This window comes from Podarcis cretensis (assembly GCF_951804945.1).
Source record: "Podarcis cretensis genome assembly, chromosome: 3".
Lineage (NCBI taxonomy): Eukaryota > Metazoa > Chordata > Lepidosauria > Squamata > Lacertidae > Podarcis > Podarcis cretensis.
In genome coordinates, this window is record NC_137172.1 from 250,404 (window position 1) to 383,886 (window position 133,483).

Consider the following 133,483-nt stretch of genomic DNA (forward strand, 5'->3'; position numbering starts at 1 on the left):
ATTTGATGTGTTTTCTCTGCTGATGTTACACCAGCGTAAGATGGCCAGTTCTGCGGGGCCAGAGCATTGCCCGAGATTCTCCCGCACCCTCCCGAAAGCAGACCTGAGCCATGTCTTCACAGCTCTCCTTGTTTCAGGATGGAGACCCATTTCTCCCTCTGGGGAATTCTCCCTTCTGCCCTGGGAGAGAAGACCCGGAAGGTCCTTCAACCGAGAATGAGATGGGAGACTCTCTTCTGGACTTCTGGGCTCTCAGCACCAAAGGGGCTGCTGTGCAGGAGGAGGCGGGTTGCTGGGGGGGGGCACGTGCAAAGCCCAACCTGCAGACCCCTTTTCCCCACCCCATCAATGGGACAGCAGGAGCCCCGCTTCTTTGGGACCCAACCCTCAACGCGGGTCCCCCAGGACTCCCAAACCCACGCGATGACGTCACCGAGGGAGGCGGGTCCATGGTGGCTTCAGCCCCGCCTCCCTCGCTTCCGGATTCCTGCGCATGCGCGAGTGGAGGAGCATCCCTAGAGATAGAAGAGGGTCGAGTGATAAGAGCGTAGACGGGGCTCTCCGGCTCGGAGCTGCCGTCCAACTGGGGCTTGTTCTTCGGGGAAACGGCGGTGCCAGCCCTTGGAGCCCAAAAGACCAGGCTGACCTATCAGGAAGGCAACCCCAGGCGGCCCTTGCGCTAAAACATGTGTCCCGCCCGGGGAAAGGGACGGGGAGGGAAGAGTTCTTCCAGAGGAGGGGGCAGGAGGGGGCAGGAGGGGGCCTTTCCGTGGCTGCCGCCCCCTGTTGGGGAGGACCAGGCGCCAGACTGTCGATCCCCTCGGGCCCATGGAAACGGACACCTTGCTGATCCCACATGCCTCCCTTCCTCTTCCGCCCCGTGCTTCTCTCTCTCCGAGGCGGGCAGAGGCGGGCGGGGAGGAGGAGCGGCGGCTGTCAAGGCGGAGCCCGGCGCCACCTCCCGGGCCGGCCCGGGCCAGAAGCCAGCCCGGAAGCCGGCGCCTCAAGACGCCTCTACCCTTCGCGCTGAGTCTGCGCTCTCGCCGCTCCCGGTCTCGCTCTCGCGAGGGCAGCGACTCCGCCTCCCGTCATGCCGCGCGGCCGGGAGCGGAACCGGAAGCGCGCGCGCGTCTGTGGCTGGCCGCCCGCCCCGCGGATGGGCGGGAGGAGGCGGAGCGGCGGCGAGAGGCGGGGCGTCGCGGAGGAAGAGGCGGGGCGGCCCCGGAGCAGCGGCGCCGAGCGGCCCGGCGAGCGGGAGGCGCCCAGGGCTGGAGCCGCCCGACGCCGCCCCGCCAGCCCCGCCGCCGCCGCCGCCTGGGCCGGGCAAGATGCCCCGCCGGAAGCAGCGCCACCCGCAGCCCGTCAAAGGTCAGCCGGGCCGGGATCGCGGGGGGGGCGGGGCGGGTCAAGGGAGCCTCTTCCTCCTCCGCCGACCAGGACTGGCCACTCGGACCGGGCGGCGGCGGAGGCGGCGGCGGCGGCGGCGGGGGGGGGTCCTTTTCCGGGTTGGGGCGGGGCTCCCGGGACCGTCGCGCCCGGGTCTGACCGGGGCGCCCCGTCCGCCCTCCTCCCTCCCCGTCTCGCTCTCTTGCAGTGGACGCGGCGGGCGCGGCGGTCGATCCTCCGGGCGAGGAGGGCCTGGCTCCGCCGGGCGCCTTCCTCTCGGAGCACGAGCTGGAGCTGGAGGACGAGGACGACGAGGAGGAGAGCGGCGCCGCCGGCCTCGCCTTCGAGAAGGACTCGGAAGGTGCGGGGGACGCGGGCGGCGGGCCGGGAGGGGCCGGAGCGCAGCGCGGAATCGCGGGGGGGCGCGCATGGGCAGGGGGGCTGCGCGCCCAGAAAGGGCTCCCCCAGGGATCGCTCCCCCTTCCCGCCCCCGTGGTAACCCCCTGTTGTGCCAGCAGGAAAGGGACGGGCCGAGGTGAGGATGCCCCCCGCTGCCCCCCTGATGCCCCCTCCTTGTGTGCCGCAGACTCCCTTGGGGGGACGCCCGGACTCTCGTCCTATGTGCTGAGCGATGAGGAGTTCCCGCCGCTGTGCCAGGCCCAGGACAATGGTGAGGGGCCCGGCCAGGCTTGCCAGCACTGCGGCCTGCCTGCCCCTGCCTCTGCCGCCTGCTGCCCGCCAGAGGAAGAAGAGCTGGAGGAGGAGGAGGAGGAGGAGGAGGAGGAAGGTTCCGCCAAAGGGCGGGTGGTCTTCTCCTGCCAGCTGTGCCCCTTTGCCTCGCACTACTCCAGCCACCTCAAGCGCCACATGAAGACCCACAACGGGGAGAAGCCCTACCGCTGCCCGCACTGCCCCTACGCCTCGGCCCAGCTGGTCAACCTGACACGCCACCTGCGCACCCACACGGGAGAGAAGCCCTACCGCTGCCCCACCTGCCCCTTCGCCTGCAGCAGCCTCGGCAACCTCAAGAGGCACCAGCGGGTCCACGGCCAGGAGCGCCCGCTGCGCTGCGGCTCCTGCACCTGCCGATGCTCCCGGGGCAACCCCCTGCGGCGCCACAGCCCCGTGGTGCAGGGGGAGGCGGAGGCGGAGATGGAGGGGCCAGCGGCTGCGGAGCAGGAGACAGGTATGTGGGGCAGGCCGGGGGTGGGGGTCCAATCCCTTGCAAAGCCACCCAACAGCTGTTTAGCAATCTCCAGTGAAGGAGAGTCCACACCCTTATTAATGAACTGGTTCCACTGCCAAACAGCTCTTACTGTCAATAGTAACAATAAATAATAATGTTATTGTTTTTACCCTGCCCGTTTTGCTGGGTTTCCCCTGCCACTCTGGGCTGCTACCAAAAGAATATTAAAAACATGATAAGACATCAAACATGAAAAGCTTCCCTAAACAGGGCTGCCTTCAGATGCCTTCTAAAAGTCAGATAGTTGTTTATTTCCTTGACATCTGGTGGGAGGGCGTTCCACGGGGCGGGCACCACCACTGAGATGGCACTCTGCCTGGTTCCCTGTAACTTGGCTTCCACAATGAGGGAACCACCAGAAGGCCCTCAGCACTGGACCTCAGTGTCCAGGCTGAATGATGGGGGTGGAGACGCTCCTTCAGGTATAATGGGCTGAGGCTGTTTTGGACTTCAAAGGTCAGCATCAACACTTTGAATTGTGCTTGCACCAGGAGCCAATGTAGATACCTTAGCACTGGTGTTGTATGGTCCTGGCGGCTGCTCCCAGTCACCAGTCTTACTGCCGCATTCTGGATTAGTTTTAGCTTCCGAGTCCCACCTAGAGCGCATTGCAGTAGTCCAAGCAGGAGATAACAGAGCATGCACCACTCTGGCAAGACAGTCTGTGGGCAGGGAGGGTCTCAGCCTATGTACCAGATGGAGCTGGTAGACAGCTGTCAGGAATCTCTTCCTAATGTTTAATGGGTATCTCCTTCCTAGTTCTTTGAATCAAATAAAGGAGATTCTGACTGAATGTTGAGAATAACTTTCAGACAGTAAGAGCTGTTTAGCTTTGGAATGAAAGGATATTGACAAGCTGGAAGGGAGACCAGGATGAGCAAGGAGTCTGGAAATCCCTCTTTACCAGGAATGGTTGTGGGAGTTGGGTCTGTGTAGCCTGGAGAAGAGAGCCAGAGTTTGACCCCAGGAGGGGAGAAGGCTCTTGGCCACTGCGAGTACAGGAGGCTGGACTAGAGGGGCCCGCTGGCCTGATCCAGCAGGCTTTTCTTATGTTTTTATCAATCCTAGCAATGTAGAGTTGGAAGGGGGAGCTGAGGGTCATCTAGTGTAGGAATCTCAACTAAAGCATTCCTGACAGATGACCATGAGAAGCCTGGAAGATGGAGCCAGGTTATTTTCTGCTGCTCCAGGGGGCAGGATCTGAAGCCTTAATGACAAGGGAGGAGATTAGGAAGAACTTTCTGGAGGTGAGGGCTGTTTGAGAGCGGAATGGGACTCTTGCAGGACTCTTGCAGGTCTTTCACCAGAGACTGCTTGGCCATCTATCAGCGATGCCTTGGCAGCTGCAATTCCTACCTAAGGGATTGGACCAGGGGACCCGGGAAGTCCCTTGTGACTGATTTTAAGCCATTCCCAGCAAGGTAGTGGGGAACACTCTCCTCAGACCCCTCCTTGGCTAAATAAATAAACCAACAAATCCCTTTTTCTGCTTCCCAAGATGGTGGCCTCCTCATTGGAAGGGATCTTCAGCCTAACCTCTACGGGGTCGGCAGAGTCCAGCAGTGTGGGAGCCAGCTCTGGAGCAGATAAGAGGAAAGGGGGGCTCTTAGGTGGACGCTGCATGCAGGAGCGCAGAACGTGGGTCACGTGCCCCAGGCTGCAGGGATTCCCTCCCCCAGCTCCCTTTGCCCCCCTCACTTTTCTTTCTCTCCTCCGCAGAGCCCCCGCTCTTAGCCCCGGGCTCCCCGTTCCTGAGGCCCGAGGACTCTGCGGCCGTCCTCCCGGAGCTGCTCTTCCCCTTCACGTGCCGGGCGTGCGGACTGGTCCTGGAGGCGGACGAGGGCCTGGGCGAGCCGGTGTGCGGGCGCTGCAGCCTGGCCGTGCTGGGGGCGGAGCAGTCGTCGCCCAAGGGCTTCTCGTGCCAGCTGTGCCCCTTCGTCACCACGTACCCCAACCACCTGGCGCGGCACATGAAGACGCACAGTGGGGAGAAGCCCTTTGCCTGCGCCCTGTGTCCCTACGCCTCAGCACACCTCGACAACCTCAAGCGCCACCAGCGGGTGCACACGGGGGAGAAGCCCTACAAGTGCCCGCTGTGCCCCTACGCCTGCGGCAACCTGGCCAACCTCAAGCGCCACGGCCGCATCCACTCGGGGGACAAGCCCTTCCGCTGCCGCCTCTGCTCCTACTCCTGCAACCAGAGCATGAACCTCAAGCGCCACATGCTGAGGCACACGGGAGAGAAGCCCTTCCAGTGCCGCATCTGCCCCTACACCACCGGCCACTGGGACAACTACAAGCGCCACCAGAAGGTGCACGGCCAGGGCCTGCCCGAGGAGGAGGGGGGCCCCAGCCTGGACAGCAGCCTGCCTTGAGAGACCGCAGGCACCCGCCACACCAAGGCACCCGCCTCCTCCCGGGTGTCTCTGCATAGGAATAGGCTCTTCCACTCGCCAAACAAGCCCCCACCCCCAGGACTGGGGGAAGCAGCTGTAGGGACCTTGGGGGGGGGCAGTGCAGTTTGTGCCGGCTGCGGAGCACTGGGACCTCCTTGGCCAAAACGCAGCTGGGCACGGCCTGCTCCTGAGGATTGGGCCCTTTTCACGTCACCTGGAAAAGATTGTATCTGTGGGGTAGCAGAACACTCCTCTCCCCCCAAAAAAGAAACCCTCTGACTGAGGGCGGTTCTTGGTGCTTTCCTGTCCTCTCTGTGCCTCCTCCCCAGCCCCTTTTAACTGTGGTTGCTGCTTGAGTCTGTGTAATTTATATCGTGTATTAATGCATTAAACTGTTTTCTTATCTTGCTTTATTTTGGCTGGGGGAGAGCAGCAGAACCGAAACTCACACGCGGCAACCGGCATTGCTGGGAGGTGGCTTCCCCCTCCCCCCCCCCAGGAAGTAGGTGGTTTGGGGAGTCCCCCCCCCGTAAATAGCACAGAAGGGGCAGTTACCCTTTCTCTCTCACAACGCTCTGCAATTCTATAGAACTTTGCAAAGACCAAATGTAAAACTTGGGCATTTCTATTCCACCAAGTGCCCCAGCTGCCACTGCGGTTGGAGCAATTGAGAAGAACGCTATAACACTCCCAGGGATGTGGACTATCCTTTAGAAACAAACGTAGCTATTATTTTCTCTTTATTGAAAGGAGGGATATTGGGCGGGACTTTGGTTTTGGGACATCCTGTATCGCACCTGGACATGATTTTGGTACTGCACATTTTAAGGAAAGGCTGTTATTTAAAGAAACAGACACTTGGTGGAATATAAATGCCCAATTCTTACATCTGATCTTTGCAAAGTTCTATAGAATCGCAGAGAGTTGTGTGAGCTGTTTCTTCCTTTCTCTGTATTCCTTTGTGTTGCGTGAGGCAGGAGGAGACGCAGACAGGACTTCCCAATCATGATCTATTTAATCATCGCCACAAACATTCGTTCGTGTTCATCTGTAAACAGCAGGGAGATTAAACGAGATTACAAGCCTAGCAGTTACGCAGAAGTCTATTGGCCAGCGCCAGAGCTGCGTCGGATCGCTGTGCAAAATGTCCACTCTACCCTAATTTGGCGCGTATGGAGCTGAAGCCGCCAGCCGGCAACCCCACCCGGGGCCCGGGGGGAGGCGAGGTGGGGGGCGAGGAGCCGGCTGGGGTCGAGGCACATCCAGGTCAACCCGGGAGGTTGTACATTCCACATGGAGGCGGGGGGGGGGGGGGCAGGCCGCTCACAGGTCCTCGTCGCCGATGCCCTCGAAGGCGTAGTTGCCGTGGAAATCGTTCGCCCCGATGTCGGTGGCGGAGCTGGAATGGCTGATGGCCCTCAGGCTGACGGAGCTGAGCTTGCTCTGGGGGAGGAAGGGGGGAGTGAGAACAGGCTGCCCCTGGGACCTGGGGCTAGATGTCCCCTGGGGGCCCCTTCCACAAGTCAGGGGACGCAGGAGGAGAGCAAAGGGAGGCACTACTCACCGCAACCTTCGTGAGGGAGTCCCGGCTGCTGTCGGGCGAATCCTGCTGGGACAGGCAGACATGTCAGAGGAGACCAAGCCCCCCCCCCAGGGGCAGGCTGGGGCAGGGGTCTGGTGGGGTTAGGGGCTTCTTACCAGGAGAGGGGGGGACTTCACGGCTTGCTGGCTGTCGGAGCGCTGCAGGGCTCCATTGGCTCGCCGGCGAAACATCTGGTGGGGGGGGGGGGAAGACAGAAAAGTAGGTTGGTCTTGTGGCCCTCAAAAACAGGGTGGCTCTGTTTCCGCCCCCCGCCCTGCCCCCAAGGTCTGCTGGGGGCCCAAAGCCTCACCTTGCGGATGCTGCCCCCCGACTTTTTCACCATCAGCTCATCCACCATCGACTGCAAGCAGATGCTCAGCATTATCGCCTGCAAGGGGGGGGGGGAGACCTTGTGACATTAGTTCCATGTGCCACGCTGCCCCAGCAAGAGCCCCGGTTTTGCTGACCTCAGGCAGGAAGTCCAGCCTCTTGCGCCATAATTTTGGGGCTGTGAGTCAGACTAGAATAAAATCCGGTTTGCATTTCTCAAGAAGTGTTTGGAGTGTGTTATTGGGCAGGCATGCTCTCGAGTGCAGAAGCGGGTATGGGGCAGGGCAAGGGGGTCTCGGTGCGGGCGGAGGCGGCTGCTCCCCAGGGCCAAACCCTCCTGCCTCGCTGCTGGGCCTACCTGGGGGCTGGTGATGGTGACCCATTGCAGGCGGTCCTTGCTCATCAGGTACTCAAAAGCCAACTCCAGCTTCACCTCCGACTTGCTGCCTGCTGGGCCGGACGTCCCGTTATGCACGGGGACCTGGAAAGGAGGTGTGGGTGTGTGAAGCCTTTCTGCACTTGCGGGGGGGTGGGGGTGGGGGTGGGGGGACACACGACACACCCACCAATTGCCAGGGGAGAAAGAGGGCCAAGAGGCAGCCACCTGCCCAACTGGCCAGACGGGTGCAGGACTCTGTGCAACTGAAAGGGGCTCCGCGCATCACTCACTGAGGACGTGACCCTCCAGCAGCGCATGCGCGTCACTTTGAAGCTGCCCTCCTTGATCTGGTCGCTGGGCAGCTTGACCTGGAAGTTCAGCTCGCTGTTCCCGGCGCCCACAATGACATGGCAGCCCTTCTCGGGGAAGTCCGTCACGCAGGGGTCAAACTTGAGATAGCCGTAATACTTGAGCGTCTGCGCCAGGCGGATGAACTGCGCCAAGGAAAAAGAGAGTGGGAATCTCAGCGTTGAGGGGTACTAAAGGGTCCTCCAGTCCACCCCCCCAAAACCCAGGAATCATAGGCAGCGTTGGAGCCCCCCAAACAGAGGAACTGGGGACTGGCAGCGCCTGACCCACACAGGGTCCCAACCAACCTCCTTCTTGGAGACTTTCTCCTGCAGGGACTTCAGCTGGCGATGCTGCTCTTTGTTTGCCAGGATCCAGCCCCTCTCAATGTCGGCCACCGTCTGGAAGGGGAAAGGAGAGGAATCTTGGGGCTGTACAGAGTTGGAGGGGACACCAAGGGTCATCTAGTCCAACCCCGTAGCCCAGCCAGGGTCCCGGTGCTCACCTGGGCATAGAGCAGGTTCAGCCCCACCCGCTGCTCCATCACGTCGTCGTCGTAGGCGGAGTCCCAGTAGCTGCGGGGAAAAGGGAGCAGGTGCCGTTAGAGGGACTGTGCTGGCTGGGGGCCTGGCGCCTGGGGTCCTGTCCCCCCCCCCCCCCCGTGGCAGCTGCCGCCCCCTCACCTCTTGCGCAAAAGGATCTTGTACTCAGGGTTGTGGAGGCTGGTGACGGACACGTAGGGCAGCTCAAACTCCTGCAGCTTCCGGATGACTGGGAAGAAAGCCAAGAGAGCTGCAGCACCCAGACCAGCTCCCCCCCTTCCCGCCACCCCCCAAATTCCCCCTCCTTTCCCTCCCCGATCCTGCCAAGCAAGGCGCACATAACAGCAGGGGGGGCCACTCACAGGAAAAGGCCCCGTCCTTGGCTTCTCGCACCAGGAAGAGGTGGAAGTAGCCTATCAGGTCCTCTGGCAGGTCCAGCTTGGAGGCCACGGCCTGTGGACAATGGGGAGCAATTGGGGGGGGGGTCACCAAAACAGCTGCTTCCTCCCTCTTTCCCTCCCTCCCCTGGGGAAAAAGACCTGCCATCTTAAGAAAGGCAGAAAACACATTCAAGGCATTCAATTACAATCTGCTTTCATGTTTTAACTTTGGTACGTCTTGCTAAGCGCCATCGTTAACGTCCTCTTGGCTTTGTTAATAAACCCTCTGCCCCCCCCCCAAAAAAAGGCCTCACCTCCAGGACGTCCTCCGTCTGGTCTGAGGTGAGGAGGTTGACCTTGACGGTCTGTCCGTTGGACAGCAGCACCTCCAGCTGCACCTCCTCTGTGGGGATCTGCTGCGTCTCCTGGGGGGGGGGGCACAAAGAGGGTCAGTGCCTGGCCCTTCACCCGCCGGCCCCCCCAACTCACCTGCCCTGCCTCACCTGCTGAGCCTTGCGCAGGAAGCTGTTGAAGATCTCGCTGCCTCCCAGCAAGGGGTCCTGGCGCACTGGGGGGGCACAAGGACGAGAGAAGGGCAGCTGTCAGCCCGGGGGGGGGCTCCTTGCTAGGCCCCCCCCAGACCCTCAAGCCCACCTTCCCAGGGACTCACCTGCCTGCATGTATTTCTCTAGCTGCTCCCGCCGCTGCTCCACCTCCGCGGGGGTGAGGGTGAAGATCTTCTTGGGGGGGAAGGCGGGCACCACGTTGGCCCCATACTCCTTCCGGAGCTGCAAGGAGGGAGAGTGTTTCTGCGCCCAGCCTGGCTCCAGAACAAGGGGGCCAGAAAACACACACCCCTCGCCCCAAACACTGGGGGGAAGCACTCAGCCAACCCCCATTGGCCAAGCATGCAATCCATTGGAAGGGACCCCCAAGGGTCATCCAGCCCAACCCCCCGCAATGCTCCTCCTACCTGTTCATGCAGGCCCAGCAGCTGGCTGTAGCGCACCTGGCAGTGCAGGACGCCGTTGACATGGATGTTGTAGGCCTGCCAGGGGAGGGAAGGGGGGCAGGTCAGGGGCCAGGCGGGTCACAGGGGAGGGGGGTGCCAGAGCCACCATCTTCTCCTCCAGAAGGAGCAGGAAAGGCCGTGGCCCTCCCAGCAGGAGCAGAAGGGGAGGACTCGGTGCCCAAGTGGCCGCTTGGCGCAGCTGGCACACCCCCCAGGCTGGCTGCCGATGGGCCCTCTCCCTTCTCGATTGGAAATGGACGGGGGGGGGGCGGCACTGGTGTGACTCTGCCCCGGTAAGTGGCGCAGGACGGGAGGCCCCGAGCGCTGCGCCCCACACTAAGGCGCTCTGGCCTGGCTGTTTTGGGGGCGGGGGCAGCCGGAGCCCGAGCCCGCGGAGAAGAGGGCAGCCGGCCAGCCCGGCAGCGGAGGCCGCCCCGTCGCGGCCCAAGCGGACACCCCACCCACCCGCGGCCCTCTGCAGGGGCTTCCTCTCCGGGGGGCGTCGGCGTTTCCCTCCCTCCCGGGGGGCGTCCTCCTCCTCCTCCTCCTCCTCCTCACCCCCCCCCCCCGTCCAGCCACGCACCACGTAGGCGGCGTTGGCGCCGTCCGCGGCGCGGCTCTCGGTCTCGGGGATGGAGAAGTGCATGGCCGCTCGCTTCGCCTCGCCCTCCGCTACCTCCGGCCCGGGCGCGGGCCCAGCTCCGCCGCCCCGACAGCCGCCGCCGCTGCCGCCGCCATCTTGCGCAAGGAGAGGCGGGCCCCGTCGGGGCGGGGCGCGGGACGGGGAGGGGCGTCCTGTCGGGGCGGCTCTTCCCCCTCGGGCTCGCCGCACACCGGGCGGCGGCCACGAGGGGCGCCAGCAAGCCCGACGCCGCCCCTCCAAGCCCCGGGGGCGAAGGGCAGCAGCAGGGTCCGCGGGACCCGGGAGGACGAAGGCGGGAGGAGGGAGCCGCCCCCTACCGCGAGCAGCCCCGGGGTGCGGAGGCTCGGGAGCCCGTCCGCTCCGTCTCGGCCGGGGGAGGAGGCTCCGCCCGCGACGGCCTCCCCGCTCCCTGACGCTGCCTAAGCAGCCGCGGCAAGGGGGGCACCGAGGGGGCGGGGCCTGGCTCCTGGCTCCTCCCCCTCCGCTTCTCGTCCGGCTGGAAGGGGGCGCTGCAGCATCCGGTGCCGTCGGAGAGAGGAGCCGGCGATGGCGGAGCGCAGCAGCGGCGGCGAGGCCGGCGAGCGGCCCGGGCAGGTAGGGGCGCCGCCGGGATCCGGGGGGAGGGCGCCGTCGGGGCCGGCTGCCAGTCTCTGACGCCCCGGCGGGGCTCTGCTCTGGCGTCCCCTGCAGGCGCCGTCGGGGCTTCCGAGCGCCGAGGAGAAGCTGCAGCAGCGGCGGGAGAAGAAGCTGCAGAAGAAGAAGAAGCAGCAGCAGCAGCGCCGCGACGCCGGGAAGGACGAGGCCGGGCAGCAGCAGCCGCAGCAGGAGGCGGAGGGCCCCCGAGGCCCCCTCCCCGTCGCGGAGCCCGCGCCGCCGCCGCCTCTAGCGCCAGGTCGGGGCACCGGAGGGCGGGTACCGGGCGGCGGGCTGGCGGCTCTTCCCCGGCTGCTCTCCGCTGACCCTCCGCCGCCTCCCCCTCCTCTCTCCCGCAGGAGCGGAGCCTCCCGCGCCGTCGGGCATCGCGCCGGGCAAGAGCAAGGCGGAGCTGCGCGCGGAGCGGCGGGCCAAGCAGGAGGCGGAGCGGGCGCTCAAGCAGGCGCGCAAGGGCGAAGCGGGGCCCCCCGCCGCCGCCCCGCCGGTGCCCAAGGCGCGCCCGCCGCCCGGCGAGACCCAACCAGGTAAGGCGGCGCCCCGACGGGGAGGGCGCCCGGGGAAAGCGGCCGCTCTCCGGCCTCACCGCCTCCCCGGCCTCGGCCTTTTCCGCAGGGGTGAAGCGGCTCCCGGAGCACGTGCAGGTGGATGATGCGGCGGCGCAGAAGAAGCTGGCCAAGAAGCTGGAGCGACAGCAGGTAGGGGGGGGGGGACGGGGCCTCCTCCCGGGAAGAAGATGCGCAGCGGAGGGGGCACCACGGCTGCCCCCCCCTTTCCTTCCACCTCTTTTATGCCCCCTTATCACCCCACAAGTTTTGCGCATTTGTAAGAACTTCACCGGTTAATCTGGCAGCACCTGCCCTCTGGAACTCCCCGCCTCTTGATCTCAAGCAGGCACCCTCACTGTAGTCTTTTAGCGCTACAATTTGGTGCCTGCTACAAACATTCTATTTTAGTTTGTCTAGACCAGGCATCCCCAAACTTGGCCCTCCAGATGTTTTGGGACTACAATTCCCTTCATCCCTGACCACTGGTCCTGTTAGCTGGGGATGATGGGAGTTGTAGTTCCAAAACTTCTAGAGGCCCGCCTGTCTAGATGCTTAGGAAGTGACTTAAGTTTTAACCTTTTAGCGTTTTACCTTGTTGTATGTTATAAAGTGCTGTTGTGTAAGAAAATCTTTTAAATGGTTTCCAAAAAGGTAACACAAGAAAATCAAGAAGCTATTATTTATTATTTCTTGATATTTATTAAATTTGTACGTAGCTCTTCATCCTAGATCTCAGGGCAGTTTGCCCCATAAAAATACAAGATGAAAACACAACAGACATAATAAAAACAACCTCCACTCCACTCCCCCCACCCCCTCTCCTGCAAGCACATTTAAAAGCACACCTGGCTGGTTAGTCAGCAATGCTCTTTGTAGTTAGTGCGTCCATTTTATGAAAATGTAATAGTTAAAGTAACAGTAATAAAAATGTTGAGATGTGGGGGACCCTGGAAGGCAGGCCCACGTGGCGGAGGTGGAGGAGGCTGTTGTGGCTCAGGAAGGGAGATCTGGGACGGGGGGGCAATCCATCTCCCCCTTCCCTTTGACAGCAGGTTCCACCCATGGGGCACAGGAAAGGGAGACAGCAACAATTGCAGAAAGTTTCCCCAGGGGCATGGAGGGCAAAGGGCGGTGGGGCACTGCTGCCGCTTCCAGAGGTGCGGAGGGTCTTGACTCCTGCCCTCAGCCCCCCTTTTATACTTCTTCCTCTTCCTTGCTGCAGGTGCCTCTGAGGCCGGATTACGGGACCAAAGTCAGCCTCTTCTCCCACCTCCACCAGTACAGCCGCAAGAAGCTGCTGACGCAGCAGATGAGGTGGGTGCCCTCCAGGGTGGATAAAAATCAATGGTTTTCTTATTTAAAAAAATGATTCTTTTATTTAAATCAGATTTTTTTAATTTAAATTGATTTTTTTAAAAAAAATGTTTTTGGAGGAAAAAATCTTACTAAAGATAGTTTTCGATTTAAGTTACATTATAGTCCAAAGGCTATTCATCAGGAAGTAAGGATTTGTTTTAAGCTTTTCATGTCTGCTAAAACTTGGTCTAAGGTTTTTTTTTAATAAAAAAAATGTTTAACCACATCAGTTAACAAACATAGTGTCAGAGCTGCCTCTAGGTCCCAGCTCACAGAGGACCAACGCTAGGCTGTCGTAATGTACAAAAGTCTTTATTGAAGTTCAATTTCCATTTCAAAGCCGCAGCGCGCAGCCCTACGTCTTAAACCCTAGATCGGCGAAGTCCCGTCTGAATCTCCTCCCCTCTGACACCAGTTTAAGATCCTAGCCCTGCTCCACCTTTTACGCTGCTCTCTCCTCCTCTGGGTCCTCCTGCCCGCTGGGGCATTCCCCTTTCTGGACTCTTCCGACGCTGAGTCGCTTAGCTCCTCCCCCTGCCTCCGGCGGGCTTTAGGACCCGGTTCCCAATCCTCATTCTCTGCTGTCCCACGCTCCTGTACATTTGAACTTGCCTCTCGCGCCAACCCAGTGACCTTCCTCCTGACCGTTACACTACTCCTGTCACTGCTTCCCTCTTCCGGGATACTGGCCGGATCTGACCTCCCCTCCGTTGTCTGACTCTCCGATGGAGGCGTGGTCAGCCCTGACTCCTCTCCTCTCCCTGCTGGGGGAGACGCTACTCCCGCTACCTGTGACTCTTCCCCCCCACTATGCTCTGGTGGGGAAGCTGGTCCTGATTTCCAACTGCTGCTCTGGGAGTCCCCGCTGGCCCCTTGCTTCTGGGGTGTCCCCCTTGGGACCCCCCTTGCCCTGGCCACCGGCGCCCCCTTCTGTGAATCTTCCGATTCGCTGGAGAGGCTCATGGAATCTCTCGGGCCACTGTCATCTTCTCCTACGCTGCCCTCAGATTCTTCCCCTTCGCTCTCCATCTCCCCTCTTCCCTGTGCTTCTGCTCCTGAACCCCTGACACATAGATACATATGCTATAATGTTCTTATTTTAGTAAATAAATTGTTTAAATTGTTATTAAGGAAATGATTATTTTTCTCCTTCCAATAAAGTACAGCAGAAGTTTTCCAAATATAAACAGTTAACTTATTAAGCCTCACAATAATTTCATAATTATCTGTCTATGTGTTTCTAATTGTATAACCTAATCAGTAATTTTTGATAACTACACTGAAAATTTATTATTCCAAAAATGAAACCTTCCTCTAGCTGTAAATATTAAGATGATACCAGCAGGAATGAATCTTTCTGTAAAAAAGTGATTTAAGTCTTACTGACTAGTGATTTAAATTGTTTTGATTTAAATCAAATCCACCCTGGTGCCCTCCTGGCGCCCGTCCGTCACGTTCCGACCCCGGGAGCTCCATGCTTCTGCTTCCTTGGAGGGCTCCGTTTCCCCCATCCGGGCTGTGGGGCTGCCCCATTCATTTTATGCTGCTTCTCGCTGGCTTTTGCAGAGTTTGTGATGGAGCTGTTTTTAGATGGATGTTAGGAAAAGGGAAGAGGAAGTTGGGGGCTACTCCATCCAGCTCAGCCTCGCCTCTTAGAGCCGCCGTGGGGCTGAGCCCAGGGGCTTGGGCAAGAAGGAGCCTCTCCCTGGGCGGACCTTGTGGGGCACACAGCAGAGGGGCGCTCCTACTGCATTGGCGCTTCTTAATATTATTTATTTCCCAGGGTATATTATTAGAAGTAGAAGATGTAATTAAATTCCGATATAAATGCACAGGGTCTCAAATGTATCTGCCCCGTCCTGCCCCATCAGGCTGCCTGCCCTCACCAATGGGGCACCCAGCCAGTCTCCCCATGGAAACACAGGAATAATGAGGGTACTAATGATAATAATTTATTATTTGTACCCCAGCCATCTGACTGGGTTACGCCAGTAACTCTGGGTGGCTTCCAACGAAAAAATAAAGGGGAGAAAATCAACCACCACCAAGCATTAAAAGCTTCCCATCAGAGGACTGCCTTCAGAAGTCTACAAAGTAAAGTTATATAGTTGTTTAATTCTTTGGCATCTGCCAGGAGGGCATTCCACTGGGCAGGCACAACTCCTGGTTCCCTCTAAATTCACTTTTTGCAATGAGAGAACTACCAAAAAGGCATTTCATTTTGTCACCTCTACTTTTTTTTGTGGTATCTGAAAAGGGGGGGGGGGGACAGCAATAGCATTGCTGCTTCACAACCCGCAACCTTTCCCCTTCAAAAAATGTGTTGAGGTTTTGTATGGCTTTTTAGAAATGAATCTGTGAAGCGGGAAAAGTACCAGTTTGGCAGTCAGCACACAAACCACATGTGTTTTACTCCAGTTCCTTTATTATTGTTGTTGTTGCTGCTGCTGTTATTTCAGTTTATATATCACTATCCAAAGATCCCAGAGTGGGGTGCAACATTTAGAACATTATTTATATGCAGCATAATAATAATAATAACAGAATGCACAGCGAAACAAAAAAACAATAACAACAACAACAGTGAGGGGGGGCCTTTAACAAACATAAGTTATTTAATGGCCAGAGGCCTGGGTAAAGAGATATGTTTTCACCTCACGCCTAAAGATGTTGTTGTTGTTGTTCTTAAGATTTATATATACCGTATTTTTCGTCCTATAGGGCGCACCGGCCCATAGGACGCACCTCATTTTTTGGGGGGGGAAATGAATAAAAAAAATTATCCCCCCCCCCAGCCGCGGCTGCCGCCCCAAGCCTTGCGCACACCTGCCCGAAGCACGGGGCACCCTCCGGAGGGCTCCCCGTGCTTTGGGTGGCAGGCTGCCGCCCCAAGCCTCGCGCGCCCGGCGGGACCTGCCACCGAGCGCGCAAGGCTTGCGGACACTCGCCGGGGCTGCAGGCTGCTGCCCGCAAGCCTTGTGAGCCCGCGGGAACTCCCACCGGGCTTGCAAGGCTTGCAGATAGCTTCCTGAAGCCTGGAGAGCGAGAGGGGTCAGTGCGCACCGATGCCTCTCGCTCTCCAGGCTTCAGTGAAAGCCTGCATTCGCCCCATAGGATGCACACACATTTCCCCTTCATTTTTGGAGGGGGAAAAGTGCATCCTATGGGGCGAAAAATACATTACTACCCTTCGTCCTAAGATTTCAGGATGGTTCGCAGGATGCGATGATGGTGCCAGATGAGCCTCGCTGGGGAGAGCATCCCACCACAGAAAAGGCCTGTTCTTTAGTGGGTGCTTTAATAATAATAATAATAATAATAATAATAATAATAATAATAATAAATATTTCTACCCTGCCCATCTGGCTGGGTCTCCCCAGCCGCTCTGGGCGGCTTTCAACAAAACCTTAAAAAGAGAATAAAACTTGAAAAATAAAACTTTCCTAAATAGGGCTGCCTTCAGATGGGAAGCCTCACAAGCCAAAGTGTGGAGAGAAAGTAAAGTGTGGCGCTGAGTGCGGAGTCACAAGGGGCATGGAGTTGGGTCGTCAAAGTCTTCTTAAGGGAGGGCAAGAGTGGAAAACAAACCTGTTCTGTCATGTCCTAGAAAGGTGTGGCGCCTGTGTGAAATGATTCACGATGCGTTTGTGTGTTCTTGTGCTCCCTGCAGCATCCCAGCCTCCGCCATCCACCCGGCAGTGGTGCGCCTCGGCCTCCAGTACTCTCAGGGCACCATCAATGGCTCCAATGCCCGCTGCATTGCCCTCTTGAGGGTCTTCAAACAGGTGTGTGGAAGGTTCTGGGTGGGGTTGCGCAAAGGTGGTTTGCTGCGCAATGCAGCAGAGTAGCCTGACTTCACACCCTGCCTGGCTGCCAGTCAGGGCTGGCATCGCACTCGCATCTCCCGGGTGAGCAGCCCAGGCAGTGGCAGCGTCCTGGCGTCACTGACATTTCCGGAGGCTCTTCAAGGGCAGCCCCAAGCAGAGGGTGTGCCAGCAGTCTCAAGAGAGGAGCTGGCCTTTCCAGAAAACAGGCGCAGCCTGAGTTGGCGCCGTGGCTCCTGTCTGGGTGGGCAGAAGCAAAGCCAGGCTCCAGGAGGACCCCATCTGCAAGATGGCAGTGCGGGAATTTTATTCCTGCTGTTGGCCTCTGTCTGTCTCCAGAGACAATGGAGTGTGCCTCCGGGGGTGAAGTCAGACTGCTGCCTTGGAGGCAGTAAAGTGACCTCCCCGGGATGCAAACCTGGGCAGTGTGTCTGGAGGTCCAGGGCTGCGCATAGAACAAGACCCCCCCCCCCTTGATCTCGCTGATGGGTCCAAAGGAAAGCAGAGCAAGACATTTGGCACCAGCTTGGCTGCAGGAGTTGCGGGAATGAGGTGTACCGAGTGCCATCCAACCATCTTGGAGACTCCGCTTGGGTTTACTCCTGAGCAGGATGCGGGTGGCGCTGTGGTCTAAACCACGGAGCCTCTTGGGCTTGCTAGTCGGAAGGTCGGTGGTTTGAATCCCTGTGGAATAGTGAGCTCCCATTGCTCCGTCCCAGCTCCTGCCAGCCTAGCAGTTTGATAGCACACCAGTGCAAGTAGATAAATAGGTACCACTGTGGGGGGAAGGTAAATGGTGTTTATGTGCAATCTGGTTTCCATCACAGTGTCCTGTTGCACCAGAAGTGGTTTGGTCCTGCTGGCCACATGATCCAGAAAGCTGTCTGTGGACAAACACCGACTCCCTTGGCTGGAAAGCGAGATGAGCGACATAACCCCATAGTCACCTTTGACTGGACTTCACCGTCCAGGGGTCCTTTACCTTTTTACTCCTGAGCCTTTTCTTCCCCCAAATATGTCCCACAAGTAGAGGTTTAGGATCTGAGTTTTCCTTCTCGTTATTGTTATTATTAATATATGTATATTAAATTTGATTACTGCCTCTTCAAGGCAGTTCACATAAAAAAATACAAGATAAAAATACAAAAAACAAACCAGTAATCCACCACTCCCTCCAACAACAACAAAAATATTATTATTAAATTTGTATCTCCCTGCCCCTCCAGTTTTCCTAATATTGGTGCTCAGGATCAGAGTCGTCCAGACAAGGCAGAATTAACCTATGGAAGCAGCATTGGCAACTAGCCTTGGGGGCTTTGGAAGGGCTGGGTGGGATTAGGAGAGGTCCATGGGTGGCCTCTGTCTCCTGTGCCCCTGCAGAGGTCAGTGGTCTCCCAGGAGAGGCGTCTAGCTGGCCCCTGACAGAATCAGGGCGCTGGGTAACCTCGCTATCTCACGGTCGCTGCCCCTCTTGTTGTCCCGGCAGGTGATTGGGGACTACACCACCCCAGCCAACGAGGAGCTCTCGCGGGACCTGGTGAACAAGCTGAAGCCCTACATCAGGTGACAGGGAGGGGCTGGCCCCCCTTGGGGAAAGAGAGGCAGGAGGGCAGGCAGCCCTGGGGAGCAGATGGGGGGCCATGAGGCTGGGCTGAGCGCTCCTTTCCTCCTGCAGCTTCCTGAACCAGTGCCGGCCCCTTTCCGCCAGCATGGGCAACGCCATCAAATTCCTCAAGAAGGAGATCTCTGCGCTGCCCGCCTCCATGCGCGAGGAGGAGGTGAGTCCAGCAGTGCCTGGGGGGGCAGGGGCCTGGGCTTGCCATGGGGTCCGTGGCAGGTGCAAGAGGGGCACCGTCTCTCTGCCACGCTCCCTGGCGGGTTTGAGTGGCAGGGGAGCCCACCACAAGCTGCCAGGCCTCTCTGGGTTCATCCTTGGGGTGGTAGCCCTGTCACTGTGCCAGCTTGGGAGGCAGAGGGCTTCTTGGTGTCCTCCAGGGGGGCACGTGGGGGCTCCTCCCGTCTCGGAGATGGGCGAGAGAGCATGGTGTGATCAGGCCCCCCTCCCACGACAGGCCAAGCGGGACCTCCAAAAGGCCATTGACAGGTACGAGCGGGAGAAGATCGTCTTGGCGGCCAAAGCCATTTCCAAGTCTGCCTTAGAGAAGATCAACGACGGGGACGTCATCCTCATCTATGGATGGTATGGAGTCGAGGGTCCAGGGTGGGCGCCCTGCTGTAGGCGGCAAGGGTCTTGTCGGCTGGGGAGCCGAGGTGTTGGAGGGGGCTGGCTCCCGGGAGGCCTGTTGGAGCCCGGCCTGCAGCTCCTGCCGCTGGCTGGGCTGACCTGTGCCCCACGAGCAGGGCCGTCTTACCCATAGGTGCTAGGGGTGCGGGACACCCGGGCGCCAGGCTCTCAGGGGCGTTAGGCCCTGGGGCCCGAGAGTTGAGTCCGGGGAAGAGACCACCCGTCGGTCGGAGCGCTGTGGTGGGCTCTTCTGATGCGGCAGGCTGCACCGTGAGTTTGGGGGCAACCGAGAGCCCGCGAGACGCTGAGACAGCCCTGCCCGTGAGATGGGTTGTGAGAGCAGCGGAGGGGGGGAGGCGGCAGGAGCAGGAAGGGCCCTCCTCACCCCTTGCCCCCCTTTGCCTGGCAGCTCCTCCCTGGTGACGCGCATCCTCTGCGACGCCCACACCCAGTGCCGCTCTGCAGGCCGTGCCTTCCGCGTGGTGGTGGTGGACAGCCGGCCGCGGCTGGAGGGGCAGGAGGCGCTGCGCCGACTGGTCAAGCAGGGCATCTGCTGCAGCTACGTCCTCATCAACGCTGTCTCCTATGTCTTGCCCGAGGTGAGGAGGTGGCAGGGGAGCAGGGAGGCTCTTTCTGCTGGCAGATGGACTCCGCAAAGGCTTTGTGCCTCTGCCCTGGCTGAGTCTGGGTGGGGGCTTCCCCCCCCCCGGCACCCTCGCTGGGCGTGAAAGAGTGCCGAGATCCCCACCTCCGCTTTCTTCCCTGGCAGGTGTCCAAAGTGCTTCTGGGCGCGCATGCGCTGTTGGCCAACGGCTCCGTGATGTCGCGCATGGGCACCTCGCAGATCGCGCTGCTTTCGAAGGCCCACAACGTGCCGGTCCTGGTCTGCTGTGAGACCTACAAGTTCTGCGAGAGAGTCCAGACCGACTCCTTCGTCTCCAACGAGCTCGGTACGCTGCAGGTCCCTTGGGGGGTGGGGAGTTGGGGAGGTCGCTAACGAGAGGGAGCAGCAGGGAGATGCCCAGCTGGCACTTTTTGATTATTATGATAATTATAATAATAATAATAATAATAATAATAAGCTGGCACTTTTTGATTATGATACTAATAATAATAATAATAATAATAATAATAATAATAATAATAATAAAATAAATAAATTATACCCCGCCCATCTGTCTGGGTTTCCCCAACCACTCTGGGCGGCTTCCAACAAAACACTAAAATACAATAACCTATTAAACATTAAAAGCTTCCCTAAAAAGCCTTCAGATGTCCTTTGATCGTCAGATAGTTGTTTATCGCTTTGACATCTGATGGGAGGCATTCCACAGGGAGGGTGCCACCACTGAGAAGGCCCTTTGCCTGGTTCCCTGTAACTTGGCTGTAACTTGGCTTCTCGCAGTGAGGGAACCGCCAGAAGGCCCTCGGTGCTGGACCTCGGTGTCCGGGCAGAACGATGGAGGTGGAGATGCTCCTTCAGGTATACTGGACTGAGTCTGTTTAGGGCTTTAAAGTTCAGCACCAACACTTTGAATTGTGCTCGGAAACGTACTGGGAGCCAATGTAGGTCTTTGAAGACCAATGTTATACAGTCTCGGCAGCCGCTCCCAGTCACCAGTCTAGCTGCCGCGTTCTGGATTAGTTGTAGCTTCCGGGTCACCTTCAAAGGTAGCCCCATGTAGAGCGCATGGCAGTAGTCCAAGTGGGAGATAACCAGAGCATGCACCACTCTGGCGAGACAGTCGGCGAGCAGGGAGGGTCTCATCCTGCATCCCAGATGGAGCTGGGAGACAGCTGCCCTGGACACAGAATTGACCTGCGCCTCCATGGACAGCTGTGAGTCCAAAATGACTCCCAGGCTGCGCACCTGTACTTGTGTCTTGTCAGGATTCAACCTCAATCTCAATCATAATGCCATGAGAACACCCATTTCCCTCCCCGCAGCCCTCTGTAAGTTGAGAGGGTCCTGGGGTACGTACAGGGCACTCCCTCCCTCAGCTAGCAGGGGCAACTGTCTGCCATGGCAGCAAGCCTGTGGGGGAAGCCTGTAGGGCCCCGGGAAGCCCCTCTAGCCTGGAGCGGGGCTGCTTTCTTGAGGCTGCCCAGGACTGTTGCCTGATCTCCTGCCTCTGAGCTCAGGAAGCCGCCTTGTCCTCGAAGATGGGCAAGGAGATGCTGCTGAGCTCCTTCTACATGCCAAGCAGATACTTTGCCATGGAGCCCAGGCCCTTGCACTCAAGCCCCGTTATTGGGGCTGCCCCAGAGCATGGCCTTGGGAGGGAGGGGGATCCCTAACCCTCCTCTTGTCGGGGGGTGGGGAATAGCCTCATCTCACTGACCCCGGCTGTCCGCTGTGCCACTTGCAGATGACCCCGACGACCTGATTGGTGGGAAGCCAGGGAGGACCCCGCTGGCCGGCTGGCAGGAGAGCAAGTCTCTGCGCCTCCTCAACCTGGTCTATGACGTGACCCCCCTGGAGCTGGTGGACCTGGTCATTACGGACTTGGGGATGATCCCTTGCACCTCCGTCCCGGTTGTGCTGCGGGTCAAGAATGTGGAGCAGTAATGCCAATGGGGTGAGGTCAATAAACCTGTGTGTGCCCTGTTCCCTGCCTCCGCTGTGTGTGTGCCTGAGCGCATGGACAGAACAGGACCACTGGAAGACCTTCCCGAAAGGGGTTGTTGCCATGGATGCGTCTCAAAGTGGGGGGTCGACGTGGAGCCCAAACTCTGGGCTGGGATGCGTGAAGGGGCTTTTCTGGTTCCCTCTGAACAGAGAGAGACCCTTTTCTCCCTGATTGGTTGGACAAGCCAGCTCTGTAGATCCAGCCCCATCAGCCTGGCACTGCATCCCCACATTTCCATCTTGCTTTGACAATAGAGGGACAAACCCTCCCGATAGGCCCCAAGGTGGTTAGAAATCTTTTAAAGTAAGTATTATTATTTATTGAATTTCTATAGTGCCCTTCATCTGAAGATCACAGGGCGGTTCACAGCATTAAAGGAAGTGCCAATCACGGCAGAGCCTGATTCTGTTCAGGTCCTGGTTGATTCTTGTGGCCCAAGGATGCTCACTGATTTCTTTGCCCACTTTTTGGGCCACCTTCTTGGAACAAACCCAGGGCACTTTACAGAAAAATCAGTGTAAACATGAAAACACAGGACAAAAACCACGGCAGCCCTATTACATTTAAAGCAAAGTATTGTCAGCTCCTCACGAAGGGCCTATCCAAATGTCCCCTTTTCTCTGGGCTTATTATTCCTGCTAAACTTTTGTCCAGGCTTGTGTCAGATTATGGGGGGGGGGGGGGTCAGGTGAAGACCACCAAAAGCCTGTTATCTCCTGTTCCTCTTGGACCAGCAAAAATGAGAGTGTGAAGGAGCCTTCCTGGTCTGTCATGGAGGCTTCAGCTAAGATTCTGCCTTGCAGGGGGTTGGACTGGATGAACCTCGGGGTCCCTTCCGAGGCTACCGCCCTATGATTGGGGGTGTCGGTGTGCGGGCGGAGGGGGGGAGGCACTGCCTTAAGCCAAAGGGCTCCTTGCAGCCCCTTAGAAGCTGGGGGGACGGTGGCCCCAATCAACGGGCCCGAGAGACCCACAGCTCGCTTGGCGAAGGCGCCTCGCCGGCTGCTTCGGTTGCGTTGCCCTTGGGGCCTCTCGCGGATCCGACGCGTGTCTCCGCGTCCCCACGCCCCTCGACCCGCCGCGGGACGAACAAAGAAGCTGCGCGCGGCGCCTCGGCCGCCAGGGGGCGCTGCAGCCCCTTTCCCAGCCAGGCGCGCGGAGGAAGTGACGTCAGCGGGAACCGCGGAGGGGGCGGGGCTCGCGCGGTTCTGCTCGTCGCAGCTGCGGCCGAAGGGGCGGCGGGACGGGAGCGCGAAGGCGAAGGCGGCACCCGGGACTGCGACGCCCGCGGCGAGCGGATGAACGAGGCGGGGAAGGCCCGCCAACGCCGCCGGGAGAGCTTCCGCGTCGCGGGACGGAAGTGACGTCAAGGGGCGTGCGGTCATCGTTGTGCGCCCGTGGCGGCCGCCATCTTGGCTGCTGGGGCCGCCGCTGCCGCTGCTTCGGCCGGAGACCGGCTTCGGCGAGCGAGAGGTGAGGCGCGGGCCGGAGTCGCCAGGGCCAAGGGCCTCGTTCCCCGCGGAAAGAGCGCTGGGCCCAGTCTCCCGCCGGAGGGTCTCCCGCTCGGGGGTCTCGCCTGCCCGGCGAGGCGGGGGGGGGGGAGCGGCCCTGGCCAGGCAGCAAGTCCAGGTCAGGGATCCCACTGGATCCCCCAGCACATCAGCTCTGGGCGCCAAAGCTGATCCTTGGGAGGGACCCGGAGGATCATCTAGTCCAGCCCCCTGCGATGCAGAATTAGGCAGCTGTCCCTTGCAGAGATCGAACCTGCAGCCTTGGCGTTTTCAGCACCAGCCTCTCCCCAGCTGAGCTATCCAGGCTGTCCAGCAGGCAGGCATTAAACTCTCCAGATTAATCTGTGTCACTTGATCGATTGCCCACTTTAAGGGGTAACAAAAACCATTCAGGTATCTCAGACGAATGAGTCAAGCCGTATCTGGTAGAATAAAATAAAAGCAGGATATGTTAAGGCTGCATGTGCCACAGCCTGTCCTATTTTGCTATCTAACATAGATGGTGGAGGGATTTCCCCTTGTCTCTTGAGCTTTGAACAGGCAGCCCGGTTTAGGGAAGCTTTTAATGTTTGATGTATCACAGTATTTAAATATTCTTTTGGAAGCCGCCCACAGTGGCTGGGGAAGCCCAGCCAGATGGGCGGGGTATAAATAATAAATCATTTACAGATAGGTAGCCGTGTTGGTCTGCCATAGTCAAAACAAAAAAATTCCTTCCAGTAGCACCTTAAAGACCAACTAAGTCAGTTCTTGGTATGAGCTTTCGTGTGCATGCACACTTCTTCAGATACACTGAAACAGAAGTCACCAGACCCTTCTATATAGTGAGAAGGTGGGGAGGGGTATCTGAAGAAGTGTGCATGCACACGAAAGCTCATACCAAGAACTGACTTAGTTGGTCTTTAAGGTGCTACTGGAAGGAATTTTTTTGTTTTTAATAAATCATTATTATTATTATTATTATTATTATTGAATCCTTCCCGGGTTTGCGACATTTATTTTTACAGTTGAGCTTCACCTGAGCCCCATGGATGCTCCAACCCCTTAGGGATGAGCTGGCTGCTGTGCCCCCTGAGGGGTCCAAGTGGTGTGAGGAGCCTCCCTGAGTGCAGAAGGTTTCCTGCTGCTGAAGCAAAAGGCCCACAGCGCCCCCTTTCTGCTCACACCCAAACCCACCCCCCTTTCTGCTCAGCCAACCCAAGAGACCAGACCGCCCATCTTTTGAAGATCTCAGGGTGGTTTACACATGGGGGAATTTCAAAGATCATTTTATGAAACCTAAGATAACTGTAATATAACGTTAGGTTTATACTAGTTATTTGGCTCACGTTACATTTCCACAGTTTTTCTAATACTGGAAAATTGCCATCTTGGTGCTGTATGATTGATTATACAGTGGTACCTCTGGATGCGAACGGGATCCGTTCCAGAGCCCTGTTCGCATCCTGAAGCGAACGCAACCCGTGAACGCTTGTCACGGTGCTTCCGCACATGCACGTGATGTCATTTTGAGCGTTTGCGCATGCGCGAGCAGCAAAACCCGGAAGTAACGCACTCTGTTACTTCTGGGTCGCCGCAGAGTGCAGCGCGAAAATGCTTAACCCGACGCTACGTCAACCCAAGGTATGACTGTAGTAGTAACCTCATGCATAAAACTCTGATGTGTGAACATGTTCTTGGCAAAAAGCAGCCCCCCAAAGTGTGTTCAAAATAAGTAGAATAATTTAACCCCAATGACATTTATGTGAGCTCCTTGGAGAAAAACATGGGATCTAAATGCAATAAAATAATTAGAAGAGCGCCGTTTCTTTCATCTGCTTATTTGATCTGAGATGACTGTCCTCCCCACAGCTTTCCTTGTTCCTTTGCCTCTCTCTTTCACAGGCAGGTCCCCGTCCAAGATGGGAGTTGCGCCTGCCTGAGTCACTGTGGTGCCTTCATGGAACCTTGCCCCACGCCAAGCTGTGCCATGGGGATAGCCAGGGAAGCCGCAGACCGAGCAGATGGATGTGCCAGCCGTATCCTTTGCATGGAGCCTTGCCGTAGAGACCCTTGCTGGGGTGGGCAGAACTATCCTGCCCCAGAAGCGCTGGCCTCGGCGGGAGCAGCGTGTCTGAGCGAGGCAAGCACAGCAGCAGCAATAGGCCCCCCTACAGAAAGCTGCCCACAGGAAGAATGGCCCAAGTCCCAGAGCCCCCCCTGCAAGAAGAGCGGCCTAGAGATCAAAGGCAAGCTGCCTTCTACACCGCTGAAGGGGCAAGCAGAGGAGACAGGCGCTCGGGAAGCCCTTGGTACGTCTCTGGGGGCCAGTGGCTGGGGTCCTGGAAACCACATGCAGAAGGAGGCTCCCCAACCCCAAGGCCTCCAGGAAGCCGCTTCTGAGTGTCATGCAGGACCGGATTAAGACCTTTAGAGGCCCTAAGCACTTAGAAGATTTTGATGCCCCCATATGTATTGAATTCAAAATATAAACAGTAATTAACCGTAAAATTTAAAAAAAAAAATTGAAATGAAACTGAGAAAATGAACTCTCAAGGGAGTGATCTGTGACCAGCTAACCTGTGACCATTTCTGTTGTGCCCACCTTCCCTTGATGCCCTAAGCAGGGCTTATTTTGCTTAATCCAGACTTTGGGGACCCTCTGGGATCTGCCTGGGAGGAGGGCCAGGGCTTGCTGAAGGAGCTGCAAAATTAGGCACAGGCCCCTTGGGCAAGCAGGTCCTCCTTACTGAATGTGCCTGGGAAATGGGGGGTGGTTGTCTGCTTCCATTCTGCCATGCAGGGAGATAATCTGGTGCAGAAGGAGGGGGGTTCAAGTGGGGGGGGATGAAGGGGCAGGTCCTGCCTTTATCTTAGGGAGGGTGATGCCTTTGGGGAGTTGTGGGAAGGAGGGAGTTGTGGCAGCATCACAGCACCTGAAATCTCTGCAGAACTGGTTCTGTAGGAAGGAGGCTGATGAGATTGTGGGGAGGTTTTGGGTAGAACCTGTAACTCTGCAGGGACTGGGAGGAGTGCTGAGGAAGACCCTGAGGTCCCAGGTGTGCTGGATGAGCAGCTGCTGGACTCCACAGTTAAGGACACAGCCACAATCATACTCTGTGGTCACTGCCAGGGTCACAGTGTGGTGCAATGGTTGGAGCATTGGACTAGATCTTGGGAGACCAGGGGTTGAATCCACGCTCAGCTGTGAAGCTCACTGGGTAACCTTGAGAGCCAGTCACTGCCCCTCGGCCTCACCTACCTCACAAGGTGGTTGTGTGAATAAAATGAGTGGAGAACCGTCCCCATGACCTTGAGCCCCTTGGAGGAAAAGCGGGGATATAAATGAAGTAAATAAATAAAATTGCAGCAATGATACACTTTTTTGCGAGAGGAGGAGCTCCCATCGGCTTGACTGGGAGGACCTTTTTTGTTAACCCTAATTACTGTGCTAATGAGGTCTTTTTTGCTAGGGTTGCCATGTGTGCAGAGAAGTTCATCCTTCTCTACCTGTGTGCTGCAGGCCTGACAAAATGACCCCTGTGGAGAAAGAGGCCATGTGCAGCCCTCCATCTATAAATAAGTCCATCCATGGCTCCATGTCCTCAGACCTGGCAGGCTTCACTTGTGGGGAGCTGAGGCTGGAAGTGGGGAAGGGGAGGCAGGAGCTGGGAGCCCTCTTCTGCCTGGCATGGCAGCGGCTGCTTACCTAACCTGGCCCTTCCTTTTCCAAGCAGATGGACTCTGCGCTTCCCCAGAGGCAGCCTTGGTTCCTGCCAAAGAGCAGCCGGCAGCTCTCCCGTCCGCCCAGAAGCGCCCGCGTGGTCGCAGGCCCCGCAAGAAGAGAGGCGCCGCCTGCAGAGGCCCTGCCTGCCAGGAGCCCCAGGGACCCCCCCAGGCCCCCGGGCCTTCGGAGAACGGCCCGCCCCTGCCTGTGAAAGTGCCGAAGAAGCGGGGGCGCAAGTCCAAGGCTGAGCTGCTCCTGAGGAAGCTGTCACAGGGACTGGAGTGTCCGGCGCCCGAAGCCCTCTGCCAACAGAAGCTGCTGGCCGGTGATGGAGGGCTGGACTGTCTGGAGACGACGCCTGGGGGGCGCCCAAAGCGGAGGGCGGCAAAAGTGTAAGCGAGAGGCGTTGACGAGCAGGGGGAGGAACTCGCTGGTAGTTCTTTGACTACTGAGCAGGAGTGGCGCTGCCTTCTTAGGCACAGGGGGAAAGGAGGCAGCGATGGCCACCAGCTTGGAAGGCTTTAAAAGGGGACTGAATGTAAAGAGAGACTGCTTGATCAGGCCTGTTGCATCCTGTACTTAAGGTGGCCAAATGCCCCAAGAATCTAGATAGACTGCCTCTGGACCCGGAGGTTCTATAAGGGCAGAAGAAAAAACTGCTGGATTAAGCCAGCGGCCGATCTAGTCCAGTATCCTGGTCTCTTTTTCCCCCCAATTTTTTAAATTGATTTTTCACAAAATTTTTAACAAATAAACCAACAAACATAAATCATAACCTTATTAAGACTAATCTTATTAACATTTTTAAGTGACTTCCTCATATCCCCCGGTTGAATTTCAGTGTATATCATTTTAACGGTTTTCCAAAACCAGTATTCTTATAAAATTAACTTAGTCACTTAACATCTTTCTTTCCAATTCAGCATTAAACATATTCATCACATTGCATATTTAAATTCTAAGCTTATCTGGTGTTTGCAAGCTTTTCCAATTAGTTTATAGATTCAGACCTTTTGTCCAACTTTTCTATGCTTGCTGTATTACGATTTAAACCATCTCTAATATCATTCAGTATTGTCATTACCGATTCCTCAAAGGGTTGATTTTTAGAGCCATGTCTTGTTTTGTCTGCACACATAATGGCTTAGGAATTTCAAGGTCTTTCCCACAGCTTGGTGTAGTGAGAGAGAAAAGCAGATTCCCTCCACAAGTCCCACAGGTGTCAGCCAGACAGCAGCCTCCCTGTTCTTTAAAAACAGGCTGAGAAGAGAGAAATCCCCCCCCCCAAGTTCCCCTTTTTTCTTTTTTATAAATATTTGTAGTCAATCCTAAAGGGAAAAGACACTTTTGGCCACTTTAAAGTATAACTAGACAGCTGCAGAATACAATGAGTTTCAAAGGTCGTTTTTCCTTTAAGGCTTCTGTCTTTGCACACCAATTCTAAGTTCCTCCAACAAAAGGGACCAACCTCCGTTTTTAAATCCCTTTTTTCCCGCTGATTTTTTTCGAATTAGTACTTTGTTTTTACTTACAGTTCCAAATTTTAAGCCATTTTTTTCAAGAAGGAATTGGCCACTCACGATCACCAGTCTCGGAGCTTCGCACTTTGAAGGAAGCAATCGTTTCCGCTGTGCCGCGTCTCCAACCCCACTCGCTCTCGGGGCTCTTACAAGCTTACCGAGGAATGGGGGAGTCACGAAAAGGCATCCGTTGGATCTCCAGGTCCTCAGAACGCCCAATCTGAGGGGTTTTTTTGGGGAAACACAATGCTCTCGTGGTGTCCCCCTACTTTAAAGCGCTGTGGCTCTTTCAGCCGAAAGACTGCCATTACTGAGTGACCAACCGGAAGGCAGTCCAGCATCCTGTTCTCCCAGTGGCCGACCAGATGCAAACAGGAGTTGAGCACAAGAGCCCCAGTCTCCTCTTCTGCAGTTTCCAGCCCCTGGACTTCAGAGGCAGAGCTGAGCCACCGTGACTAGTAGCCATTGCTAACCATGCATGGAATCATGGATTCATTCTCCTCTGTAAATGGGTTTAATCCTCTTTTAAAGCCATCCCAGTTGGGGGAGGAGAAGGCCGTGAGCGGCTACTAGCTACCATGGCTGTGTTCCGCCTCCCCTTTCGGAAGCAGCAGCGTCTGAATCCCAGATTCTGGGAGTCACAGGTAGGCAGGGGGCTCCCCTGCTCCAGTCATGCTGGTGGGCTTATCTGTGGAGCATCAGGTTGGCCCCCCTGAGAACAGGATCCTAGATTAAAGGAACCTTTAGGCTGATCCAGGCACCTCTCCTTCTGAGCAGGTCAGGACGTCCTAAGAGGTTTTCAGGAAGTGGGAAACAGGACTCCACAGGGGCCTCAGCCGGATGGAGGCAGAACACGCTTGCCCCCCCCACCTGTGACCTCATGGAGTTGGGGCCAAGTGGGGCCTGTTTTCTGCTGGGCTTTCAGTGGAAGCTGTCCTCCAGTTGTTTGTGTTTTGAATCAAGTTCCTAAAGCAAAAACCAACTGGGAAAAGATTAAAGAAATCCTAGTCAACAAATTGACTGACTCTGCAGATATCTGCATGCAAGGCAAAGTTCTGCAGAAAGATGCAGAGAGAGGAGGGAGCTGGTGTTGGTGCTGGCACTCTGCAGAGTCTGTGTCACAATGACTGGACAAAGACACTTAAGAATATAAGAACGTGGGAAGAGCCCCGGTGGATCAGGCCAGTGGCCTTCCTGGCCCAGCATCCCCTTCTGACAGTGGCCAAGCAGATGCCCATTATGGGATGCAAGCAAGCAGGACCCCAGTGCAAGGTGGCTGCAGTTTCAGGCAGCTGGGAGTCAGAAGCATTGCTGCCTCTGACGGGGGGGGGGGGCGGGGCGGGGCGCAGAGCACAGCCATCCGGGCTAGGAGCCACTTATTCTCCGTGAATTTGTCTAATCCTCTTTTAAAACCATCCAAGTCGCTAGTCCTCACTGCCTCTCATGGGAGCTTCCAGAATTTGTGTGGAACTTGCAGCTGCAGGACTTCTGCAAGCAGCCCTTTGGCCCAGAGGACGGGGAGAGGCTGGACCCAGGCGGGCTGTGTTTTGGCGCCTGCCGCAGCCCCCCCGTCCCCCCCCTTCTTCAGTTCTGGCTCTTGCCCTGAAGATCTGGGGGGTCTTGTGACCATTTGTCCCTGCTCCCTCCCCTTCGGCCCGCAGAGCCCTTCTGTACCTGCAGGAGCTGGCCGAAGAGTTGACCTCTGTGTACCAGCCGCCCGCTTGCAGCGAGCCCTTGGAGAACGCCCCGCGGCCGGAGGAGCCCAGCCGGAAGCGGCGAGGCCGGAAGCCCCAGAGCCAGAAACGGGAGAGCGAGGAGGATGCGGATTTCAACCCCTCGGAGGAAGGGCTCTTGCAGGAGGAGGAGGAAGAGGAGGAGGAAGAGGACAGCGACCTGCGGCTCAGCGAGGTCTCCGACTCTGACCTGGAGCCCGGCCTGCGTGGAGCAGCGGTGACTATCTTGGTGCTCTGCTCAGAGGCCTCTGTGAATGAAGAGCAAGCCCAGCCCTTCTCTGGGGCTGTCGGCTTGGGAGGGTGGGCTCCGTGGGCCTCTGTCTCTGACCCCCGCCTCCTTCTCCCCAGAGGCCCAAGAGCCACTGCCGAGGGTTTGCGTCCAACGGCTTACACAACTCCATCATGGCCCCCATCTGGAAGGCGCTCTCCGTCACCCACCGCGTGTAAGTCTGGGGCTGGCTGCCCCACTTTGCCTTGCTGGTGGGGGAACTGAAGCACAGGAATGGGGAGGGGGGAGGAAAGGGGAGGGTCCCTGCCTTGCAGTTGTGCTGCTGCTGCTGCTGCTGCTGCTGCTGCTGCTGCTGCCGCCGCCGGGACAGAGCTAAACATTCAGGCTGGTGCGGGTTCCAGGGACTCCAGCTGGGGCCTCGGAGAGCGAGGACTGTTGTGTCCCAAAAGCAAGGAAGGATTGTACTCTGATTAATAAAATACACATGAGGCTTGACCAGCAAGACCATGGGAGGGGTGCGCATAATAATAATTCCTCTCTACCCCTCGGCCCAGGTCGTTTTATTCACAAAAGAACTTTTTACATAGTGTCCATAAGAACCAATCAGATTTCCTCTGAGCATTTCAAAAACCCCACGTGGGGACAAAGTTAAAGTTAAAACTACGAAGAGCTAATTTGAGCATCCATACATTCTGGAGTAAATAAAAGAGGACTAGAGGAATGCATTCAGCAACCCCAGAGGTCTAAACAAGCAGTAAACACGAGGGAAAGGATGGCAAGGAAAGATAGGTATCTCTATCGCCTCCTGTGTGAAACTCTATTTCCTGGCCCTAAGATTAACAAAACCAATGAAAAGTACATCAAAGAAGTTACCTACTATCTTTATGGCCCAGGATGGCTGGTGAAGCAACTGGCCTGTGTTTAGAATGCTTGTATGTGCCTCTCAGGCAGAGAAATTGAACAGAGACGCAGAGGTGTGGGTTGATCAGAAATGATATCAACATGGCTCAAACCCAGTCAACGCCGTGCTTTCATTGCTGACACAAATGGCTTGCTCCATATTTTTTATAATTCCTTGTAACAATCCCACCTGATCACTACAGAGGACTGCCTGGGTTTGTTCCTGCTGAGGTTGCAGGGATGCCCTGGTGATGCTGTCACCCTCTGGGCTGGTCCCGTTCCCTGCTGCAGTTCTCTCTGACACCAGGTGGCTGTGTTTGATTGCAGGCGTGAGCAGCTCTACTCCCACTGGGAGTTTCCAGAGTGGGTGCCCTCTGCCCGGAAGTGGGTCTTCCTCTCGGAGAGGTGAGTGGCCTCCTGACAAAGAGGGGGGGGGCAGTTGCCAGTAACTCTGAAGAACATCTGGACCCAGGTTGGCGGTTGCAATAATGGGGGGAGGGAGTGCATGCTGGGGAGAGAGCAGGGAGAGGGTGCCCTGCGTGCCATGCCCTCTGGGCCCTTTGCCTCTGCCACCACCAGCAGGAGGAGCCCCAAATCTCCACCAGGAAAGAGGGTATTTGCATGTGCAGCCCAGCCTCTTTTGAGAGCCCAAAGGGGTCAGAGTGTGTGTGTGTGTGTGTGTGTGTGTGTGTGTGTCAAGGAGATCCTTGGAGTGAGTTTCCCCTCTTTCCTCCTTCCTCTTCCAAAGCGAAGCTGAGGAATACCTCCCCAGGGAGACCAAGTCCCCGCTCTTCTGCATCAAGCGCGAAGGCCTCCACGAAGAAAGCAGCGTCCTCTACCGGATCAACAGGTGCTGGTCACTTTATGTAAACGTCTCTCCCCCCTTTCAGCCGAGAGTCCATCTTGCAGTACTTGGAAGAGCCCAGGAACCGCCTGTGGGATCGGGCCAAGGCCCCAGGAGTCCAGCTCCCTGTTCTCAGTAGCCTGTGGGAAACAGCCAGCAGGTTCTGAGCACAAGAGCAAATCACCCGTCCTGGGGCTTCCAGAGCCTGACTCTGGAGGCAGAGAAGTAGCCACTGAGAGCCGTCTCCTCCTCCGTGAACTTGCCTAATCCTCTGGGTGGCCAGCCCTGCCCTCCTTCAGGACGGAGTTTCATCTGCCCTGTTTGAAGGGAGACTCCCGGCCTGTGAGCCCCTTGGCAAGACCCCCCTCCTCTTTCCCCTCTGGCAGGTTCAACGCCTTGCAGCCCCACGAGGAGTGCCTGGACGTCACCTTCTTTGTGGGGGGTCCCATCTGGGCCATGGAGTGGTGCCCCACCCCAGAAGGTGCCCTGGCCTCCCAGTACGCAGCCATCTACTGCAATCCCGGCATGGACGACTGGCACAGCGTGGCAGGGACCCACACGGGGCCAGCGCTGCTCCAGCTCTGGGAGCTGGGGCCCCTCCAGCAGGAGGCAGGGTGAGTGGGGAGCTCCCAGGCCCCCTGCAGGAGCGCTCCTTGGCCCTGCCTTCCCCTGGCTTCAGCCCCAGGGCAGCCTGGGGGCCACCCAGTGGAGCTCAGCAGGGACCTCTGGGCAAGGCGGGAGGGCAGGCGAGGAGGGGCTTTCTCTGCCGCCGGACCAGAGAGGCTGGCACCTGTGAGCTGGGCCTCTCTGGGCCCCTGGCATGAAAGAGGCCACAAGTGGGGGGGGGGGGAGAGGAGCTGCCACAAGGAAGACAGGGCCAATGTGTTTGCTGCTGCTCTGGAGGGGATTCAAGTTCCAAGGAAGGAGATTCCGAGGAAACCTCAGGAAGGCCTTCCTGCCAGTCTGAGCTGTTCAGCAGTGGACTGGGCTCCCTCTCTTGCTCAGCAGAGGTTGGATGGCCGCCTGCCAGAGATGCTTTAGCGGTCCCTCCTTCGCTGCAGGGGGTTGGGCCAGATGACCCCTGGGGTCCCTTCTGTGATCCCTCTCCAAGATGTGGCCACGCTGCTGTGCTGGGGTCTGAATGGCCAGGCTGCACCTGTGCTATGACCGCCTCCCCCCGCCTTCTCTCCCCTTCCCAGGTCAGCCACCAAGCCAGGACTGGCCTATGGCATTGCCACCGACCACGGCTGCATCTGGGATATGAAGTTCTGCCCCAGCGGTGCCTGGGAGCCCCCTGCCACCCACCACAAGGTACACCCGCTTCCCAGTGCACTTGAGAGAGAGCACAGAGGCTGCCGGGGGGGGGGGGGGCGGAGGCTGGCAGAGCCAGTCGCTTGCTGGGCCCCACAGCGTGGCGTTTCCCAGCTCTCTCTCCTGTCCCCAACAGTCGCCCTCCCAGATGAGCCGCCTGGGGCTGCTGGCCGTGGCCTTCTCTGATGGCAAGGTGCTGCTGTACAGCCTGCCTCACGCAGAGGACCTGCGTGGCTCCCGGAGAGCCCAGGTAACAGGTAGGAAGAGCCGTGAAGGGACCCCTCCTCCCCTGGGTCACGGGGAGGGCTGGGCCCAGGGCTGGGCCAGTGTGGTTCCCTTGGGGGGTGGAAAGGAGCATCTATTTCTCTTTCTTTCTCTCTCTCTCTCTTTCTCTGCCTCGCCTGGTGTTTTGCCAGCTCAGGGCTGTTTTATGGGGTGGCGGAAGATAGTCTCTCACCCAAAACGTTCTGGCAGAGGCAGCTGGCCCCTCCCTGGTGGGGCTGGGGGGGGGGCGAGCAGCGGCCTGAGTGCTCAGCCAGCCGTATCAGCTAATGAGCCTTGTAATGATATCTGTCTGCAGGAGTGATGGATGAGGCTGCAGGCGGACGGCCTTGGGGGTGCTCAGCCCTGCCTCCTCGAGGGGATAAAGGAGGCTGAGTCCCACCTCCCTCTCCAGACACACCCTCCATGAGACTCCACTGCTCAGGCCTCTGCCTGGCAGTGCCTTGCAGGGCATCTCTGGCTGACAGCTGGCTCCCTGACGGAGGTGCAGCCAGCCAGCCTTGGCGAAGGCGGCTGTTGCCCCAGCCCCAGAGCCCTCTCCCCCCCGGCCTGCGTCTCGGAGATCCCTCTGACACGCAGGCAATCCTCCTGAAGCAACTGCTCCGCTGCCACCCTAAAAGCTATGGGGCAGTTTCTCTGCAGGTGCCTTTTAAAAAAGGTCTCTTTTGCAAGGCAGGGGCTACAGCCAGCCTGAGTCGCGGAATGAGGGTGCTGCCTGCAGATGGGTCTAGAGCACCGTTTGTTCCTGCTGTGGGGGGGGGGGCGCTTTGGCTTGAGCAGCCTGAGAATCCTAACCTTGCTTGCGTCCGGTAGGAGGGGGCAGCCTGGCTTGGCTGAGGTGGGGGGGGTGCTTTCTCTCACCCCACAGAGGCTGCTCCCGGCCTCACAGCATCTCTCCTTCCTCCTCCTAGGTGGGTCCTCCCCCCGGCACACCATCTGCAAGGTACGTCCTGCCAGCCCCACGGAGGATCTTTTGGAGCCGCATCCTGAGCCCTCCAAGCTGCCCATCTTCTGAGGGGCAGGGACAAAGGGGGGCTCCCTGAGCTTGCTCATTGGTCCAGCTGCAGCTCTGGAAAGGCTGAAGCCCCCTTTGCATGGGGGTCGGGGGGTCAGTCCTGGAATCTTGAGCGTGCCAAGGTGGCCCCCGACCCCTGAGTTTCTGTGGGGCTCCTTCTCTGGCCTGCCCCCCCAACTGCTCCTCCTCCTCCATCCCTGCAGGTCCAGTGCGTGGCCTCCCTGCAGGTGGGGGCCATCCAGGCCGGGAGCCCCTCCCAATGCGGACAGTGCCTCAGCTTGGCCTGGATGCCAGCGAAGCCTCACCAACGCCTGGCAGCTGGATTCTATGATGGTGAGAGGAGAAAGCTCTGCAGCTGAAACTCCCAAGTACCAAGGAGGCTCTGAGGGGGGATGTGTGTCCCCCCCCCCCGGCACAGGCTCCCAATCCCAGCCTCCTCTTCGGAAGGTGATGCACCCTCTGCCTCCTCTGGCAGTTGGATGGCTGCCTGTCAGGGATGCTGGAGTCCTGATTCTTGCTTTGAGGCCTACTCTTCTCTGCTTGTCCCCTCCCCTTCTTCCAGGCACAGTGGCCCTCTGGAACCTGGCCAGCTGCTCCCTGCTGCAGCGAGTACGTCAGCCCGACGGCTCCCTCAAGCTCTACCCCTTCCACTGCTTCCTGGCCCACGACCACGCTGTGCGCAACATCCAGTGGTGCAAAGCCAACAGGTGGGGGCCGGGCTTAGCGGGGGGGGACTTTCTCCAGCCTCCTTCCCCTGGCTGCCTTGGGGGAGACCCCCAAAGGGACCAAGCCCAGAGTGGGTCAACCATGCCAGTGGTTGGGCCTAGCCAGGACCTCCATCGCTGAGCTGCCTCCCCCTTGCTTGCTCCAGCAACTTCATGGTGACGGCCGGGAACGACCGCAAGATCAAGTACTGGGACCTGCGGCGGCTGTACGAGCCGCTCCAGAGCATCAAGCGCTTTCTGAGCACGGAGATCGCCTGGCTGCTGCCCTACAGCGGCATCACGGTGGCCCAGGACAACTGCTATGCCTCGTGAGTTGGGGGGCGGAAAGGGGAGGGCTGTTGGCCAGGACGGCTTCCCGAATCCTCAAGATTGGAGAGGGCTGTGGCAGCTCAAATCCAGAGAATCTTCTTGGCCGCTGTGCTTTTCTGTGCGGGGCAGAGGCTGCCCTCGCTCTGAAGACCTGCTCCCCCAGGAGAACCCAACCCCAGCAGGCGTCAGGCTGGCAGTGGGGAGGGGGCAGGAATTAAGAAGAGCTTTCTGACAAGGAGGCCTGTTTGGCAGGGAATGGTCTGCTTCCCGGCCACTGCTCCTGCTCGCGGGCGCTGCCTCGCTCTTCACCCGCCCCCCCTCTTGCATTGCAGGTATGGCCTGTGTGGGATCCACTACCTGGACGCCGGCTACCTGGGCTTCCGGGCCTACTTTGTGGCCCCTCGTAAGGGCACCGTGTGGGTAAGCGGAGTCTCTGCCTCGTGCGTTGGAGAGCAACAATGGGGCAGCCTCGGGGCGCTGGGGGCCCTCTTATTTCTGGGGAGGGGGGAATGAAGAAGGGGGTGGGCCCAGGTGACGTCCCTCCCTCCCTCCCTCTTCCAGAGCATCTCTGGATCCGACTGGCTCAACACAGTGGCTGCCGGAGACGTCACAGGGGAGCTGGTGGTGGCCATGATGCCTGACCTGTCCGTCAACCCGCACAACGTCAAGCGTCCGTCGGAGCGCCGATTTGTAGGTGTCGCTGCCGCTGAGCGGGAGGGAGGGAGGGAGGGGGGTCCGCAAGGGACTCATAAGCTTAGCCTTCGGTCCGGCAGGGGAGAAAGCAAGGCCTGCCCCACCCACCCATCCTCTAGATCTGGGGTGGAGGTCCCTGGGCCACCCTCCTCTCACCCAGGGGATGAAGGAAGCTGCAGCCTCAGGGATGTAGCCACAGAATAGTCCAGGCTGCATCCAGTGGGTGGTAGCAGCTGCCTTGGCTGGAGTCCCTCTGGGCAGGTGGGTGCTTTCAGCCCCAATGCCCCCCTCTTTAGGGTCTCCCTCTTGAAGGCAGTGGTGGGCTTCTGTGCCCTCTGAGAGAAGGGCTGAGGTCCAAAGGAGCTCCAAGCCTTCATGACGTCCCTTTCCCCTCAGACGAGTTTGGGGGCAGGGCTCCTCAGTTGGTAGATGAGGAGACTCTCAGTCTTGGCCGTGGGTCCAAGCCCCACATTGAGCAAAAGCTTCTAGCATTGCAGAGAGCTAGGCTAGACGGCCCTTGAGGTCCCTTCCAATGATGATTTCATGAAGCACTTTGAGTTGGAACCAAAAAGGTCTCCTTCCCCTCCAGACAGCAAAGTGGTCATCTTTCTCCTTCAGCCTCTTCAGGGCCTAGGAAAGTGCCAGGAAAGGGGGCTCCTTTGGGGTGGGGGGCAGATTCTGGAGCCTGGCAGTGCCCCATGCCCTCTCCTCCTCCTCCTCATCTTCCGCAGCCCGTCTACAAGGCCAGCCTGCTCCCCTGCGGCCTCCACAACCAGGAAGCGTCGACAGGAGCCCCCGGCAGAAGGCTCATGGCCCCCGTGGAGGGCAGGACGTACCAGGAGTCCGTGGCCCAGAACTACATCCTCTTCCGAGACACGGACCTGGTGAGGCCTTGGAGGAAACGGGGGCAAGGAAGGGGGAGGCAGGGGGCTGCTTGAACCCCTCATGTCTTCCTGGAGGGGCAACCTGGGTGTGCTGGGGGGTCGCTGGGTGTCCCCTCCCCCTGCCCCCCCCCAAGTGTCCAGAATTCCTATCACTGATCCCCAGTGCGCTGCCGTTCAGTGGTCTGTTCCTGGCTGATAAGGCTCCTTCCCAAGCCCATCAATTGCCGCCTGTCAGCAGGAGGCCCCCATGGGATGTAGCTGCAGCCCCCCCCCTTGGCCTGGCCCCACCAACTCTCTCAGCCCCCCCTTCCCTCTCCAGAGGAGCTTCAAGAACATCTTCAGGCGGAAAGGGAGAAAGAAGCCCCTCCCGGCAGAAGAGGAGAAGGAGGGGGACGGACTGGGGCGCCTGCAGCTGGAGGCCGTGCACAAGGTGAGCGGGGGGCGGGCTCTACCCCTGTGAACTTCAGAGTGGATTACAGCGGTACCTCAGGTTACAGACGCTTCAGGTTACAGACGCTTCAGATTACAGACTCTGCTAACCCAGAAATAGTACCTCGAGTTAAGAACTTTGCTTCAGGATAAGAACAGAAATCATGCTCCGGCGGCGTGGCGGCAGCAGGAGGCGGCATTAGCTAAAGTGGTGCTTCAGGTTAAGAACAGTTTCAGGTTAAGAACGGACCTCCGGAATGAATTAAGTACATAACCCGAGGTACCACTGTAGTGGGATCAGGCCGTTGGGCGCCCTGTGAATCCAGCTTCCTCGTCTCACCGTGCCCCCAAGGGAAACCCGCAAGCAGAATCTGGCACAAGAGCAACTCTGGCTTCTTCCCAACAACGGACATTTGGAAGTGTCATGCACTGTCTCTGGCTTGCGGGGTCCCCTAGCAGCATCAGAAGAACCGGCCACCAGGGGGGGGGGGCAGCTAGCACAGTATCCTGTCCTCCCAGTGCCCAGCCCAAGGCCTGGGGGAATCACAAAGGCAGGGTTCAGGCAAAAGAGTGCACTCCTGTCTTGGGGGTTCCAGCCACGGGGATTGGGGAGTCTTGCTGCCTCCAGCCCTAGAGGCAGAGCAGAGCCATCCTGGCCAGGAGCCCCCCAGAGCCCCCTCCTCCATGAATGGCGGCCGTTGCTGCCTCCTGTGGCAGGGAGTTCCGCAGTTTAACTGCGCTGTGTGAAGAAGTTCTTTCTTTTATCTGTTTTGTATTCTCCAACCTTCTTCTTCATGGGGAAACCCAGCCAGGTGGGCCTGGTGTAAATAATAATAAAATTATTGTGATGGCGCACCTGCAAGTTCTCGCGTGGGGGGAGAGAGAGGAGAGTTTTCCCTCGGCCGCTTTCCTCAGTCCTCCCAGAGCTCATAGCCTGGCCGCTCAGGCTCTTGGTCTCTCAGCCCCCTGGATCAGCCAGGGAGGAGTCTCTCCCTCATGAAGGGGGGGCAGGGTCCGTCCCCCCTCACGCCTCCCCGCCTGACGCCCTTCCTCTCCCGCAGGTGCGCTTCAGCCCCAACCTGGCCTGCCACACCTGGCTGCTGTCGGGGGGCCAGTCCGGCCTGGTACGTCTGCACTGCCTCCAGGCCCTGGCCTCCCCCCCCAGCCGCAAGCTCCTCCGCCAGTGCCAGGCCCAGTTCAGCGCCATGTTCGACACGGAGGAGCAGGCGGACAGCCCTGCAGCAGAGCCCCCGGGGGCACATCCCGCCGTCAGCTGAGCAACCCCCCCCCCAGCACCGGCAGAAATCGAGGTGGAGGAGGAGGAGGAGGCGGGGATCTCGTTCGAGGCGCCCAGAGCCAAGAGGGCATCTTGCGGGGCACTGACGGACTGGCTGGATCCTGGCTGCATTGTGAGGACGGACACGGCTACAGAGGAGCCCAAGAAGGGGCCAGACCCCCAGGGGGCTTGTGGGTGTCTCCTTTCCCCTTGAGTGGGGCTGGGAGCGAGAAGCAGCCCCTGCCCCCAAACTGGACATCTCTCCATGACTGTGTGCTTTTGCCTCTGGGGTGGGTGAGGGGTCTCTCCCAGCCTGCCCTATGTGTGACCCACAGCTCCAGGGCAGGGAGGGTGTTTCTGCCTCCCTTTGGCTGGCCCAGTGGAACAACGCTTTGCCCCCCCCCCCCAACATGGGCCGGCTGGGGTTGGCTTGGCACGTGGGGCCCAGGACCAGCTCCCTGCTAGATGCATTTTGGGCATTTTGCTCCCGCCAGCCTCTTGGGGGGGGGCACAGCAGCCTTGCTCACATTGAGCTCATTCCTTGTCTTTAACTGTTGTTCTTATTAAAGTGACTTGTTTTGTTTCAAAGGCCGGCTCTTTCTTCTGAGGACCCCCCCTCTCCAAATCCCACAGCAGCTGCTGCTTCTCCTGCCAGGAATCTGACTTGGCATCTGCGCTGGTCAGTGCCGAGCTGGGGGAGAAGGTGGCGAACCCCCCTCCATTTTTAGACAAGGGGTTCTCAGGGGTTCCTGAGCTGGCATTCCTGCGTTGCAGGGGGCTGGACTAGAGGACCCTTGGGGATCCCTTCCACCTGGATGTAGGGGGCACAGACACAGCTCCCCACCCCACCCCCTTCCTCCTCTGCCCCAAGGACTGGCAGGCAGACTGGCAGGTTGGGCTGAGGCAGCGGACTTTATTGGAATCTCTGGGCACTCAGTTAAGACAACACTTGGACACTCGACACGGTCGAAACACACACACACAAACGTGAACTCCACAAGGTCACAGGCACAAGGACATGTGAGTGTGGGGAGGGCGGGGCTGGCCCCCTCCATGGGCGAGATCTCCCAGCAGCAGCACTTCCTAGTTGTTGCTCGGCTGGGGGGCTGGCCTCTCCATGTGGGCTCCTCGCCCAAAGCGTCTGGCAGGCAGTGGAGGCATTCCTGATCAGGAGGGCTGGGGAACTGGTTTCTGCCCCCCAGGGCTCTCCCCTCCATGGCTTGGTCCCCACTGGTGAGCAAGGAGTTTGCTTCCCTGCCATGGCATCCTTTTTGACCTCCTGGCAGAACCACTTTGCTTTCGGCCTGGCCAAGCGGGGGAAGGATCTGCCCTCGTCTGTCATGGCTGCTTCAGTTGGGATTCCTGCACTGCAGGGGGTTGGACTGGATGACCGGGGGGTGGGGGGGTGGGGGGGTGGGGGGGAACCCTCCCAATTCTGTACAGCTGTTTAAACTCATGACTCCACGGCAGGGAGCTTGCTGGAAAGGGAACACACTCGTGCAAACACCGACTAATGGCAGGCTGCGCCTGGGGGGGGGGCTGGCTTGCATTGCACACCAAAGACACTGAGGCAGGCAGTGGGGTGGGCAGTAGCAGAGGGGCCCCCGTGCCTGTCTGGAATGTGACACGAAGAAGAAGAGGATGCGCAGGGGCAGGGGCTCAGCCTCGTCTGCTCTCTGGCTGGGCAGCTGAGGCGGCCCTGGCGGTGGAGGTGGGCAGAGGGGACACACACACCCCGCCACCCCTGCTGGCCCCGGGATTCCCAGCGCCTCCCGGCTGAGGTTGGCAGTTGGAGGGCACCAAGGGGGCAGCGCTGGGCTCAGTCCTGTGGGTCCTGGCACTGGCGGCAGCTGGCCATGTCCTCCAGGTAGCGCTCCACCTGGATGGTGCAGGAGACGAAGCCAAACTTGCTCTGCAGGACGGCTGTGGCCTCTTGCAGCACCACCTCCATGTCGGCACCAGAGTCTGCAAGGGGGAGAGACCCAGAAAGGGGACAGCTGGGCAAAGGCTGCACCAGCCTCTGCCTGCCCTGCACGCCCAAGGAGAGGCTTGGCGTTTGCAGGATCATCTAGCCCAGCATCCTGTTCTCACAGCAGCCAAATGCCTCTATGATCCTGGGAATCGAGATAGACTGCCTCTGCACCTGGAGGCTCCATAATGACGAGGGCCTGCTCGTCATCAGAAATAATCACCACCATACACAATAAGAACGAAAGAAGAGCTTGCTGGATCAGGCCAGTGGCCCAGCCTCCTATTCCCACAGTGGCCAACCAGATGCCCATCAGGGGAAACTACAGAACATCATAGGGGGTGTGTGACCTGAAAACAGGCATTTCCCCTCATTGCCTCTGTATTATGAGATGCCCTTTGCTGTAGTGGTCTTCTAAAGACATCCTTTCTCCCCTGGCCTTTCCTGATCCATAAGATTGGGTCCTGTTATTTATTTATTTGTCAGTTCCCCAGATTCCTGATTTTATGCTGCTCTTTTACTGGTTCCATGTTGCATTTTTCTTTTAATGAAACTTTTAAGTGGTGCACCACTTTGAGTTTTTAAAATATTAAGTGGCTTATGAAATGCCTTAAAATGAATAGATAACATTCCCAGATATACCAATTGATTTTTGTCCTGGACAGATGTGTTTTGCTTTTGAGGCATTTTAAACTCAGGGTAGCGTCCCGAAATGTGGTCCCCCTACCTGCAGTCTGAGGTGGTACAGTTCCCACCCCCATCGCCTGGGCCTTTTTCCCTCTCAGGGGCTGCTGGATTTCCTCAGGGGGTCCCAGGCACTCAGAGCCAGGGTGGGGTGGGGGTTGCTCACCAATTGCCAGGTGCACAGCCACCACGTGATGGCTGAGGGTCAAGGCCCAGAGGTGGAGGTTGTGAGCCCCCTTCACGCCCTTGACGGACAGCAGCACTTCCTTCACGGCTTTGAACTCCACACCCCGCGGAGATCCTGGAAGAGAGGCAGGCAGGGTGGTAACAGACTTGGCTGGGGTCCCTCCAAACCCCCAGCTCCCACCCTTGGAGGAGCAGATGGCGGTGCCGTCTCCCTGGAGCAGAGCAAGGGAGGGGCACCTCCTGCTGGAGATGGTTGCTCAGTAGTGTAGCGGGGGGCGGGGTCACCGGGGCAGTTGCCCCGGGCAAAAAATTGTTAGGGTGTGCAAAATTTCAACAACCGGTGTAGCCTTAAAACAGCCATGTGCTTCCACAAGTGGACTCTGATGAAAACGGCTTCTCCATGCGAACCAGAAAGTGAGCTCTCCAGACAGCGCAAGACCCTGGGCTCTGGCAACCCATGCTATGCCATGCAGACACTGGCAGACAAGGCAGGTGTAGGGGTGCAAATATCCAGAGTGTGGGGGTCAGGTGGGGTTGCTATGAGGAATTATGAAATACGGAGCAAGCCATTGTGTCCGCGATGAAAGCATGGCGGTGACTGGGTTTGATTAATTGACAATAATTTCTGATCAAATCCCACAAGCCTCTGCACCTCTGCCATTTGCTTTCTCTACACCTCAGACTTCCCTTAACCAGTTAACTAGGTGGCCTCATTTGACCCGAGAGGGTCCGGGTTGGAACTCACCTTCCATGAGCACCCGGAAGACGTCGCGGAGGATGGTCACAGTGGAGCCCACCACAAAGACCGAGAAGAGGAAAGTGCTGATGGGGTCTGCAATCTTGTACTGGGGCTGCAAAGCAGAGGAGGAGGAGAGGCAGGGATAGACACAGACAAGATCCCTGCACTGACACAGAGGACAGATTTAGGGGGCAGCCCCATTCCCCAGGCAGAAATCCTTGCATGGATGTGACACACTCCTCAGTGCTACTTTGGTTCCAACCCGAATGTTGCTTTGGTACGTAAATTTTGTTAATTAATTAAGTCTAATAAGGGGAGGTGGAGTAGCCTTCCAAGATATCTGGTATCAAAGATGCCTCGCTCTCTGTGGTTCCAGCAGGGGGAACTGGACCCAGCGAGTGGAAGCTGCAGGGAAGCCAGTGTGCCTGGACATTCAGGGGGAAGAGGACCGCTTGGGCTGCAGACAGGCCTCCTGGGGAGTTGGCAGGGTGTACGTTAAGGGCTGGCTCCACCACCGTTTGCCAGGACCAGGAAATATTTAAATAAGAACGCCCATGGTGCTCTGATTCTTTATTTGTGCTGCTTTTTTAATTTGGCAATTTAAACTGATCTACTGCATCGTTTGTATTTGATGCACTGTCCCTCTTAATTGCAATGGGTGCTGGTCAATGTAAAAAAAAAGGGAAATCTCTTTAGCTGTGATTCCTAGATGACTCTTGGGGGTCCCTTCCAACTCTACCATTCTATGATTCCATGGAAACGGACAGTGCTTCAGGGTGGGAGGTTCTGGGTCCCTATCCAGAGCAGGATTCCTGGTCCCCCTACCTTGAAGTAGATGACGGTTGCAGCCACGAAGACCCCGATGCTCTGGAGCAGGTCCCCCACCACGTGCACAAAGGCAGCTCGGACGCTGGTGTTGCTGTGGGTGGGCACCGCAGGCACACCGCAGGGGCTCTCCCCAATCCGCTCGTAGCCCCCCGTGCTCACCCCATGGCTGTGGGGGGAGCCCGACTGGTGCAGAAGGTAGGCCATGCTGCAGAGAGGGGTGGCAAGAGCTATGAGCCAAGGCTTTGGGGGTGGGGACACACCCTTCCCCTCCCAGGGCAAGGCAACCATTGGGGTACCACCCCAGACCCCCCAAGTGTTTTCCAGGGACATCCCTGATTTAGAGAAGCCGTCCTGGTTTCTGATTTGATCCTGGAATGTCTCACTTTTCCCTATTTCCATTGGAGAAATGTTGGGGGTTCTGGAGTTATCCGACCCCCAAGCCGTCTGAAGGCAATCCTGTATAAAGAAGGGTATTTTTAATGGTTAATGTTCTACAGTGGTACCTCTGGATGTGAACGGTATCCGTTCTGGAGCCCCATGCACATCCTGAAGCGAACACAACCCGCGTCCGCACGTGCACGGGTCGCGATTCACTGCTTCCGCACATGCGAGTGATGTCATTTTGAGCATCTGCACATATGCAAGCGGCGAAACCCAGAAGTAATGCACTCTGTTACTTCTGGGTCGCCACGGAGCACAACCTGAAGCTACTTCAACCCGAGGTATGACTGTATTATGATTTTATATATGTTGGAAGCTGCCCAGAGTGGCTGGGGCAACCCAGTAAGATGTGTGGCGTACAAATACTAAAATGATTATTATGGAATGGGACGTCCCTATTTTTATCAGAGAAATGTTGGAGGGTCTGCCATCCACTTCAGCAGCCTCTTGCCCACCACAGCTCTTGGGCCCTGCTTGTGGGCAGAATGCTGCCTTCTACAAAGATCTTAAGGGCTGCCATGTGGACGATGGAGCGAGCGTGTTTCCCCCTGCTCCAGAGGGGAGGACTCAAACCCAGGGCTTCAAGTGACAAGAAGGGAGATTCCGACTCAACATCAGGAAGAACTTTCTAACAGTAAGAGCTGTTCCGCAGTGGATCGGTCTCCCTCAGGAGATGGTGGACTCTCCTTCCTTGGAGGTTTCTAAGCAGAGGTTGGAGGCCATTTAGCAGAGATTTCTGCATTGCAGGGGGTTGGGCTAGATGACCCCCCGGGGTCCCTTCCAACTCTACCATTCTGAGATACTAGGGAGGTTTTTGAGCAGCGGTTGGCTGGCTACCTGGCAGGGATTCCTTGGCTGTGATTCCTGCATGGTGTGGGCTTGGGCTATAATTAAATGAACTGACCAGAGGCAGCCCCTGATAATGGGAGTGTGTTGTGCCTGAGAATCCGTCCTCCGCCTCCCTCAATGCCCCACGCCAGGCCTCACATGATGTTCACGCCCACAGCGCAGGCCGAGGTGCCCAGCATGGCGGAGGCTTCGATCTCGTAGTCATTGCTGATGATGCGGGCTGAGGCCAGGTAGACCAGCACTCCCGTGACGATCCAGATGGAGAGGACCGAGGCCAAGGCGCCCAGCGTCTCTGGAGGGGAGGGGAGAGGGAGATGCCAGTCAGGGGCGCCTTGCCAAAGTAGCCCTGTGCCCTCCCTCCAAGTTGGGGAGCACCAAGGCCAGCCCTGGGCCTTTTCCCTGAGGCTGCCTGGAACCTGAACCCAGATCAGAAGGTTGGGAGATGTTCCTGAGTCTCTTGTCCCCAAGGCCAGTTTGCAGAGGAGTCCTTTGCTCTGTCCTGAGAAGACTAGAAGGCTGGCATTGGGCCAGGGAGACCTGCTGCTGCCAAATCGCCGCTTAGTTCATGACTTAGGCCCCCTCCCATTCTCACCCTAGCCTACCTCACAAGGTTGGCGGGAAGCTGAAACACTGCTCCAAGGTCTGTCGAATAAAGAGCAGGGGGGGGGACGTTTGGCCCAACAAGTGTTCCTGAACTACAACTCCCATCAGCCCCAGCAAGCAGGGCTGGTAGCCAGAGGTGGGTGGGATTCGTAGTTTGGTAACGCCTGGAGGTTCCCTGCAGCTGCAATAGGACATGATTGACTCCTGCAGGGAGTTCTTTCGGCTCCCCACAAAATGGGCAGCAGGGAGGAAGAAGATGGGGGGCAGGAGGGGAAATGGACCCCCCCAAGCAGGATCAGAGAAGAGGCGCAGAAAGGCTATGGGGCTGCCAAGTCAAGCCCTGGCAGCAAGGAAGGCCCCTGGGAGAGTCTGGGGGTCTTTCACTTTGTGGGGAATAATAAATAACAATAAATTTTATTATATCCCGCCCTCCCCAGCCGAAGCCAGGCTCAGGGTGGCTAACAACAATAAACCAATACAACCAATACAAAAGCCATCAAAAAAGCCTTTTGATCTCTTTCAAGTGCTGAAGAGGCCATTTGAATCCATTTCTTCTTCTCTTTCATCCTCCATCAGTCTTCCCTCCACCCATTTGCCTTCTGCCTTTTTCAGGGAACAATTTGTGAGCCTCTCTGGCTCCTTGGCTCTATTCTGCCACCACTTCAGAGGGAAGCAAGAAGGGAATGAGGGAGGCAGTCACCCCCCCCCCCCACCAGCAGCCTTTGTACTGTAATGGGAGAAGCATCTCGCTGCTGCTGCTGCTGCTGCTGCTGCTGCTGCTGCTGCCGCCGCACCCCAAATGGGGCACCCAGAGGCCAGTCGGCTTGGCAGGCCCTCCAAAGGCTTCCTTTCTGCACTGCCTGATGAAGGCTTTCCTGCTTTTTGGGGGACGCAGTGCAGTGGCTGAGAGCCACCAGCTGGCCTCTTGGGCTGAAGACTGTGGTGGCGAAGGGGCAGTGGGAGAAGCGGGTGAGGCAGAAGCAGCAGCAGTGACCCTCGGCTGCCCCTTGGGAGAGCCCCCTCATGGCCTTGTGGGACTGGCGAGGTAGGGACCCCGTTAGAGGAGGTACCTGAGCGGTGCCAGCCGAAGCTCATAATCTTGGTGGCCGGGCGCGTGGAGACCCAGAGGGAGAAGAGGCTGACGCCCATGCTGCCCATGTCTGTCAGCAGGTGGGCTGCATCTGTCATGATGGCCAGGCTGTGAGCCAAGTACCCACCTGAAAGGCAAGCAGAGCTGTGTTGTGGAGGGAGGGGTGAAGGACCGGGGGGGGGGGGGAAGGCCCTGGCTCTAACCAGGATACCCGCTCAGCCCCTCTCAGGCAGACTTCCTGGCTCTTTGTAAGGATGAGCTGGGTCTAGTGCTGCTGCCGTGATTTTTCTCCTCTACCCTTTGACGGGTTTTTTGCTGTGTCAATCGCTTTGCTGTCAACTGATTCCTGCTCATTATCTTAATGAACACCTTGAAAGAGACCTCGGAAAGTCAGCAAAGAACTGCAAAACAGATAAAATAAATGTGAATCAAATGAAAATTGAAACATCCTCTCTCAGCCACAAAGTGTAGGAATGAATTCAGGCACTAGGAGAGGGTAGTTAGTTATTTTTCTTCTTTGCTCACATGAGTGAGATCAGCAGAGTACCACCCTTTGCAGCTTTAAACATGGAAGCTAAGGCATGTTTGATTTAACCTTCTAGAAACAATAATCCAGGATGCTTTAAGACAGGCTGGATTTTCCTGGTCTTACCCCCTGCAAAACAACAATCACACCAACATTGTTTTGTGAAGAAGTAAAAGTAGTATTTACTTACATAATCTAAGTCTTGAGGCAGCCATTACAGTAGCAAAATGAAGGCAGGTTTATAACTACTATCTAAGTTACGAAAGTATAAAAGTAAATTCAAAAATGGTGCGTGGGTGGTCAGCTTGAAGAAAGAGAGGGCTTCCCAGGCAGGAAAGAAGCAGGCCAAGACAGGCAAAGGAAGTGATCTCACAGAGTTCTCTCCAGCAAATTTTACGGGGAAAGCTCTGTGAGCCTCAGCCCCTTCATGTGCCCGTCTGGCAAAACATGACTTGTTGGCTTGACTGCAATAATATCCCAGAGGAGGCTCCCTGGGTGTCTGGCCCTTTGTCTCTCAGATGACCCCATCCACCTGGAAGGAGAAAAGCAGGTGGCCATCTGCACTCCCACCCAACAGGTGTGTCGTCCTTGTTTCTCGAAGAAGGAAGAGAACCCCCAGGGCATCCCAGAGAGCTTTTCTGTGCCTCTGAGCCTCTCTCGGGTCAATGGAGGTGCCTGCCACTGGCTTGGTGGTCCATGAACCTCCCTCCCAGAACCGCTTCCCAGCCCCACTGACCTATGACCTCTCCGATCATGAAGAGGAAGCAGACTCCGCAGGCGATGCTGAGCTTCCTCTGAGCCTGGAGCTTCAGCTGGCTCTGGCTGGGGGAGCAGGGCCCCAGGTGGCAGTGGGGGGCCAGGCGGCGCTCCATCTCCAGGCCCCCGGGCACTTCCGCATGCCCGTTCTCCAGGGGGAGGCTGGGGAAGGCATCCTGGGTGCCTGCAAACAGACTGAGAGAAGGCCGGAACATGAGGGGCGGGGCAGCCCCTCAGTCCTGCTCAACCCCCACAGAATACACACACACAGAGAATTAGCCGCCTCCTTCCTCATGCCACCCACAGCGGCCTTGTAGAGTCACTCCCCCCCCCCCATTTAACATCTTTAATTTTTATGTAAAGCATACAACCCAATAAAATATGAAACAAACGGGAACAAACACCCGACATGAACCAGAACAAATCACAGACTGGGTGTCTACCCACAAACTAAAGCGAAGGAGTTAGAAGTAATTTTGCAGATTCAGGATAAAAATGAATAGCAGTGTAGACTTGGGTATGTTTAGCTGGGGAAAGAGGAGGCTGAGAGGTGACCTGAGCCATCTTCAGATATCTGAAGATGGAGCAAGCTTGTTTTCTCCTGCTCTGGAAGGGACAACCCATGTCAAGGGATTCCAATTTCAAGAGAGCCATTTCCGACTGAACAGTAGGAAGAAATTTCTAATAGTCAGAGCTGTTTGACCAGGGCTTGGAAGGTGGTGGGCTCTCCCTTCTTGGCTGCCAGTCAGGGAGTCTTTTGCTGCGATTCTTGCATTGCAACTGATTGGACTAGATGACCTGTCAAACTATACAATTCTATTCCTATGATATCCTATGATAAAGCTTGTGATTCCCAGTCGTGATGTATGGAAGTGAGAGCTGGACCATCAAGAAGACTGATCGCCAAAGAATGGATGCTTTTGAATTCTGGTGCTGGAGGAGACGCTTGAGAGTCCCATGGACTGCAAGAAGATCCAACCTCTCCATTCTGAAGGAAATCAGCCCTGAGTGCTCACGGGAAGGACAGATCCTGAAGCTGAGGCTCCAAGACTTTGGCCACCTCATGAGAAGAGAAGACTCCCTGGAAAAGGCTCTGATGTTGGGAAAGATGGAGGGCACAAGGAGAAGGGGACGACAGAGGACGAGATGGTTGGACAGTGTTCTTGAAGCTACCAACATGAGTTTGACTAAACTGCAGGAGGCAGTGGAAGACAGGAGGGCCTGGTGTGCTCTGGCCCAGGGGGCCACGGAGAGTCGGACACGACTAAATGACTAAACAACAACAACAATGATATCAGAAAGTGGAGGACTCTCCTTCCTTGAAGGTCCATCTGCCTGAGACTCTCTAGCTGTGATTCCTGCATTGCAATGCAGAGTCACTAGGAAAGGAGTGTAAGAGACACTCAAATGCCAATGCTGGTCTCCTGACTTTCCTAAGGGAGCAAATGCCTCTTGATCTGTCAAGGTCTCTGTTGTAATCCACCCAGGGGATCCTGGGCAGTGGGCGCATTCCAGGCTGCACAGGGAAGCCACACAGGTCAATACCAAGCCCTGAATGAAGGGCGCTTTCTTGCAGAAGAATGCTCCTCTTCTGGGTTTGGCCTCCCCTGCCGTGCCCCTCACACCCCTTTGGAGCAAGGCGAGGTCTTTTGTCAGCGCCTGGCCTGATCAGATAGATGCATGTCAAGTGCTCCCAAGAGCCTCGCTGGGGAGGGAATTAATAGCCAAGCTGGCTCCGTGACTGTGGCTCGTCTCCTGGGGCTGCGGGGAGATTTCATCATCTTCCGCCTGGCAGGAACTGGAGAACTGTGATGCCCCTGGACAGGTTTGGCCACGGTGGCTGCTTTGCTGCCAGAAGGACCCATTTGGGGAGGCAGCTGGGCCCAGGAGCCGAGTTCGCGGGTGCTGGGCTTGCAGGAAGGAGGCAGCCCAGAAAGCCAGAGGGCAGAATCCTGGAATGGGAGAGAATCGGCTGAGCCATATCCTTATGAAAACCTGCTTTTCTCCAAATAAGGAGACTAAAAAGAGGAAGGTAAGAAAGGCTGATCTGTTAGCAACAGGTCTCAGTGTAGAGAAGCCGTGGTGGGCGGAGAATCTCCCCCTCTTCTGGATGGCATAGAAACCTGCACTTGAGTCGTCCTTTGAAATACCTCAAGGGCCCCCCAGTGGGGTTCAGGCCCAGGGCGTTCAGTTCAGTGGGTGGGTGCGCACGCCAGACACAAACGTGACTGGTACAGCGTCCATTTCTCCCACTGCACCTGATGACTTTCTGTCTGCTGCATCAAGGGAGTTCCCTTTGCTCGTCCCTGTTTCCCAGGAACAGTCCTAGATTTACACAAGCTGTCCCGGTTTCTGATTTGATTCTGGAATGTCTTACTTTTCCTTAAGACATCCCTATTTCCATCAGAGAAATGTGGAGGATATAGAGTTCTGCTGCCCCAAAGCCAAGGAGAGAAGGAACTATAAAGTTTTCTTTTAAAATGTTTAATGCTTTATTATGTTTTTACATATGTTGGAATCCACCCAGAATGGCTGGGGCAACCCAGTCCGATGGGCAGGGTATTATTATTATTATTATTATTATTATTAATAGATGTCCCTATTTTCATCGGAGAAATGTTGGTGGGTATGGAATGGCTGCCGTGAAAAACTCAGGAAGAATTATCCTTATCCTCCATTCTTGTCCGTCCCGCCCCCCCGCCCCCGAGTTTGCAGGCCTTTCTCTCCTCTATTATCTCACGCCTGGGAGCCTCCCAAGCGGCTCCCCACCCCCTGCAGAGCAGTATCACGTGGTCCCCTCCGCCCCCTCCCACCCACGGACGGCTGCTGCTGCTCTTCGCTCCATCACTTGCCCCCGCAAAATCCTTTCTCCTTCTCCCGCCTCCCCCCGCAAAGACTGGCTCCCGCAGGCGGTAGAGAGAGAGAAAGGAGCCGTCGAGGGGCGCTGTGCCTAGTCTGAGCAGGGCCCCGATCCAGGGAGCGTAGCTCATGCAGTCCAGACATTGGGGGGGGGGGCTTTTCCTTCTCGTCTATACGCACAAGCTGGAGCAAGAGACTCCCGTCAAGAACATGCGTGTCCGTGTTTCGAGTTTGTGTGAACGCGCGTGTTTTCCTTTCTGCGGCTCAGAGGCCCCCTTGCTGAATTCAGACCGACTCGACGGCGACCCTGGGCTGAGACAGGAGCTCCAGAGCCGGGACTGGAGCCATTGGCGGGGCCGCCCCGCTGCTCTTCCGGGGCAACCCCCAGGACATCGCCGCCGGTCTGGGAGGGAGGAAGCCGCGCCGCGCCGCGCCGCGCCAGGGTGTCGGGGGTGGGGTTCTCTCCCATGGCCGGGAGGCGCAAGGAGTCCGTGGCGGAACCCTCGAGGCTGTGGGAGGAACAGGAAGGGAGAACGGGCGGGGATCCCGTCGAGGCCTCGAGAGGAAACAGCGATGGGGAGCGAGAGAGCGGTGCCCCCCATCCCACTCGAAGTTGGGGTTGCCCCAGCCAGGAAAAGCGAAGGAGGCGCAGGCAGACCAAAGGAAGCCTAGGGCACGGAAGCACGCCCTCCTAAGGCCAGAAATTGGGGCCCATGAACCCCAGTACCCTCTTCTCACAGTGGCCCCCCAGGTAAGAAGGGGAGGGTGGGAAACCCGCAAGTAGGACCCGGGCCCAAAAGCAGCGCTCTCCCGTCCTGGTGAAGCAGCAGCGGGTATTCAGAAGCATCGTCGCCTCCAGGTCCAACCCGCAACTTCTCCTCGCTCCAGACCCTGGACAATTGGGGCTGCCCTCTTCTGAGCCTTTTCCAACTCTGCAATATCCTTTTCGAGGGGAGGCAGCCAGAGCAGGACCCCAGTCTTCCCACTTGCCTTTTTCAGCAGCTGGGTGGGGCTGGCATCTTCACTGAGCTCTCCTAGGACCCCAAAATGTGTGTGTGTGAGTGTGAAATCATCATCATTTATTTGCCTTGACGTACATCATTTAACACTTGTTTCCACTGAAATGCATTTGGCATTTTAACGCCCACTCGCTTTGTTGGGAGAAATCCTTTTAGAGCTCTTCACAATCTCTTTTGGTTTTCAGGATCCGGAGAAATTTGGTATCCGCAGCGAAGGGAACATGCACAGATCCCAAGAGGATCCGGGACGACTCCACTTTCTCCATCCCTCCATTGTTCCTCCTCTCTGCTTCCTGCCACTGAATCCTGATCTACACAAGAAATATCCTCTTACTCCCTGACTGCTGAGCTTACTCAGGAGTCATGGGCGAGGTATAGTGTTGAGATCCCACGTGCAACTGGATCACCTCTATCAGCTTCTTGTCACTTTCAACCAATAGCTTGGTGAGATCCGGCGGAGGCCCTGCTGACAGCCTCAGCAGGGCTTGTTCTTCTGTTTGTGTGGTTATTTCATCTTTAAGAACAGAATCCATCCCCTGCGCACTCCAGGCATTGGCCCCAGCCGCCCACGAAAGAGAGACAGGGAGGGAGAGGAGAGAAGGTAGGGAGAAATGTTTTACTTGTACCCCATCCGCCTCCCTCCTGTTCAGCTACGTCACCCCACCCCACGACTTCCTCTTACTCAGTTTCCCTGTTGGAGGATATTTCGCACTTTCCCCTGGATTTACTCACACTGAGGAAATGAGTTTAGGGATACAAGAACTCTCGATTTATGGTGGGAAATACTAACTTGACAGGAAAAACTCTCATTTTAACTAAGGAGGAGCAATGAGCCCGGCTCCCTCTTGCATCTCAGAGGCCGAGAGAAGGAGAACATGAGGCCGGAGACCTGAGGAGTATCGGTCGAGCTCCTGATGGGAGGTCAGCACAAGTTAGAAGGCAGTCTTGGAAGCGGGGCAGGTCCCCTCTCGGACTGCTCTTCCCCACGCAGACCCACGGCAGCCCCCAGTGCAAGGAGAGTCCTGCGCCCCAGCCCTTCCCACAGGCAGCCAACCTCGCAGGGCAGAATGTCAACATTCCCACACAAAATAGCAGCTCCGAGCGTGTTGGCTGAAAACGTGACAGGCAGGCATTCGTCAGGGGTTGCTCCCCCGTTGCCGCAACGCTTCCAGGGCTCCAGACAGGCTGGGCTGGATTCCAGGGGCGGCGGCCTCCCCCCCCCCCGCCCCCAGGCAGCATCTCAGCCTCCAGGCACCTGTCCTTGCCGTTGACCTCAGTGACCTTCAAGGCGCCTTTCCTTGGCCAGGCTGCTCTGGAGGACGGGGGGGGAGCTGGGTTAGGGGCTGTCTGCACAGGGATGGGGAGCCTGCCCTCCATGTGTGCGCCCCCCCCAGCTCCTCAAATGCAAGCCCCGGAAAACGAGGCAGCCACGCTCCCCCAGCGCAGATTTCGCCAGCCCACCGCTCAGCTGTCCCTCCCTGGCACCCGGCAGAGCCTTCTGGAGGCAGATGGGGGCACAGAAAACAAGCTGGCACGTGCCAAGGAGGCAGGCTCGACGGCACAGGAAGCGCCTCGTGGGCTGGCAGCGAGGGCCAGGCATCCCCCACCCCCCCCCTCGGGGGGCTCTTTCCAGCCACAGCTGTCCTGCTCCCCCCAAGATGCAACGCCATCACTAGCGGCTGACCGCCGGCCCGTCCATGAGGTGCCCTCTCGGACAGGCGAAAGGCCGACGGGCCTCCTCACCGGTGCTTGGTGAGTCTGTTTCTCCCCCTCGGGCAGTGAAGCTTGGCTGACAGGTTGCCCCCCGAGCAGGCCCTGGAGCTGCGAGGTTTCCAGCATGCTGCGCAGGCAAGGCGACACCGACGTGGGTCTGGGGGGGGGGCAGAGAGGGGTTCTCCGACTGCTAACTCTATTGAGAGACTCCCTGCCTTTGGTGCAGCAGCCCAGACGTGACGAGTGAGGGAGGGGTGTCAATGCAGACGCGGCAAGGAAAGGCTCCTGTGGGCTCTCCGGGAGCAAGGAGCCCCCACCTCCAGCGAGGGGCGAGAGGGACCCCCGCCTCCCCCCCCCCAGTAACAACTGAAACGCTCGACACCGGCAGCAGAGCTAAGGCATAAGCGAAAGATGCTCCGCAAGGAAATGAGAAGGAGACGCCCCCACCTCCACGATTCCCGCTCCCCCCCACACACTTTTGCGCCTCCCCCTCCCGCCGCTCACGTCCCACTGCCGTGGAATTCCCCATGAGCCGTCGGGGGGGGGGGGCAGGAATCCAAGGATGCCCTGGAAGGAGGAGATGGAGGAGCGGCACAAGGCGACCCCCTCTAGCCGACCCCCTCGCAACAAACACACGAAGTTCCCCAGAAAATGCGGGGATTCCCGAGCGGGGGGGGGTGTGCTGGGGGGAGGCAAGGCGGGGAACCTGCCGGGTGGGGGCCCGGGGACTGGGCAGGGAGGGGGAAGAGGCGGCGGGGGTCCCTGGCTGTCCGGGGAGTGCGGGCGACCAAACGCCACTTCGCTCGGCAGGAGCAAGTAAGATTAAAAACCTCAGGCCGCTTGTGCGGAAAAAGGCAGCCGGGGGCCATCTCAGAGGGGTCTTCAATTGGGTCAGGGGAGCGCCTGGTGGAGTCTCCGGAGGATCCCGGTGGAGGAGAGGAAGGGGCTTCTGCGCGTGGGGAGGCGTGGGGACCCCCTTACCTCTTGAGGCGGACGCTGCTGGAGCTGCTGCTGCTACTGCGGCTGCCCACCAGGCGAGCGCTCTCCGAGGGGTCCCTGCCGTCACCCGAGGGGGGCTCCATCGCGTCCAGAAAAGGAGAAACCCCCTGGCTGCCGCGCTCTGGGCCTCGGCCTCAGGCAGAGGCGCGCCGGGCACTCTCCATGTGCTCTCAGGAGACTCCGCGTCCTGTTGCTGCTGCAGCCGCCGCTGCCGGCGCCGTCGAGAGGTCCAGGCAGAGGCAACCCCCGGTGGGCGGGGGGGGCGGGCGGAGGAAGGCCCCGCCCCCTAGCCACAGGCCCCCGCCCCCTGCGGGCCGCGAGAAGAGGCGCCTTCAGACGCCCCTGCCTTGCCTCTTCACTGCCGCGCCGTCGTGGCGCCCGGGAAGGAGGCAGGCGCAGCGCTGAGCGCAGGAGATGCCCGATTGCGCCGGGCCTCCGGAGACGCTGCTCCCTGCTGCTTCGCCTGGACCCCCGGAGGTGGGAAGGCGCCTTGGCGGTCCTCTGGCTCGGCGCTCCGTTGTGGCTGGGCGTCAAACCCGGGGAGAGCTCCCCAGGCCCGAGGGGGTGGCCCGCAGCTCGGCTCCGGGCTGGGAGGCCAGGAAAGGCGCTTCGCTGGCGATGTCTCCCCGGCCCAGCCAAGAAGAACGGGGCCGGACCGCAGCCCCCGTCCGTCGGCCGGGCGGAGCTGCGGGAAGAGACCGGCGAGAGACGCCGTGCGCGGAGCGAGCCGGTTCCGCCTGGACGGGCGCGCGGGAGGCGCCGCGGGGCTGAGTCGGAGCGCTTTCTTCGCCTCGCAGGATCGATATTGATGGCTATCCAATGAAACGGTGATGGAGGTGATGATGGGGGGGGGGCAAAGAAAAGGGTCTCTCCTCCCGAGGGGACAGGCAGGGACCATTGGAGATCTTCTGCCGGAGAAGGGATCTCAGGAGAGCAGATCCACTGTGTGGCAGGCGGGATTGCTCCCTCCAGCGCAGGGGGGAGAGGCAGCCGGATTTGGGCCTAACTGGGTCCCCCAATCCGGGGCCCGGCAGCCCCCCCCCCCGCACAATGACCCCCCAACAGAGAGTCTCAGCCCGTGGAGCGGCGGTGCCCATCAGGCTCCCCCGCTTTCTTCCTATCTTACCCGACAAGAAGGAGGCGGCGGCTGCCTCGATCCAGGCACTGCTTGGCTCGTTTTCGCTCGATCCCCGGCGCGCTTCTTCCCGCCCAGGAAACGGAGCTTGCTCTGCCCTCTTCCAGCCTCGCCCCGCTCCTCCCGAGGTTAGAAAAATGCGATCGCCCGTCCGATTCCATTTCTCCCGGGCCAAACCCTCTGCGCGGCCCAATTTCGTTTCTTTGTTTTTCTCTGTGAGGCGTCAGGGAAGCCGCAGGGCGGAAGGGACTGGAGACCGCAGGGGAGGCGCGTCCTTTGGGTGCCTGCACACCTGAAGCCCCTCACCGGGAGGGGGCAAAAGAAACCTGCAGTCTAGAGCCCGGGCGGGGGGGCACTGCGGCTGCCCCCCAAATCTCCCCGTCCATCTTGCGGCTCCGCAGAAATGAGGACGCCTCTCGACATCTTTCCGTGGGGCTCGGGGCACGGGGCGGGGAGACGGACTTTTCTGAGAGGGCGGCTGGATTTTTTATTGGAACCGGCGCTGGGATTTTGCCCAAGGAGGGGCGAACGAGGCGCCCCATTCCCGGCCTTCCTTTAGGGGGCCCGTGTGCGTTTTGCTCCAAAGTGGCGACCCCAAAGGAGGCCTATGCGCCGCGGGACGTTTTTACCGGCGCCGTTGGCCGGCTGGACGCCTTCCTGGAGAAGAAAGGCCGCGGGGAAAAGCCCCGAGAGGCGAGTTCCCGGCGCTGCTAGACGGCGCCGCGGACTCCGAGCCTCCTTTCCAGTTCGGTGCGGGGAAAGTCGCTGCGGCGCCCCGCGGGACGCAAAGGAAAGAGGGGGGGCTGCGAACCGGTGCCAAGGCCCTGGCGGGGTCTCTCTCTCCGCCCCTCCGTCGGGGAGACCTGGCAGTCCTGCATTCCGGAGGAGGAGCCGCCGGTGGGCAGAGAGAGGCCCTTTGTCTCTGAAGCCGTAATGTTTTAAAAACAAGAGCCCGCTCTGCCACGAGAAGCTGTCCTTGTCGCAAATGAAAACACCAGTTGGTGTTCAATATTATTTTTTGTGGGGCTGCCACACCCGGGGAGCGAGACTCCGAGCGGCCGTGTGGTGCTTGCTTGGCGCTGCTGCCAGTTACACTTCCCCCCGGATAATGCGCTTGAGGTTTACCTGCGAAGGTGAGGAATTTGACGCAACGGATGGGAAGCTGGTCCCTGGTGCCCTTCAGAATCTCCCCCCCCCCTTATCTCACACCAACCTTCTCACCTTCAAGCCCTTTCGCTACTCTGTAGGCAACGGGGTCAATGCGCATAGTTTTTGTAAAAGGCTCTGCGGTCTGCTCTTTAAACAGTCAAGCGGTATATAAATCTTAGGAAATAAATAAGAGGGATTTCAAAATGCGAGGGGACGGGGAGAGATGCTTCTCCGTGGGCCGAGGAAGTGGGAAGAGGACCCGCCTGCATCTGGCGCAGGAACCCCGAAAGCGAGGGGACTCTCCGGCTGCCCAGATTCTTCCCCAAGTCCCCTGGCTGCTGCTCCGCCTTTTTCTTCGGAGTTTAGTATTAATATTTCCAGATGCGAAGTAACCATTACGATTTGGCTGAAGCGTCGTCTGTTAAGAAAATCCAGGGATCCAATGTGTCTGTGGAGTTCTTCATTGCTGCTGAAAAACAATAAAATTCGATTATATCTGGATATCTCTATCGAGTGATTCTGTCGTCCCAGTCGCGAGTCTCCGGTCTTTGAGTCCCTGGCCGGACGCCCGCTCTCGACGGGCTCCTCTCCAGATCCAAACCCACCAACATGGGGGCATATGCCCCCCCATCAAGTAAAACAATAGAAATACTTAACTAACTGACCAATCAAGCCGGTTCTGCTCCCCCTAATAAAAATCCTGGCTACACGCTTTCTCACACTGCATGATCTGATAAACTCCTATCATGTCGCCTCTGACTCCCCTTTTCCCTAAGCTAAAAAGTTCCAAACGCGGCAAATCTCTCCATGATCCCCTCGAACATTTTGATTGCTCTTTTCTGAGTTTTCCTGGTCTCCGATATCCTCTTTGAAGTGAGGCGTCCAGAACCGCCCACAGCACCCCAACGTGTCCACATCATAGACTGGTATAAACGGCATTGTTAGCACAATATCTGATTTTCAATTCCTTTCCTCGTGATCCCGAGCAGGGCGCGGGCCTTTTTCACAGCTGCTAAGCAAGTGTCTTTCCTCTCCACCCACGGCCAGGTCAGACTCTGTAGAGGTGAAATTAAGCATATTAAATGTAATTAATACATATTTTTTTTACTCCGACATGCATCACTTTACACTTGTTTTGCTTTGGACTTTTTAACGCCCGTTCGCTCAGTTTGGAAAAGTCTTTTCGGAGCTCTTTATTTCAGGACCCTGAACAATCTGGTGATTTCAGCAACGTTAAAATGCGCAGGTTCCTACAGCGTTGCACTTTCTCCGTCGCATTCTCCATTTATTTCTGCTCGCTTGTTCCTGCAAAGGGAGCCGTGTTTCGGCCGGCTTTCTTCGTGACGCCGAAGTGCAATCCTGTCAGCGGACTACCTTACAGGGCTGTAAGGCAGACCAAGAAAAAGGCACTAGAAATCATTTCATTATATACTTACCTGTATGTACACCTTTCCTTCACAACAACCTTGCGTGGTAGGTGAGGCTAAGGCCCCCTTCAGCCACGAAGCACGCGCCCCCTTGTGAAAGAGGAAGGGAGAGAGAGGAAGGGCCAAAAAGAGAAGGGGGGGTCTCTGCCCCCATCCAGGGGTGATGCCTGGTGCAAAAGGCAGCTTGTTCCCCCACCAAAAAGTATCCAATTACAAACCATCTGATCAAAGATGAAACATTATGATAAGAAATTTAATTAAATATGATGCACGCTTCCAGAGAGAAAAACCGAAACAAACCGAAAAGAAATGATCGTACAATGAAGTTATGCTACATGATACATACCAAATGCACCAATATACATGGATACATGACCATACCTGCCTTTTATTTATCTAGATGCGGTTTTGTTTTAATTGGTTTTAGTCTTTCTGTGGTATCTGCGAGTCGCTCTAAGTCATTTCCACAAGTAATGCCAAGAAGACATCTAAATAATAATAATAATAATAATAATAATAATAATAACAACAACAACAGCAACTATACATGAGATATATATGCTATATTATAAGGATCACAAATGAGGGTTTAAGGAGATCCCTGGGTGTGGCGGGCCCTCTGGCATAGCACACCCGAGAGGGCCGCCAGATGCGCCCCCCTCCCAGCCTTGGAGCACGGGATCGCTCTGCGTCAGCGCCCGGCAGAACGAGAAGGTCGTGCGGGAGATACAAGGAAGTGAGCGAGCAGCGGAGAGGGGCCACCGCCAAGAAGGCCTTGCTGCCAAGCGGAGACAGCCTTCCTTCCATGGCGGGAAGCAGCGTCGCCCTACAAAGGAACAAAGAAGTCAAATGCAAGGCAGAAGTCCTGGACGCGCCTTGAAGAAGGAGCCTCGCCCTTTTTTTTTGGGGGGGGGTGTGTAAGCAGGAGACCGGTTTTCCTCCCCTGGGTTGGGAATCGCCGGGAGGGGCTCCTCTCTCGGCAGCTTCATTCATTCATTCATTCATTCATTCATTCCTTTTATGTCCTTGGAGCTGGAGGTGGTGCACACGGTCCCCCCTCTCCTCAATTAATCCCTACAACGTCCCTGTGAATTATTATTATTATTATTATTATTATTATTATTATTATTATTATTATTATTATTTTCTATGCCGCCCTGGCGGTATAGCATGCATTCCATGATAACCAACCAAAGTAATAACCCGCTTGCCCAGTTTCAATGGCCAGGTCTCTCTCTCAGTGAGCGGGGATTCGAACCCTGATCTCCCAGTCCTCGCCCTCCTTTGATCCTCACAGCCCCCCTGCAAAGGGAGGTCAGGCTGAGAGAGGAGAAGACGAGGACGGGCCCAGGAGCTTTTCTGTTGTGAGCCGCCCTGGGATCTTCGAGGGAAGGGCGGCATACACATTACATCAATAAGAGAAAAACAATAACGGCCGCGTGGGGGGGGATTCGAACCCTGATCTCCCCCAGACCCAATACCGGCAGTCTAACCATTAGGCCACACTCCCCTCTCCAGCCCTCCGCCCACCAGCCCCGACGGGAGCCCGGAATTGCCCCATTCGCCCGCGCGAGGGCTGCTCTCCCCTTTCTCGCCTCTGTTCTCTCCGTGCGCGCGGTGCCTGACGGGAACGGTAGTTTCGCGGAGGGAAGAAGAGCGGGCGCCGCCGATGACGTTCGCTACGTCGCCCTGCGCGCCTCCCGGCAGGCTTTGCGGCTGCCGGCGCTGGAAGAGCGGCGCGAGGCGGCCAAGATGGCGGCTGAGGAGGCGGCGGTGGCTCGGGCGGGAGGGCGGCGAGGCAGCAGGTGAGGCGGGCGAGGGGCGAGGGGCGGGCGGGCGAGGCGGGCGGAGGGCGGCAGGCCTCCCCTTCCCCGAGGGGCCCAGGGCGCTCTGGCCGTGCTCCGAGGCACGCGGCCGGCTGCCCTGCGCGGGGCGCTCTGCCCATGCTCAGAGGCGCCCTTCTCCTTCCCGGCGCAGCGGAGCCCCCGCCCTGGACAGCCTGGGGTGCCGCCCGCCGCTGACGCCGTCGCTCTCGCCGCGGAAACGGACCACGAGCCAGTCCAAGACGGAGCCGCCGCTGCTGCGGACCAGCAAGCGCACCATCTACACGGCCGGCCGCCCGCCCTGGTACAACGAGACGGGCACCCCCTTCAAGGAGGCCTTCGTCATCGGTGAGCGGGGAGGGACCCAGGCGTCCGGCGCCCACGGAGACGGCAGGAGGGGCCGTCTGCTCTTTGCAGCACCTGCTGGGCTTGGGGGCGCCTTCTGCAGGGGGAGGGGGGCTTGGGGGGGCCGCCTGAGGACAAGGAGGGGGGGGCTGCAGCCCGGTGCGGGCGGGGGAGAGGCTGGAGGGATGGGGGACCCCACCCAGCGCTTCCTGCATTTGCCTGCAAGGTGGGGGGGGAGGGAGGGGGAGCTCTTTTCAGGGGTCTTCCCCCTCCCTTGGTTCCCTCTTGCCTGCTGCTGAGTCACCCGGTTGCTTCCTGGCAGGCAGAGTGGCAGAGATGACTTTGGCGTGCCCTTTCCTTGGGTGGGAAAGGTGCCTCTTGCATTGCAGAGGGTTGGGCTAGATGACCCTTGGGGGTCCTTCTGTGGGTGCAGCTCTCTCCTTCTTGCCTTGGTCTGAGATGTGGCTCTTGTGCCGCAGAAGAGCTGGCCTTGGGTCATTTCCCCTCCCCTCCCTGCAAGGCCGGCCTGGAACTTGCCTCCCATCGCAGCCTCTTGGCTTGCCCTCTGCAGCTGGGCCCCTCGGCTGAAGGGCCCCGGTATCTTGGGGCTGAGTTGCCTCACGCTCCTCCCTCTCTCTCAGGCTTGTGTGGTGGAAGTGCCTCGGGCAAGACTACGGTGGCCAACAAGATCATCGAAGCCTTGGATGTGCCTTGGGTGGTGCTGCTCTCCATGGACAGCTTCTACAAGGTGGGTGGGGTCTCCTGCCCAGATCTGATGGGGGGTGGGGTTCCCTCTGCCTCTCTGATCCGCCCCTCCCTCCCCCTGCGCTCTCCCAGGTGCTGAACAAGGACCACCAGCAGCTGGCTGCCTGCAACGAGTACAACTTTGACCACCCCGATGCCTTTGACTTTGACCTGCTGATCAGCGTCTTGCGGAAGCTAAAGGAGGGCAAAAGTGTCAAAGTGCCCGTCTACGACTTCACCACGCACAGCCGGAGCAAGGAGTGGGTATGTGGGGCGAGACTGGGAAGAGGGAACCGAGGTCTTTGCTGTGTCATTCCCTCAAAACCCCAAGGAGCTGTCTGTGAGGCTGGGCGGGAGCCACAAAGGGACTGCGCTGTCTTCCACAGCTGCAAGGAGGGGCACAGTTTGCTTGCGTTTACCTGAATCTGAAGTCAATTTGCAAGGGGAAGCAGGGAGCAGAAGCAGTGTTTCTGCAGTCAGGGCTGTTTTGAACCAAAAGACAGCTCTGCAGGTGGGTGGTGTCCCCGAGGCGCTGCCAAGGTGTGCTGCTGCCTTCCTGCTCCTCTGGTTCCTTACAGCTATGTCCCCCATCTGTGTCTGTGTGCTGTTGCCTCTGTCAGCCTGTGAAAGAGACAACAGGCTACTGCTGCAGCCCTGCTTGGGCCCAGCTACAAAACACTGCTCTGAATTCCCAGACTTTGTGTTGCTTCTGAAGCCCACTCAGGGTGAGGAAGGGAGCTCTTCTTCTGGGCTACAGCCTCCCGGAAGACTCCTCTATGTGTGAGCGTCACCCTGGCATTGCTCCTCTCTTCTTTCACTGATCTATGGTAATTTATTTATTTCCTGTCTTTGAGGATACAAATCCTTCCAAGGTGACATATGACCAAAGTCAAAATACGATGATAAAATCAAAGTGGCTGTGGTGAATTATAGTTCATTGTGGTCCTTCCCAAAGGAGTGTGGGTATCCATAGATCCTGGCTGGAGCTGGAGGTGTGTGTGTGTTAAACTGGTAGAAGAGGAGATTCCGGTGTGCAGAATATTGCTTTTTTTGGTCGGATGGACAGCATATTATTGAGTTCTCAGCGGGAGGGTAAATGCTCAGCACCCCGAGATCCCTGAAGAGAACACAGAACAGGCCTTGTCTGTTGGTGTTGTAGGGATATCTTCTGGGGGTGGGTGAGCGGTGGGGCTTTGAGATCAGAGGACGGATCTGTCAAGGAGGCAGAGCCGCTTTTGTTTTGAAATCAGTAGCAGAGGCTGCCCACCCCTTTCAATGAATAGCTCCCCGAGGATGGTGCGGCAACTCTTTTTGTGTCTGTGTCTGTAGGGGTGAGGGAATGTGCACACTCCCCATGTGCGACTTTCCCTGTGGGGGCTCTTTGCACCTCTGGGACCCAGACGTATGTGGGACGGCTAGGCCCAGGAGGCAGGCTGGTGGGACTGAGTCTGGGCTCTCTTGGGAGGGAGAGGTTGCCTTCTAGCCTGGAAGAAGCTAGCTGACCATCTCCTGGGTGGCTTGAAAAAGAGGGTGGGACAAATTCACAGAGGGGAGGGCCAGGGGCTGCTTGTGGGTTTCCCTCAGGCATCTGTTGTCACTGTGAGAACAGGATGCTGCACTCGAGGGGCCCCCATTTGATCTGATCCAGCAGGCTCTTCTGAGGTTCTTATGGGTGCTGGGTGCTCCCTGGTTGGTCTGATGCATCCTTCCTCCTCCCTCTGCAGAAAACCATCTATGGGGCCAATGTGATTGTGTTTGAAGGGATCCTGGCCTTTGCCAATAAGGAGCTCCTACAGGTATGGAAGGAGGGGGTGTTCTAGGCAGGCCCTGTGGCGGGAGAGGAGCTGGGTTGGGGTCTCTTCTGGTGTTTGCATCCCAAACGAGTCTCGTTTGTGGGAGCCCCTTGCAGGAGGCTGCCTCCCCGGGACCCACATTTGGGCTGGTCAGAGGGGGAGGCCTCACCACAGAGGCCTGAGCCTCCCGCCCTCTTCCTCGTGACTCCTGCAGCTCCTGGACATGAAGGTCTTTGTGGACACCGACTCGGACATTCGGCTGGTGCGGCGCCTGAAGAGGGACATCATGGAGCGCGGGCGAGAAGTGGCCGGCGTCATCAAGCAGTACAGCAAGTTTGTGAAGCCAGCCTTTGAGCAGTACATTGAGCCCACCATGCAGGCGGCGGACATTGTGGTGCCGCGAGGTGAGGAGGGGAGGCCCACGGGGTCTGCGCAGGAGGCGGCTTTGTTTCCTGTGTCCCGGGAGGGTGTTGGGGGACGCTGGGAGATTCCTCTGGAAAGGGGGGAGGTGCTGGGTGGGCAGGATCTTTCTCCCCTGGACCCCCTCCCTCTGTGTTCAGGCTGGCTGCTGCACTCCTTCCCACTCTTGGTTCTTTGCACGGGAGTCACCAATCCCAGTTTGCAGCTGCTACCGCTCAGACCTTGAAGGTGGAATTCAGAATTAAGCCTCTGCTAGGTTTCTGCAAGGTGTGTTGAGGCCTCCAACTGGAGTGGCTCTAAATGTGGATCAGGCAAAGGCATGGGGGGCAGGTCAGGCTCTCGATGGCACCTAGATGAGTTGGCTGTGGAACAGAGACCCTGAATACACTTTGGCTGGAGATCCTGTTTTTTTTGGGGGGGGGTCACTCTTGCCTCCTGCGTGTGGGCATCTCAAAGGCCTATATCTGGCCCCTGGGAGAACAGAATGCCGGCCGGGATGAGCCCCAGGCCCAATCTCTGTACCTGCAGTGTGGAGATAACTATGCTGTAAAGGAGAGAGCTCTCAACTGCATTATATAAAGTATCTGCCAGTTGGGTAATAATAATAATAATAATTTATTATTTATACCCCGCCCATCTGGCTGGGCCTCCCCAGCCACTCTGGGCGGCTTCCATAGAAAGCAAAAATACAATAAAATATCACACGTTAAAAACTTCCCTGAACAGGTACCGCAATACTTTACTAAACCATCCCCCCCCCCCGCCCCCAATCATAGGAGACCTGAAAAATCTCTGGGAGCTTCACCAAGGATTGATCTAATATCTGAGCCAAACAGAATTGGTTCATGTACTGGGCAGGACCCTCTGGTGCGGCCAGCAGGGGCCAGAAGGTCACTGTGGGCTTTTCAGAATATTTAGGAGCCCGCCTGCAAAGCATCTTGGGATTGTGGAAGCAGGAACTCATGATGTCCTGCTATCCCGGGAAGGAGAAGGGGCCGGGCCAAGATGCCACGTGGGCAAAGGAGCCGACCTCTCTCCCCTCAGGAGATGGACCTTTAGCCATTTTCTTCACACCACTTGGAAGCATGGTCTAAGCTGGTGCCCAGGGCCTCTCCTCTTTTAAAGCTCTCTAGGTTGGTGGCCATCGCTGCCTCCTGTGGAAGGGAGTTCCATAGCCTAACTCTGCCCTGTGGGAAGGAGTCCTTTTCTTTTATCTGCCTTGGCTCTCCTGGCGTTCGGCTTCCCAGAGGAGGAAGTGCCAGAGCGCCAACTCTGCCCTGCTGGCCTTGTTGGAGCAAGTGTGCCAAAGCCTTCCTGACAGGCTCCTCTCCTCCCCTTTGCTGTTTCTCCAGGTGGGGAGAACTTTGTGGCTCTGGATCTGATAGTCCAGCATGTGCACAGCCAGCTGGAGAAGGTGAGGAGGTCGGGGGGGGGCCTTTGGGGCAGCATGGCTGGGCATGGGGGCCTGTCCCCACTGCTGCAGGGTGGTCCACAGCCCCGTGCGGTCACTCTTCCATCTTCTCATCACCCGCTTCTTGGCACCTCGGTCTGTCCTGCTCTCCTCACTGGGTGACCCTCTGGTCTCGGTCTGGCCCTGGACCCTGGGCAGGTGCCCCCTGAACGAGGCTCAGTCCCGCCCTGGGCTGCCCCCCAGTGACTGGGCCTGGGAGGTGGGAAGCCTGGGGGGGCAGAGCTGGGGGTGTGCAGTGACGGCTGTTCTGTGTTTCTCTCCACCTCCCCCTGCCCCCCCCGCTAATGACTCTGCTGCCTCCCGCCGTGGGCCACTCCTGCCACTGCTCAGCGCGAAATCACGGTCAGGTATGATGGCGGCCCTGAAGGAGCAGAGCTTGGACCCTCGCCTCCCCCCCCCAAAAAAAAACCCTTCCTGGTGCTTTCCCAGCCACTCAGCAAGCCAGCCAGCGAGGGAGCAGGGGGGAGGGCTGGGCCCTGCAGCCGGGGGGGGGGGGGGGAGAAGGCAAGGAGGGGGTGCAGGTTGTCTGGGGAGGGGGCTAGACCCACCACTTACTGGGACTGCGTTGTGCTGCCAGGCCTTTCTGGCTGGTTCCCTCGGGGAGCATGCTGGCTTGGGCTGCCACCTCTGGCAAGTCCCCTCCACCTGCTTGTCTTTGGTGGGGCTGCTGATGGGCTTCCCCTCTGCATTCCTGGGGGAGCTCCAGCCCTCTTTGGGGCGCTTCTGCTTTGCCAACCCCCCTCCCTGCTTTTTGAACCCTGCTTGCTGGGTGGCAGCATCTGTGTGGACCCTGCTTTGCAGGGGACTGGACTAGATTCTACGTCCGATTACCTGTTCGTTGGCTAAATTTGTTAGTCGCTTTATCTCGCCCAAAGCAACCCAAAGCGACCTGCAGCCGCCTGAACAACGTTCTCCCCTGCCTTGCCTTGTCCTTCCTGGCTGCTGGAGGGGGGAGAGAGGGGGAGGAGCTGCTCTGGGCCTTACTGCAGGGGGATGCAGGGGGAGATGTCAGCTGCCCCCTCGCCCGCCTGGGTCCGGTGGGGCACTCCTCCTCCTCTCCCCCTCCTGCCACCCCCCTGCACCTGGCAGGAAGCCGCTGCCCTCGTTGCCCTCCTCCCTAACACCCTGTCTGTCTGTCTGTCTGTCTGTCTGTCTCTCTTCCTTCCCTCCCTGCTGGGCCTGGGCGTCTTCACCAGAGGAAGCTGCGCTGGCATATGTGAGGACCCTTGGTCTCCTTTGGCTCTTCCCCGCTGCGCCTCCCGCCCCTCCCCTGTCTCTTGTGCTGGGTTTTGAGTGGGGCGGGGTGGGGGGAGAGGAGGGGCAGGGACAAAGTGTGCCTGACTCTTCTGGGCGAGGACCCCAGGGATGGGGGGCAAGTGGGAGCCTTCACCCTCTCGCAGAGTAGTGCAGTGTGGCAAGGAGCCCCCTCCCTGCTGGGAGACGAGGGCAGCCCCCTTTGCCTGCTTGGCGCCAAAAGGCTCCGTAAACTAACGTTGCGCTTGCCAAAACTGAATGTCTACTTGCCATTTGGGGACCAGGCGGCTTGAAAGTTGTATTTTTCAATATGTCTTTGGTTCCTGAAATTCATTCTCATTGTGCAGATAAAATATAGCTGGTAGAATTCTGCAGGATGTGTTGCTAGAGTGTGAAAACAGTCCAGACCCAAGATTCCCCAGGCAGGCACCACCAGGCAGTGGGGATGTCAGGCGGCATTCTGGTGCCTGGGCATCTTCACTCGGTCGCAAGCAGCCAATAGCCAGGTGCAAAATGCGGCTGGAGAAATTCTAGCGCTGGCATGGGGTGGAGGGGCTGGGAACTTGGACTTCCAGTGGCAGGGGGATTATCCAGTAAGAGGGGTTTCTTTGAGGCACATTGGGGTGGCCCCACTTTCCCCCCGGGTCAGGGCATTGAGGGATGTGAGCCAGGCGAGGCGGAACTGCATGGGGAGCAGCTGCCCCTGTCCTGTAGCAGCCGGCCAGCCGACCCCTTGCTGGTGAGCTCTCATCTTCCTCCTCCTCCTCCTCCTCCTGCACAGAGCAGCCTTGGCCTCGGCCCACCAGGGGCAGCCCTTGCCAAAGACCCTCAGTGTCCTGGACAGCACGCCCCAGGTCCGCGGGATGCACACCATCATCAGGTACGGGGGGGCAAGGTCTGAGGGGGCTGGGGGGCGGGGGAATCGGCGCTTCCTCCTTTGATGGGGTTTTTGAAGCAGAGGTTGGATGTGTGGGGTGGATGAGCAGGAGAGGGTCTTTCATCAAGACATGATCCTTTCACTTGTGAGAACACAAATACCTATTAGAGTAGAATTGAAAATCGCTATCTCTCCACCCCTGAAAACTATTAGGACACGCTTGCGTAACTTTTTAGAACAACTATGATATCCAAGGATGTTTTAGGCAGACTTGGGTTATCTTCTCCCTCTTGACAAAAAGGAGTCACTCAGACTAAGTAAGAAAATACAAGGTTTACTCACGTCATAGTCTTGCCAGGGTTCAACATTACAGTGACGAAAACCAGGCAGGCAATAATCCTTAGACGCTACAAATATCCAGATCCGACTGGAGATTGCTTTCTGGAGGAGAGCAGAGAAACCTCCTTCCCCATCCCAGGTAGGAAAAAGGGTGTGTAGTGACAGGAAGAAGTGGAGATTGTTTCTATGGTTCCCCTTCCTGCCAGAAAGGTTTAGAGGAGATTCCCCCATAGAGACCCCTGTCTGGGACTATCTAGCTGTCACGCAACTTGTGATTTGGCTGCAGATCCTCCCGTAAGATGGGCACTTTTTAGGGAAGCTTACACTTCTCCGATTCTGACGCTGTGCCAATCCTGCCTTCTCCCCCCACCGCCCTACCTCTGCTTTCCCCCGCAGGAACAAGGAGACCACCCGGGACGAGTTCATCTTCTACTCCAAGCGCCTCATGCGCCTGCTGATTGAGCATGCCCTCTCCTTCCTGCCCCTCAAGGTGCGTGCGCCTCCTGGTCCCTTCGGTGCATGGCAGGGGTGGACTACGTGGCCCTTGGGGGGGGACCCGTCCGCTTACAGTTCTGGGATTCAGCATGCCACAGGAGCCCCTGGACGCAGCGCATTCACTCCCAGGGTGGGTGCGATGGCTGGCTGGCTGGCTGGCTGGCTGGCTGGCTGGCAGCTCCCCCTCGCGGGCAAAGCCCAAGAGCCTGCCAGGCTCTCCTGCCTCCCACCCACCCTTGTCTTCTGTGGCCTTTTGCAGCCGGTGACGGTTGAGACGCCGCAGGGGACGGTCTACGAGGGGAAGCGGTTCCATCGGCAGCGGGTGAGTCACGCTCCGCGCACGGAAGGGTCTCAGGCTCTGCTGGGTGGGAGATGACTCTGGCCGGCAGCCAATGCGCAGCGCCTCTCTGCAGGAGCTGCTGCTGCTGCTGCTGGGTCTTTGGCCTGAGCTCTTGCGCTGTCGAGCTGTGGGCTTCTCCCCTTTGGACGTAGGGCAGGGGCAATCCTGTGCCGGGTGCTGAGGGCCGCCAGAGACGAGTTCCTCTGCTTCCTCCTCTCCCAGATCACAGGCGTCTCCATCCTGCGGGCGGGAGAGACGATGGAGCAGGCTCTGACGGCCGTCTGCAAGGACATTCGTCTGGGCAAGATCCTCATCCAGACCAACCACAACACGGGGGAGCCAGAGGTAGCGAAGGGGAGGGGGCTGGCGGGAGGGCAGGGGCCGCCTCTCCCCACGGCTAAGACTGACCTGTGCCCCATCCCCACCCCCTTCTCTTTCAGCTGCACTACCTCCGGCTCCCCAAGGAGATCAGCGAGGACTACGTCATCCTGATGGACAGCACGGTCTCCACAGGGGCAGCAGCCATGATGGCCATCCGAGTGCTGCTGGTGTGTGGGGAGACCCTGGCGAAGGGGCGTGGGGGGCAGGGGGGAGCTTGTGGGGTCGGGACTCCTGCATGGGGCTGCTCAGAGCCCAGGAACAAGCAGGCCTTGTTTGCCTGTGTTGTTGGGGGAGGGCAGGCAGGTGACCGGAAGAGGGTTATGATTGCCAGCAGAGACTCAGTTGGCAGGGGCCCCCTTGAGTCATCTAGTCCAGCCCCCTGCCATGCAGGAATCTCACAAAAGACCATGGCAGGAGGAAGTTTGGAGGTGTGGCTGTGGAAAGCAGTGTATGCCAGACACAGTCTGGGGCCCGCTTGGCTGCTGGCAATGCCCTCCAAGTGATGTCTGCCATCTGTGCACTGGAGGCAGCAGGTCTAGAGGACCCCTGGGGGTCCCTTTCATCTCGGTGTGTCTCTGCCTCAGGACCACGACGTCCAGGAGGACCGGATCTTCCTGCTCTCCCTGCTGATGGCTGAGATGGGGGTCCACTCGGTCGCCTATGCCTTCCCCCGGGTGCGCATCATCACCACAGCCGTGGACAAGAGGGTCAGCGAGGAGTTCCACATCATTCCAGGCATTGGTGAGCAAGAGCTCTGCTGGGGGTGGGCAGGGGCATCACCTGCTCCTGAGCGGCCCCCACTTCCTGTGGAGTGGCAGAACCAGCTCAAGGTGGGGGGCTCTGTTCCCTGTTGGAGAAAGGAGCCACTGCCCCCGGAGGGAGTTCTACGGTTTCCTGATGGGCGGCGTTGCCAGATCCCTTGTGGGCTGGGAGGGGACAGAACTCTTGTGCTTGGATCCTGCTAGCTGGTTTGCTCCCATAACGGGTGTCTGGTTGGCTGCTGTAAAAACAGGATGTTGGACTGGCCTGATCCCAGCAGACTTTTCTTACGTTCTCATGGAACCTCCACATCTAGGTTCCTGGGTTCTTTGGGGGCGTTTGGTGAGAACAAGAGGCTGGACTCGATGCCCCCCTTGGGCCTGATCCAGCAGCCTCTGCTGACGTTCTCCTCCCTTGCCTGCCTCTGTGACCCCTGCGGCTTGCCTTTCCTCAGGGAACTTCGGCGACAGATACTTTGGCACCGACAGCGCCCAGCCCTCCTGGTACGAGGGAGACTGCATGGACTGCTGAGCTGGCCTCGCTTTTCGACAGGGCTGGGGGGCCTGGAGGGAGCTGGACCCCCTGTGCCGCCAGACCTTGGGGGCGCTGCTGTGACTGCATGCCTTTCTCCGGGGAGGGGAGAGTGCTGCCGCCGCCACTGCCCTTCATCTCCATATTTATTGGGGTCCTTTCTTCCTCGCCAGTGCTCTGGCTGCTGGCCCACCCGGGGCTAAAGTGGCTGCAGTGAAGTCCGCTGCGCTCCTTGGCAGGGACGCTCCCAGCTCGAAGGGACCCCCCTGCTACGTCCTGTCCTTGGGACACCCCCCCTGCAACTCCCCCTGTGCTGCCGGGGCTCAGGGCCAGCTGGGCTGTGCAGGAAACGTCCCTGGCCACCTCTTGCCCTCGGAGCCAGTGGGCCGTGGTGCCAGCCGCCCCCCTCCCTTTCTCATGCCTCCGCAGGCAGGTGGACCTGCACTCCAGAGGCCTGGGGGGGGGTCCTCCTCTCCCCCCCTCCTTCGCCTAAGGCCAGCCTGCCTGCCTTTCTGGACCTCTTTCTCCAAGTACTGTACGAATCTGCCGCCTTTGCTTTTGTACGTGATAATAAAGACCAAGAGTGGCTCCTGCTTCTCCCTTTTTTCACTTGGGGGAAGGGGGTTCTGTAGAGGGGAACACACTGGGGGGGGGGCTGGCTCCGGGCTTCTTCAGATTTGCCCCGGCTGGGCAGATGGCAAAGGGGGTCACTTCCTTCAGCTCAGCATGTTCAAGGCGCCACTCTCAGCTTGAATGACAGACTTCCCATTTAGAGGACCATGTAACAAAACAGGCAACTCCTATATAGTATTATGTGATGCCATATAATAATACAAGTGTGAAAATCGCACAAGGCGGGGAGCACCCTTTAAATGCTCTCTCTGCCGCTCTCTCCAAGAATGCTGTTTTTGTTTCAATCACTGCAAATTTTGGACAAAATGGATTGTTTCAAGAAGCGGCAGAGAGACATTTCTAGATTTGTCTGGCAGGGCAAGAAGCCCAGAATAAAATTTAAGATACTAACGGATGCAAAGGATAGAGGTGGATTTGCCCTGCCAGACCTTAAACTTTATTATGAATCAGCAGCATTTTGCTGGTTGAAAGACTGGCTACTTCTTGAGAACACGGACATTTTGGATTTAGAAGGTTTTGATAATGTTTTTGGGTGGCATGCATATTTGTGGTATGACAAGGTTAAAGCACATAAGGCATTTAAAAACCATATTGTCAGAAGAGCATTGTATAATGTCTGGATAAGATATAAGGACTTACTTGAAAATAAAACCCCAAGGTGGCTATCACCTATGGAAGCGAAGGCTCTGAAAAAACTCAATATGGAGGCCAATTGGCCAAAATACTGGGAGATTCTGGAACAGGAGGGTGATAAACTGAAATTGCAGAGTTTTGAGAAGCTTAAAGATAAAGTGCAAGACTGGCTTCACTATTTTCAAATAAGGGAGGCTTACAATTTGGATAAAAAAATTGGCTTCCAGGTGGAAAAATCAAAATTGGAAACAGAACTACTAGAACCCAAAACTAAGATATTATCAAGAATGTATAACTTGCTGTTGAAATGGAATACTCAGGATGAAACGGTAAAATCTGCTATGATTAAATGGGCACAAGATGTTGGACATGACATTGTTTGCTGACTGGGAACAGTTGTGGACCACAGGTATGAAATTTACGGCATGCAATGCCCTAAGAGAGAATATTATGAAAATGATATACAGGTGGTACACGACACCAGTCAAGCTTGCAAAAATCTATCATTTGCCTGATAATAAATGTTGGAAATGATATAAAAGGAAAACTATAATCGGAGGGGAAGGAAAGACCCAAGATTAATTCCTGGGATTTTTATACTCGCAATCGAAGGCATTGAGAAATTGCTTTATTATACAGTCGTATCTTGAAAGTTGAACGGAATCTGCCCAGAAGTCCATTCAACTTCCAAAACATTCGGAAACCAAAGTTCGGCTTCTGATCGGCTGCAGGAAGTTCCTGCAGCCGATCGGAAGCCCCATCGGATGTTAGGCTTCCAAAAGAACGTTTGCAAATCAGAACACAGTTCTAGAATTTCAGCGTTTGGGAGCAAAAACATTCCAGAACTAGGCTGCTTGACTTCCTATACCCATAGATCTTAGGGTAGTTAGCAACACAAAATCACAATATAAAATACAGAAAATATTTCATCCTAATCTAAAATATATCGCCTCCACGAACTTAATTGAACCCTATTTTTAAGGAGTGGGGTGTCTAGGTTCTATTTCTGTTCTACTGACATATAGCAAAAACAATTAGAACAAATAGTGTAACAATTGTCTGCCTTAGGTTCACTCCTAGTTACTGTAGAAGAAGAAGAGTTTAGATTTGATATCCCGCTTTATCACTCCCATTCAGGAGTCTCAAAGCGGCTAACAATCTCCTTTCCCTTCCTCCCCCACAACAAACACTCTGTGAGGTGAGTGGGGCTGAGAGACTTCAGAGAAGTGTGACTGGCCCAAGGTCACCCAGCAGCTGCATGTGGAGGAGCGGAGACGCGAACCCGGTTCCCCAGATTACGAGTCCACCGCTCTTAACCACTACACCACACTGGCTCTCTGTAGGGTTGGAAGGGTCCCCCGAAGGCCATCTACGCCAACCCCTTGCAATGCAAGAATCACAGCTAAAGAATCTCGGCCAGGTGTCCTTCCAGCCTCTGCTTCAACATCTCCAGTGACGCCCACCACTCTCTGAGGTTGCTGGTTATTGCTGCTGCTTGTGGGAGGGAGTTCCATAGTTCTGTGTGAAGGAGTTGTTTCTTCTACAAATGGACCTTGAGCTTGTTTGGAGGATCTAGCAGGGGAGCGCAGCTATCGTATACCCTTGACCGAAGAATGGTACACTCCTATCTGGGATGGTCGTCCTCTTCCACCGAGCGCACATGGAGCGGTGAGGGAGGAAGGGGACACCCGCCTAGCCAGCCAGATCAGCCGAATCAACCCTGGCGATCAATGGGGTGACAGGTGTCGCAGCCAGATCGCCCTCACATCACATCTTCCCGACTCAGCCGAAGCGGTCCCGCACCATTCAGTGAGCGCGTGCCCAGCAGCAGGTGCCGCCGCGGCCACCGCCAGCCCCGTTGCGAGCCCCGCAACCGCCTCGACCAGCATCCCCGGAGATGCGGGCTCCCGCTGCTGGAGGAGAGGGGGGTGGCCCCAACCTCACCAGCAGCAGAGGCTGCAGCAAACTCAGGCTCAAGTCGATGAGGTCGTGGACATCATGCGAGGAGGGAATGTGGACCAGGTTCTCGAGAGGGATCAGAAGCTCTCGGAGCTGGACGACCGCGCCGACGCTCTGCAGGCGGGGGGCTCCCAGTTCGAAACCAGGGCAGCCAAGCTCAAGCGCAAGTACTGGTGGAAGAATCTAAGGATGATGATAATCCTGGGCGCGATATGCACCATTATCTTGATCGTTATCATCGTTTGCTTCAGCACTTAATGGAATTTATGGAGCCATTTCTCATCCAGGAGCAACGGCCGGGAGCAGCGTGAGGGGCAAAGCATCCCCCCTCCTCTAGATCTCAGCCATATCTTCCAGCCGCCCTCCCCCCCCCCGCCTCCCCTCCCTCCATACGCCCCTTACACCCTCCCAAACCCCCTCCTCCCCTCCAGTGTGTCTGTGTGGGTGTGCATTGCGTGTGGGTGTCTTGTAAATAGCCTGATTTGTTATTTATACATATATAATATAATATAATATAATATAATATAATATAATATAATATAATATAATATAATATAATATAATATAATATAATATAATATAATATAATATAATATAATATATTTTGTCTGTTTGTAGATTTATTACTAGACTTTCCATGTGTCATGGAATCTTTCCCCCCTTCCTCTGCTCCTGCCAACCCCCGCCTTCCCTCTTTCTCTCTCTCTCTCTGACAGTGTTTTTTCAGTGTCTTGGCTTTTAACTAAAATCTTCAAGGACCAGTAACTCCCCGTGATCCTTAACCCTTCTCCCGACTTAGCTGGGCTCAGAAACTCCTAAGGCACTCTGCCCACCGCACTTCCTCCCCATGCAAAAAAATAAAAATAAAATAGGTCATCCGGATACTAACGTTGGAACAGTCTTGGGTTGTGGATTTTCCTGCCCAGCCTGCAATCTTTTACAGCCCAAGACCCTTTGGCTCTTGAAACCGCTGTAACATTGGACTAGATTGCGGTGTGTTAGGGTGTCGGGAATTTCTTTGCCTGCTCTCTTTTGATCCCAGCCCCTTCCGCGGCGGGGAAGAACCTCTACCCTTTGTGATCTTCTGTAACATTCCTGGAGTTGTGCTGTGTGCCGTGTCTTCGAAGTAACCAACACTATACCTTATAACCGCCCCCCCCCCCCCCGTGCAGGGAACAGCTCTGTTTTGGGAATCCTGCAACAGCCCTCTCCTCGCCTCCTCCCGCCACTTACGGGAGAGGTGGACGATTTTCCTGCCATAGATGTCCTAAATGAAAACTGCCTCTCTCTTTTTTTTGATAATAATAATAATAATAATAATAAAAATACGAGTATACAAGGTAATATAACGTGTACATTCCAGACCTGCCCGGTAAAGGAGCCGAGGTTATCTAAATAGGGGAAGCAGGATAAGTTGCCCACACCCCAAAATATGACTCCCCAGTCCTCCTCTTCTTGCAATCACTGCCTATTTGCCGGGAATTGGGGTATCTTCATTCGTGTCTGGGTAACAAGCAAGTTAGGGTTCTGCCTTTGGTTCCTTTCAGAAGTGTGTTTATGTGTTGTGTTGAAAGCACAGATAACTAGCAGATTCGACGTCAAGTGATACGGGGATTGGGGGGAGCGTTGCTGTTTAATAATCCTCAGAGCAAGAAAATATCTTTCTTCCCCATGCTTGGGAAATTCTATTTGGGCCAGTTTTGCGCTATAGCAAAATAGTTTTTCTGTGTCTACTCTCTCAACTTCTGAATGGAACTACTAGCAAGGGAGGGGTGTGTGTTGTGTGTATTTGTGTGAGTTTGTGTGGATGGAGAGACTTGTGTAGGGAGGAGGCTGGCTTGAATACAGGCTGTTTTTTGGGGGGGGGGAGGGAAACGCCTCCTCTCTGCCCCCACTTCCCCATCCTCACCCAAGATCAGCCAGTTTCGCTTTGCAAATGTCGTAATTGTGATATTGTGACGAGTGAACTCTCCCCCCCCCCGAATTCCTGTTTAGCATAAACTGCCATATTTCTTGGCCTGTTTATAATGTCGGCGATGTGTGACTCTTTCTTTTTATTTTTTTTGGTATATCTTCCCCCTCCCCTCTCCTCTTCCCCCCCCTCCTCTTTCTCCCAAGTAGAGTTGGGGGGGGGCAAATGTTTAAAAAGATTATCCCTTATCCACTTCTGTGTTCCGGATCGCTCTCTTGAGGCCAAGGAATTCAAGAGGGAACTAGGAGAGGTTCTGGATCGCTCTCTCTCTCTCTCTCTCTCTCGGCCAAGGAATTTCAAGAGGGAACTAAGAGAGGAGCCGGGGCGTTTGTTTCGCGGAATCACCATCACGGCTTGGCGAGTCGGGTGCCCCCTCCCAGTTTGGAGGGAAAACTTGGCAGGGGGCATCTTGCTAGCGAGATGTGGGGGCAGAACTTGCACCATGTGTGTGGGGAGGAGGCTGAGAAGCCTGATTAACATCCTAGCTCCCGACAACGGAGGGAAACGAAGGGCGCTAGGAGGTTAGATGACTGGCGCCTTCTCCCCTGTTGCTGGCAGTTCTCTTAGGGGAGTGCTTGGATATTGTGAACTGCTGGGGAAGAGGGAGAGCCCGCGGTCGTGGGGAGGGGGGCGCTATCACTTGGAGGAGGGGAAAGCTTTTGAGGTTGCTCTTTGAACAACAGACAGCAGCGGAGGTCCTGGACACATCTGTCTTCCATATATACTGTGGAAAAGGGTGTGTTTCTTTAGGGTATGATTTGCAGGCTGGGTGGGGATGGAGAGAGAAGGGGCTGCAATTCTGCAGCTGGACAGCAGGTGTCCCTGCTGCTCTCCAGCTCCCTGGATGCAGCCCTCTTAGTTGGAGAAAACTTCTGGGGGGGAAAGGTGGAAAGGGGTCTTTTAAGGGGTAGGGTAGATCAGGGCACAAGGGGGGTGAGGAAAGGTCCTTTGCTTTGCTGCCCACTCCCCCTCCTCTTCCCTCTTCCTCAGCAGGCCTGGGCTATGCGGGAAAGGGGTTGGACTCGTTGCAGACATGACCGGGAATGACTATGCTGTGAAAAAGACCTGAAATTTGGAGTTTCTTCTTTTTGCCTTGAATCTCTCAATCTTTGGCTTTCCTGGATTTCCCCTTTGGAGCTGGCACTGCTGCAGCTGCCCCATAATACTGCATTTGTAAGAACTCTGGAATCCCCTGCCTACTGGGATCAAGCAGGCATCGTCACTGCGTTCTCTTCGGCACCTGCGAAAAACATTTTTGCTTGGCTCTGCCCACCCAGGTGCTTAGGAAGATGAGGTACTTCTAACCCGTTTTAGTATTTCAACTTTTGCATGTTTTCTCTTCAAGTAGCCAAATCTTTGAGCTTGGCTTACCAAGAATTTGGGTAAACCAAAATACAAAATCAGTGTCTAAATTTCACGACTCGAGAGTTTTCTGGGACAAGGAGACCCGCCCTTTCCCCTCCCCTAAGCCGAGCCAGCTCTTTTCCTCCTCCCTCCTCCTCCTCTTTCCTCTCTCCCCCTCCGGCTCCGCCCCTTGCATCCGGCGCCGGGGAAGAAGGAACGACTACGGTCCTGCTCTAGTGCGCATGCTCGCGGCCCGCCGCTTCCCCGGGCTGCTTCCGTGCATGCGCAGTGCGGGCGCCTGGTCCTGGTCGCTCGGTCGGGGACCGGGAAGCGGAGGAGGAAGAGGAGGAAGAGGAGGAGGAGGCCGCCCGCCGGAGACCCGCCTGGTGAGCCCGAGGGGGCGGCGGGGGCGGGGGCGGGGGGGGACCCCGGGCCTCGCCTCACGCGCCTTTCTCGTGACGTCACGCCCCGGGCAGGCATTGCGTCACGCGGAGGCTTTCCGGGGGGCCGAGACCTTTCCCTCCCTCCCTCCCTCCCTCCCTCCCCGCTTGGAGGGCGGCCTGGCCGGGCCGGGGGGGGCGGGGGGGAGGGGTGGGGGTCCTCTCTCCCCTCCCCCCTCCCCCCCTCCCCGTGGCCTCGTTTCGGGCTAATCGGGCTCAGCCCTTCGTCCTGGCCAAGCCGGATCAGGCGGGCTTAGCCTGGCGGGGAAAAGGGGAAGGAGGAGGAGAGCGGGGGGCGGGGGGGGGACGCGGCCCCTTTCCCCCCACGGGGGACCCCAGAGCCCCTATCGAGCACCTTAGGGGGGCTCCCTCTCGATAGAGGAAAAAGAGCCGAGGCCAAGCAGAGAACATTCCGAAGCCGGATCTTTCTGCAGTGTTGCAACACGGTCCTCGCTCGCCAAAGGCAGGAGGAACCCGCAACACGGGTGTGCAAGGCCTTGTATAGACATTTGAGATTGCCCACCCGGGAGCCAGAGACCCCCCCCCCAAACATCACAGAAAGAGGGGGTCACCAGCAGAAATTGGCAGAGCTGTCAACGTTTCCTTACTCTGAACAGGATTCCTGGCAAGAAAAGGGAAAAGTTGATAGCTATGGAAATTGGCGTGTGTTGCTTCTCTCCTGTCTGCCAGGATCCCTGATCATGCCTTCCTTGGTTGCCTTTTCCGGGTAGCCTGGCCATTTCGGGGAGACAGGCAGGACTTAGTTCCTGAAACTATCTTGAGAGCGTGCTTGCCGGACTGTATTTGCAGAGAGCTGCACGCCCAAAGTCGAAAGACAATCAGAAAGCTTTCCCCATTTCCTTCCTCCTTGCAGAGAAATACTTGCGGTCAATTTGGGAGAGTCAAAATGACTCCAGAATTGCTCTCCTGTACTATTTCAGACACATGGTTTATATGCTTATGTATGTGTTTGCCTTGTACATTTCTGAACATTTAATTTAGATATATAAGACCTTAGAATTCCTGTAACAGGCAGTTGCCAGGCTGGGGGCAGCTGGTGTCCATCTGGGCTGCCCTTCCCAGGAGTCGCTGCCGCCAAGGCAAAGCGGGATTGGGGGGGGAGTGACCCCCTCTTGTCTCCCCCCCACACCCCTGAGTAGCTCTGGGTCTGGTGAGGGTCCCAAGGCACCAGCGCAGCTCCGGCTCAGCCTTTGCCTTCCACCCCCTGGGGCCCATCAGTATGTTGTGGGGCTTGGCATGGGGGGAGCTGCCCTTCTCCTCCCCCTCCACCCACACTTTAAAACCTCTTCAGAAAAAAGGTTTTCTGCATGTGTCATCTGTGTTTATGGCACTTCTCTTCCGCCTTTTTCTCCAAGGAGCTCAAGGTGTGTGGGGGGCGTGGTCAGTCTTCACAACAGCCCTGTGAGGTGGGCAAGGCTGGGGGAGAGAAGGAAACTGGCCCCCCAGGTCACCCCCAGGTAGCTTTGTGGCTGAGTTGGGCCCTGGGCCCTAGTGACTCCTCCCCAGCCAACTCTCTAACCACTACACCGCCAGAAAATACTCCAACAGGGGTTGGAAGTTGCATATTATTACAAAGGCGCATGTAAACACAGAATGGTTTCTTAGGTTTTTTTTCATAGATGCATAGAGCTGGAAGGGATCCCAAGGGTCATCTAGCCCACCCCGCCCCCCAGCACAGGTGTTTTTTCACCCCATGTGGGGCTCGAACCCATGACCTTTAGATCAAGAGTCCGATGTTCTGCCAACTGAGCTGTTCTTGATTTTATCATCTTAAGCTTATCAGCTTACACCACCACACTCCCTTTTTTATCCTCCTGTAACGGAGGAGTGTTTGATCTGCTGGCTGGGTGCCCCCCCCCCGACCCTGCCCAGCCCCTTTTCCATGCCAGGGTCCCTTTCCAGAGCAGCCAAGGCTGTGCCAGACAGAGGACTTTTGCCCGCTTTCATGCCTCACCCCAGACCGGGCCTGAGGTCTGCTCTTTTGGGGGGAGTGGGCAGGAAACCCCCCCCCCCGCTCTTGAGAGTTGGAGGGAGACCTGGCTGGGCATGCATCCTGGGGTTAGGGTCTCCTCCTCACACCCCACCCCGAGCGAGGTGATGCTGTTTGTGGAGGTCACTTGGGTCCCACTGCCTCCCACCCCAGTGTGATCTCTGGAGCTTGTTTGGCTTTGGCCAGGGGTCTCCTGAGATCTGGGGCCAAGCCCAGCCCCTCGCTTGTAGAGTCAGAAGGGACCCCCGAGGGCCATCTAGTCCGGCCTCTCTCAATCCCTGACCCAGTTCTTGTGTGCTACTCAATCTAGAGCAAGATGGCGGACGCCGGTCGGCCGCAGCGGAAGATGTCACGGGCCGGAGAGAGTTTGTACTGCATCCTGGGCCTGGAGAAAGGGGCTTCCTCTGAGGACATCAAGAAGGCGTACAGGTGGGCTTCTCTCCTCTGCCCTCTGCCCGGCTGCTCTCACTGTGCTCTCCTCCTGCCCCCAACCAGATCTGGCTTCTTCCCCAACCATTTTTGCTGGCAGGATTCCCAGTCGGGCGTCTGGGTGGCGGCTGTGAGAACAGGGTAACTGGGGTCTAGATGGTCCCCCTTTGACCCAACCCAGCGGCAGGGCTCTCCATATGGATAGGCTAGCAGAACCTCCATGCCCAGGGGCAGTCTATCCCTGAATACCAGGTGTGGGGGAACTGTAGAGTTGCAAGTGGGTCCTGCTTGTGGGTCTTCCGATGGGTGGCCACTGTGAGGGTGCTGGAATAGACAGACCCCCCCCATTCCCTGATCCAGGGGCTCTTCTTACATTTGTACGTCCTCTGGCTTAAATAAGGAGAATTCCCAATCCTAGAGGAGGTAGCAGAGACTTGTGGGGCAGGAGGACGGCATGCAGGTTCCTCTTGCTCCCCCTACCCCCGGGGGGGGGGGGCTTAGCCCTTGCCAGCACCTGCCCCTTCCTTCATCTGCCCCCTTGCTTTCTGGTCACATCAGTGCAAACGTCCCAGTCATTGGGAGCACAGGATGGGGCCTTCCATTTCCCAGCTCCCTTTTTTCCTAAAAAGGCAAACATCCTCAGCCTTTGTGCATGTGCAGAGTGGGGGCCTTGGGCAGGCGTCTGGTGAAATTGAAGGGGGCGTCTTCTGCCCTCCCGGATGTCCACTGGCCTCAGCATCCGGGTTTCCTTGGCCTGGAAGCCTTCCGTCCCCCTGGGCATTGTGTCTCTTCTCCCTCCACCCCCCTGAGCGCATGTGCTCCGAGTTCAAGGCCGCCTGGTTGCTCCTTTCCAGCCCTGAGAGGCAAGGCAGATCCCAGAGATGGCACTGCCTTTGCAAACTCTTCCTGGATGCGCTTCTTCCTGCCCCTTAGATTTGGACATCCAGGCTTTCTCTAGCCATTTCTCTCCATGCTTCTGAGTTTCTGCAACCTTGTGAAGCTTTGTATTAGAATTCTAGCATTGTGGAGTTGGAAGGGTAGGGGCACCTTGTCCAAACCCCTGCAAGGCAGGAATCTCAGCTCAAGCATCCAGGACAGAGGACCATCTGACCTCTGCTTAAAAACCTCCAAGGAAGGAGCTTCTCTTCCACGATTGCACAGCTCTTCATGTCAGAAGGTTATTCCTGGAGTCAAGTCGGAATTCCCTTTCTTGAATGGATTTGAATCCGTTAGTCCTTTTGATTTCCCCTCGGGCTCCGCTTGCCCACAACCCTGCCGCCTTCCCCTTTCAGGAAACTGGCTTTGAAGTACCACCCGGACAAGAACCCGGAGAATCCCGAAGCCGCGGAGAAGTTCAAGGAGATCAACAACGCCAACACCACCCTCAGCGACGAGAGCAAGCGGCGGATCTACGACGAGTACGGCTCCATGGGGCTCTACGTCTCGGAGCAGTTCGGGGAGGAGACCCTCAAATACTACTTCCTCATGTCGAAATGGTGGTTCAAGGTGGGTGGCTGTCCTCTGGGGGGGGGGACCAAATACCCCCCACCCCTGGGAGATGCAGCCGAATGTGTGTGTGTGTGTGTGTGTAGTGTGTGTGTGCGTGCGTGAGAGAGCACCCGTATGGGTGTCTCCCCCCCCCATGTATTCCCCCCCCACACAGCAGCCAGAAGTTTAGGACCTTTTGCTGGAGTTACGACGTGTGTTTGTTATGCATCTGTGCTTTCCGTTAGCCTTATGCCCACTGGCCTGCTCCTGGTCACAGATTCATCTCTGCTGATAGAATTAATCTTAATGCCATTTCGTTTAAAACGCCCTTGCAATTGTTCCCTCTTGCTTGTTACTATCTTTCAATCTGTATTTCATATTTTGGCCATCATACCTGCTAGTTCAACGTATTCTATTAGCTTAAACAGCCATTGGTCCTTTGTCGGGAAAGATTTCTCTCCCCACATTTTTGCACACAGTATTTTTGTGGCTTCTATACGCAAGTATAGAAATAGGTTTTGCACTTAGTCTGTTATTTCCTGACCTACGATTGCTAACAGGAATGCTTCAGGGTTGTTTTTTTTTGGGGGGGGGACACAGTACTTAAGCATCTTTTAAAATTTGTCAGATACAGTAGAACCTCAGTGTTTGAACGTACAGTGGTACCTCGGGTTAAGTACTTAATTCGTTCCAGAGGGCCGTTCTTAACCTGAAACTGTTCTTAACCTGAAACACCATTTTAGCTAATGGGACCTCCTGCTGCTGCTGCACCGCCGGAGCCTGATTTCTGTTCTCATCCTGAAGAAAGTTCTTAACCCGAGGTACTGCTTCTTGGTTAGCAGAGTCTGTAACCTGAAGCATATGTAACCTGAAGTGTATGTAACCCAAGGTACCACTGTAATCTGTTCCGGAAGTCCATTCGAGTTCCGAAACATTCGAAAAACGAGGATCAAAGGGCTGGCAACAAAATCCATTGAAAAAATGGAGAAACGCGCCTCAGAAGCCGTTCAACTTCTGAGGTGTATTCGAAAATGGAAGCATTCACTTCCGGGTTTTCAGTATTCGGCTTCCGAAACATTAAGCAGCTGAGATGTTTGAAAACTGAGGTTTGACTGTACCATTTCCCATTTTTTTGCGAATTTGCATTGCCGACACATGTGAATTAAACAGCTCTCTGTATCTGAACATATCCAACATAAATTTGATCCTCTTTTATACATTTTGGTGAGTTTTTTGGGTATCAGATATCATTTTTACTGGGTGTCATGTGCATCATTTTTTAATGCTTTCCCTAATTGTGTAACATGCTGAAAAAATTACCACATTTTTCCAGTTTTTCCCATGCCGAAAGTTCTATATTGTACCTGAAATCTGATGCCCAGTGAATCATCACTGCCCTCACAATCTCATCCTCAGTTTCCCTTTGCTTTGTCGTTTCTTTCCTAGTATGGAAAGAGAATCCACCACCTTCTGAGGTTAGGGAATCGGGGAGTGGGAGCCGTCCGGGACACTTTCACGATAAGGGTCTGTGCCAGGGTCCAGAAAGTTCACTGAGGGGTATAGATTATATACAGTGGTACCTTGGGTTACAGACGCTTCAGGTTACAGACTCCGCTAACCCAGAAATAGCACCTCGGGTTAAGAACATTGCTTCAGGATGAGAATGGAAATCGTGCAGTGGGAGGCCCCATTAGCTAAAGTGGTACCTCAGGTTCAGGACAGTTCCAGGTTAAGTACAGACCTCCAGAACGAATTAAGTACTTAACCCGAGGTACCACTGTATTATGGTTGTGCCAGCTGTATTGATGCCATGCTGTTTAGTAATAAGCCACGGGGCAAGTTCTGGTTGCCCTGCGCTCCTGACCGGCTGCTCTGCCCCTCTCCGCAGCCCCTGATGGTCTGCTGCAGTTTGCTCACCTGTTGCTGCTGCTGCTGCTGCTGTTGCTTCTGCTGTGGGAAGTGCCGCCCCCCAGAGGAGGAGGAGCCCTACAAGTACGTCAACCCCGAAGACCTGGAGGCCCAGATCCGTGCTGAGAACGAAGGTATGACTTTGAAGGAGGGGGCGGGCTTTCTTTTTCGCTGGCTTTGGGTGCTGATCCTTTGAAACTACAACTAATCCAGAAGGCGGCAGCTAGACTGGTGACTGGGAGCAACAATTCAAAGTTGGGGCTGACCTTGAAAGCCCTAAATGGCCTCAGCCCAGTAGACCTGAAGGAGCGTCTCCACCCCCATCATTCAGCTCGGACACTGAGGTCCAGCTCCAAGGGCCTTCTGGGGGTTCCCTCCCTGCGAGAAGCCAGTTACAGGGAACCAGGCAGAGGGCCTTCTTGGTGGTGGCACCTGCCCTGTAGAACACCCTCTCATCAGATGTCAAAGAGAAAAACAACTATCTGACTTTTAGGAGACATCTGAAGGCAGCCCTGTTTAGGGAAGCTTTTAATGTTTGATATTACTGCTTTTTTATTATTGTTCTTGGTGTTTTGTTGGGAACCGCCCAGAGTGGTTTTATTTTATGGAGCGGAGTCCGTGGGGTCTGCATCTCTGCCAAGGGCCTGGAGGGGGAATTGCCTGCTCCTGGGCCAGCCTTTGGGGTCTCTTAAGGGCAGCTGTGCTTGTTTCCTTCCCAGCAGGCGGCGGAGAGGCCATCCGTATGCAGCCCACAGCCAGCGCCTCCTTGCACACCACAGACGAGACACAACGGCAGCACAAGCCCTGACCCGTAAGCAGAGCGGTCGCCCTTGCTGGGGGGCGCAGCAGCAGCAGGGGGAGGCTCTTCCTGGGAGGGGAGGTGGGTCGCGTAGGAGAGGGACCCCAAGGCTCATCCATTCCAGCCCCCAGCAATGGCAGCAACCGCAGCCAAAGGTAGCTTTCCCTGCAATCCCTGCGGGAGCTGCTACTTGCCAGGACTTGTGGGCAGAAACACCCCACCCTCCCTTCTGGGGAAGCCTGTCTTTGCCTGGCTCCAAGGGCTGAAGCAGCTTTGAGAAGGGTGGGGTGGGGAGACGAGGAGAAGCCCTTGCCCAGCAAAAGGCTGGTCGGTGGGTCTCAGTTGGCCATTTAATGCCCAGCTCACATGGTTGGCATGCCTGGCACAGATCCTGGCAAATGAAGCAGCCAACCTGGGTGGGTCAGGTAGGAATCTGTAGCAGGAGCTCCATAGTTCCGTAGGGACGCCCCAAGTCCAATGCAGGAACCTCAGCTAAAGAATCCTGAGCTTGCAGCCCCTTCCTCCCCCACCAGGAGGGTTTAGGGGGCTGCTGGGGAGGGGTGGTCTCTCGCCCGCTGCTTGGCAGGGGCTGCTGTGCCAGACCAGGCCCTGCTCAGGTCCTCAGGGTGCCTTGGGGGTTGGCAGGCTCTCTGGGGTATGCCAGCCATGGCTGCCAGCATCAGAGGGCACCCCGGCCTCTCTCTCTCTCTGTCTCCTGCTCCCCCTCCTTTGCTTGCAGAGGAGAGGACTCGGGGTGACGCTTGGCTTTGGGGGGTCCTGGCCAGGAGGGCTCTTCTCTGGCTCGGCCTCCTCAGACGGAGGAAGCGACGCTTGTGCCACCAGTTACTGGAAACTGCAGGAGAGGAAGAGTCTCCCTTGCGCCTGGATTCTGCTTTGGGGCTTCCCAGTGGGGAATCTGGGGGGGCCCTGTGAGAACAGGGGACTCGGGGGGGGGCTTTGGGCCTGATCCAGCCTCCAGGCTCCCCGCAGGTTCTGAGATCCAAGCTGCTCCTCCAGTCATTCTGCCAGGCCCCCCCATCCCTCACCCCCCCTCTTCTCTCTTCCCTGCAGAGTTCAGCTGACGGTCAGAGCACAGCCCCCCCTTTTCTGCAGCCATTCCAGAGACCACCCCCAGGCCCACATGGCTGAGTCAGGCCTGCCGCTGCACTCTGGGGCAGAGAGACCCCCACCCCCCACCCCGGGGGTCCTTGCCAAAGGCAGGGGGGCCACACGCCTGGCCACCGCCCCACCGTCATTGGGAGTCTTCTCAGGGAACGCGGCTGAGGGCACAGCGGAGGAGGAGGAGAGCAACTTCCAGCCTCGCAGGGAGCTGGCGGGACCAGAGAGGTGGCCCCCCTCCAGGTTAGGGCTGGCGGAAGACGTCGCCCGCTGCCAGCCCACCCGCTTTTTCCGGACGCTTTCTGACCCCCGGCTCTCTCCTTGGACAAAGGCTCCTGCTTCCCAAGGCCAGGCAGCCCCTGGGGGCACGGCTGGGGGGTTGTGGGGCTCGCCGGCCCTGCCCCCCTTCTGCCCTGTGCATCGGTGCCAAAGTGCATTTGTGGGGCCAATGCAGGCGAGTCCCTGCCCCGCTCCCTGGCTGGTGGGTTGGGGGGGCTCCCTCCCCTTCTGCCCTGAGCTGCAGCTGCTCTGGGTGGATTCAATCACTGTGCAGAGGGAGCCTGGTCCCCCCCCAGCTCCCTCCCTGGCCCTGCTGTGGGGCAGCCCCCTCTTGGGCAGGGCCCCTCTCTCCACACTGTGACAAGGAACTTCTCTAGGGTTTACGGACACAATTAAATGTTTCTGAAGGAAGAAGCTGCTGTTTCTATGCTGTCAGTCCGCCTTTGGGGCGTCTCACTGAAGGGGACCCCCCAGGGTCACCGAGCCCCCCCCCCCCCCCGCAATGCAGGAATCATAACTGAAGCATCGCCCACAGATCTCTGCTTGAAAACCTCCAAGGAAGGACAGACTGCTGCCTCCTGAGGGAGCTGTGGCCGTCAGGGAGTCCTCCGTCAGAGCGCAGTTGTCAGAGCTGCCTCCCGGTCCCAGCTCACAGAGGACCAACGCTAGGCTGTAGTTATGTACAAAAGTCTTTATTGAGGTTCAGTTTCCATTTTAAAGCTGCAGCGCGCAGCTCTACGTCTCAACCCTAGACCGGCGAAGTCCCGTCTGAGTCTCCTCCCCTTCCACACCAGTTTAACACTCTCGCTTTGCTCCACCTCTTCCTAAGTTCCTTTCTCCTCTGGGCCCTCCTGCCCGCTAGGGTCTCATCCTTTCTGGACTTCTCTGACGCTGACCCTGATGATTCTTCCCCCTCCTTCCGGCGGGCTTTAGGACCTGGTTCCCTATCCGGGCTACCTTCTGTGCCGCTCGCCTGTACCTTTGAACTTGGCGCGCGCGCCCAGCCTGCAGCTTTCCTCTTGACCGTTCCCTTGCTCTCCGATGGAGGCGTGGTCAACCCTGACTCATCTCTCGCTGGTGGTGCATATGTGGACTCTGATACCTGGGACTCCTCCCCCCCACTACGCTCTGGTGGGGAAGCTGGTCCTGATTTCCAACTGCTGCTCTGGGAGTCCCCGCTGGCCCCTTGCTTCTGGGGTGTCCCCCTTGGGTCGCCCCTTGCCCTGCCCATCGGCGCCCCCTTCTGTGAATCTTCCGATTCGCTGGAGAGGCTCATGGAATCTATCGGGCTGCTGTCATCTTCTCCTACGCTGCCCTCGGATTGCTCCCCCTCGCTCTCCATCTCCTCTCCTCCCTGCGCTCCCGCTGAGTCCCTGACAGCAGTGCTCCTCGAGAAGCCCAGGAGGACGGAAAATCCAGGAGAGAGGGAAGGAACTCCTTCTCCACAGAGTTAAAACAATGGATCTCACTTCCGCAGGAGGCTGGGGGACAGACGGGGTCGCAGGGCAGCAACTGCCCGCCTGGGGGCGCCTCTCTCCCAGCCTGCCAAAGCCAGCTGTCCCCCCCCCCCATCCTTCCAAGGAGGGCCTGGGTGGCAAGGGTGGGAGTGGGGTGGAGAGGGGAGGGGAGGCGCCTGTGGGGCAGGGAAATGGGGAGGTCAGGGGGGAGGCTTGGCAGCCCTGTCCTTGCCAAGGCTGAGCATTCGACCCGTTAAGTATTTTTGGAGCCTTGATTTAATGAGGAGAAGGGAGGATGGCCCTCAAATCCTTGGCAGCCCGGCAGCGATGCTGAGTGGGCGACTTGTCAGGGGCCCACGGCATCTGCATGGCCTTGCTGGCCACCTAAGGGTGTCGCTGGTGGTGACAGTGGCCTGCAGGCCTTTCCCTGGACCAGGGAGAGGCCTCTTGCCCCCGGCCACCCTTCCCTGCATCCATACTTTTTTATTAAAAATAATAATACATAAATGCACAGTATTTAATTTCCAGCGGCTCTGGCCTGGTTGTGGGGAGAGGTCCTCCAGCTGCTGTCCAGGCGGACAAGAGGCCCCCCCCTGCCGACAGTTGGGGGAATTGCAAGGAGACCCCTTGCTGGCCACAAGCCCTCCTCTTTTTTTTGGGGGGGGGGGGAGCGGCCTTTCCTGAGGGTCCAGAAAGCACAGGGAACCCCTAGAGGAATAGCAAAGTGAGCTGCATGGGGGGGGGAGGCGGCCTTGCATTGTCATTTTCACTTGACCCTGCCTGCCCCTCCAGCAGATGCCCAAGGCCGGCCTCATGGCCTAAATATAGAGGGAGCAGCCAAGGGGGCAGGGGGGGTCCCAGCCCTATTGGGAGCCAGGAGCTGCTTCTCCTGGGACTGACCAATACAGAGCAAGCCACTGCCTGCAGTCTAGCCTTGGGGCTGCCTTTCACTCATTCACACATATGCAGAATCCCAACCCTCCTCATTCTTGCTCTAAACTGATTGGGATCCATTTTGTTTTGCCTCTGGATATCTTGTGTGGAAAGTTTGCAGCATTTGGGACTTTTTACGTTAGAGAAAAGGTGAGGAAGAGGTGACACAGATGCAGTTTATAAAATTCTGTGCAGCGTGGAGAAAATGGGAAGAGAAAAATTATCATAACAGTAGGAACTCGTGGGCACCCAATGAAGCCGAGTTGCGGAAGGATTAAAGAAAGTCCTTCTACATGCAGTTAACCTGTGGAACTCTCTCCCACTGTTGCTGGAAACCTCAGGAGGGGAGAGTTGCTCTTCTGCATGGATCCTGCTTGTGGGTTTCCCCTTCAAGGCATCTGGTCAGCCATTGTGAGGCTGGACTAGATTGGCCGCCTGTGTCCTGATCCACCAGAACATCTTGCACTCTTTTTTTTTAAAAAAAAATAATATTTATTGGAAGTTTCCAAGAAAAAAGAGAAAAAAGAAAAAGAACAAGAAAAAGAAATTACATAATCCAAAAAAAGGAAAAAAAACACAAAGTACAGAAAAAAACAAAGGAAAAATAAGAACAGATTAAAAACAAATCCCTCTTTCTCTGTCCTATAATTCATTTACTTATTTCCATGACTTCCTCACACCTCCCTCCTTTGTATTCCAATTCAAATAGTTATTTCAGCAAATTTTTCCCTCCTTGTTTTATCTTCGTTCTTTATCTTAAACATATTATATCATTCTATTTCTCATCTAATTATCAAGCCATTTTTTGCATATTCCTTTTTAACCTTATTGTTAGAAATCACTTTGTTTCATTCCTACTTCATTTTAACATCCATTGATTTTACACTGTTTCTGCAAATAGTCCTTAAATTTCTTCCCATAAAATTTCAAAATCTAAACCATATTTATACTTAACTTCTTCAAACCTTTCTACTAATGCCAATTATTTCCTTTCCAACAAATTCCCTGTTATTTCATTAATATCAAACTAATTCCAAAAATAAAAAGAAGTTCTCCTCAAGTTTTTATCCAACATCCCTTCTTCCTGGTTTTGGGTTATGTCAGTCCTTTCAGTCTCACATCCAGTCCATCAATCTGGTGTTCTGATATCCGAGGCTCTTAAGTCACTTCCATGCCCCCTCTGCAGATTTTCTTGTTCCTGTTTATTCTTACACCCTTCCCTGTCCCTTGTTGGTTTCTTTCGTAATTTCTTCCCTTTCTCCTTGGGAGGTGGGCTTCCAAGGAACTCCAACCGGTAATAGTCTCCATTTTCTTTCATCAGGCTAGCCCATTCCCCAGAGTCCCATTCCCCCAGGTTAATTTTGTAATCCAAAAGGTAGTTGTTCCAGAAGTAGTTGTCAACCCGTTCCAGAGTCCCGCCAGAGCTGAAAGCTTCCTTAACTCCAAACACTCCCTGAGACACTTCATATTCAATCTTACAGTACTGTGACGTTTGGTCATGCAGGACTTTAGGTTTCTCCACCTGTATCCTTTGAAGTGCAATCACAACCTCTTCCGTCATCATCTGCCCTTGAACTTGCCCTGTCAAGCCAGTTTCCTGAGTTAGTTGTTGTGGAGCTTCTTTATCCTTATTTTCTGTTAGTTCATATTTACTGGCTACAACAGACTTAGAGTCTAGCTTTTCGTTCATTAAGTCCATTTTCTCATGCAGCTGCTGTAGCTTAGCATTTATTCTGCCAAGGTCAGACAACAAGGTTCCTTCCCGGCATATTGCTGTTCAAGGCCAGGCGGCCGGTCCCACGGTCTGATTCCCAGAATTGTAGAATTTCACTATAAACTGCAGCAACAAATTGACAAGCTCCCTCTAGGGGACACAATTTCAGTTCACATCCATCTTTAAAATGTATCCAACAAAGGAAAAATTTACTTTCGGTTTTCAAATACTTTGTTTCCTTAACATGCAGAAAGCGGCATTAAAGTTAATTTATTTCTCTTCTTTTTACTATCTGTCAAAAGTAAACCACTTTCAATCGATGGGCATCTCCAAAACTTTCTGTCCTGACTCCCCGTCCCCAGGTTTGGGACGATGGAGACTTATGTTCCTTTACTCTCTCCCCACAGGCTTAAGAAATCAAGAGATTTTTTCCCCCTTTTCCCCTGCTGTCAAGGGGGGTTTTGTTGTTTATGAATGCAGGAAATTTCAGTCTTTAAGTCAATTTTCCAGGCTAATTAGCTTATAAGGTCTTTGCTTCAGACTATTTACAAAGCAGAAGGCGGATTTCCTGTTTAGACCTTCCCGCTTCGTACCTAATTCGTAAATTTTGTAGTTTTCTTAATCAAATCTTCCGTTTTTACTCACGGGTATTTTTTGAGTCCAATTATCATCAGGAAAAAGTCAGCGCTCTCCGGTGATGGCTGCGCGGCTTCCCTCCGTGAAAGTAGCAGACGGTTTGATGCACCGCGCTGCTCACCCCACTTCGCTCCGGAGCCCCGAAAAGGGGTTTCCCGGCGAGTAGGGGAGGCGCTCTTGGCTCTCTGCCGAACCCCACGTCCCCAGGCGGAGGAGCGGGCCCCCACCTTCGCTGTGGTGGGAAGACCCAACTTTCACGGAGCCCGCTCCTCCAGTCGGAGGAACTCTGCCATTCGTCGATGGCGCTGACCCGGAAGTCTCATCTTGCACTCTTATTAGGACTGGGTGATATATTGATATATCATCCCAAACCAGTTTGAAGCTCCTGTCATGATACCAGTTTCATACTTCTTGACCTGGCAATATATCACAAATCATGGTGTCCGTGTGCTATGCAAAAATCACTCTGTGGGAGAAACTGAAGGCAGTCAGGGCTTCTCTCCATTCCTGCAGCCCCTGTTAGCTCTTCCCGCCTGATGCGGGGGGGGGGGGGGGCAGCAAGCAATAAAAGGTAAAGGGACCCCCGACCATTAGGTCCAGTCGTGGCCGACTCTGGGGTTATGGCGCTCATCTCGCTTTACTGGCTGAGGGAGCCGGCGTACAGCTTCCGGGTCATGTGGCCAGCAGGACTAAGCCGCTTCTGGCGAACCAGAGCAGCGCACGGAAACGCTGTTTACCTTCCCGTCGGAGTGGTTCCTATTCATCTACTTGCACTTGGATGTGCTTTTGAACTGCTAGGTGGGCAGGAGCAGGGACCAAGCAACGGGAGCTCACCCCGTCGCGGGGATTCGAACTGCTGACCTTCTGATCGGCAAGTCCTAGCCTCTGTGGTTTAACCCACAGCGCCACCTGCGTCCCTATCACAATGTTACCTGGTAAATCTCAGTGTCGGGATCCAGACATGGGAGGAATCCTGTTGCTCCAGGGTGAGGCTTCCCACGCAGACTGGGAAAAGACCCCCTTCTGCCCAGCACCCGGGAGAGTCAATGGCCTGAGTCTGTGGGAGGCGCCTCCTGCCGTGTCTGCAATGGCTTTTCCTTCCAGATGTTTTGGATCGCAACCCCAGGCAGCACAACCATGAGATGCAGGGGCTCCTGGGAGTTTTAATTCAAAAAATCTGGAGGGCGCCAGGATGGCAAAGGCAGGCTTCGCTATTTCTTACATATTGACATGATTCTCCCCTGAGGTTCAGGGCGGCGGGCAGTGACACTCCTCGGCTGCAGCTCACAGAACAGGACAATCAGTTGCATGGCAGCGACTTGGGGACCCCAAGGTCATCTAGTCCAACCCCTTGTAATGCAGGAATCACATGGAATGCAACCGTTAGCTTTTGCAAAGTGTGGGGTGATCTTCATTCTCCACATCTCTGTGTTGTTGTCCTTCCCGCCTTTGGATTATTCATTCTGGATCTGGGCCCACTGAGCTGCTCCTTCAGATGAGCGTCAGCCTGAGCCCCGCGTGCTGTTGAGGCAGCCTGGAATCCCAGCCACTGACTGAGCTGCCGCATCCCAGCACTGACTCACGGGTCGGCTGGAGACCTTGGGCTCCTCTTCACAAGCTCTGCTGCCAAGGCAGGTGTCTCCCATCCCTCGTTTGCGCGTCGGATTCATCGTACCCAAATGCAGAACTTGCGAAATGCTTTCTTCATTGCTGACGCTGGTGGCCGTGGAGAGGTGATGCCTTTGCCTTCCCCCCACCTCGAGAGTGTTACGGTGTAGCTGAGCAGTTGGGGGAGTGAGTGGGGCTGGCTTCCAGGGGTCCAGTTTCAAGTCAGCCTTAAGGAGCGCAAGACAAAGAGGGAGAGAAAAGGCAAGTTGGGGGGGGGACAGGGAGAGGAATAAAAGCACAGCATTTCCCAACTGAAACCGAGGCTGACAAAGCAGTTAAGCTGGTTTCATGATGCCTGGAAGAGAAGGACCCTCGGCTCACTGGATTCTTCCACGACGGGGCTTGACTTGGAGGAGAAACAGCCCCCCCCCCCAGGTCAGTGAAGAGGGAGACCAAATATTCCCTATTTGCAGGATGGCAGCATGACTTTCATGGTGTTATTTATGGAGAGGTGGAGAGGCAAGAATCCAGTTGGAGAGGATACACACGCAACACAATGCTGAGCACATTGTTAATTTGTAGAAGTGGCTTTAAGAGGCGTCTGTCCGTCCGTCCGTCTGTCTGTCCCTCCCTCCCTTTCTCTTTAGGGCCCTGCTGCAAAAACCTTGTGAGCAGTATGGGTGGAAGCAGAAAGAGGGGGGTACTGAAGGGAAGCTAGAGGGTTCATGACAGGGACGGATCACAGGGCAAAACGTTGGGCTGCAAAGGACTTCCTCTGATCAGACCCACAGGATCTTGGCAGGGGGCACCCCTTGCACCACACCTCTGATGCGTCTTTGCTTTAAAGCATTTCTAATCTCAATATTAAAAGGTGTCTTGGGCGCTGTACCAATATGCATATATGAAATCAGGGGGAAATAGGATAAAAAAGAGAAGAACAAACTACCTCTTAATAGCAGGGGTCCAATCTTATGGGTCAGGGGAAGCTGTGGGCGGCGGGGGGGGGGGAATCCCTGCCTCCACCAGATGCCCAAAGTGACTGGCAGAGGGTGCTTCACCTACAGCAGGGGAAAGGGCGTTCCGTAATGCAGGAGCAATCGTGGGAAATGCCCATTTTCAGGTCACAGTCCAGCCCTGCCAGGAGTGACATTTCCCCAAATGGTCCCAAGTTCATAGAATCATATAATTGTAGAGTTGGAAGGAACCCCAGGGGTCATCCAGTCGTGCCCTCGGCAATGCAGGAATCTCAGCTAAAGCAGGTGGACAGCCAGTCTCTGTTGAAGAACCTCCTAGGAAGGAGAGTCCACAACTTCCCGAGGGAGACTGGTCCACTAGTGAACAGCTCTGACTGTCAGAAAGTTCAGTACTGGATGTATAAGTTGGCAGCATGACTTTGTAGCTGATGGGCAGCCAGTGTCTCTCAGGGATACCTGCAAGCCCAGGTGCTCCACTCAGCAACCTGTTGTGAACAGCTCTGTAATCTTCAGATGAAGGGGGGGCATATGAATTTAATTATTATGAATAATGATAACCTGACTGCCACGTTCTGCATCTGATGCGAACCCTAAGGGAAGCCCCACCTCGTGCATTGCAGTAGTCCAGCCATGAGGTTACCAACGTGGGAATCGTGGCATTTCCTAGACAGGAAAGGGCATACCTGGGATACCAACCTGTTGCTCCTCAGCCCTTCTCACTGGGGATGTTCCCTGAGCACCCAGGGACAAAAGGAACCAGGGGCACCTCTAAACTACTTCCTGTTCCCTCTGAGGGGGCGCAACCCTTTTTAGAACTGGTAAACTCTCTAGCACCAGACCTGGGAGCCCCTCACCCACACAGTCTCCACTTTACAGAAATTCAGTTAACTCGCCCATATCCAGCCCCCCACTGCATTCAGGCCCCAGTTCAAAACAATCACAACCTCCTTTGTTTCAGATCTCCTAATGGCTGCTCCGTCTAGGGATGGTATGCTCCGTGCAGGGACTGTGCCCCCCCCCCAGGCTGCCTGGCACCTCCCTGGTAACGGAGGAGGAGGAGGAGGAGATCTTGCTGGACTTTCCACTTGCGCACTTCCTCTCTCAAGGCACAAGGACAGGGACTTCTCCACGCTGGCCCCATTCCAATTCCCTCCAAAAGAGCTTGCTGGAACCTGGCTCCATGTTCCTGCCTTCAGACGGAAATTCAAGATCTCCCTTTTCACGAAACTTTTGAAATAACTCGGTGGTACTACACGGACTTCCTCCACAAACTATATTTTGGCCATACATATGTTCAATCCAGATTTCCTAACATTTTTAAAATAAGTGAATGGAATACCCACGGAATTCTTGAGTGATCGAGTTCCACCACAAACTCTCTGCCGCCGTTTGCTGCTTGGATGCTTTCAGAGGTTTTGTGCAAAAGCATCTGAGCAGATATCCAAAGGGATTTTGGGGTGGCGGATTGAATCGGGTGGTGTGTGTGTGTGTGTGTGTGTGTGTGTGTGTGTGTGTGTTGTACGCCCTGTACAGTTTATGACAAAATCTCATCTTCTGGCTCTACTTAAGAGAAGCAGGCAGAGTTTGGATCTTGCCCAACACACAAACATGGACTCCAGTAAATGCCACTATTTCAGTCTCCTGAATGCAACCCCTGCTTTTCTCGCTACAATACAATGTGAAAAAGGGAAAGAGGGGCGGTTCCAGGGCTGAACCCTGAGATGGAAAACATGGCCTGTATTAGAGGAGACCCCCTCTAGCCACCCCCCCCTTCCCAGGCCAAAGATGTCATTGCCCTGTTGAGGAAGAGTGACTAAGTGTCACCTGATGCCACTGACAGCTGCTGTTGCTTCTCCCCTCTCTGACCCCCCCCCCAATTGCTGGGACAAAAATGGCAGCTGGGATGCCATTGGGATCATGTGACCCCCTAAAAATAGCCTGGTAGGCCCAGGACAGGGGTGGGTGGCCAGAAGCAGCTCCAGAACGAGGCAGAGAGGACTTCCAGGAGCGAGGGCAGCCAGGTGGAGGCCCAAGGACCAGGCCAGGCGAGAGGGAGCCAGGCAGGGGCCAAGTAGGAAGGGTCCAAGGCTGCCAGGCCGGCAGAGAGACGTGTGAGGGGCAGATAGGGGGCAGGGAGAGGACGAGGGCAGAGGGAGGCCCGGGGTGTCCACAGTTGCCACCGAGCCCCTTGGAGTGCACAGGGGGCCACTGCGGGGATGAACTTTGCCGTGGGCTTCAAGCCGCTGTTGGGGACTTCGCAGAGCATGGACAACCTGGAGAAGCAGCTCATCTGCCCCATCTGCCTGGAGATGTTCACCAAGCCGGTCGTCATCCTGCCGTGCCAGCACAACCTCTGCCGCAAGTGCGCCAACGACATCTTCCAGGTGAGGGCCAGCGGCGTCTCCGCACCTGCCTGGCCAGCTCTCAGCTCTGGGGTGGAAGTGGGTGGGGTTGGAGGGCACCCGAGTTATCCAGCAGGGAGGGCGTCATGGCCAGAGACTCTCCTCCTTTGCTCTTTGCTCTGAATCTGCCTGAGGTATTTCAGAACAACTTGAGCCAAAGCAATAGTGGAGAGGAGCCGCCTGCCCCAAAGAAGACTTTGAGGTGTGGGGAGAGAGCAGGGGGGGCAGGAGGCTGAGTGGGCTAAGGAGGGTGGGGGGCTCAGGTACTGGACACAGCTCTGGGAAGGGAGACGTGATCAGGAGGGCAGAACTGGCTGACGTTGCACAGAAGCAGGGCAGTGCAGTGGACGGAGTGCCAGACTCAGACCTGGGAGAGACTCGGGTTCGAATCTCCCCCCCGGCCATGAAGCTCAATGGGTGGTCAGTCGTGGCAGATTAAATGGGGAGGAGAACGATGTACAGCCCCTCGAGGTCCTGGGAGAAAAAGGTGGGATAAAATGACAATAATTAGCTAGCAAGCCACCTTCCCCTTTCCCTCAGGTGATCCTCAGGCATGATGTGACTACTTCCTGTCTCCATCGTGGTCCATCCCTGGCCCCCTAATGAGGAAGGGAAGGGGAAATGGAGGTGATGGGGAGGAGCAGCCAGGTGTGGAAGGCAGATGGCTCTCCAGCAGATATTCTTGAGTTGTGATTCCTGCGTTGGGGGGGCTGGACTAGATGACCCTTGGGGGTCCCTTCCAACTCTACAGTTCTATGATTCTATATATGCGACCTGCATTAGGCTTCCTCCATCTTCAGCTGCTCTGATGTGTGTGTTCAGGCATTCGCACATCAACATCGTTGCTTCCTGCAAGTAATGAGGTCAGAAGAAAATGAAATGCAGGGCAGATGAAGTTAACTAAGAACAAGTCATCAATAGCACAGACATTCTTCAAAGCCTGGCTGCTGGATCAGGCCCACGTAGCTCAGCCTCCCGTTTTCACAGATGCCCAGATGGGAAACCACCAGGCAGGATCTGAGCCCAGGAGCCCCCTCCCCGCTTGTGGTGTCCAGCAACTAGGACTTCTCTGGAAGCAGAGCCTTCCTGGCCAGGAGCCATTGAGAGCTTCTCCTCCCCCATGAATTTGCCCAGTTCAAGTTGGTGTCCCTGGCTGTCTCCTGTGGGAGGGAGTTCCATAGTTTAACTACACACAGCGTGAAGAAACTCTTTCATCTGTTCTGAATCTTCCAATATTCAGCTTCCTTTGATGTCCACATCTTCTAGTGTGATGAGAGATGGAGGGAAACTTTTCTGCATCCTCTTTCTCCAGGCCAGGCATCATTTTATAAATTTCAGTGTCCCGATCCAATGCGTGAGGCATTTAGCCTCTTGATAAATTGCAATTCTGTGGTTTCCTGTTGCAGCCTCCTTTCTGAAGTTCTTTTGTTCCAGGATCTGGTCACGTAAGGTCAGCTCCAGTCTCCTGGGCGGTCAAAATGTTCCCTCACTGTTCTTTTAATATTGCCATTTCTGATGACGGATTTGTATCCATTTATACTTTTGGGTTTGCAATGTGCAGAAGGGGTCTTGTTGGCAGGCAAAGGCAGGCATTGCAATGCATGAATCCCAGATGCTGTGGGTGGCAGGATTAGGCCCCGTACAGTGTCTCTACTCTGGAGATACTAGTACAGGACCTAATCCTGCCAGGATGAGGACAAAGGGGGTCTCTGGGTATGGGTCTCTGTTGTGGCCTGTTGTTAGCAGGAATTGTCTGTATGTAAGTGGAGTCCCACAGCCCAAGGCCTGTCAGAAGAGAGCGTCTGTCTTCGTCCAGGATGGTTTTAAATGGGACCTTTGGAAGTCCCGTGGAGCAACCTTCTTTTCTGCTGCTCCAGAGAGGAGGACCCAGGCCAATAGATTCAAATGACAAGAAGGGATATTCCACCTAAACATTTGGAAGAACGTCTTGATGGAAAGAGCTGTCCAACAGCAGAACGGTCTCCCTTGGAAGGTGGTGGACTCTCCTTCCTGGGTGGTTTTTAAGCAGAGGTTGGAGGGGCATCTGTCATGGATGCTTTAACTGAGATTCCTGCATCTCAGGGGTTGGGCTGGATGACCCTTGAGGTCCCTTCCTACTCTATGATTCTTGAAGTGGGAGCAAGTGGTGACCTGTCATTCTCCTTCAACCTCTGCCCTGTGGTGCAGCTGATTCTTCTTTCCTGGGATCCCCCTGTTCTGGAGTTCCGTCCACTTTGTCGGGTGGTATTCCAGTCTGAGGAATGCCTGGCATACATTTTTTCGTTGTGAGCTTCTGACGAGTCTGAACAGATGCCGTTCCCTGGGAGGGCTTGGCTGTGGACAATGGATTTTGTGATGTGCTTTGGGTGGGAGCCAAAAGCAGGTCAGCATTCAGAGCAGGCAGTAGGTTTCCTATGTCAGGTGGGGTTTATTTGTCCATTATGTAGGCGGAGAAGAGTGGACCTCTTTTGTGGAACACTCTAGGGAAGTAGTTCCCAAACCTTTTTCCTTTTTTTTGAGGGGGCACCCCCTTGGTTCCATAAACCCCTCCCCAGTGCCCCCCACCCTACCCTTGACTGGTTGGTTGGAGGAGTACGCCTTTGTGGTGAAGACAAAATGTTGGGAGGTTGAAGAGCCTACTTTGGCTGTAGAGACCGATGCAGGAGAGACATATTTTGTTGCAGCTGAGGCAAGCCACTAAGGAAGATAATAACTTGAGAAAATTCAAAACAGGAAGAATTAATTGTATTCAAAATCCAGTATACCTGAAGGAGCGTCTCCACCCCCATCGTTCTGCCCAGACGCTGAGGTCCAGCTCCGAGGGCCTTCTGGCGGTTCCCTCCCTGCAAGAAGCCAAGTTACAGGGAACCAGGCAGAGGGCCTTCTCGGTGGTGGCACCCACCCTGTGGAATGCCCTCCCATCAAATGTCAGGGAGATAAAGAATCACACAACTTTTAGGAAACATCTGAAGTATTGGGAAGTTTTTAATGTCTGATGCTTTATCTTCTTCTTCTTCTTCTTCTTCTTCTTCTTCTTCTTCTTCTTATTATTATTATTATTTTGGCAGCTGCCCAGAGTGGCTGGGGAGGACCAGCCAGATAGGTGGGGTATAAATAAATTATTATTATTATTATTATTATTATTATTATTATTATTATTATTACTATTCTGCAAGATGGATGAACTTGATCCAATGATCCAAATCCTGATATTGACACTTCCAGAGACCCCCTGCTGCCCCCTTGCCTCTTGGAGCCTTCATAGTTAATCCCCCAGAGGGGGCAGTACTACCCACTTTGGACGCCACTAGTTCAGGGGCTCAAGCACCTCCTGCCTGTGAGTCCACCTGATGAAAGACACGGTCAGTTTATCCCAAGAGCAGGTCAGACTTTGGGGGACAGGAGCAGATTGTTCTGAGCCAGGCACTGAGACGCTGCCATTCAGCGGAAGATGCATGTTCTCCCCCAAAGCTGAAGTAATTCTGGGTTTCATAGTGCAAAGAGGAATTGTCTCAATGATGATCTGATGACCTTCCACATGGTGTGTGTGTTAAAGGTAAAGGAACCCCTGACCGTTAGGTCCAGTCGCGGTCGACTCTGGGGTTGCGGCGCTCATCTCGCTTTACTGGCCGAGGGAGCCAGTGTACAGTCATGTGGCCGGCAGGACCAAGCCGCTTCTGGTGAACCAGAGCAGCGCACAGAAACGCCGTTTATCTTCCCACCAAAGCAGTACCTATTTATCTACTTGCACTTTGACGTGCTTTCGAACTGCTAGGTTGGCAGAAGTGTGCGTTAAGGATGTCTTAATATCCACAGCAGGAAGGAGGGCGTTTTTTGAGAGGCTGCCAATGAACTGTAGTTTTCTCAGAAAGTTAGTGGTGCTCCTCAAGGATCAGAGAGTCTGAGAAGGGGAGCCCATGGAACCAAACACCCCAACTGTGATGGTACTGACCCCCAAAATCACGGGGCACCAAAGGTTGTCTCGTTTGTGTGTATTGTATCTATCCCGTGCAGTAATTGATTTTACTAGAGATTGGCTGATTGACCTTTTAAATGTGTTGTGGGAGTATTGGATGGTCTTTGTTTTTATTATGCATTTCATTTTTTATATATTATGATTTTATGTTGAGAATATGGGTATAGGGTGGCATGCAAATTAATTAAATCATCTCCACCCCAGACTTGCCTTCATGTGGCATAAGAACATTCAAAAAGCCCTGCAGGATCCAGCCATCTCACCCAGGATCCTGTTCCAGCAGTGGCCAACCAGGTGCCCATTATGGGGAACCCACAAGCAGGGTCCGAGCGAAAGAGCAGGACTCTCCCCTCCCTCTCCCCTCCAGGGCCTTCCAGGAAATTCAGAGGCCTTTTCTGCCTTGGGCTGCGGAGGCAGAGCAATGCCACCAATCAAATAATGATGTGAAATTTGGGGCCTTTGCCTCCTTGGTTTTCTCTCTCTCTGCCTTCCTCCCACCCATAACCTGCAGATGCCCCTTTCCCCAGACTCCAGGATCATGGAGGTGATAGAGGGGTCTGTGCCGGGCTATTTTTCTGGAAACTGAGATGCCTAAACTCACCATGAACACCTCCCTCATTCTCTGCAAATGGCAATGGCACTCACCTGAGAGGGGCTGGTCAGCATGGGCATAGCAGGGACAGATGGACAGCTCTCCTCAGTCCCCCCCCCCCGTCCCCCCTAAATCAAGCAAATAAATGAAAATATGTAACTAACTGGCCAATTGTGTCACAGATAACTCTGTTCTCCCCCCCACACACACACACATAGTGCCTGCCCCACCCAAAATAAATCCCGGCTACACCCCTGCCAGCGAGTTCTGGCTGAAAAAAACCCTTGTTCTACAGTCAGGTAACACCCCCCCCAAAAAACACATTCATCCTTACAGGAAACTTAAATAGTCCAAGCAAACCCAAGGTCCAAATTTGGGGACCAGTCAAGAGGTGCCACACAGACCCCATAACACAAATTGTGGGGGAAGAAGACCTCTGAAGCGGAAGACAGCTCTGTCCACCTGCGACCCCAAAAAACCCAGAGGGGTCATCTTGGAACACGCTGGCAAATCCTACACCGAAACCCACAGTTGCAGGAGGGCATCATTTTGGTTTGGTGTGGGTCAGCAAACCTTTTCAGCAGGGGGCTGGTCCACTGTCCCTCAGACCTTGTGGGGGGCTGGACTATATTTTTTTTGGGGGGGGGGGATGAACAAATTCCTAAGCCCCACAAATAACCCAGAGATGCATTTTAAATAAAAGCACACATTCTACTCATGAAAAAACACGCTGATTCCTGGTCCGTCCGTGGGCCGGATTTAGAAGGTGATTGGGCTGGATCCGACCCCTGGGCCTTAGTTTGCCTACCCATGGTGTGGAGGCTGCGTGGCTGCCGTTTCCAAGGGGAAAAGCTGGAGCAACTGTGTTCTCTGGAGGCTGATCCTGGGGGTGGGATGAGGGAGGGGGAGCCATTTTCCCAAGGGGGGGTGTCCCTCTCTAGCCTCAGCAGCGCCACCTAGTGGCCAAAGGGAAAACCATGAATGGAGAAAGACAGCAGGTCCCTTGCCACACCCACCCCTAGATTCAAAATGGGGGGCTTTGCACACTCAGCTAGGTTGTGCTCCCTTAGCTCCTGAGGGAGGAAGTGAAGCTGCTTCTCTTCCAGCTGTTTAACCAGGCAGGACAGATGTGTCTGAACTTGCTCCATGCTTAAGACTATAATCTATATTTTGCACACAAGACTATCCTGCCTGTGTTCTCCTTGCTGCTGCATGGAATAATGCATGACTCCAACCTTGGGATTTAGTAAGTAAAGCTTTTAAAGTTACTTAAGAGTGTGTGGTCTGTTGCTGGAGGAGTAGAGAGAAGGGGCCATGAGCTTTAAAGCAGATTAAAGAAGATATTCAAAAGGGTTTTCCAATTTACATTCCCTCATTATACTACTGCTTAATTCTGTGACTGTTTTAAATTTTGCTGGGGGCTCTCTCCTGTTGAAGAGGGTGCAAAGCCCCACGTTTTGAATCTAGGAACCCCATCAACTATTTTTTTCATTACCCACATGTGGGTCAGATCTATTTTCCGCCCCCTCCTGCCTCCCCCACAGGCCTCCAACCCTCTCTGGCAGTCACGCGGCTCCACGTCGGTGTCCTCAGGAGGTCGGTTCCGGTGCCCATCCTGCCGGCATGAAGTGGTGCTGGACCGGCATGGCGTTTATGGGCTGCAGCGCAACCTCCTTGTGGAAAACATCATTGACATCTACAAGCAGGAATCCTCTCGGTAAGCAGTGGGCAGGGAGGGGCGCTCAGACCTCTGAGGGGCCCCCACCTCTGCTCACAGGCATGTCCACCCTGAAGCTTCCCTTCCGGCCAAATGAGGGAGCAGCTCTCAGATTTTGGCTCCTCCCATGGGATTCCCGCATCGCAGGGGGTAGACTAGAGGACCCTTGGGGTCCCCTTCATACTATACAATCTATGATTCAATAACCAGCACATCTTCCCCTCCTCCTGCAAAGGGGCAAATGAGCTTTCAACCCGCAGGACACTTTTTGCATTAGCCTTTATCAAAATACACACAAGCCAGAGTTTTTTTGCTATTCCCAGACCTTGCAGGGTCCACAGAACCTGAGCTGCTTTTGTTGGCTGCCTACTCTGCTATGTTTCTGCTCCCTCTTCCTGGGTCGGCTTCACATTTGCAACACCAAGGCCTAGAAACTGAACCATGTAATCCTCTGTTTATTAGTTGGTTGGCTGCATTTCTACCTCACCTTTACCTACGGGGCCGTCTCTCCTGCTATGTCCCACGGAGGACCCTACGGTCTTCAAACAAAAACATCTTGGAGATCCCAGGCCACAGGGAGGTTCGGCTGGCCTCAACCGGAGCCAGGGCTTTTTTGGCCGTGGCCCCGATCTGGTGGAATGCTCTGTCCCAAGAGACCAGGGCCCTGTGGGACCTGACATCTTTCCGCAGGGCCTGCAAGACGGAGCTGTTCCACCAGGCCTTTGGCCAAGGCACAGCCTGACCCCCTCCTTTGGTCATCCTCACAGAACTCTAGCCCAATGGTTGCCATCAATTTGACTCTGAATTGACTTTAGAATGAATTGATTTTAGAATGCTGTATTACTTTACTGTTGTTAGCTGCTCTGAGCCCGGCTTCAGCTGGGGAGGGCGAGATATAAATAAAAAATTATTATTATTATTATTTCAAGGGAGCTCCAGGTGCTGCAACATGGATCTCCCTCTCCTCGTTTAACCCCCACAACACCCCTGTGAGGCGGGTTAGGCGGAGAGAGGCAGTGACTGGCTGAAGGCCATGCCCAGTGGAGATGTTTAAACCGTGGTCTCCCAGGTCCCAGTCTGACACTCTGACCACTGGGCCACACTGCCTCTGAGGGTCGGGCACTTTGGCCTGCTGCATCCCGGGTGAAGGCGGTGCCCCAGTTCTGCACTGGTTTGAGGTGACCATGACAAAAGACACCCTGTTCAGGTCCTTTCCTGGCCAAATCGGGAACATTTGTCTCGGGGTGGGTTGAGGAGGAGGGGCAATGTCTGGGGGGCTCACCCAGCCTTTCCTTCTCCCTGCTGTGCCCCCCCAGACCCCTCCATGCCAAGGCGGAGCAGCAGCTGATGTGTGAGGAGCATGAGGATGAGAAGATCAACATCTACTGCCTCACCTGCGAGGTCCCCACCTGCTCCATGTGCAAAGTCTTTGGGGCCCACAAGGACTGTGAAGTGGCCCCTCTGACCAACATCTACAAGCGCCAGAAGGTACCAAGCAGCAGAGGCAGTGGGGGGGCTGCCCTCTCCCTGCAGCATTGGATTCAGCACAGAACAAGCGAGTCTCTGTGTCTCCAACTTCCAGCCTTCTCCCAACTCTGCTCAGCTCACCCACTTCACACTGGCATCTAAGGGAGGGGGTGCAGGAGAGGCCCCCCCATTAGCCTGGAGGGCCCCCTCACGGATCTTGCAACATGACGAGGAGACTGAAGTGGTCAGCTGAGGTTGTCTTTGTGGGAATGTTCAGGGTAGCAGGAGAGGATATATTGTTTATTTATATCCTTCCAAACTTTTGCTAGCAAGTTTCTTTATGTAGCAGAGTTACATTCCCTTTTCTTACATGCACAGCAGATAGCTGGTTGCAGGCTTGTGTCAGCCTCTCGCTAGTATACAATTCAGTCTGTCTCAGATTGAATTGTAAAGTCCTGGTAAGTTCTCTTAAAAGAATAAAGACATGACAATCTTATTGTCAGCTGGATTACTGAAGGGAGACTTAGTTACAAATATGTACATGTGGATCTACCCCATATGGGGGAATAATCCCAGTGCTTCTGCTGGATGGACCGTCTGCAGGCCGGATTTAGAAGGTGATTGGGCTGGATCCGGCCCCTGGGCCTTAGTTTGCCTACCCATGGGCTGGACCAAACATCCCCTTGCATGTCCACTCTAGGAAAACAAGGAATGTTGTATTTGACTGCTCCCAGTGGATTACATCCCACAGTCTTCCTCCCTCTTTCTGACTGGGCAGGGGGAGCTGAGCGATGGCATCGCCATGCTGGTGGCTGGGAACGACCGGATCCAGGCCATCATCACCCAGATGGAGGAGATCTGCAAAACCATTGAGGTGAGTGGGGAGGAGCCTCCGTGCTCCCACTGGGCACCCGGCTGGGGCTTGTCTCTTCTGGTGGATCCCCTGCGCAAGTGGAATCTGGGGAGAAGAGCCCCCCCCCCTGTAGAATTTGCAGGGAATTCTGAAGCCCCAGGAGATCTCTGAGCTGATTTAAAAACCTGCCATTATATAGCCTTAAACCTTCAAAGTTGCAATTGCCTTCGGACCCCTCTCAGGGGCCAAAAGGTGACTCACAAATAAAGGAAACGGGTGAGTCCTGCCAAGGGGCCAACTGAGCCCTGCCCAGGGGGTGAAAAGAGGCCTTTTCAAAACCTGGCAGGCTGGTGGTTTCTAAAGCGGGTGGTAGTGTTGCCTGGGGGGCAGTGGGACTACCTGGGGGGGGGGCTAAGATGCAGTGGGGTGCTGGAAGTTCAGATTAATCTCTGGCTTCAGGGTCACTGGATCAAGTTCATCCAATTTGGCATATTAATCAAGCTTAATAGTTTAAATTGCATTTTGAATAAATGTACAATTTGTTGTTTTTAATTTTATTGTGCTGCTGTTGAACGATCCTTTCTATAGGGTGGGGTGGGGGCCTCTGGGTTCATGCGTTTATGGAGCCAAAGGGGCAGAGGCCCAGAAAGGTTTGGGAGCCCACCGTTGTTGTAAACAAAATTTGCCCTTTTCTCCTCATGGGGTATCCAAGAGTCCTTACATAGGTTCCCTATTGGTAGGTGAAAATAACATAGGCCAACCAGAGAATATTGAGAAGCAAAGCAGCTAGTAAGCCTGATCTTTATTGATCTGTTGCAACAGGGTCCCAAGACCACCACCCCAGATACATCATACCTACATCACAGAAAAGGCGGTTTACAGCAGAAATCTGAGTGGTTTGTTTGTTTACCTCCTGTCTGCCAGGTTACCTGTTGAATGCTCACTTGATTGGATACCCTGGGGAGCCTGGCCAGTCTTTTGTAATGACAAATACTTAGTTCCTGAGCCAGGTCACAGGCTCACCCTATTCATACCCTTAAGAAAGGATTTGTGAAGGAAAATATAATGGGGAGACTTTTCCATTTGACCTCGCAGATAAAACATTTGCTCAGTTTGGGAATCAAAATGGTTCCAGGTCGGTCTTCCTGTGCTGATCTATGTACATGCTTGGTTGGTACACTTATGAGCATTTAAGATATCTAAGACCTCAAAATCCCTGTCACACTGTGCTGACCTGCTTCCTGCCTCCCCTGGCAGGACAACGCCCGGCGGCAGAAGCAGCACCTCTGCCTGCGCTTTGACTCCTTGTACAGCATCCTGGAAGAGCGAAAGAAGGAGCTTCTGCTGGAGATTGGGCGGGAGCAGGACGACAAGCTCCAGCGGGTGCGGGGCCTGATCCGCCAGTATGGGGACCACCTTGAGGTCTCCTCCAAGCTGGTGGAGTCGGCCATCCAGTCCATGGAGGAGCCCCAAATGGCTGTCTACCTCCAGGTACATGCAGGTGGGGCGGAAGGAGCGGGAGGGGGGACTGGGCAGGGCAGGATGCTTGAGGTGGGTGGGGGGCAGGGACCCACAGAAAATAGTGGGAGGGGCTGTGCAAACCCTGGGGAAAACAATGGTCCCCTTTTGGTTTGTGAAGGGGGTTGTTCAAAGGGTTCTACCTGCCAGGGCTGGTGCTGAAACGCTCTCTTTCTTTTCCTACAGCAGGCAAAGGAGCTGATCAAAAAGTGAGTAGCATGAGATGGGGAGGAAGGAGCAGAGCCTCTTGCATCTTTCCTGGGGGGCCAGGGGCTCAGCACCACCCCACAGACCAGGGGCACAACGGTGGGCCAAGCCAACAGTAGGGGGCAGCCCTCACCCAGGCACCAAAGTTTCACCCCCTGACTCAGCCACCTATTGGCTCTCCTGGATCCTCTTGACCTTGAGGGAGCCCCCCCCCCCGACTCCACCCCCCAAGCAGCTGGGTCTCTCTCTGGGTTCAGAGTCATCCTTAGTGCATGCAAGTCCAGATATGGAATAAGCTGGCTCTCCTTCACAAATAGTCTGGCAACAGCTTGGGAAGTAAGTTTAAAAATAATATTTACTTGGTTTATATTCATGCGTTGGATCACAGCAATGGCAGCAGTAAAAGCTTTGCAGGCAAAATACTTCCATGTCCAGGATAACCAGCTTCAGGCATGTGCTGGAGCAAGCAGAGGCATGTCTGCACCCAAAGCCACTCAAAGGAAGAGGGGCAGGGACAGGAAGTGTCCTCCAGGAATGCAGGGGAAATGACCTCACACAGAACCCTCTCTACCAATCGTACCTCTATGGTCTGAGTATCTGCCTACCAGCAGCATAGCCCTGTGTTGTTAGTCCCAATAATATGCATTTGTTGAATTTGGCTGCTAATCTCCCACTGCTGCAACACAGGTGAAGAGTGGGCCTGCCGGCCTGCCTGCCTGCCTGGGGAATGGGCTCGGTCCCACCTCTCTCCTCTTTCCCCCCGCAGAATCACAGACATGTCCAAAGTCTCCATGAGCAGCCACCCAGAGCCTGGCTATGAAAGCATGGACCACTTCACGGTCAACATCGACCACGTGGCGGAAATGCTGAGGACAATTGAATTCCAGACAGGTGAGACTCACACCTAGACCAGAAGGGGATGGGAAGAAGGGAAGACTGCCGCTGGCTGGCCATCTCCTTCCATGGGCAGAGCTCAGGATCGCTGGCTTGCTGGGCTGAGCCGCAGTCAGGGAAGGAACTGGCATCACCTGGGACACAAGGAAGAGGGAGCCCCACTGAGCCTGTCTGCTCCCCCCCCCCCATATCCTGGCAGACAGTGATGAAAAGCTGGCAGTTTTAGTCTGAAGAGTGTTCACAGAATCCTAGAACTGTAAAGTCGGAAGAGACTCCAAGGGTCATCTAGTCCAGCCCCCGTGTTGCAGGTACGATTGTGTCTGTGTCTGCACAGAAGACACCTAGAACCCTGCTTGCACCTGCCAGCACAGCAGACACTTGGGCTTCCAGAAAACCTTTGAGAAAAATTTATGCACGATTGACGCAGAGAGAGAAAATGTCCCATCGCCATCTCCATGGGATTCTGCAGCTTTCCCTGAGGTGGTGGGTGGGCAACAGTGTGGAATGTGACATCACAGAAAGCTGTCAAATACAACATTTCCTGTTTGCCCAGAATGGACCCACAGGGGGATGTTGCACCAGCCAGGAGGACTTCCTGTCACACCTGGTCTGGAGCATCCTCCCCCTGCGTGTGACCAGGTAGATGGATGTGGGAGACCCCATAAAAGCACTGGTCACGCAGCCATCTTCCCTTTTCCCCTTATTCCATCCTGGTGTCTTTTGCTGTCTGCTGGCCCTCAGCCAGCAGCATGTGGGCTCAACTCCCATAAGGGATGAACCCACACTCTCTTCTGTAACTACAAGCTGAAGCCTGCCTTCAGGATCATACTGTGAACTGAATGTAAGTAAACGTCTTATAAAGAAGTGTCTTTATTCTTTTTAAGAGGGAACAAAGGGGAATTTGCCAGGAACAATCCTATCTGGACAAGCCAGACGAATCTACCAACTAGTTTCCTGCAATATACAGGGGAATGTGCTCTGCTACTAGCTCACTAGCATGAGCGCGGAAGGATAATATTAAATTCATATATCCTCTCCTACTATCCACAACATTTCCAGCTGAAGGAAGGCCTTTCTTCACTACCGGCCCCTTTCTCTCCTCTCCCTTTCAGATGCTGCTGGAGAGGACGTGGAGCAGGAGGGTCTTGGCCCAGAGGGGGGCTTGGAGGCAGAAGAGGGAGAACATCTGGAGGGGACAGATGCCCCCGAGGGGACAGAAGGTGAGTTGGGACTGGAAAGGGAGAGGGGGGCAAGGGGGGCTGGCCTGGGGCTGCTTGGTGGTGGGGCTGGGGGTTGGCACAGCCATCAGGCACCGTGAGTTCTGGGTGGGTCAACGACACCTGGGCTCCAGAAGAGTCCCTCAATCTCACACCCGCAATTTACTCAGGAAGCCAGGAATGGATCTGTTGGAAGATGCATGGCGGATAAGAGAAAGAACTTCTTCATGCAGTTGAACTGTGGAACTCCCCTCCTCAGGAGAATATCTAATTCATGGAGGAGGAGGAGGAGGAGGAGGAGGAGGGGGCTGTCCAGGGAAGCCACAGGACGGGAGGGGGCTCTTGGGATCAGATCCTGCTTGCTGGTTTATTTGTGGAGCATCCAGCACTGGCAGACTTTGGGCTCTCAAATGTCAGCAGCACCCTAAAATTGCCCCCTCCTTGTTCTCGATTCTACAGCATTGCTGTGGGGCCCCCTGCCCTGCAGCCCCCAGTATGACTGCGCTGCTCAGGTGGCTGTGAAACTGCCTCTGCACCCAGGTGGCCCCTGTGAGAGAGGAGGCTGGGCTGGAAGGGACAATGGCTGCCTGACCCAGTCAGTTTCTCTCCCGTTCTGAATGCAAATCTGGTGGCAGTGGTGGGAGAGCTCTTCCTGCCCCTCTTCCAGCGATGGGTCTTTGTGGAACTGACTGGCTTTGCTGTTGTAGAAGCTTCTGTGTAGAACCATAGAACGGTAGAGCTGGGAGGGACCCCAAGGGCCATCTAGACCAACCCCAGAGGCAGCTTTAGGGTGGCATGACTGGTTTGGCCACAATGGGCGCCGAGCTGCAGGGGGCACCACCATGATGCTGTAGAACAGAGAGCGGGGGGGGGGGCACCAAATTTTAGCACCACACAGGGCACTGCTGAAAGCGGAGACCCCAAATTCACTACTGCCAACCCTCTGAAATGCACACATCGCAGGTGAAGAAGACAAAGAAGAGGAGGCCAGGACTGCTCAGCTGGCTTTGGCTGGAAGCATTCTCACTCCAGCAGGGTCCAGGCAGGCAGCGGCATAGGCCAGACTTCACATCCCATAATAGATGAAGGGCCATTATGCTTGGTGGTGGAGCACCTGCTCTGCTTGCAGGTATGCTCCCCCATCCGCCCCAGGGGCTTCCCAAGGTAGGGCTTCAGAGACCTTGGGGGGCTGCTGTCCCCTAAGCTCAATGGACCAAGCAAGGGCCTCACTCTGCGCCAGGCAGCTGCTTCCTCTCTTTCTTTGAGCTTGGGCTCAGACACGGGCCCTCCCCACTGGCAGAACCTGACATGTGAACCAGAGAGTCGTTGTAGAGTTGAATGGGATTGAAAGAGTCATCTAGTCACCCCCGGCAACCTCATGGGCTTGAGGGCTTGAGAGTCTCCCTTTTCTCTGCCTAGATGGAGAGAACCTGCCCCGGCTGAGGCCAAAGCCAGCGAGTGCCTCTCATGGTAAGTGCGTCCTGGATCTGACCCTGGGAGACCCCATAAAAGGGCTGGTCACGCAGCCACCTTCCCTTTTCCACCTTATTCCATCCTGGTGTCTTTTGCTGTCTGCTGGCCCTCAGCCAGCAGCACATGGGCTCAACTCCCATATGGAATGAACCCACACTCTCTTCTGTAACTACAAGCTAAAGCCTGCTTTCAGGAACATACTGTGAACTGAAGGTAAGTAAACTTCCCCAGCACACCTGCCTCAGCCCAAATGAGGCTGGGGGGGGGGGAGTCAGGAATGTGAATGTGGCTCCAACTCCTCCCACCCCCACCCCCCTTGGGGATCAGCCTAGCCATGAGCTCCGTTGAGCATCAGCAGCCCATTTGGCTCAGCACTGAGTGGGGCACAGTCCGGCTTACCCCCAAGGCATACCCCCCTCTCCCCTGCCTCCAGAAATTTAAAAATCTGAGGTTTTTAAAGAAAACCTGGGGACTCCCAGATGCAGTTTTCAGGGCTCCCACACCTTCTTTTCTGCTCCGAGCTGGACGTAAAAGAGAAATTCGGGGGGGGGGCTGCCCTCTCTCTTCCAGGCCGATGAGCCCAGACACCCCCTCCCCCAATGCTGAGTGTGGCTCTTTCCCCCTCAAGCAGGTCAGCACTGAGGAGTCAAAGCAGCAGCGCCCCCCCGCCGCCCCCGCCAAAGGACTTCCTCGCTTTCGCCTGCACTTTGCCGAGTTTTTAATCTGCCGAGAGAATAAAGTTGTGTCACGTTTGCTAAAGCCGCTGATTCCAGGTCCCGTTTTTCTTTTGGTGGGATGGGGCGCTCTCTCGGCCTGAGGCAGCGAAGCCCCTTCGGAAGAAAGTGGAAGTGGCATGGGGGGGGGGCGAGGGAGTCCAAGGATCACCTGGAACTGTAGCCTTGGAAGGTAGCCCCAGGGGTCATCTAGTCCAACCCCGCTGCGGTGCTAAAGAACCCTTTTAAAAGTGCCCTGCGGCAGAGTCCGTCCCCCGGGTCTCTGGCCGCGAGGAGCCGAAGAGGAGGCCCGAGACGGGGCGAATGGAAGAGGCTGGGCGAGGGCAGCGGGGAATCCGGAGACAGGCGCTCCCGTTTCTCCAGCGCCCCAGCCGGGCTGCCGAGGAGGCGGAGAGGCGGGGAGGAGCCCACGGCGTGGACCACCCGGAGACCCCGGGGGGAGGGGCGGGGGCTGGAAGAAGGGCAGAACCCCCCTTTCCCCCCAAGCTGAAAAGATCCGAAAACTTTTCCAAAAAGGCGAATCGCTCCAACCCATTGAAGGACTTTTCCCGAACCTTTTCCAGCTCCACAAAATCATTTTTGCTCTGAGAGGAGGAGAAATTTCCCACGCCATGCATCGTTTCATAAACATGGATTCCCTTTTCTCTAAACTAAAAGGTCCCAAATGCTGCTTTCTGCTCAGGGGAGCAGCCGCTCCACCCCCACCCCCCCTGACCGTTTTGGTTGCGCCTTTCTGAACTCTGCAATATCCCTTTCGAGGCGAGGCGGCCGGAACTGCACACAGTTAAATGTCGTCACACCATAGATTTGCATTTCTATTATCACGATACTGGCAGTTTTCTTTTCATCATCTTTCCTAAGGATCCCGCGCGTGAAATCTGCCTTTCCCGCACCTGCCGCGCGTGGCGTCCCCCTCCTCACTCAGCCTCCCCCTCCTCCTCGGATCCCGGATCGTGTCGCTCCTGGCCCGTCAGCTCCAGTTCAGACCCCACAAGAGTATGTGAAATTAAGATTTCCCGCCCCAAAATCTTGCATATCTTGACACTTGTTAGCATTGAATTGCGTTTGCCATTTTATTGCCCGTTCACTCAGTTCGGAGACATCCCTTCGGAGCTACTAATATTAATACCGTCAACAACAACAGTAGTAGTAAATAGTGGAAAATCATAAATACATATATTTTAAGAGTGATGGCTGCCGCGTAATAACCAAAGTGGCGGCGAGAAGGGGTGTGTCTCCATTTCCTCCTCTCAGTTTACGCTCCCTGCCGACTCTCAAGGCAGCTCTTGCGCGGGGGGGGGGGGGGGTTGCTGTCCACGGTGCTGATGGTCGCGGCCAAAGCCTGCCTGGGCTTGCGCCTTCGTTTGCGGAGGGAGCAACTTGGGTGGGATAATCCTGCACCGTCCCAGGACCAGGATCGGGGAGCCGCGTCTGCATGGACAACCCTGAGAGGTTCGAAAAGGTCTCTTCCTCCACCCACCCCCTTGAGTTGGGCTATGGGGGGGGGGCAGGATTTCAGGAGTGGAGAGCCTCAGCTTCTATCATCATCTCCCGCTGCGCTTGCCCACCCCGTGACACGCTTCTTTGGAAGGAAGCCCCGCGGAATGGCCGTGGGACAGACTCCCGAAGACACAGAAGGAGCAGGAGGAGAGCGCTTCAAGTTCGCTAGCCTCTCTTGGAGCGGCTTAGCGTGGTTGGGTGGGTGTGTAACTTCAAGGGAGGAAAGAACTGCCTCTCCCCCCCCCCCACCGCATCCCACTGAGATTCTCTCCCCCCGCAAAAAGATTCCCTCCCTTCCCAGCGCCCCCCGCAAAAGCATAAAGGGAGCGTATCCCGCCGGGCAGTTCAGTGGCTGATCCTTGGGGCGAGCGGTTGCGCTTCCACCCAGCGCGTCTCCTGGACTTCTGCGCTTCTCCCGCCGGGCAGCGTCCCCTCCCCCGGTCCACAGAGGAGGGATCCCCGCTCCAGCCTCCGTCCTCCACTCCCGGTTCTCCCGGCCCTCCTCCTCCCCTCGCACGCCAAAAAAAGCGCTCCGTCTCCCCCTTCATCGCACCAAGAGCGCCCCGTCTGCGCCTTCTCCTTCCGGGGCGGCTGGTCTGGGGCGGCCTCCTTCTGCGGGCGGGCGGGGCGGAGGAGACCGAAGACGGTCCGGGGCCGGCCGGCCTGTCCGGGTCTCACTTGCCCACCGAGTCGAAGAGGAGGCGGTTCTGCTCGGCCTGGGCTTGCTGGCTCTGCGCCCGGGAAATCTCCATCATCTGACGGAGGAGGTGGAAAGTCAGGTCGATGGAGAGCGGCGGGTCGCGGCGCTTCAGGCGCTCGGCCAGGCGGCGGCGCAGCAGCAGCTCCCCGTCGGGGCCCGAGCGCGGCAGCGAGCGCACCAGCAGGGCCACCCCGTCGGGCCCCGGAGCCGGCAGCCGGGGCGGGAGGGGCCAGGCGGCGGCGCGGTCCTCCCCCCGGAGCAGCAGCAGCAGCCGCAGCCGCAGGCTCAAGCCGCTCTCGGCGCTGCCGTCGAGGGCCAGCGCTGGCCTGACTCCGAGAGCCGCGTGGGACACCAGCAGGAGCGAGGCCACGAGGATGGGCAGCGGCGCCCGCCTCATGCTGGGGCGGTCCAGGCCTAGAGGGGGAGAGGAACAGAACATCAGGAGAGCCCCGGAGCCGCCGGATCAGGCCCAAGGAGGCCCGTCGGGGCCCGCAGCCGCTTCTCGCAGTCACTGGCAGGAGAGCAGCAGGGCTCAGTCGCAGCGCGGGAGGCAGAGTTTGAAGCAGCCCCGACGCCCACCTGTGGAGCAGCTCTTCAGCCCCTCGCCGCCCCGTCCCTCCTCCAGCTCTTCCCCCCTCATGTCCCCCGGGCAAACTCTAGGGCAGAGAAGACTGCGCCCCCACCCAAGTCCCTCACCAGCCATCTCTCAGCCGCTCCTGGTGTCCGATGTCAACAGGGGGCGACACGGGGCAGCCCCGGACCAGGCTCCCTCCGCAGGAAGGAGGTTTTTCTCCGCCTCGGCGTGAGGAGATCTTCCTCTCTTCTTCTTCTTCTTCTTCTTCTTCTTCTTCTTCTTCTTCTTCTTCTTCTTCTTCTTCTTCTTCTCTCTCTCTCTCTCTCTCTCTCTCTCTCTCTCTCTCTCTCTCTCCTTCTTTCCGCCCTGCGACGCCGGGGACTCTCTCCCCACGGTGTCCTTGCCAAGCCGGGAAGAAGGGTGCGCGGAGCCGCGGGAGGAATCTTTATATAGAGCAGGCCGGGAGATCCATTGACGTCAGCTCGGGACATGGACTGATTGCCGATGGAGCGGGCGGCGGCGGCCCCCGAAGGACCCTCCTGGGACCGGGCGGAGGAGAAGGAGTCGCGGCTCCCCCTGCGCGGCGCCCTCGCCCCCGCCGGGATTCTCGCCGCTTCTGCAGCTGAGCCCCAAGGCTGCGCGCAGGAACCTCTGGACGTCTGTCCTGAACTCCACGGCACTCGCGCCCCCCCCCCCCCCGCCCCGCTCCCCGCTTGCCTTCTCGCGCCCCCCGGTTACCCCTCCCGGCTCCGGGCTGCATGACTCTGTCGGAGGGGCTGCGCCGACTGAGAGCGATAGACTGGAGAGGGGGGGCTGTGGGTGCGGGACAGCGATACTCCCCCCGCCCCAATAAAACCGCAGAATGAATGAATTCTGGAGTTGCAAGGGACCCCGAGGGTCATCTAGCCCAACCCCGTCCAATGCAGGAAGGTGATGACTGGGTGGAGTTCGGGCTGGAGCATCTGGGGAGCAGAATCAAGGCCGCGGGGTTTGTTTCTAGTCCACCGCGCTTCCCTGCTGAACCTGCAGGCGCCACAGAGGTCGTAGGCTGTTCCCTAAGGAACCTGGTCCTCGGGCAGTGTGGTGGGGTACGCGCGAGGATGGAGGGGGAGTAGCACCTAGCAGTCGGCGCCATCAAGGGAGGGTTCCGGGGGACTTATTCCCAGTTGGCCACTTGAAGGGGTTTCTGCCCTCGATGCAATATCTAATTTACTTTAGTTATTAATTTAAAAAGAAAACAACATAGCTGAAGAGGAGGACCATTTTGTCGCATCTCCGCGTTCCCTCGCTAGGTGCCCTTAGGAGGGTGAGATTCTGAACTGTTGCTTCAGGCTCAAGCACTCAGAGACCAAGAGGAGATCCAGACCTGGGCTGCGGGAAACCCCAAAGAGAGGCTGTCAAAACTGGGGTCAAGGCTAAAGGGACAAATCCCCACAGGGCAGAGCCAGGAAGCAGAGGCCGGCAGCCGAGCTGACCCAACACACTGGCCTTCCGGCCGCTGTCACGGTGGAGGGGGGGCAAGATTAGCGCTTGCTGCGGAGGAAGCTGTGGTTTGGGAGAACTTCCGTCTCCCCACTCAGGCGACATCTCCTCACAGGGCACAGACTGCCTTCCATGTCCACCGGGAAGAGACATGGCCACATGCTCAGGAACAGGGGGCTTCAGCGGGTTGGGCTAGATGACCCTTTGAGGTCCCTGCAACTCTACAATTCGAAAATTCTAAGCAGCCGAATTCGGCCGGGAGCAGCCGCTGTCCGTGGTGCTGAACAGGCGCGACCCTGACAGCTCTCCCTGCCTCTGTCCAGCCAGCCTCCGGGTCTGGAGACGCGCCTCGCTCCCCCAGAGCGCTGCCCCGAGCGCTTGTCCTCTGCTATCCCGACTCCTCTTTGCTGGGATGTTGCCCAAACTGGCGCCCGCGAGCCCTTCCGCCCAGTGCGCTCGGGCTCCCCAACCATCATTCCTATAGCCATTAAGGTCTCCCTCGAGGGGGTCAGGCAGGGGTCCTGCTTCCCGACCTCCACAGCGGAAGGAGTGCGCATAGTGGCTGGGAAAGGCCTTGGCTCAGGGTAGGGGGGGGAGAAGCAGGTGCTCGGAGTGCAGAAGGGCCCAGGTTCAATCTTTGCGTCCTCAGGTGAGGCTGGCAAAGACTTTGGAGACCCTGGAGAGCCTCTGCCGGTGGAAGCGGACTGTCTGGGGACAGAGGGGTCGCTCCGAAATGCTTTGAAATGCCCTTTCCCTCCCCGTGGGGTTTCAGGGTCCGGGGTTTCGGGAAGGGCTCGCTAGGCTGCCCCGGAAGGCTCGGCCCGGCTAACCTCACCGCGAGGCCCGCGAGCGCCTTTCTTTCCCCAGCCTCTTAATGCGGCAGCCTGTTCCGCGCCCCCCCCCGGCGCCCCGCAGGCCATTGCACTGCCTCATCCAAGTGCCTTTTAATGGAGTATTATTAGGGCTCCCGCTTCTGGAATGGGGGAAGGCAGGGGAGCGAGGCAGACTTCGAGGCGGGGGTGTCCCTATAGGACAGGTCCTTTGCAAATCGTGAGCCACGATGGGAAGCGGGACTCTGCCTGGCACTCCAGGGAGGGAAGGCCCGAGGGGAGCTCACTTGCGCTTCAGAGAACTGGGTCTGGGGGTCTCATGGCCAAGGATGGATGGGGCAGCGCAGGCTTGGGCCGCAGCGGGACCTGGAGCTGGAAGGGGGGTGCTGCAGCCCTTCTTGGGGTGTCCCTCCCCAGCTACGTCTGCCTTGCTGGGCCAGAGAGCGCCTGGAGGCTCTGGCTGACCGACAGGTTTATTTTCGGCCATCGCGCTGCCCGCCCCCCACGCCCAGCTTATGGCCCAGCCGAGTGGAGAACTGGCCCCACTGAAGCCCCTCTGGCCGGGGAAGGGGCCCGACCTCTGCGTCGCCTGGAGCTGAGGCTGCCTCGCTCACGAGGGAAGACGGCGCGGGGCTCAGCTGGCTCGCTCGGCCGCCGGGAGACAAAGCAAACAGCCGCCGGCAATTGCCTGGCCTCTTGGCAAACACCCGCCGGGCAGGAGGCGAGCGAAAAAGACCGGCCCGCAGGGAGGGAGGAGGCCGCGTCCCGCCATCGCAGGCTCGGCCCTCGGAGCCGCCCTGACACCTTCGCCGGGCCGGACTCCTTGCGTCCCGGCCCGATTCCACCTTCCCCGAAAACAGCAGTGGTTTAGGCGCTTACAAGCGCACTAGCTCAGGGACACCTATCATGTCCAGCACCCCCTCCCACCCGAAGGTAGACCCCTCCTGCCCACGAGGCTCCATTTAGCCACCGATAGACATTTCCGCCCCTTTGCCTATTCCCCTTTCAAAGCCACCTTTGCAGCTTTCACCTTTGCCTGTTCCTCACTTCCTCTGGGGGCCACACAAACACCCTCCCTGTAGATCCTGCCCCCACCTTGTCCACCTTTCATCCAGAGGCTGAGCCGCACCTCCTGGGCCTGAGAGGCCTTCACCCCGGGACTGTGCCCACATCCAAGACAGAAGACACTGTTTTTCACAATGGATTTATTCGGCTCAATAGCCTCCTTCACAGGAAGGTCAGGGAAAGGCACAAAGGGGGCCCTTGCAGTCTGTCACAGTGGTCAGCCAGATGCCCTCTCTTGCTTCCCTTCCCTAGCAACCAGGATTGAGGTAGACTGTCCCTGCACATGGAAGCTCCATGCAGCCATCCCAAAATGGCCCCCAATAGAACTTTCTCCTTCATACAGTTGCTGAATACTTTTTGGCAGTCACGTAAAGTGATGAGTGCAGATAAAAGCCTGGTCTCTCCCAGGCTGTCCCCTCACTTGACACAAGCGGCTGCCATGCATTGTGCCAGGGGAAAGAGCCAAGAGATGGGCTAGATCATGGGTAGGCAAACTAAGGTCCGGGGGCCGGATCCAGCCCAATTGCCTTCTCAATCTGGCCCACGGACGGTCTGGGAATCAGTGTGTTTTTACATGAGTAGAATGTGTCCATTTATTTAAAATGCACCTCTGGGTGATTTGTGGGGCATAGGAATTCGTTTCCCCCCCAAAGTACAGTCTGGCCCCCCACAAGGTCTGAGGGACAGTGGACCGGCCCCCTACGGAAAAAGTTTGCTGACCCCTGGGCTAGAGTCTGCCTGTTTCTCCCCACTGTGCTCTAACAGAGGAGGCAAGTGAGGAGCTTCCAGTGGGGCGCAGGGGTCACAGCACCCCTGGGGCCTCCCAATGACACAGAATGACACCCTCGACCCTCATGTGGGGCTGGGGCTGCTTTCGCCAGTCTGGGAGCCGGGTGTTGAGGCAGAGGGGGCTTCCCTTGCCAGAGACCATCCAAAACAGACACAGTAAGGAGCTCCAGGCGATACGGCCCATCGGGGGTGAATCTGTGGCTCCCACCAACCCTGACAACCGGGCCACACAGCCGCTGGGAGCAACTGGGGCCTGGAGCCCAACCATTATCTCAGGGATTCCGGGCTTCTCTCTGCCAGTGGGGGGCCAGTATTGGGAAGGAGGTGCATGGACCAGCCTGGCCCCTTGGTTGTGGGGCAGGCGGGTGCACAGGGCCCAGATTGCCAGGCAGGCCATAGTGGATGACAAGAGTCGGGTGCAGAGGGGCTGGAGTCAGGATGAGTCTCCTCCACCGGTCACAGCTGGTTGGCCTTCCAGGAGAGATAGGCGTTCCAGACAATGGCAACACACTGGACCACGGCCAGCCTGGGGGGGCAGAGAAAGAGCTGAGGGGCAGCGACTCTGCCAAGGGGGGCCGGGGGGGGGGTCCTGCAGGCGGGAAAGGCAGGTCTTACCTGTAGTTCAGGGGGACGAAGTAGAAGTTGGCCACTTGCACAGCCGGCCAGATCTGAAAGGGAGAGGGAGCGAGAGATGCGCCACTGGGGAAGCAGCGTGGCCGCCAAGCGCAGGGCCCCAGGAAGACCCCTCCCCAAACCCCCAGGCCCAAACCTCTCAGTGCCATCAGGGGAAGGGGAGCTGTGATTCCTGGGTGACAACTGGGGGCCCCATCCAACTCTACAATTCTGTGATGTGCTGAGCTTGGAGGCTGCCAGGGAGATGCTGCCGAACAACTGACCCGGCGATCCTGTAGGGCCTCTGGAAGGGCAGCCAAGGAGCCCCCTCTGCCAGGCAGGGCTGGGGCGGGGGACAGATGGCAGGCGGCACAGGGAGGCAGGTCCTGCCAGGGGGCAGCCGGAGGACTCACGTAATAGTTGGTGATCAGAGCATCCGTGTAGTCCTGCAAGAGAGCAACACAGAGAGGAAGGGGGGTGAGGGCTGGTTGGCAGCCCGCCCCCATGGCTCAGTCAACCCCACCCCTGCTCTGAGAGGGACTTCTCCATGCCAGGCACCTCCTCCGGGAGACTTCTGGGGAGGCCTCTGTGGAGGCTCAGAGCCAGGGAGCGTCTCCAGAAGTTTATCCCAGACTCCTCTCTCTCAGACAGAAACAGGCTGCCCTCCTTGTGCCTTGGAGTTTGGTCTTGTGAGCTGCCGTGAGATCTTGTGATCAAGGGTGGGATATAAATCTAACAAAGAATAACAATAACAGTGTTGTTGGTCTTCCTTTCATAGACTTCGCCTCACCCCCTCCTCTTAGAAAACAACCCCCATTCCTTCCAAGACTTCCCCCTCCCAGGTCACCTTCACAGCACTCCCTGGAGGGGCCATTTATTATTATTATTATTATTATTATTATTATTATTATTATTATTATTAATTGAATTTATAAACCGCCCTATACTCGGAGGTCTCAGGGCGCTTCCAACTGGCTCCCCCTTCGCAAAGGCTCAGCCACTCCCACCCCACTGTACAGGCCTGTCCTTGAGGCAGCTGAAGCCAGCTGTGGCTTAGTCCTGAAAGAGTCCTGGTGGGGTTGGGGGAGCAGAAACCCTTCTGGTCCAGGGAAGCTCACCATGGGACCCCCCTCTATACTTCTGGCCCCCAATTCTATACTCCTGAGTGGGGGTCAGGCAAAGGCAGAAGGCAGAGGGGCGCTGGTGTGTTAACCCCCCTCCCCCAAGGATCCTGCTTGGCTCTCTCCACCCCCCTCCCTCTCCTCTCTGAGACTTTGTGGCACATCCAGCTCCTCAGGAGGGAGGGGGTCACTGTGACATTTATCCTCCTGTGACTCATCTCTGGTGAGTAAAGCAGTCGAGTCTTTCAGTCCACACCGAGATGAGATGGGAAGAAAAGGCTCTTGAAAGAGGTGGGGAGGGGGCTGTGCGTGTGTCAGGCGGGCCGGATCCCTGCACCAGGCTGTCCCGGTGACGCCAGAGACATTGGCAGGGGTCACGCAGGTCCCTCGCAGGACGGGAGGCGGCAGAACGGCAGCCGGGGGGGGGGGCAGATGCTGCAGCTCAAAGGGCAGAGGGGCTGGAGGGATGGGCAGGGGGCCTCTGTGGCACACCAGGACATCGGAGGGGAGCAGGGCCAGAGCAAAGGGGATGGCCCCTCGTCCAGTGGCCCCTCTCCCACCACCACGCGAGGGCTCTCGCGCTCAGATCCTGCTTGGCGGCTTCCCATGGGGGCACCTGGCTGGCCACTGTGAGAAAAGGAGGCTGCCCCAGAAGGACCACTGGCCTCATCCAGCAGAGAAAGAGCACAGCAGGACGTCAGCTTGCCTGTGACACCCCCTCCCCAGCCTCTCCTTCGGCCTGGAGGAATTTCCCTTATCTAAGAGCCATCCAAATGGGTGGCCGTTGCTGCCCCTAGTGGAAGAGAGTTCCGCTGCTTAGCTAAGTGTTCTTGGGCCAAGAAGTGCTTCCTTTTGTTAGACCTGGATCCAGCCATGGAAGACGTCCCCAAACGCCTCTCCGAAGGCGGAATGGAAACCTCCGAGGAATAACTCTCTGGCAGAGCAACTGTCTACAAGCACAGAGGCAGAGGGACGCCCCAATACTGGCAGCATCAAGGGAGGAAATCAGGAATTCTTCAATGCGGGGGGGGGGGGTGTCCCTTGCAACTCTGCCGCTCCAGAGATGGCTACACCCCTTCCCTGCCAGCTGCCCTGCGGCCAACTCACCCGCTTGATCTTGTCCCAGTTCTGCTCCAGGGACAGGCCGTTGAGTGCTCCTGCCACAGCCAGGAAAGAGCCCAGGAAGCAGGGGGCAAAGCCAGCCTGTGGGAGAAAGGAGAGGGGATCCATGGGGAGAAGGTGGTGCCAGTGGCATCTCAGCTGCCAGGGAGACCTCAAGCAAGGAGCTGGGAAGGAGGAAGAGCTCTCTGGCCCCCCAGGAAGCCCCCTCCCCACCCGCCCCTGTGCAGCTGATGAAGAGATGGGCCAAACCAAGCATCAGACCAAGTCGTCCTGGGGCTGGAGCAGGAACAGGTGATATGGCAGCCGTCTTCAAATGCCCAAAGAAGGAGCCAGTTTGTTTTCTGCTGCTCCTCCAGAGGGGAGGACCCAAACCAACGGATTTAAATGTAAGAAAAGAGATGAACCACTAGGGAAAAGTTTGCCATTTGACAGCGGAACAGAAACCCCTGTGAGGCGGTGGACTCCTCCTTCCGGGGAGGTTTTTGAGTCGAGGTTGGATGCCCGCCTGCCAGGGATTCCTTAGCTGTGGAAGAGGAGCCCACAAAGCCCTGGCCGGCCGGTTGGCTTGGGGAACCCACGGAGAGAGCCTCCTGACCTGATCCAGCAGCATCTTCTGGAACGCAGCCACCCTGGTGGTGCCAGGCACCAGACGGTCAAGGACGTGGTACCAGCCTCCAATGACCGGACCCTGCAGGGGAGAGGGGCAGTCCGGGGTCACAGCACAGCAACTGGGGCAGAGCCTCCCCCTACAGCCACGGAGGACCAGGGAGACCCAGGCCTGCCAGGTCAAGGCCCCCCCCCTGGCCCAGCCCCCTTGGGGAAGCAGTCTCCCCAGGATCCAAGAGGAACGTCTCCCAGCCCAGAGGCCCTTCTGGCTTGGTGCTCCTGTGCCACCCAATTTGCCCTGGCTCACCACAAAGCAGAAACCGATGGCCATCATCTTCAGGGTCCGCCGGCTGCTATGTCCAGCCAGCCCCCTCCTCTCCACCGCCTGCTGGGAAATCACATCTCCCACGCCCACCAGGGTCCCTGTGCAAAAGCAACATCATCTCGTGGGTGGGGGGCAATGTCTGTCTGGCCAGCCCCAGAGGACAAGTCAAATGACTCACTTCCTGGCTTGAGCCAAAGCACAGTTGGCTCCTTGTTGCCTTGAAGATCCGGATTGAAAACTGGAATTAAACCTGAGTGTTTTGATCCTGGTTGGCAAGGCAAGCTCAAACCCCAGTTTGCCAGCCTGAAGGCGGCTCTGAGCTCGTTTGCTCCAGGCAGAAAAGGAGGGAGGGCCGTGCATAACCTCCCAGAGCCGAACCATGCTTGGCGTTACGGCTGCGCCAGCCGCACGGGATCTCTAGGTTCAGGGGCTGCAGTTCTCGCCAGACAGAAACTCTTCAGGCTTAGCTGTGCGGATGCTCCTCATGTGGAAAACCTCATGTACACACACAAAAAATGTATTTCTTTCCTAAAATTCATACACTGCTTGATGGGGGGAGGGGCGAATCCCTCAAAGTGGTTTACAAAAAGATAAGAGTTTGGTGGTCATCAGTCAGGGATGTTTTAGTTGTGATCCCTGTGTTGCAGAGGGTTGGACTAGATGACTCTCAGGGTCCCTTCCAACTCCACATAGAACTTCCCTATAGAAGCAACCAGTAGTGATGTATGGAAGTGAGAGCTGGACCATCAAGAAGGCTGATCGCCAAAGAATGGATGCTTTTGAATTCTGGTGCTGGAGGAGACTCTTGAGAGTCCCATGGACTGCAAGAAGTTCAAACCTCTCCATTCTGAAGGAAATCAGCCCTGAGTGCTCACTGGAAGGACAGATCCTGAAGCTGAGGCTCCAGTACTTTGGCCACCTCATGAGAAGAGAAGACTCCCTGGAAAAGACCCTGATGTTGGGAAAGATGGAGGGCACAAGGAGAAGGGGACGACAGAGGACGAGATGGCTGGACAGTGTTCTCGAAGCTACCAGCATGAGTTTGACCAAACTTCGGGAGGCAGTGGAAGACAGGAGGGCCTGGCGTGCTCTGGTCCAGGGGGGCACAAAGAGGCGGACACCACTAAACAACAACAAAAATAGAAGCAAACTATAGACTGCTGGGTTGGAAGGAGGAGGAAAGGGGGTGCAGGGCTGCCTCCATTTCTGCCAAGCCGCATCTTCCCCAGCCCAGGCCTGGCTTTTTCTGGTCTCTGGCCAAGGGGGCAGAGCCTCTGAGCCACTGCCTCCCCCAAAGTCCCTGCCAGCTATCTGTTGACGTCAAGCCTCCCTCCTTGGAGTGGATCCAGTGAGCTGCTGGCAAAGGGAGAAGACACAGCCCTGTGCCCAGAAGAAGAGAAGCCGCTTCTCTTCCCCCAGAGAGGGGAGACGGAAGGGGGCCATGGCTGAGCGAGGGAGGGGGCTCAGCCACAGCCTGCAAGCCAGGGTCTCCAGAGCAGCACAGCTGCCTCCGTTTCCTCTGCATGCTCTGACCTCCAGGTCCCAAGGAGGGTGGGGCTCCCCTTCCTGGGAGGTTTTTACGCAGACTCTGCAATTCCTGCACTGAAGGGGGCTAGACTGGATGGGCTTTAGGGATCCCAATTCTACCATTCTAAGAATCTGCCAGAAATGCCAAATGTGACCCCTGTCTCAGTGACTGCTCTGCCCACCAGCTATTTAACAGCCCCTGGCAGGAAGGCAAAAGAAAAGGAGTTGGGAAAGGGAAATCCAACGAGATGGCAAAGCGGAATGAACATCAAGATTTCACTCTGGCCTTGAGCATGATATTGGGGCCCTGCAAAAGTATGTGCCAGCCACGTGACTGGAAGACGCCCCCCCATGAAGAGTCACAAGCCCCCCTCCCTGAAGAACACCAGAGTCCCCAGGAAATGGGGGGGGGGAGTTGCAGATCTGCAGCGGAGGAGGAGGAAGAAGAGGAGAGTTGCTGTGAATTTGGAGGTTTGAAAGGAAGCAGCACACAGAACTGAGTTGGGCTCAGGTCATGCTCTGGGCAAGGGGGGGCTGTCATTCATTTGGGGGCACCTGGCTGGTCACTGTGAGAACAGGACGTTTGGCTCTTTTCATGCAAGGGCCCCTTCCCAAACTAGTCCCAATGCCTGCTATCTAATGCCTCCCCCCCCCCTCCCTGCCCTTGCCTGTGCAGACTTTCCTTGGGTGGGATATTCAGCCCCTGAAAGACAAGGACCCCCCCCCCCCGTGTCTGTGATGCCGTGTCAGAAACAGTGTGGTGTTGGCTCAGCTTCTCCACTTGCTCATTGACAAACTCACAGCTTCTGTCACCACAGGCTCCCTCCCAGCTCCATTCATTCATTCATTCATTCATTCACTCACCCAGATTGGCGGGAAGGGGGGGGGGAGAGGTGGCACCTGTATGACGCAGCTGGCAGCCGGGCCAAGTGTAATGGGATGAGAGTCGCTCTGTGCCAGCCGCACCACAGAGATTGACGACTCCCCGGGCGATGACTTCACCCGCAAGGAGCCTTGGGAGGCTGCCAGCGCCACTCAATGGCCACTCCCCCCCCAACACACACACAGCAGGCGGGCAGTTCCATGGCACCTGGTGGAAGGATGGACGGCCCCCCCAGGAGAAGTGAAGCAGGAGGAGGAGCTAAGAGAAGCCCGGCTGGATCTAGGCCAAGGCCCACCCTTTAATTTTATATTTCAGACTTTCATTTTTTTACATTTCAATAATTTTACAATCATTTTAACATTTCAAAACTTGACTTCCTTCCCCCTCTTTCTGTGGCTCCTTAAATTTATTTTTAACATCTTCCGCATATCCAAATTAACTTAACTTGCTCATTTATTCATCTATTTTAAATATATACTCTTATAAAACGGCAGGTTATTACAATAAACCTGTCAATGTTCCTATCTGTTTACAGTTTGTAAATATTCCCTAAACCATTTCCATTCTTTCACAAAAAGTTTTCTATCTTGATTTCTTATTTTTCAAGTAAGTTTCGCCATTTCTGCGTATTCCATAAGCTTTTGTATCCACTCGTCTTTTGCTGGGGCTTCTTCTAGGCCAAGGGTCCACCTTGTCCAGCATCCTGTTCCCCCCACCCTGCAGCAGCCAGCTAGATGCCCCAATGGGAAGTCCCCAAAAAGGGCAGAAGCAAGAGAGCAGCAACTCTCCCCACTAGCAATGCCTGGCAACTGATATCAAAAATGTTAGAACTTAAGAACCCAATTAAAAGCTATGTTAAAGCTCTGGTTTTCCCAGTAGTGATGGGTGGAAGTGAGAGCTGGACCGTCAAGAAGGCTGATCGCTGAAGAATTGATGCTTTTGAATTATGGTGCTGGAGGAGACTCTTGAGAGTCCCATGGACTGCAAGAAGATCCAACCTCTCCATTCTGAAGGAAATCAGCCCTGAGTGCTCACGGGAAGGACAGATCCTGAAGCTGAGGCTCCAAGACTTTGGCCACCTCATGAGAAGAGAAGACTCCCTGGAAAAGACCCTGATGCTGGGAAAGATGGAGGGCTCAAGGAGAAGGGGACGACAGAGGATGAGATGGTGGGACAGTGTTCTCGAAACTACAAACATGAGTTTGACCAAAGTGCGGGAGGCAGTGGAAGACAGGAGGGTCTGACGTGCTCTGGTCCAGGGGGTCACGAAGAGTCGGACACGACTAAACAACAACAAGAAGAACCCAATAAGAAGCAACTGGATCAGGCCGATGATCCCTCTAGCCCAGCCTCCTGTTCTCACAGAGGTGAGTGAGATGCCTGTGGGAACCCTGCAAGCAGATTCTGAGCACAAGAGCAATCTCCCTTCTTGCGGTTCCCAGCAATATTCAGATATTCAGAATATTGATATTCAGAAGCATTGCTGCCATCATGGCTAATATCCTTCCATAGCCTCATCCTCTTTTAAAGCCATCCAGGTTGGTGGCCAGGAGCTGGGGAGTCCGGGGTGGGGAGGACTGCTGCTTCAGAACTTGTTTGGGGCACAGAATCCAGAGCGGCAGCTGCTGCAGGGAGGGTCTGGCCCCAGTCCAGGCAGAGGGTGCTATCCTGGCTGCACAAGGGGACTTAGCCCTGCTAAGGTGCCAGGCGGGTCTGCCTTGGTTTGCAGGTGAGGCCTTCACCATTCACAGCTCAGGTAAAGGCAAAGTTCCTTCCCCCCACCCCCAATACAGGCTGTGCATGGTGTCAGCTACAGCTAGGCAGGCTTCTCACACTTACAGTCACATACAACGTTCCACCACCTTTGCTGTGGGGCAGGTATGAAGACCTGCAGGTGGCGTTCACTTTTGGGCAGTGCTTTTTGATTTTTAAGGGCACTTATAAGCCGCAAACTCATAAAATCTAGCAGTCTGCACTAAAATCATTTTTGAAAACTATAAAAATGCAGAACAATGACCAAGAGGGTATCAAATGAATTATCTGAAAGCACTTGGCAAAGCAAAAACATTTTCATCAGGCAGCCAAATGTCGGCACCGTCTGATTTCATGAGAAATGGAATTCCTATTTCCTGCGTGCAAAAGGCATTTGCTTGTGGATGAACTTGAAGGATATATGTCAACTGTGAGGCACCTCAAGGCAAGACCTAAGGCTGCTCCCATCTGGGCTTGGTCTCTGGCTGCTGACCCCTGTGATGGTGGACTGAAGGAGCCCACTTCCCTAGCTCTTGACTGGGGGTGGGGTCCTTCCACCTGGGAAGAGCTGGGCAGCCCAACGTCCTTCAGGCAGGGGGCCGGCTAGTCAGAGCCATCTGCGGCCCCCCAACAATTCAGCACAGCTCCCTGCACCACCCATTCTCCAGGAGGCAGTCCAGCCGGAGGTCAAACAGTGGGCTTGTGACCCCCACTCAGCCACTGGGGGACTATACCTCACAGGGTTGTGGTGAAGATGGAGACTGGGCTGGATGAATCCCTAACCGGAATTAAGATTGCCGGAAGAAATATCAACAACCTCAGATATGCAGATGACACAACCTTGATGGCAGAGAGTGAGGAAGAATTAAAGAACCTTTTAATGAGGGTGAAAGAAGAGAGCACAAAATATGGTCTGAAGCTCAACATCAAAAAAACGAAGGTCATGGCCACTGGGCCCATCACCTCCTGGCAAACAGAAGGGGAAGAAATGGAGGCAGTGAGAGATTTTACCTTCTTGGGCTCCATGATCACTGCAGATGGTGACAGCAGCCACGAAATTAAAAGACGCCTGCTTCTTGGGAGAAAAGCAATGACAAACCTAGACAGCGTCTTAAAAAGCAGAGACATCACCTTGCCAACAAAGGTCCGTATAGTTCAAGCTCTGGTTTTCCCAGTAGTGATGTATGGAAGTGAGAGCTGGACCATAAAGAAGGCTTATCGCCGAAGAATGGATGCTTTTGAATTCTGGTGCTGGAGGAGACTCTTGAGAGTCCCATGGACTGCAAGAAGATCCAACCTCTCCATTCTGAAGGAAATCAGCCCTGAGTGCTCACTGGAAGGACAGATCCTGAAGCTGAGGCTCCAAGACTTTGGCCACCTCATGAGAAGAGAAGACTCCCTGGAGAAGACCCTGATGTTGGGAAAGATGGAGGCACAAGGAGAAGGGGACGATGGAGGACGAGATGGTTGGACAGTGTTTTCGAGGTTATCAGCATGAGGGAGGCAGTGGAAGACAGGAGGGTCTGGCCTGCTCTGGTCCAGGGGGTCGCGAAGAAGCGGACACGAATAGACGACTAAACAACAAGAAGAAGACATGCCCAGGCTTCTTTGAGGCGGGAACAAATGCAACGAGGAGAGGACGCTTGAAATCCCAAGGCACCTGCTTCCCCTTTCCTGGAAATGAGATTCCTGCCCCGGAGCCATCCCTCTCCGAGCCCCCGAGCCCTCCCCGCCCCGGCCAGGGAGAGCCAAGGCGCGCCGGCGCAGCCACGCCGGGATCAATCCGGAGCAGGGGGCGCGGCCTCCCTCTTACCGGCGGTGCCGATCTGCACCTTCCACGGGTGCCGGGCCATCAGTCTCTGGTAGCCTCTCCACAGGGCCGCCATGCCGCCCGCGGAGAACCGGAGCCGAAAGCCACTCCACGTGCCGCCAAAGGGACTTCCGGCGCCCGGAGATGACGTAGGGAGGGAGGCGCCGAAGGATCACGTGCGGGGCGCGTGTCATAGACAACGGGTAGAGGGGCGCGCGGGAGTCCGCTGCCTCCTCTTTTGAGAAAGAAGAAAACATGGCGGGGTCCGGAGCTGCGCGTGGAGATGGAGGGCTGTTGTTAGGTTTAGTCGTGTCCGCCTCTTGGTGCCCCCCTGGACCAGAGCACGCCAGGCCCTCCTCCCCCAGTTTGGTCAAACTCATGCTGGCAGCTTCAAGGACTCTGTCCCACCATCTCGTCCTCTGTCGTCCCCTTCTCCTTGTGCCCTCCATCTTTCCCAACATCAGGGTCTTTTCCAGAGAGTCTTCTCTTCTCCTGAGGTGGCCAAAGTCTTGGAGCCTCAGCTTCAGGATCTGTCCTTCCAGGGAGCACTCAGGGCTGATTTCCTTCAGAATGGAGAGGGTGGATCTTCTTGCAGTCCATGGGACTGTTACGGCAAAAATCTGGGTGCGAGGATGCTCTGCCACCCAGCTCATCGGACTAAGTCCGTGGGTCCCTGCGGAGGAAAATGAGCTCAGCCGTAGACAGGAGCAAACTGCAGAAGATCCAAGTTTATTGCGCAACAGGTTCAAGGCAAGATTGAACAGTGAGAAAGGGGTGACATGAGTTTTTGAAACTCCCTCCATGTCCCAGAATACAGTGCAAAACACGTCATGAATACATTAAAGAGAGGTTTGGTTACACAGATTACATCATGAATATATTAAAGGGAGGTTGGGTTACAAAGATTAACATATGGAGGAGGGAGGGGGGGATATGCAGAGCTGGAGATATGCACAGATAAACACTTCCTGGGGATGAGAAAACAATGGTCCCAAATATGCATAGTCTGGCACCTGACATTGCCTGGAGGAAAGGGAAATTGAGCAAATATATTGTAGCGAAGAAGGTGAAGAAGACATGCCCCCCCCCCTTCCGTAACAGTCCCCCATTCGGAGATAGATTTGCATTAAAGTTCTGTAAGAACTTGCAAATCTTTTCTCCGCACCCTAAATCTCGATGAAGGTAGGGGTGCCGTGTGAGTGGGAATAGGCCCTAATGGAAAAGGAGGTGGGTTGAGCAGGGCAGCAAAGGAGGGAGCAACACTGACCAATACAATGTACATGCGTGTTATAGATATGCGCTAACTAATAACTTGGTATCTACCGTACCAGAGGTGTGGGTTTATGCAAACCTGAAAGGGACTTGCAAATCATGCCTCTTAAGGCCATTTGCAGGTATAGTAGTGCAGATAGCTGGATATAGGATATCGCGTAAAAGGACACCTGTCGTATTTTGTTTAATAGTGGTCTATGCTTTACATTTAGCAGGAAGGTCCACTACTGACTGAAAAAAAAATGCAGTTTGCTTTGTTCCCCGCCATTTTTGTGTTCTCAGGTGTCAAGGTAGCTCTTCTGTGGTCTCACAGTAGTGGCAATCCCTGGTGAATCCACTTAGGGCTTTCATATTAACCATGTTGCCTGGCACCCATCATAGCTGGCACAGGTTTGGACACGTCCTGAGGGAAATATCCTAGCCTTGGCCATTCCATGGGATTTTATTATTATAGGCTCTGGTCTTGCAGTCATGGGAAGTTGCTCACTTGCACTTTAAGGACCAAAAGCTAATTGCAGCCTGGATACACTTGCCCAATTCAAACTGAGTCCAATTTGAATTTATCTTGCCCCATGGTTCTCAACTTCCCAAACCAATCAGTTAAAATAAAACCACTCTTAAAGGGCACTCGTCCAAATAAGTCAATTTAACTCTATAAGGGATTATTCCTGCTAAACCAAAGCATATATACCTTCCTGAAGCTTCTCCTTGGTAAAGTGAGTTTTAGCACATTTTTAAAATGGGTAGGGAAGTTGGCAGAGTGCCAGGTGAAACAACGAAATATGGTTATAAATTTATCTAAGTCTAAACATTGGACTACATAATAGCCTGATCTGTTAAAAGGCATAAAATGTATGAGGATCCTCCACTGGGGTGTAAGGAATAAGACATTAGACATAAAACACTTACACACAAAAATAGCCACAAAAATAGCCCCCCCCCCATTTGTGGAAATGACACACTGTCAGACACATTTCAACATTCCTACGTAATAACACATAATACAAAACAAACTAATTAAATATCAGTTGCATATCTTGAGACAATTGGGATATTTTATATATGTATCTTGAGGTTCAAAAGTCAGAAAATGTCCTTGTAATTCAACTCCACCCCCCGGCAGTCTATATCCTTTGAAAGAGATAGCTGTGGCCACTTTGAAAACTTTGGTGTCTGTTGTTGTGGTGGCGAAGCTTTTCATTGGATCTGTAGTAACACACTTGTAGAAGTGATATCCTGTAAGGGCAGGGTGGACTTAAAAGACACAGTTAAAATAATAAAACACACACACAAACACACACAATGACCTATGAGGAACCAAAATAAATAAATGCTAAGACACAGAATTTTAAGAAATCCGAAGTAACAATGAAAATAAAAGAGTGTTTCTTGATGTGACAACATCGGCTAGAATGTTAATAGCAAAATACTGGAAAATGACTTAATGGCAATTTAAAGTTGTGCAAGTACCTTGAACTAGCCAAATGACAGAATTAATAAGAAATGCTCAGGCAAAAGGTAAACAAATACCATTCCACAAACAATGTTTGGTTATGCTTCGATTAATTTCATAGACCATGGAAAAACGGATTAAATAAATGGAAACAGATTATTTGTAACTTTAAAAGTGTCAAAGCCACAAAGAGATGGAAGTCACTACTACAGCAGGGATTTCACAGAACAGAAAGAAAGTTGTTGTGGGAGGAAAAAGGGACAAACACTTTGTTATCGGGGTTCACATATCCTGTTAAAGGGGAAAATTATTTCATGTGAGAAGCCTGTCAGGAAATGCTGTTTCTAAAATTGCACATAAACAAAGTCTGTGACTTAAATCCCATTGAGGGGTGGAATGCTTTGATATTTACCTGTGAAAAGAATTTGGCATGTTAAGATTTCAAACTTGGGACACATTAAGGGTGATTTCTCTCAATGGTTCCAAGTTTTACATAAACCTCCTCTCCCCCCCTCTACAGTTCCCCCTCCTTCCTCTCTCTCTCTCTTTTTCCTATCTTTTTTTTTTTTTTTAGCTGATCTAGTCTCTGTGCATGTGTGGAGTTCATGTCTCAGCAAATCTTCTATACTATTGAAATGTCGCATCTTTTGGCAAAATTAGAATTTGAATAAGGGAAGGGTAAGGAGGAGTAGATTTTAAAAGAGGGTTAGATTTAAAACAAAAAAGAGAAACTCAGCAATTGAAGTATTCACCAACAAAAGCTAGCAATTTCAGCCCAAGCAAAGCGACTGCTTCCTTTATGTACAGGAAAGGGCTAATATCCCTCTGGCCATTCGCGGAACAATGCCACGCCCTTATATATGGGGAAAATGGCCAGAGAGTCAGAATTCATAGGATTTTTTTTTTTAACATTCTAAGTTATTTCGGCCTTCCCATTTGCAGACAAAAATTTTTCTGCCCCTTTATTTACAGGATTGGTCAAGGCCCATATGTATTTGTATGTGTTTAAACTTTGAATTGACTTTAAAGTCTGATTTTTAAATAGTAGACAAAATTGATATTACCAGTTGTGCTTCAAAACATCACAGCTTCACCTCTCACCTTTTAAAACTAAAGAGCAAAGCTAGGCTGAATTTTAACTCCATCACCACACCAGAATTAAGAATTACCCTGCAATGCTTGCGGACACATGTCCTTCCACACAGCCACAAATTGGGAGAGTTGAAAGGGACCCTAGGGTCATCTAGTCCAACCCTCCAAAATATAGGGTTCACAGCAAGATTTCACAGCAAGATTTGTACTACCAAAGAGACACACACATACTTATGTACACAGGCACTACTGGGGAAGAGAGCACACTCAATGCTCCTATCATGTACTAAGGAAGAGGAAAATAAAAGTATCCAGTTTTATACAGAACCCTCTAAAGGAAGAACAGTTTCCTAAGATAAAATAGGAAGAGAATCTGGGAGAGAATATTTTATAAGCATAGGGTTATTTCAGTTGATATAACCACTCAAATAAAGCAAGAGGTGGGGTAAACATTTGCACCCTTCATTCTCATTTTGTCTTATTTAGGACTGATAAGGTCCAGCATGGCTTCCTTAGATTTAAATTTTGAAGCAAGCTTGCAGTTTAAACTATGCGCGCTTAAGAAAGGCAGTCTGTCAGAGACAGAAGGAACAGACAACACACATAACAGACAACATGTAAACATACATATTCTCATATATGTATTAACACACAACACACATAACAGACAACATGTAAACATATATACTCTCATCCTTTAGTTGGTTATTGCAAGGAGTTGGGCTGCTTCCTTTAGCTTCATTAAGTGAAATTAGTAGGAAGGTCCCACATGGTTTTAAGAGCCTCCTTGCCTCTTCAAACACCACCAGTTAACCAAACTGGCAGGGCTCACAATGCTTAGTTGACTGGGTACCCTTTTATATAAGCATGCGTTGTTGTTGTTGCTTTTGTTGTTGTTTTCTTTTGGGGGGGGGATAGAGAAGGGAGAAGGAGAGGGGTTGATTAGGATTTGGGTAACTTGTACAGGGGGCTATAGTAAAGAGGGGTCTTTCGTCGCTTGGCGACTTCCTTAGTGGGTTTTTAAAGAGCTCTAGCTATCCGGTTCCTTATATTTCCTTCCTATTTCCTTAGTCAATAACCTGGGGTCCTTTTCCACTCTGCCGATCCTGCCCAATTCCTCATGGGCTATCCCTCCTGGCAACCTCCTACCTATCGCCACAATCTCAGGAAAAGGGGCCCTACTGAACGCCCGTGCCGTGCGGTGCCAGATCGGGTGATCCCTGGATAGAGTTTTGAACCGAAAATCCCCCTTGCTTTTGGAAGCGGGCTCACGCACGCTACACGTGTTACGTGGCACCGACCAGTGCGGCTGGGATTGATACAGAAAGCCAGACCTCTTCCTGCCCCCTCCGTAAGGGCGCTCGGGAAGTTCGGAAGAAGAATTCCAGACCCTTGCTTCAACTGAGAGAGTCCGTTGCGGGGAGTCGGCTATCTTTTCAAGCCGGGTCTCTCCGTCTTATTTTCGGACCCCCAATTGGTGCAGCTGACTGGAGGGTTTGAGAGGAGAAAGAGATAGAGCTCAGAACCCCCTTTTGGGTCGAGCAGCAGTCCACGGTCTCTCTCACCAATTGGACCAAGAGACAGGCGAGAAGGAGCGATAGAGAGGAGGGCAGAGAATTCAGTTGCCAGGAGATTTCCACCCCTTTCCCACCAGTGCACTGGATTTTTCCTTTTCCTTATACTCACGTGTCTTCTATGATGATCCCGGGATTGATGAATAAGCCGGCTGGATCCCTCTTTGCTCCCCGGCTGAACTCCTGGGGCTTTCGATTACCGCCCGGAAGATGGCCGGGGGTCCAAAGGATCTTCCCAGGCAAAATGGCCTGGTGCCGGCTGAAGATTTCGGGGCCCCCGGTCAGCAACGCGGGAGAATCGCATGCCCCACGTTGGGCGCCATCTGTTACGGCAAAAATCTGGGTGCGAGGATGCTCTGCCACCCAGCTCATCGGACTAAGTCCGTGGGTCCCTGCGGAGGAAAATGAGATCAGCCGGAGACAGGAGCAAACAGCAGAAGATCCAAGTTTATTGCGCAACAGGTTCAAGGCAAGATTGAACAGTGAGAAAGGGGTGACATGAGTTTTTGAAACTCCCTCCATGTCCCAGAATACAGTGCAAAACACGTCATGAATACATTAAAGAGAGGTTTGGTTACACAGATTACATCATGAATATATTAAAGGGAGGTTGGGTTACAAAGATTAACATATGGAGGAGGGAGGGGGGGATATGCAGAGCTGGAGATATGCACAGATAAACACTTCCTGGGGATGAGAAAACAATGGTCCCAAATATGCATAGTCTGGCACCTGACATTGCCTGGAGGAAAGGGAAATTGAGCAAATATATTGTAGCGAAGAAGGTGAAGAAGACATGCCCCCCCCCTTCCGTAACAGGACTCTCAGGAGTCTCCTCCAGCACCAGAATTCAAAAGCATCCATTCTTCGGCGATCCGCCTTCTTGATGGTCCAGCTCTCACTTCCAAACATCTGGGAAAACCATAGCTTGAACTATACAGACCTTTCCTTCCAGTAGCACCTTAAAGACCAACTAAGTTAGTTCTAGGTATGAGCTTTCGTGTGCATGCACACTTCTTCAGATACCTGAACTCTTCAGATATCTGAAGAAGTGTGCATGCACACGAAAGCTCATACCTAGAACTAACTTAGTTGGTCTTTAAGGTGCTACTGGAAGGAATTTTTTTATTTTGTTTTGACTATGGCAGACCAACACGGCTACCTATCTGTATACAGACCTTTGTTGGCAAAATCATAGTAAAAAGACTTGACAATCAGAACAACAGTCACATAAAGTGTAAACGTGGGGGGGGGGGGGGAATTAAGCCTCGGGATACACACGGAGCCTGTTGGAATTTGCAGAGGCTTTCTCCCCCTTGAGATTTTGGCATAACTAAGTGCACCCACACTAGAGCATTATGTGGAGGAAAAAGCAAAGCCTCCAGGAAACATGCTCATCCCCATCAGCATATGGCTCAGTTGGGTTGATCCAAGTTTAAAGACAATATATTTATTTTGGAAAAACGCCCCCCCCCCCCCATTCATTGATAGACCAACACTTCATGTTTTTTAATTGGTAGCATTACTGGAATGTATAGAAAGTGTGGGGGGGTTGCCCCTCCAGCAGACATCACACACCCCCTGACTACAATCACTCCTGCAAATGTCCCCACAAAACACTTCATCACACAGTTTTTTCCTATCGCTATTCAAAAGGGCCTCCGCTGCACATTACCAAATGTAACAATTCACTGTATCTATGTGCTAGCTCAATGGGAAAACTTTAGAAAGTCATATAAAATCAATAGTGTACTCAAAATCCAGAGAGTGTAAATAAACCAAAACACCTACTTCCAGGTTTGCAGTGTTCTTATTCCAAGTTGTTCATAAACTAAGCTGTTCTTAAACCAAGGTACTACTGTGGTCAACTTGGCTGAGAAACGGGATCATGCATATATTTCCTTTTGTTTTTACTTAATGGGTGTGAGGTGGAGGTCAGGGGAGGGATGGGGCAAACTGCTGGAAAACCCTCCCAGATTGTGACATAACTTGTGTCTTTGAGGTGGCCTCTTGCCTGGCACTCTGGGGCCAGGATGCCAGCAATTAAAACCTGTGAAAAGGGTTGCTGGGTATGTGAATTGTAGCATGGGTGGAGAGGGCTGGTGGAAGAAGGTTTCCTAACTATTCTGAGCACTGGGGGGGGCCTCTTTCAGGGTACATGCTGTTCTCTGGGGCTGCAAGAGCCCGGTGCCCAGACAAAAGGGATGAGTTTTGCCCATGATGTGGCTGCCTGGTTTATGTTTATTCTCTTGGAGGGAGGAGAACTGGTCTTGGGTCTGCTGAGGGAGGGGGGGGCAGGGGTCCAGCTTTTCTGCCCACCTTTCTTCCATTTCTTATACATGCCCTTCTTAACTCTCAGCTCATCTGTAAGCTCCTTATGCAGCCACAACGGTTTCCTTAGATGTACTTTTGGGTGGCACTTTTTCTTTTATGACCCCCCCCCCTTTAATACTGATACTTTAGTGAAGGTTTTGGTAGAGAAATGAAGTTAAAAAGGTGGAGAAAGGTCAAAACAAAGCAAAATGAACTGTTTGAAACATGATACAATACAATATAGGGGTAAATAAGTAGACCGGTTATTTTTACAAATGCATTCAAG

The 133,483-nt window shown here is 55.6% G+C and overlaps 10 protein-coding genes and 1 pseudogene across 16 annotated transcripts; 7 read left to right on the top strand and 4 right to left on the bottom strand.

The window, feature by feature from the left end:
- Nucleotides 1-1,090: 1,090 nt before the first annotated feature.
- Nucleotides 1,091-5,441, top strand: ZNF513 (zinc finger protein 513; the record flags this gene model as incomplete). Of its 2 annotated transcripts, none has more annotated exons than XM_079968736.1 (4): nt 1,091-1,368; nt 1,595-1,747; nt 1,905-2,572; nt 4,352-5,441. In XM_079968736.1, 4 exons carry the CDS (start codon nt 1,091-1,093, stop codon nt 5,005-5,007), a joined length of 1,755 nt encoding a protein of 584 aa, XP_079824862.1. In that variant the 3' UTR covers nt 5,008-5,441. The 2 variants fall into 2 exon arrangements, with proteins under 2 accessions (XP_079824862.1, XP_079824863.1); XM_079968737.1 differs by having other exon boundaries at nt 1,213-1,368; nt 1,973-2,572.
- A 583-nt stretch (nt 5,442-6,024) lies between these two features.
- SNX17 (sorting nexin 17) lies at nt 6,025-10,347 on the bottom strand. Of its 2 annotated transcripts, none has more exons than XM_079968826.1 (15): nt 10,185-10,347; nt 9,563-9,637; nt 9,260-9,377; nt 9,093-9,157; nt 8,904-9,014; nt 8,572-8,662; nt 8,351-8,438; nt 8,173-8,242; nt 7,976-8,068; nt 7,610-7,813; nt 7,299-7,421; nt 6,921-6,998; nt 6,727-6,801; nt 6,593-6,637; nt 6,025-6,471 (listed from the first exon to the last, which is right to left on the bottom strand). In XM_079968826.1, the coding sequence occupies exons 1-15, from the start codon at nt 10,245-10,247 to the stop codon at nt 6,352-6,354; spliced, it is 1,419 nt and encodes a 472-aa protein (XP_079824952.1). In that variant the 5' UTR covers nt 10,248-10,347; the 3' UTR covers nt 6,025-6,351. The 2 variants fall into 2 exon arrangements, with proteins under 2 accessions (XP_079824952.1, XP_079824953.1); XM_079968827.1 differs by having other exon boundaries at nt 6,593-6,634; nt 10,185-10,346.
- Nucleotides 10,348-10,541: 194 nt separating this feature from the next.
- Nucleotides 10,542-21,476, top strand: EIF2B4 (eukaryotic translation initiation factor 2B subunit delta). Its single transcript, XM_079968763.1, has 12 exons — nt 10,542-10,838; nt 10,935-11,136; nt 11,237-11,422; nt 11,511-11,593; nt 12,666-12,757; nt 16,470-16,584; nt 18,110-18,186; nt 18,299-18,401; nt 18,696-18,823; nt 19,278-19,467; nt 19,638-19,818; nt 21,238-21,476. The coding sequence occupies exons 1-12, from the start codon at nt 10,791-10,793 to the stop codon at nt 21,435-21,437; spliced, it is 1,605 nt and encodes a 534-aa protein (XP_079824889.1). The 5' UTR covers nt 10,542-10,790; the 3' UTR covers nt 21,438-21,476.
- Nucleotides 21,477-22,802: 1,326 nt separating this feature from the next.
- On the top strand, nt 22,803-39,453 carry GTF3C2 (general transcription factor IIIC subunit 2). 3 transcript variants are annotated; one of them, XM_079971780.1, is made up of 19 exons: nt 22,803-22,971; nt 24,898-25,300; nt 26,723-27,107; nt 29,897-30,185; nt 30,317-30,411; nt 31,425-31,502; nt 31,846-31,947; nt 32,328-32,555; nt 33,141-33,252; nt 33,389-33,509; nt 34,446-34,477; nt 34,753-34,882; nt 35,112-35,256; nt 35,421-35,582; nt 35,916-36,003; nt 36,145-36,273; nt 37,008-37,160; nt 37,480-37,590; nt 38,651-39,453. In XM_079971780.1, exons 2-19 carry the CDS (start codon nt 24,949-24,951, stop codon nt 38,864-38,866), a joined length of 2,928 nt encoding a protein of 975 aa, XP_079827906.1. In that variant the 5' UTR covers nt 22,803-22,971; nt 24,898-24,948; the 3' UTR covers nt 38,867-39,453. The 3 variants fall into 3 exon arrangements, with proteins under 3 accessions (XP_079827906.1, XP_079827905.1, XP_079827907.1); XM_079971779.1 differs by having other exon boundaries at nt 22,804-22,971; nt 24,894-25,300; XM_079971781.1 differs by having other exon boundaries at nt 22,805-22,971; nt 24,894-25,300; nt 26,726-27,107.
- Nucleotides 39,454-40,328: 875 nt separating this feature from the next.
- On the bottom strand, nt 40,329-54,343 carry SLC30A3 (solute carrier family 30 member 3). Its single transcript, XM_079968899.1, has 8 exons — nt 54,109-54,343; nt 47,517-47,731; nt 46,235-46,381; nt 44,700-44,853; nt 43,269-43,476; nt 42,450-42,555; nt 41,685-41,819; nt 40,329-40,830 (listed from the first exon to the last, which is right to left on the bottom strand). The coding sequence occupies exons 1-8, from the start codon at nt 54,207-54,209 to the stop codon at nt 40,685-40,687; spliced, it is 1,212 nt and encodes a 403-aa protein (XP_079825025.1). The 5' UTR covers nt 54,210-54,343; the 3' UTR covers nt 40,329-40,684.
- Nucleotides 54,344-59,561: 5,218 nt separating this feature from the next.
- Nucleotides 59,562-70,002, top strand: LOC307211775 (uridine-cytidine kinase-like 1). The gene is made up of 15 exons (XM_079968769.1): nt 59,562-59,642; nt 59,815-60,008; nt 60,647-60,753; nt 60,843-61,013; nt 62,474-62,545; nt 62,757-62,946; nt 64,315-64,376; nt 64,764-64,780; nt 66,469-66,567; nt 67,300-67,393; nt 67,658-67,720; nt 67,961-68,083; nt 68,179-68,286; nt 68,704-68,860; nt 69,333-70,002. The coding sequence occupies exons 1-15, from the start codon at nt 59,590-59,592 to the stop codon at nt 69,407-69,409; spliced, it is 1,587 nt and encodes a 528-aa protein (XP_079824895.1). The 5' UTR covers nt 59,562-59,589; the 3' UTR covers nt 69,410-70,002.
- Nucleotides 70,003-72,451: 2,449 nt separating this feature from the next.
- LOC307211933 (vesicle-associated membrane protein 1 pseudogene) lies at nt 72,452-73,142 on the top strand (annotated as a pseudogene). The gene has a single exon. The product of its transcript is annotated as a vesicle-associated membrane protein 1 pseudogene (transcript).
- A 3,173-nt stretch (nt 73,143-76,315) lies between these two features.
- Nucleotides 76,316-84,837, top strand: DNAJC5G (DnaJ heat shock protein family (Hsp40) member C5 gamma). Its single transcript, XM_079969109.1, has 6 exons — nt 76,316-76,336; nt 78,712-78,830; nt 80,123-80,336; nt 82,207-82,360; nt 82,946-83,037; nt 84,097-84,837. The coding sequence occupies exons 2-5, from the start codon at nt 78,718-78,720 to the stop codon at nt 83,032-83,034; spliced, it is 570 nt and encodes a 189-aa protein (XP_079825235.1). The 5' UTR covers nt 76,316-76,336; nt 78,712-78,717; the 3' UTR covers nt 83,035-83,037; nt 84,097-84,837.
- Nucleotides 84,838-93,702: 8,865 nt separating this feature from the next.
- On the top strand, nt 93,703-108,820 carry TRIM54 (tripartite motif containing 54). 2 transcript variants are annotated; one of them, XM_079971049.1, is made up of 10 exons: nt 93,703-94,129; nt 100,260-100,432; nt 101,749-101,920; nt 102,678-102,773; nt 104,010-104,243; nt 104,457-104,479; nt 105,244-105,368; nt 106,484-106,591; nt 108,008-108,058; nt 108,690-108,820. In XM_079971049.1, the coding sequence occupies exons 1-10, from the start codon at nt 93,962-93,964 to the stop codon at nt 108,701-108,703; spliced, it is 1,164 nt and encodes a 387-aa protein (XP_079827175.1). In that variant the 5' UTR covers nt 93,703-93,961; the 3' UTR covers nt 108,704-108,820. The 2 variants fall into 2 exon arrangements, with proteins under 2 accessions (XP_079827175.1, XP_079827176.1); XM_079971050.1 differs by having other exon boundaries at nt 93,704-94,129; nt 108,693-108,820.
- A 1,971-nt stretch (nt 108,821-110,791) lies between these two features.
- UCN (urocortin) lies at nt 110,792-111,915 on the bottom strand. The gene is made up of 2 exons (XM_079971142.1): nt 111,692-111,915; nt 110,792-111,409 (listed from the first exon to the last, which is right to left on the bottom strand). Exons 1-2 carry the CDS (start codon nt 111,696-111,698, stop codon nt 110,970-110,972), a joined length of 447 nt encoding a protein of 148 aa, XP_079827268.1. The 5' UTR covers nt 111,699-111,915; the 3' UTR covers nt 110,792-110,969.
- A 3,156-nt stretch (nt 111,916-115,071) lies between these two features.
- On the bottom strand, nt 115,072-125,616 carry MPV17 (mitochondrial inner membrane protein MPV17). The gene is made up of 7 exons (XM_079971051.1): nt 125,497-125,616; nt 119,504-119,619; nt 119,186-119,278; nt 118,576-118,671; nt 116,761-116,793; nt 116,351-116,403; nt 115,072-116,261 (listed from the first exon to the last, which is right to left on the bottom strand). Exons 1-7 carry the CDS (start codon nt 125,567-125,569, stop codon nt 116,192-116,194), a joined length of 534 nt encoding a protein of 177 aa, XP_079827177.1. The 5' UTR covers nt 125,570-125,616; the 3' UTR covers nt 115,072-116,191.
- Between the last annotated feature and the right edge of the window lie 7,867 nt (nt 125,617-133,483).

Excerpts from the sequence above, each read along its gene's own strand:
- SNX17 (XM_079968826.1), bottom strand. The coding sequence starts at position 10,247 with ATGCACTTCTCCATCCCCGAGACCGAGAGCCGCGCCGCGGACGGCGCC. Across the intron at positions 8,243-8,350 it reads AAGATCCTTTTGCGCAAGAG|CTACTGGGACTCCGCCTACG; the intron begins GTGAGGGGGCGG and ends TTTTCCCCGCAG. Across the intron at positions 8,069-8,172 it reads TGAACCTGCTCTATGCCCAG|ACGGTGGCCGACATTGAGAG; the intron begins GTGAGCACCGGG and ends TTCCCCTTCCAG.
- EIF2B4 (XM_079968763.1), top strand. The coding sequence starts at position 10,791 with ATGGCGGAGCGCAGCAGCGGCGGCGAGGCCGGCGAGCGGCCCGGGCAG. Across the intron at positions 16,585-18,109 it reads TCTTGAGGGTCTTCAAACAG|GTGATTGGGGACTACACCAC; the intron begins GTGTGTGGAAGG and ends TTGTCCCGGCAG. Across the intron at positions 18,187-18,298 it reads AAGCTGAAGCCCTACATCAG|CTTCCTGAACCAGTGCCGGC; the intron begins GTGACAGGGAGG and ends TTCCTCCTGCAG.
- GTF3C2 (XM_079971780.1), top strand. The coding sequence starts at position 24,949 with ATGGAACCTTGCCCCACGCCAAGCTGTGCCATGGGGATAGCCAGGGAA. Across the intron at positions 30,412-31,424 it reads CTCTCCGTCACCCACCGCGT|GCGTGAGCAGCTCTACTCCC; the intron begins GTAAGTCTGGGG and ends GTTTGATTGCAG. Across the intron at positions 36,004-36,144 it reads CTCGTAAGGGCACCGTGTGG|AGCATCTCTGGATCCGACTG; the intron begins GTAAGCGGAGTC and ends TCCCTCTTCCAG.
- SLC30A3 (XM_079968899.1), bottom strand. The coding sequence starts at position 54,209 with ATGGAGCCCCCCTCGGGTGACGGCAGGGACCCCTCGGAGAGCGCTCGC. Across the intron at positions 47,732-54,108 it reads AGCAGCGTCCGCCTCAAGAG|TCTGTTTGCAGGCACCCAGG; the intron begins GTAAGGGGGTCC and ends GCCTTCTCTCAG. Across the intron at positions 43,477-44,699 it reads GCTGTGGGCGTGAACATCAT|CATGGCCTACCTTCTGCACC; the intron begins GTGAGGCCTGGC and ends CCCTCTCTGCAG.
- LOC307211775 (XM_079968769.1), top strand. The coding sequence starts at position 59,590 with ATGGCGGCTGAGGAGGCGGCGGTGGCTCGGGCGGGAGGGCGGCGAGGC. Across the intron at positions 59,643-59,814 it reads GGAGGGCGGCGAGGCAGCAG|CGGAGCCCCCGCCCTGGACA; the intron begins GTGAGGCGGGCG and ends TTCCCGGCGCAG. Across the intron at positions 66,568-67,299 it reads GGGATGCACACCATCATCAG|GAACAAGGAGACCACCCGGG; the intron begins GTACGGGGGGGC and ends TTTCCCCCGCAG.
- DNAJC5G (XM_079969109.1), top strand. The coding sequence starts at position 78,718 with ATGGCGGACGCCGGTCGGCCGCAGCGGAAGATGTCACGGGCCGGAGAG. Across the intron at positions 78,831-80,122 it reads GACATCAAGAAGGCGTACAG|GAAACTGGCTTTGAAGTACC; the intron begins GTGGGCTTCTCT and ends TTCCCCTTTCAG. Across the intron at positions 80,337-82,206 it reads TGTCGAAATGGTGGTTCAAG|CCCCTGATGGTCTGCTGCAG; the intron begins GTGGGTGGCTGT and ends CCCTCTCCGCAG.
- TRIM54 (XM_079971049.1), top strand. The coding sequence starts at position 93,962 with ATGAACTTTGCCGTGGGCTTCAAGCCGCTGTTGGGGACTTCGCAGAGC. Across the intron at positions 100,433-101,748 it reads TACAAGCAGGAATCCTCTCG|ACCCCTCCATGCCAAGGCGG; the intron begins GTAAGCAGTGGG and ends GTGCCCCCCCAG. Across the intron at positions 104,480-105,243 it reads GCAAAGGAGCTGATCAAAAA|AATCACAGACATGTCCAAAG; the intron begins GTGAGTAGCATG and ends TTCCCCCCGCAG.
- MPV17 (XM_079971051.1), bottom strand. The coding sequence starts at position 125,569 with ATGGCGGCCCTGTGGAGAGGCTACCAGAGACTGATGGCCCGGCACCCG. Across the intron at positions 119,620-125,496 it reads GGTGCAGATCGGCACCGCCG|GGACCCTGGTGGGCGTGGGA; the intron begins GTAAGAGGGAGG and ends GCTTTTGCACAG. Across the intron at positions 119,279-119,503 it reads CCATCGGTTTCTGCTTTGTG|GGTCCGGTCATTGGAGGCTG; the intron begins GTGAGCCAGGGC and ends TCTCCCCTGCAG.